General features: G+C 41.5%; 5 protein-coding genes and 1 pseudogene across 10 annotated transcripts in view; 4 read left to right on the forward strand and 2 right to left on the reverse strand.

Annotated features, from left to right (window-relative positions):
- The first annotated feature begins 239 nt into the window (after positions 1-239).
- LOC116712223 (leukocyte elastase inhibitor A-like) lies at positions 240-7,421 on the forward strand. The gene is made up of 9 exons (XM_032552108.1): positions 240-391; positions 860-1,041; positions 1,127-1,267; positions 1,362-1,479; positions 1,670-1,812; positions 2,236-2,313; positions 2,453-2,542; positions 2,625-2,805; positions 6,724-7,421. Exons 1-9 carry the CDS (start codon positions 322-324, stop codon positions 6,948-6,950), a joined length of 1,230 nt encoding a protein of 409 aa, XP_032407999.1. The 5' UTR covers positions 240-321; the 3' UTR covers positions 6,951-7,421.
- An 11,323-nt stretch (positions 7,422-18,744) lies between these two features.
- Positions 18,745-59,837, reverse strand: LOC116712222 (leukocyte elastase inhibitor-like). 6 transcript variants are annotated; one of them, XM_032552102.1, is made up of 10 exons: positions 26,964-27,085; positions 26,449-26,645; positions 23,070-23,177; positions 21,612-21,752; positions 21,315-21,432; positions 20,409-20,551; positions 20,011-20,088; positions 19,841-19,927; positions 19,576-19,756; positions 18,745-19,483 (listed from the first exon to the last, which is right to left on the reverse strand). In XM_032552102.1, exons 2-10 carry the CDS (start codon positions 26,638-26,640, stop codon positions 19,257-19,259), a joined length of 1,275 nt encoding a protein of 424 aa, XP_032407993.1. In that variant the 5' UTR covers positions 26,641-26,645; positions 26,964-27,085; the 3' UTR covers positions 18,745-19,256. The 6 variants fall into 6 exon arrangements, with proteins under 6 accessions (XP_032407993.1, XP_032407995.1, XP_032407998.1 ...); XM_032552104.1 differs by lacking the exons at positions 23,070-23,177; positions 26,449-26,645; positions 26,964-27,085 and adding exons at positions 36,353-36,534; positions 59,675-59,759; XM_032552107.1 differs by lacking the exons at positions 23,070-23,177; positions 26,449-26,645; positions 26,964-27,085 and adding exons at positions 36,353-36,534; positions 36,772-36,895.
- Positions 41,608-44,970, forward strand: LOC116712224 (leukocyte elastase inhibitor-like). The gene is made up of 9 exons (XM_032552109.1): positions 41,608-41,733; positions 41,971-42,152; positions 42,352-42,492; positions 42,671-42,788; positions 43,163-43,305; positions 43,627-43,704; positions 43,788-43,874; positions 43,959-44,139; positions 44,232-44,970. Exons 2-9 carry the CDS (start codon positions 41,976-41,978, stop codon positions 44,456-44,458), a joined length of 1,152 nt encoding a protein of 383 aa, XP_032408000.1. The 5' UTR covers positions 41,608-41,733; positions 41,971-41,975; the 3' UTR covers positions 44,459-44,970.
- Positions 59,838-61,643: 1,806 nt separating the features above from the next.
- LOC116712254 (leukocyte elastase inhibitor-like) lies at positions 61,644-65,737 on the forward strand (annotated as a pseudogene).
- A 533-nt stretch (positions 65,738-66,270) lies between these two features.
- On the forward strand, positions 66,271-74,446 carry pigm (phosphatidylinositol glycan anchor biosynthesis, class M). The gene is made up of 8 exons (XM_032552110.1): positions 66,271-66,540; positions 66,972-67,145; positions 67,236-67,356; positions 68,124-68,373; positions 68,560-68,663; positions 68,844-68,998; positions 70,097-70,198; positions 70,827-74,446. Exons 1-8 carry the CDS (start codon positions 66,370-66,372, stop codon positions 70,992-70,994), a joined length of 1,245 nt encoding a protein of 414 aa, XP_032408001.1. The 5' UTR covers positions 66,271-66,369; the 3' UTR covers positions 70,995-74,446.
- Positions 74,447-86,277: 11,831 nt separating this feature from the next.
- Positions 86,278-144,179, reverse strand: part of ahrra (aryl-hydrocarbon receptor repressor a) — an 80,922-nt gene continuing 23,020 nt past the window's right edge. The window contains exons 4-9 of the mRNA XM_032551459.1: positions 107,345-107,463; positions 101,921-102,010; positions 93,098-93,242; positions 92,876-93,009; positions 91,729-91,931; positions 86,278-88,613 (exon numbers count right to left, since the gene is read on the reverse strand). Of these exons, the coding sequence (XP_032407350.1) occupies positions 87,500-88,613; positions 91,729-91,931; positions 92,876-93,009; positions 93,098-93,242; positions 101,921-102,010; positions 107,345-107,463 (1,805 nt within the window). The 3' untranslated portion in view covers positions 86,278-87,499. The remainder of the gene's footprint in view (positions 88,614-91,728; positions 91,932-92,875; positions 93,010-93,097; positions 93,243-101,920; positions 102,011-107,344; positions 107,464-144,179) is intronic.

Here is a 144,179-nt window from a genome sequence, read left to right on the forward strand (position 1 = left end):
ACTTTCATTGTACAACGACGGGAGCCGGCTGTTCATTATCAGGGGCGAGGATACAAACAGCGGAGCAGCAAACACATCACATGAGAGGTGGAGGCAGAGAGTAGAAGAGAGAGAACTTTGTTTTCAGGTGAGTTCATCTCCTCAGCAAAAACCCACGCGCGCTTCTTTGGGAGCCGAGCCACGAGAGCCGGCTCTCTGAAAAGAGCCGAAATTCCCACGATTACGGGACAGCCTAGTCAGAATGACGTCACTTCACAGCAGCGAGCCGCTGAGTCTGAGCTGAGTTTTGGGCGTGTTTGTATTCGAGCTGCAGCAGCAATAATGTTCAACTCTGTTTGTCGTTTTCCCTCCAATGATGCGAACGAGGAAGAAACGTCGGTCGGAGAAAAAAGCACGTAAACAAAACTGTTCTGTTCGTCTTGCGTCTGGAAGCAAAACAAGGGAAAGGACGGTCCTCAGAGTTTGTGTACAGACAGGCAGTTTGAACCGGGATGGAGTCCCAGGATGGGTCGAGTGGAACAACCGCGACACTTCCTCTGATGGACCCCACGAGAGAGTTTGAACTAAACATGTAGAGAGCATTGGTCATTGCAGTTAAACTTATACAAAAGCTTGGCTGATGGGAAGCTGGTGTGTAAAACGTGTCCATAGCATCTATTAGAAAGATATGATTATTGATAGAACCATAATTGTTATATAATTTAAGAGGTTAAACATTTATGTTTTTAAGCAATGACCTGTTCAAGGTTTCTAAGGAGAACGAAACAGAGCAGCACTACTATGAATGTAGGCTTAAGGTTGCATCTGATTGGGGTAAGTTAAAGTTGCTAAGAAAATGTTTTTACTTCCTTCTTTTTAGAAACAATGGCCGCCTCCATTCCTCTCTCCGAGCCCAACCCCACCTTCTCTCTGGCTCTGCTCAGAAAGCTGAGTGAGGACAAGAAGACTGCAAACATCTTCTTCTCTCCTTTCAGCATCTCTTCAGCTCTGGCTATGGTGATGCTGGGAGCCAGAGGAGACACAGCCACTCAGATATCAGAGGTGATGCTACACATCGAACAAGACACGGCTGAACGGAGAATGTGGTGGGACACAACTGGAATAATGTCAAACATTTTGTCCGCAGTGCTTGAAAATCCAGGATTGTCAGGATGATGTCCACACTCTGTTTGCCAAACTGCTGAGTGAGATCAACAAACCAGCATCTCAATTTGCTCTCAGTGTTGCCAACAGACTGTATGGAGAGAAATCCTACAACTTTCTGCAGGTAAACTGGTGTTAGTGGACATTTTCATGAGCACTTAGACCATAGATAGGGAATGTTTCCAGGATGAATTCAATGATGCTGTTTGTTCTTCCAGGAGTTTTTAACCCAAACAAAAACTCACTACGACTCAGAGTTGGAGGCTGTGGACTTCAGAACCAGCAGTGAGGAAGCCAGGGTCCAGATCAACAACTGGGTGGAGGAACAGACACAAGGTGGATCACACACACTGACACACACACCATCAGTTCATCACATGACCTCAACTAGTTTGCACAATACTGACGATGAACTCTAAGGATCAAGAGCTCCATCTAGTGGAACAGTGTGTTATTGTCATTCTGCTAAAAGCTTCAGTCTCTCTTGTGTTGGTTCTGATCCAAGTTGCCTCCATGTTGTCACCAGGTAAAATCAAGGATATTGTGGCTGAGGACGGAGTGGACGACATGACCAGGCTGGTTCTGGTCAATGCCATCTACTTTAAAGCTGCCTGGGATGAACAATTCTTTAAATTTGATACTGCAGATGATCAGTTTAGACTCAACAAGGTGACAGAACATAAACAGTTTCTTACAGCAAGCTGGGTTTGAATTCATTAAAGAAACATTTGCTTCTCTTTTAGTTAGCTAGCCTTGTTTTGGTCTCTATGTTGTTTATACCACTGTACATATTTTGCATTTGCCATAAAAATGCAAAGAAATGGCTGCAGGACGTCATTTTTCTGATATAAATAGGAAGACAGTATTGAAAATGAAACTGATTACAATTACAAGCTTGAACACTTACTTTGCTATTCACAATTATATACATTTTGCATTTGCATATAAACTTCTCCATTAGTACACTAATACAAACCTGCACAAGAACATTAGTTGTTGTTTTTTTTATTATTATTTAAAATGTATTTATTTTGCAAACGACTGTTTTAAGTAGTTTAAAAAAATGCTTTATGTGTCTTTAACTGTCTTCAGAACACAACAAAACCAGTAAAGATGATGTTTCAGGAAGAAGATTTCCCCTTCACCGTCATTGATGAAGTCAACTGTCAGGTAATGAATCACATGGTTATCAGTCAGGTATTATAGTCAGCAATAGATTCATCAGATTTCAGGTAAATATTGACTGTGATTCCTGTACATATTAAGTGTTTTTCTTTGCTGTAACGTCTGAAATGTTTCTGCTGGACAGATCCTGGAGATGCCTTACAAAGGGAAGGAACTGAGCATGCTCATCATTTTACCGAAAGACATAGAGGACGATACAACAGGTCTGGAGAAGGTAGGACTCTCTCAGTCTCACAGATGAATTCATCTCTGTCGTCACCTTGACGCATCTGATTATTGATATATTGTCCAACCAGCTTGAGAAACTTCTGACCTATGAGAAATTCATGGAGTGGACTCATCCAGACAAGATGGAATGCTGTAAGGTCCAGGTGAAGCTTCCTCGATTCAAGCTGGAGGAGACGTATGACCTGATTGAAGTCCTGAGCAGCATGGGCATGGTGGACGCTTTTGACCAGACAAAGTGTGACTTCTCTGGTGAGACATGTGGAAGGAGACTGAGACGTTTGAGATGTTGTTTGGTTGAATGTCAGAACAATCAGCTGTGCTCAGATGCTGCAGTGATGACCTTTGACATATGTCAGATCCAGGCAACAGTTTATTGATCCGTCCTCTCTGGAGGAAAACTAGAAATGACATGAAATAAGGAGGAAGATGCAGTCACATAACCAAACTCTTATTAATGAAAACTGATATTTATTTTAATCATATGTTATGTATTGACCTTCATCGATAACCTCTGGATCTATCGGCAGCGCTTTCACCTTTTTGGAAGAAGCGGACGCAATCTTAATAAACATGGGATAAAGCTGCTCACTGCAAATCTTTTTCACTTTATCAACAAGGACAGCAACGTGATCATCGCTTCAGAAGAACAGGCTCCAGGATTTCTGACTAGGAAGAAACCTTATCAGGAACAAAAACAAGCTGATACGACATCGACTGAAGACAGAGCGACTGGTTCCCTTCCTCCTTCTCCCCTCCCTCTCTGCTCACCCACTCATTCACAGGATTCACAAGATACACATGAAGAAATGTCTTCTGGACCGGAGTTTCTTAAATTTACAGATGGAATGAATCAACAGGTTGTACTTGGGACGTCTCTCCTTAGCGCTCACGTAGCAGACCTCACTTCATTTAAGCCACCTGACTCTAACTTCCCAGAGGATCCATCACTCTGCGTTTCTGAGGTCTGAGGCCGGGGTCCAGATTTTATCTTTACACCCTTCTTGCTCCAGAATGTGTCTGGCCCCCCAGCACTGCAGAACAGGACATTACCTGTCCGGATCGCTACAAGAAAATTTACAAGAAACAGAAACATAAAATACAGGGGACATAATTCAAACCTCAGACTGTTCCCCTGCCTAAAGGAACCTCAGACTGAAGAACTCTTGGCCCCCAAGTCACTTAAACTCGCTCTTTTAAATACCAGATCTCTCTGTGCTAAAGCTCTATTAATTAATGATTTCATCACTGAGCATAATATCGATGTTATGTTTCTGACAGAAACATGGTTGAATGATAATAATGAATCGATCGCACTAATTGAATCTGCGCCTCCTAACTACAATTTCTTCAGTGAGAATAGAAAACATAAAAAAGGAGGAGGCGTGGCTTCAATATTTAAGAATATAATAAATAGTAGTAAAATCTCTTTGGGTCACTTCACCTCTTTTGAGTATCTTGGAATTGAGGTTAAAGGCCACAAACGAACTTTGACAGTAACTTTATACAAAACTCCAACTTTTGTGGAAAATTTCTTTACTGACTTGAATGAACTTCTATCTCTCATATGTATTGATTATGATTGTTTAATAATTGTCGGTTTAATAATTGTTCAACATTCATGTTGACAACCCCCAAGACAGAGGGGCAAAAAAGCTGGCTAATATTTTAGAGACTTTTGGTCTAACACAACATGTCAAACAAGCAACACACACTCAAGGACACACACTGGACCTGGTTATCAGTAAGGGTGTGAATATTTCCAATCTCTCTGTAACTGATGTCGCCCTGTCAGATCACTTCCTGTTATCTTTGAAAGTTCTTTATCTTTTAACCCACTTGGACAAACAGCAACCATCACAAAACGTTCTCTCACTGAAAACACAGCAGAAACTTTTAATCAAATCTACTCTTCTTCCTCACCCTTAAGCTGTAATGATGTAGATAAGTTGGTAAATGATTTTCAGTCTAAAGTTTCAGATATTATTGATTCCATAGCCCCAATTAAAATGAAGGTTGTGTCTGGCAAAAAGAAATCTCCATGGAGAAATACACAGTTAGATCTGCTAGACAACTCTGCTGTAGGGCAGAAGGAAAATGGCGTAAAACTCAACTCCACGTTCATTGTGACATCTATAAAGAAAGACTACGTAACTATCATTTAACACTAAAACATGCAAGAGAGGCTTTCTTTGCATATGTCATAAACAACAACATTAACAATGCTCGAGCTTTATTTGTGACGTTACCGCCTGAATTCCAATGTATTGCCGCCTGCAACCAGTTTTCCAGCTTCTTTTCAGAGGAAATTCAAAAAATCAGAGCATTAATCTGCACATCCACTATAAAGTCAGTACCAATGCTGAGCCCAAACAAAACAAATACAGGAAAAATGACCCAATTTCAACTACTTAATTATAAAACCCTACAGGAAATTATAAGTCAACTAAGCTCCAGTTCCTGCTGTCTGGATGTCCTAGATCTATAACTCTAGAACATTTCTTTAAGAAAGTCCTGCCTGTTATTGCTGCTGATCTGATCCAGATAGTAAACTCATGGCTCTCGTCAGGCGTTTTCCCTCAGGCTCTGAAAACAGCAGTAATCAAACCACTGATAAAAAAGAACAATCTGGACAAATCACTACTGCAGAATTACAGGCCGACCTCTGACCTCCCATTCATCAGCAAAGTTATTGAAAAAGCTGTGTGTAAACAATTAACTAGCTTCCTAACTATAACCAACCGCTTTGACTCCTTCCAGTCTGGTTTCCATGGTCACCACAGCACAGAGACCGCCCTCGTAAAAGTGTTCAATGACATCCATATAAATACAGACTGTAGCAGAACCACAGTGCTGGTTCTGTTGGACCTCAGTGCAGCTTTTGACACTGTTGACCATAACATATTACTGAATCGACTGGAGAGTTGGGTCGGACTCTCCGGTCCAGTGCTTAACTGGTTTGAATCTTACATAAAGAACAGGGATTTCTTTGTTTCAATTGAAAACGTCTCATCAAAGAGGTCAAAGGTCACATGTGGGGTACCCCAAGGTTCAATCCTAGGGCCCCTTTTATTCAATATTTATATGCTCCCACTAGCTCAGGTTATAACAGGAAATAACATTAGCTACCATAACTATGCAGATGACACACAGCTCTACATTACGATGTCACCAGGTGACCTTTGACCCCATCCAATCACTGAACAGATGCTTAGAGCAGATAAATGTGTGGATGTGCCAAAACTTTCTCCAGCTGAACAGAAACAAAACTGAAGTTCTTATTTTTGGACCTAAAGAGGAACGATCTAGAGTTATAGATCTAGAGTCAATGCACAGCTTCAGTTATTACAACTGAAAACCAGCGATCAGCCCGAAACCTGGGAGTAGTGATGGACTCTGACCTGAACCTCCAGAGCCACATAAAGACAGTTACAAAGTCGGCCTTCTATCACCTGAAGAACATTTCCAGGATTAAAGGACTAATGTCTCAGCCAGATCTAGAGAAACTCATCCATGCGTTCATCTTCAGTCGTATTGATTATTGCAACAGCGTCTTCACAGGTCTGTCCAACAAATCAATCAAACAGCTGCAGCTGATCCAGAATGCTGCTGCTCGCGTTCTCACTAAAACCAGGAAGATAGAGCACATAACACCAGTTTTAAAGTCCCTCCAATGGCTCCCTGTAGCTCAAAGAATAGACTTTAAAATACTGTTGTTAGTTTACAAATCACTGAACAGCTTAGCAGCACAATACATTAAAGATCTGCTGTTGTTGTATCAACCTTCCAGACCTCTCAGGTCTTCCGGTTCTGGTTCTGCTCTGCATCCCCAGAACCAGAACCAAACGAGGAGAAGCAGCTTTCAGCATCTATGCACCACAAATTTGGAACGAACTTCCAGAAAACTGTATAACAGCAGAAACACTGACTTCTTTTAAATCTCAACTAAAAACCCACCTGTTTAGAATTGTATTTGAAATGTAATCAATTACAAATTTATTGATGGAACTTGACTTAATGATTGATTCTATGTTGCATTGTGTTTCTGTGTTTGTAATGATGTAAAGCACTTTGAAATGCCTTGCTGCTGAAATGTGCTATACAAATAACATTTGATTGATGTATTTATGTTGTATAATTATGTAATGTGTCTTTTCTTACCTGTTACAGGTATGTCTGGCAATAAGGAGCTCGTTCTGTCCAAAGTCTCCCACAAAGCTTTTGTGGACGTGAACGAGGAGGGAACTGAAGCTGCTGCTGCTACTTTTGGAAAATTAGTAGAATGTTGTTATATAAAACCATCAATCTTCACTGCAGATCACCCCTTCCTCTTCTTCATCCGCCATAACCCCACCCTGACCGTTCTCTTTGCTGGACGTTTCTGTTGCCCCGAGTGAAATTTGTGTCTGCAAGATGAAAGGTTGGATGCAACGCAGCAGATCTTTATTAACAAATCATACAGAGGGCAGTAAAGGTCAATCTAGTTGATCAAATATTATTATCATGCAGATACGTAGTTAAGACATGGCATACATACATACATGTGTCACATTTCTACAAACTAATGTTAAAAAAAATTGCAGTCAATTTGAAGGGAAAATATTGTTTTAGACTGAAGACAAAACAAAAAGCTGTAATGATCTCATTGCACATCATAAACTTACACGTTTAAATCTAAAACCTTTCAAGTCAGTTTTAGCGATCAGTTTTCTGGAGTTCAAATACCATCAACTGCAGTGAGTCTGATCAACCTGAAATGAAGTTCAGCTTTTCTTCTGGGATCTTCTTGACATTTTCCTCATGTCGTGTATCTGCACTTCACTGAAACAACACTGTAGCCTTAATAAAAGATGGTGGTGGCAGTATCATGCTCTGGAGTGACTATATTTTTTTCATTTTGGACAATGAAAAAAAAAAGAGTGTAAATAATTTTACACCTGACTGTGTGTAAACCTCTGTATTTTTTCAACTCATTGATAATCAAGATCAATTTTGACATGGAGAAGTGAACATCAGATAGTCATCTCCAAGCTCTGGAGTTCAGACACTCCAGAGCTTGGAGATGCTGATTAATCCGCCCATCACTGTCTGTCCCGACTTCCATCATCCATTTGTATTTCATACGCGTCAAAGGAACCGCTGATGGAGCGGTTTCTCCATCAGTCCCAAAACAACAAGCTGCGTGTTACTGGACACAGATTCAGGACCTTAACACCTGATCAGCCCTTTGTTTCCATATGATAAATTGAACATATCATAAAAAATAAATCCGTGAAGCTTAAAGTCGGATCTCTGACTGAGAAAAACAAACAAACTTCTCATTCAGTCAATGAATTGTTTGAACGAATCAACTGAAATGTTTCACTTTTTTTTTTTTTTTGTTGCACAAGAAAAAAATTCCCCATGTCCCCTAGGGGGCTCCGTAGGTCCGCGTATTTTCAGGCAGTTCGTTTTTTTTTTTTTGTTTGAAATGAAAAATGAAAAACAAAATAACAAAACGAAAATAGACTCGTATTTTGCTTATCAAACCAATGTGGTGGGATGGTGTTCCACCCTCCCCACTCTGTGCAGCAGGTGGAGCAAGAAGCTCGCCGTTGATTGGTGGGCGGGGCAGACGGCTTTAAAGCTGAGCAGGCCGCTGCGAGGTGCGTGTGTCTTTGTTTCCCCTTCTACATGTCGGCTGCCCATGTGGCTGGTGTGCTTGATCAGCTCCTCTGAACTCGTAAGTGCCATTTGTCAGAGGTGTGACCAAGTCACTGTGTTGCAAGTCTCAAGTAAGTCTCAAGTCTCTGTCCTCAAGTCCGAGTCAAGTCTCAAGTAAAGACAGGCAAAAGTCGAGTCAAGTCTCAAGTCAGGAACCTTTAATTGCAAGTCATTTCGAGTCGTTTTTATTTATTTATTTTTTTTATAATTTGCAATTATACATAAAATTCAAATAATAGACCATTTGTTCGTTTTAAAATATGTATTTATCTCAAATGATAGAAATCTGGAAATGGGTTCTGTGCGACATGTGACAGTCACGCCGGTCAGTTCATTAAGTCAAAAACAGTTGACTTAATGCACTGACTGCAGTAAACAATATATTGTCAATATAATTTCCCAACGTAGATGTCTTCAAATACACCAACCATCCTTAGATAATACTAGACCCGGCTCATCATCATGATGGGACAGAGAGACTCTGTTCCCTGTGTTCAGGTCCAGAATCTGCTTTCTGTTCCGGAGCCCCGCTCACTATCCACCGGCTTCCTGAGCTAACACGGTGCACATTATTTGTGGAGGCATTTGAAGGACCGGATTTATGGTAAATCATCACCAATTTAACCCGGAGTACACATGCTAACACGAAGTTAGCTAAAGTCAACTATCTTACAGCAAAAGAAAAGTGCCACCTACCGATCTTTGTGAAGCTTCAAATGCCGGACAAAGTTGGACGTCGTGGCATCTCCATCCGATATTCTCTTCTTGCATGTTTTACAAGTTGCAGTTCGGTTTTTAGTCGAAAGTTCATAACCTACGTAGCCAAAAGAAATTACTCGCGGAAGCATATTCGAGCGGTTATTTCGTATTTCGTTCCCTGAGCTCTGTAGCTTTGCCGCGTTTTTTTAAACGTCCAAATCCTGTTAATTTGATTGGTTGTGTTGCAGCTACGTACACATACATACATAAGGAGAGAGGAAAACCATAGTGACGGTCTGCGTATTGATACGGAGTGAGTGAAATTAATTAATGACGCCACTTTATAAATAATGTGTTTTAAATTTTAAGACTTTGAGTAAAAAATATCAAGTCTTTTCAAGTAAACAGCTTCAAGTCGAGTCAAGTCCCAAGTCAATGGCATGAAAGTCAAAGTCAAGTCCGAGTCTTTGAGCATTTTTTCAAGTCAAGTCTCAAGTCGTGATTTTAACGACTCGAGTCTGACTCGAGTCCAAGTCATGTGACTCGAGTCCCCACCTCTGCCATTTGTACCATCTGTGGCTGGGACTGTGGTTGGGTTTTGGTGCCATCTATACCTGCCGTGCGTTTCTGCGGCGTTGCTCGGCTGGCGTTAGCGGCTGCAGCTGGAGGTCGTTGCGGCTTCCATCAGGTCCTCGCCTGCTGATCCGCTCTCTCCCTGGGTCGGCTGTGTTTTCACTGCTGGGTAAGCTACCTGTTTAGATTTTAATTCACTTTACCTGAATCCACAGGTTTCCTAATGAGTTTCCTGGTTTGGGATCGTCTTGGAGTTGCAGCGCTTTGGACGCTCTGCTGTCTTGTCTTGCCGGTGTTTGTTTGGGCCGCTCTGAAGGAAACCTGTTGCTGCTTGGATTGGCTGAGCGAGCGGGGCAGGACTCCTCTGGCCCCATCGAGAGGCTTTTGAAATTGGACAACGACAATTTGTTCCACCGTTTGAAGTGCCTGTGTTTTCTTTTACGGTTTGTTTTGCTTGTTATTGAAATCACTAATGCGTTTGCTTTCTTTCGTTTTGATTTACTAATTTGTTTTCTTTTGCATTGCATTTTTAAAAAAAATAATTTAAATTGTCCTTTATTTCACATGATCCCTTTTCTTTCCAGGGACCGAGTAGTAAGCCTGAAGCCATGTTTTTTAAAAAGAGAAATGTTTTAATGAAATTGTTTAATAAAAATATTGTGGACTATTCTGTGTTCTGGTGCATCTCGTTTAAAAAGATCGCCCCCTGCTGGTCACATTTGGTGCTGTTAGTGTTGAAACAGTTGTAACAATTGATGTTTGTCTTGTTTTGTCTCTGCTTCTCCTTTCTTCCGAGTGGGAAGCCTGTAAACAAGAACAGCTTTAGCGAACGAAAGAAGGACCGCTGTCTTCTTCCCCAAACTCTGTTTCTTTATTACAAATTGTCGAAATCATGCAATCATCCATTGAACATTCCTTTGTGCATTCATGTCCATGTGTCCTTCCGTTGCTCCAAAACAACCATATTCCATCTACTTCCATAAACATCAGCCTCTACCAGCTGTGACAGCATCCATGGGCCCAATCAAAACAATTCAACAATCGATTTAAATCTTACAGATTTACATAAAAAGAAAACTATTTCTCAAGTGCAGTGAAATTTTAAGGCTACTAATTTCTTTGGATTGTAATAACTCTGAAAAATGTAATCATATTATTAGTTCTATAATTTAATATGGGCGTATTTAGATGACCGGATGTAGCTTAAGCTACAGTAGAATCAGTTACAGGGTAGTGGGGGGGAAAAGTGGTAACGTCTATAATAAATGTTTGAAACTGATGAGAACTGATTTCCGGTACATGTAACAGTAACTTTAACACTTCCTATCAAAAGATAACGCAACACGTCAGGATACCACCGTAATCCTTAATAAGGTTGGGTCGGGGAGTGGATCGAGGTTTAGATCCATGTCGCAAACTCTCTATAACGGCTGTTTTACGACCGTTATCGCTAAAAAACCATAATTATGAAACAAAATCTTTTCCCCTTGAACGTCTAAGCACGTCTAGCATGTAATTACGAAATCAGCACCAAATGAACTTGTAAATTTACATTTCAGCGGGGACAGTTTCCACCAGCTTCACACTACTAACCTGTAAACAAGAACAGCTTTAGCGAGCGAAGAACGACCGCCATCTTTTTCCCCAAACTGTGTCTGAGGCGCGAGCGGGCGGGGCTCCTCACTCTAGGTCTCCTGGTGAAACGCTGTCTATAATTTGGTTCTTTTTTTCCCTTTAATTTCACGTGGTATTTTGGTCAATTTCACTCTAAAAAAAAAACCATATATAATGCATCGTAATACTAATAATTTACGTGGCGGCTTATACCCTTAAATTTTCTTGACTATATAAACAAATGATTATTACAATCTCCCACTTTATGGTGAATCACATTAGCAGGGCGCACCATTGAACACAGATTTGTCTTTTTTGTGTGTGTTTAGGGTCTTAACTGTGTTTTGTGGGTGTTTTTATTCATGGTGTTGTAAGACAAGACAGCAGTAGCTATCCAAGGAAGACCTACCTGTGGGTTCAGGATTTATTTTTACTGTTTTTTTTTCTTGAGTTTCCTTTTGGTAGTCTTCCCCTGCAGCTATGGAGGAGGTGGCGTGCCGGCCGGTGGACAGCAGGAAGCAGTGAGAAAACTGTAAAAACCAAAATGACTAAAGCTTATTATTAAATCACTTTAATCAAGTCAATCTAGAACACATTAAAAACACGGCATCACATAAACCAGTCAAACTTGGTGTAGTAGATCTGGTGCAGCCCTACCAGATAACAGCAATATAAAAAAACAACAACATACAATTCAATCTGATTAAAAGAGACAAATGTATGTGGAACAACCACACGCCCAGGTAACGCTGCCACCGTTTTTATAATGCGGCCCTGTATAAAAACACCACATCAGGACAAACTTATTTAAGAGGATCAATTTAAAACCGTTTTCCTCCAAACCTGCCACAGCCAGCAAACACACACCTGGTCACACACACAGGAAATTGACACTTGGCCACCACCCTCCCAGCTTCCCTTTTATGGAGGCTCAGGCTGTGGAGGGAGCGCCACCTAATGGTGACACCTGTTACACACAGTAAGCCTCCCAGGAATATGGTGGGAAGTGAGCTGGCTTTGCTGTTGCCTGGCAACATAGCATACATGACATTATTCCACTAATGTAATCTGATGATGTCAAAGTGTTATGGTGTCATAAGGGACATAATGATCTGTCCCTTATGACATCATAAGGAACAGATGCCTTGAATATCCAGCGTCTGAATCAAACTTGCAGAAGTCAAGCAGCAGCTCGGACGTTGGTTTTTCCACAGTGGATTTAACATTGAATTTTTTCATAGCTTTTCTGATACATCGATCGAACAGTCAACATGTCGCCAGTTAAAACTCATATGTTAGACGAAGAGGAAGTTAGACAATTGACTAGAGATGAATTGGTCATCGTGGTCCTGGATTGGTTACACAGGATTAAAGACATAGGTGCAATGCTGAGGAGGGAGGATGAACTGGAAAAACTGTTGGGAATAGCTCAGGAACAAATTGAGCATCTAAATAAAAATAATGATTGGCTAACTCAAGATCTAAAGGAGTCTTACCGACAAAACAGGAACCTGAAAGATAAAACAATCCCAAAGTTACAACGAGAGATCGAGAACCATATTTCCCACAGGAATCAGTTGAGGGCTGAAAATGAAAGCTACCAAAAGAAGGTCAAAGAGTTGCAAACGTCTTTAACAAAACACAAGAGGGAATCAAGACAGGAGGTGGATAATATCTCAAAAGGAATAGACGCAGTGGAGTCTCGATGCATAGCGGACCAAAAGACAATTGACAGGCATCAAGATGAAGTGAAGAGACTTGAGTTTGAGCTGTTCCAGAAAATGAATGATATCGGCATTTTGAAGAAGGAGGTTACACACCACAAAGACAGATCCACACGTCTTGAGGGCAAAATAGAGCATCTGGAAATGCAGTTGGACAAAGCAGCAGAAGAAAAGAAAGCTCTTATGAAGAAATTTTCAAAACCTCCAGCAGAGAAAGTGATAATAAAACCTGATCAACAGCTTTTAGCTCAGCTGACGTTATGTGGACCAGCATTTGTTGAGGAAAAACTGAGACGCAGGAGATTAGTGAACCATATGATGAAGAAAGAACATGAGATGAATGAACTGCTGAAGGAAAAGGCGGAGAACCAGTCTGAGCTCTTAGCCTTACGACAACACAAAGCTTTACATCAACAGCAAGAAGCCAGGAATGAGAAAAAATGTTTTGAATTGGATGTGAGAAAGATGAAGGAAGAAATTAAAGGGTTAAATGGTGAAATACAGGCACTATCAGAAAACAGGGATCAGGATCAAGATTATATAAAAAAACTCACGGAACAATTGAATCAGTGTAAAAACAAGTACTACAGGGAGAAGAAGGAACACGAGGATTTGCAGCAGAAACACAAGGATTTGCAGAAGGAACAGGAGGATTTGAAGGAATCCATGAAGAGCAAAGAGGCAAAGGTAAAAAATTATATTGTTGTGGAAACACCTAAACATGAAAGCATAATTGAACAGCAAAGCGAAAAACAAGAACAATTTCTACCACCGATTGACCAAAAGTTTGTGCGTTATAGAAGAACTTTGCCTCTGGGTGAAGGCAGGCTATTGCCAGATTTTAAAGAAGAGAAGCTGGTAACACAGGAAAAGTTCAATCAGAGAAAGCCAGCGCCCCCTAGCACGAGGAAGCCTGAAATCACATCATTCACACCGGCACGTAGGAAGCGTATTGTCCAGGAAACTGAGCATAGAAAAGGTAGCGGGCAACCAGGCGGAGTGACCCGATGAGATCGCTAAAGTTCCCTTATTAAGAGGTTAAAGGCAGCTGATCTGGGAACTCCTGGACCAAGAGGCTGAGGAGAAGGAATCAGTTCCTCCTTACTTATAGGCTGCTACCCCTGTGATCCGAAGCAGATGGAGAAGCAAAAGAAGATGGAAGGACGGATGGATGGACGGACGGACGGACGGACGGACGGACGGATGGATGCATGGATGGACGGACGGACGGATGGATGGATGGATGGATGGACGGTTCCAATCATTAACTAATGATTTCCGCCTAGACTTTTATTTATTCTTGCAATTTGGCCAAAACCATAATTTTCTGATTTAATCTAATCAACTTTAGATTAACTCCTTAATAAATAACTTGTACTAACCTGTACAAAACTAAATGCATAGGTTTTCTCCGGGTGCTCCGGTTTGTCCTACCTTCTGGAAAAAAGTGATCTGGTTCATTGGTCTCTTAATTTGACCTCTGTGTCTCACTCACTGACTGTTAGAGATACAAAGAATATGAACTTATCTAGTTCAGATTCTTAATGCTTTTCTTTTTAGCACACACTCCTTACATGGCCTCATAAAATGGCTTCCAGTCCTAATGTTTCTATATTTTCTGTTTTCTTAGTCGTCTTAATTTTGAACAGGTCATAGAATATGATCAGTCTCTCTAAGCTGGAGTGTCTTCCTGTTAAAAGGGAGTTGTTCCTCTCTACTTGACTGCTCAGGATGAGGGACGGTAACAACTATCAATTGGATTATTGGATGAATGGATTGATGATTGGATTGGATGCAAAGTTTTTCTCTTGGTGCCTCGATTATTTTGACTATTCAGGAAAAGAAGTTTTTAGGCTAAGGGTGTAACTTTGTGTTGCAAGTTGGTGGGAATGAAGGGGGGTTAGAGTGCTGATGCACCCACAGTCACTGGACGACCTTTTCTTTTCTAGTGCTAAGAATAAAGAGAAAACTTACATGAGAATGCCAGACAGGCTGATTCAATAAATTAAGATATAATGTGTCTTTAATATAGCAAATAATAAAGACGCAAAACCTTTTTTGGGTCTGGTTGGGGCAGTTAACTCTTTATTTAGTTATTATTGGATTCTATAAAATGTGGCTTAAAGCTGAGATGCTGATGTTTGGATATGTAAAATATATTTTATCTCTGCTAATAAATCTATAGTTTGGTTGCTGTCAGTTCTAGAAACAAGAGAGAAAAAAGCCAATTTCTCTTTATAATGGCCCATAATTTAATTTTACTTAGCAGGAGCCGTGGTTTAAAATTGAACAAACTTTGGCTCTTTATGCTTTATGAAATATTTCATCCTATTTGATGATTGATCTGAATATTGCCACGTTCTATGAACAAATGATGCAATTTGTCCAGGGGAAAAATGTAGAAAAACAGGTCGTTATATTATTTTTTATGTCAATCTGTCAGCTTCATACAGACTCGTTGCCATGGCAACCAATAAACAGTTTTTGGAAAAAATGTTTTCGAAAAAAAACAACCTGAAATAAATATATAAATAATATTTATATATATAAATATTATATATATAATATTTATACATATAAGTATTATATATATATATTATATATATATATACATACATACACAGTATATATATAGTATATATATATATATATATATATATATATATATATATATATATATATATATATATATATATATATATATATATATATATAATTTATATGAATAAATATATAAATAATATTTATACATATTATTTATAATATATATAAATATTATATGTATATATACTTAATATACACTGCTCAAAAAAATAAAGGGAACACTTAAACAACACAATATAGCTCCAAGTAAATCAAACTTCTGTGAAATCAAACTGTCCACTTAGGAAGCAACACTGATTGACAATCAGTTTCACCTGCTGTTGTGCAAATGGAATAGACAACAGGTGGAAATTATTGGCAATTAGCAAGACACACTCAATAAAGGAGTGGTTCTGCAGTTGGGACCACAGACCACTTCTCAGTACCTATGCTGTCTGGCTGATGTTTTGGTCAGTTTTGAATGTTGGTGGTGCTTTCACACTCGTGGTAGCATGAGACGGACTCCACAACCCACACAAGTGGCTCAGGTAGTGCAGCTCATCCAGGATGGCACATCAATGCGAGCTGTGGCAAGAAGGTTTGCTGTGTCTGTCAGCGTAGTGTCCGGAGGCTGGAGGCGCTACCAGGAGACAGGCCAGTACACCAGGAGACGTGGAGCAGGCCGTAGGAGGGCAACAACCCAGCAGCAGGACCGCTACCTCGGCCTTTGTGCAAGAAGGAACAGGAGGAGCACTGCCAGAGCCCTGCAAAATGACCTCCAGCAGGCCACAAATGTGCATGTGTCTGCACAAACGGTTAGAAACCGACTCCATGAGGATGGTATGAGGGCCCGACGTCCACAGATGGGGGTTGTGCTCACAGCCCAACACCGTGCAGGACGCTTGGCATTTGCCAGAGAACACCAGGATTGGCAAATTCGCCACTGGCGCCTTGTGCTCTTCACAGATGAAAGCAGGTTCACACTGAGCACATGTGACAGACGTGACAGAGTCTGGAGACGCCGTGGAGAGCGGTCTGCTGCCTGCAACATCCTTCAGCATGACCGGTTTGGCAGTAATGGTGTGGGGTGGCATTTCTTTGGAGGGCCGCACAGCCCTCCATGTGCTCGCCAGAGGTAGCCTGACTGCCATTAGGTACCAAGATGAGATCCTTGTGAGACCATATGCTGGTTGGCCCTGGGTTCCTCCTAATGCAGGACAATGCTAGACCTCATGTGGCTGGAGTGTGTCAGCAGTTCCTGCAAGATGAAGGCATTGAGGCTATGGACTGGCCAGCCCGTTCCCCAGACCTGAATCCGATTGAGCACATCTGGGACATCATGTCTCGCTCCATCCACCAACGTCACGTTGCACCACAGACTGTCCAGGAGTTGGCGGATGCTTTAGTCCAGGTCTGGGAGGAGATCCCTCAGGAGACCGTCCGCCACCTCATCAGGAGCATGCCCAGGCGTTGTAGGGAGGTCATACAGGCACGTGGAGGCCACACACAATACTGAGCCTCATTTTGACTTGTTTTAAGGACATTACATTAAAGTTGGATCAGCGTGTAGTGTTATTTCACTTTAATTTTGTGTGTGGCTCCAAATCCAGGCCTCCATTGGTTAATAAATTTGATTTCCATTGATGATTTTTGTGTGATTTTGTTGTCAGCACATTCAACTTTGTACAGAACAAAGTATTCAATGAGAATATTTCTTTCATTCAGATCTAGGATGTGTTATTTGAGTGTTCCCTTTATTTTTTTGAGCAGTGTATAATATTTTAGCTGCCTGAAATAACCTGTTCTCCCTCTGCTCTTTAGAGGGGGAACAGATTAATTCAGGAAGCTGAAATGTTTGGCTCCCCCCTCTTAACTCTGTCAAATAAAAAGCAAATGTCTCCAGATATACAGGATTTAGTGTTGATGAGAGGAATAATCACAGTTAAAGCTTTTGTGAAAAAAATAATTAGTTCCCATTGCCTCTTTTTTCCCACCGTCCACATTTCTGTTGGAGTTTCTCTCTGACTTTCTTCTGGAGAGTCTGTTCCAAAGCGGCTTCATCCTGCTGCTCTTACTTGTTCAGTTCTCCCTAAAACTGGGTTCAGACTCTGGTTGCCTCGATAAATATGGTAAACTATTTGCTCTGTGTGAAAAGTGGGCGTGTCCAGAAGCTTCCTTCATCCTCCTACAAAATAATGAATGAAACCTGAACTGCTGATTGCATTAGCAGTGTTGTAGCGTTATTTCAAATGACAAAAAATAGGACAGAAATAGAAGAACAGATCAGTTTCATTTGCGTTAGCTCTTCATGACGATAATATTTCATAAAGACCGGGGGGGGAAAAGCCTTGAATTACATGATGACGGTTTTTCTGGGGGTCCAGATGGGAAGTGTGAGGAATTCACTCCTCTACATGTTCACATTATTTGACTGTATCTAAGAATATCAAATATATTTTGAATTTAAGTGAAGGTATGACATAACAAAATATATAATATACAATAAAATACAATGACTTAAAGCTTATTGTACAGACTAGGTCATCAAATCAGTCTGTCAACTACGTTGCCTGTAGGGATTTTTAATGTCCAGCAGGTGTCAGTATTCAGTGACACAGTATCAATACAGTTTTGCTATGGGTCGAAATGCTTCATGACGCCTCATTTACCCATCACTGCCTGACAGACAGCAGCTGAAGACATTTCAAGATTTTAGTTCTGGTTTTGGGTACCCAGAGAAACTACATCATGATCAAGGACGGGAGTTCGATAACGGCTTATTCCAAAGGTTACAACAACTCTCAGGAGTCATCCTTGACTGATAGGTTGCTGTAACTGGTAAATACAATCAATGCCATTGCAGGGGGAGGGAAGGGGGCACGGGATTTTCTTGTAATCCATAAGGGGGCCCAGAAAATCTTTGGGAACCACTGAACTAAACTAACACTCCCATAGTTGCTTAACACAAATAAATAGTTTACAATGCAAGTTGAGTCTGTACATTGAAATTAGTTTAACCAAATAAATAATATTCATATTGTTATTAACATGAACAAATAATGTAGATGTAGTGTGAAGCCTTTTAGAGCCCACTGGACTTGGAAAAAGCGCTATTCAAGTACAGACCATTTACCTTTAATGTCCAAGGAGCTCCAACCAACTAATAAACTCAAGTGTGACAAAACAACAAAGTCCTATAACACAACGCTTGATTCAACAGAACAAAATCACATTTATCAAATCTAACCCAAATCCCAGAAGTTCCGGATGAAAATAAACCACACAAGACAGCAGGTTCGAAAGTTTCACTTTTATTCCTGATGTGAGAGTTCAGGGGTGCATTACGATGATCTACAGATCTGATACCAGTAAAGCTTCATGTAGTCTCTCCTCTCCCTTTGGTTCTGCGTCCAGTGTGAAACGATTACTTATTTCAATGCTTGCGAAGATAAAGTGCTAAGAATGTTGCAATTATGCTGCCAGTTTGAAACAGGCTACATTTTTAAAAGGCCATGTTTTTAAAAGGACACGTTATAAGTTAAACCAGCTGCAGCAAACAGAGCTGTAATGTTTTACATACATGAACAAATACACCCGCAAAGGATGTCAGGTTTAACAGTGGAAGAAACTTTAGCAAGGCACATAGAGAAGAGGTAAAGCCCAACTTGTACACAGTGGTGTTAAATCTACCGGATGGAAACCTGAGGTGGGATTAGGAAGAGGGAACTCTACACCAACTCCTCTCCCTCACTCAGCTCCATGTTGTAATAACCTCCCTCCTGTTCGGACACGCCACACTAAATGAGCTCACACAGGCGAGCAGTAGCGGCCAGCGAAGAGAACGCTCTTGGAGGGGTTGTGTCGGATGAAGAAGAGGAAGGGGTGGTCCGCGATGAAGGTGGCGGGGATCATGGCGCAGCGCAGCATCATGACGGCGGCGGTGGCAGCGGCGGCCTCGGTTCCCTCCTCGTTGACTTCCACGAAGGCCTTGTGGTAAACCTCCGACACAAACAGGTCGTTGGCCGGGGACATGCCTGTCGGAGCAGAGAGGGACCGAAACGTTTGGCTGGTACCAGAAAGGTACAGAGAGCGAGTCGGAAGAAAACAACCTGGAGACGAATCCTACCGGAAAAGTCGCTCCTTGATTGGTCGAAGGCGTCCACCATGCCCATGCTCGTCAGGACGGCCTTCATGTCGTATTTCTCCTCCAGCTTGAACCGAGGCAGGCCCACCTGCACCTCGATCATATCCATCATGTCTGGATTGGTCCAATCCATGAACTTCTCGTACGTCAGCGCCTGCTCAAGCTTGAGGTTGGACAACAAATAAAGTCAATTCCTCCAGCTCTTCTTGCACGTCGTTGTGGAGGCTTTGCAGGATTAAGTACCTACCTTCTCCAGACCGGTCGTACCCTCCACGCTGTTGGGTAAAATGATGAGCATGCTCAGCTCCTTCCCTTTGTACGGCATCTCCAGGATCTGTAAAACAGGGAATTTTTAACAACGTGGTCTGGGTGATGGTTGTAGATTCTCCCACCGGAGCTGTGAATCTCTGCAGTTACCTGGCAGGCGACTTCTGAGATGTAGGTCAGGGGAAACTTTGATTTCATGTGCATCATCTTCACTGCCTTTTTCTCATTCTAAAGAAAAACCAAACAAAAACAAAATTGTGTACATGCAGAGATCAGTAAAAATATGCTACTTATGCTTACAGAAGATATAGGGATCACACAAAGTCTACATAGGTCAACAAGGTTATTAATCCCTGAAAGAGTTGCCAGAAAAATACATAAAAAATCTGCTGTTGTTCCAAACAAAAACACCAAACATGGAGAAGCAGCGTTCAGCTTCTAATATGCTTTTTGTTTGCCAAAGGAAACAAACATTCAGTCAACGTTTTAGCTGATGAGGTTTTCTTCTCCACACAGACAGAGGTCAGGTTGCTGGACGGCACTGTTACCTTGTTGACTCTGAACTGAGCGTCGCGGGTGGCGTCCACCTTAAACTGCTTGTCCCAGTGGCCTTTGAAGTAGATTGCGTTGACCAGCACCAGCCGGGTCATCGAGTTCACTGCACCCTGGGCCAGGATATCCTTAATTTTACCTGGTGAGAAACAATGCAAATAAACAGGTAAAAAAAAGCACATTAATTAAACAATTATATAATATATATATATATATAAGAATAAAAAAAGAGGCAATAAGCACAACAATGAATTCAAAATGATTAAAAATAAATAAGCAAATAATTTAAATTTAAAGAAATACACATTGACAAAAATAGCCTAAATTATCACCAAAAAAAAAGAAAAATAAGTCAATAGAAATATTTTGCGTACAAATTTTACATTTTAAAAGTAATGAAAAATAAATTTAAGTAGTGAAACAACTTCAAAAAAAAATATGCTGGGCGTGCCGTGGTGGTGTAGCGGTTAGCGCGACCCGTATTTGGAGGCCTTGGGTCCTCGACGCGGCCGTCGCGGGTTCGACTCCCGGACCCGATGATATTTGCCGCATGTCTTCCCCCCTCTCCTGTCAGCCAACTGTTATATAAGGGACACTAGAGCCCACAAAAATACCCCCTGGAGGGGTAAAAAAAAAATAATTAAAATGCTGAAGTTGAATCAAATGGGAAAGAAAAAAGTAATCCGATTATGATGGCTAAATATTGCAGAAGTGGAGGGAAATTGAAAAAAGAAAAAAGCTGAAACTTTTTCATTTTAAATGAACAGATCCATTACTTGCTGCTTATTAATTTGTCTTTTTAATTTAATTTTTTCATATAAAAATAATGAATTAATCGTTTTAATTTCAAAGGCTTAGTGACACATTGAGGGTGTGTGTGTGTGTGTGTGTGCGTGATCCACCTTGTGTCTGTGTCTCCACCCAGCCGTTGATCTTGACCCTGGCTGCCTCGGCCTTTGAGGTGAAGTCCACGGTCTCCAGTTCTGCCTTGTAGTGCTTCTTGGTGCTCTCAAGGTAATCCTGAGACAAAAGCAAGCGAATGTAGATCCATGTGTCGGCTTATCCGGCGTTCCGCTTTTCTGCCCTCATGCACTGTACACGGTCTTAACGTGTACAGAAAGCCACACCCACACAGGAACATCCACTCTTAGTGCTGAAAGGAAACCCCGCCCCCCCACCTCCCCCATCCCAAGTCACACCTGAACAAACTGGTAGGACTGCTCGCCGTAGAGCCTGTTGGCGACATTCAGGGCATACGGAGCGTCCGACTTGTTGAGCTGGCTCAGCAGCTGGCCGAAGCTGGAGTGGAGGTCGTCCTTGACATCCAGGGTTTTCAGGGTCTGCAGATGAAAGGAAACCAGTTAGATTTACTGAACAAGAAGCAGACCAAACTAAAATTTTTATTTTTTTTTTGAAAAAGAAAGGTTTTCATGGTCATTTTGTTTATTAAGTGATGAAAGGATTTGTTTATACTCTATAAATAGGGTCTAAACCTGCTAAAGATGTTTTAACTCATCACTTAATAGAAAAAAGACGCATTTCCGTACCATCCATAGTACCAAAAGTCTTCATACCACCAACGGCTTTACATCACAACCACAAACTGCAAAGTATTTTATTCAAAATAGTGTCTAATTGTGAAGTGGAAGCAAAGGATATGTAGTTATTTTTATTTTATTCACAAATAAAAATGTTAAATTTGGCATGGATATGCATGTGCTTAGCTCTTTCAGTTATTTCACTGCAGAATCACTTTTTTCTGGAATTATGTCTGCTGATTTCTTTGGTGTACGTTTACCACATTTACACATCTAGAGAACAAATCAAAACAGATCAAGCTCAGTCCGATTTCATCTTGCCCTGGACTTTGATTGGGCCATGTTGAGACTAAATTATACAGTTATGCAAATGGGGCCTCTGGAGGCAATTTGTTGTAAAGGAGGGCTGAATAAAAATAAATGCCAGACTCAATAAAATACATTTACAGTTGTGGTTGTAATGTGACAAAATGGGAAAATCCAAAGGGTGTCAGAATGTTTATGTGTGTAGGAATCAGTCATGAAGACCCAAATGTAGCATCAGAGAGAAAAGTACAAAATATCGTAAGCCCTTCATCCCTTTAAAATGAAAAAGAACCAAAGATCCAGACCTTAGAAGTTCTTACAGAACATAAGACCATCCCTCCACCATGTTGTTATTCCAAGTCCAAATCCTTCCTCCAGATCGCGTGTTTACTGTGCAACCAAAAATTAAACTCATTGAACTCCAATGGCCTGGCACTGCAGTTTTGCAGTGCGACAGTAGTCATTTTTCCACTGTCACAGCTACGCCAGTAAGAGGAAACGAGTTTTGCCCATTTTAGTGTAATGGGAAGTGGCAGATGAAAAAAGCCCAACAACGCAGCGTCGTGTAACAACAAAAGGACTCTGGAATGTTGGACGCATTCACAAACTTCCAAGTTGCCTCTTTCACCTTCTGTTTCCTTCCTGGATTATTTAATGGCGGCGCCACAAATGGCAGCAGGAGAGCAACAGAAGAGAAAGAGGGCAGCAGAATGTGAAGTAAACTCTCCTCCAAGGACCACATGTTAGCACCCAGACCCTTTGTTAGTAGTAGTATCAGGTAACAACTCCTCTTTTGTTGCTTTTTTTAACCACCTTTAGCAGCTGTGGTGGCAGTTTGGCTTGAGCTTTCTGTTGCATCTGCACCTGCGCCTGCGGCGGTCCCGCTTGCTTCATCTTTTGCGCCTTAGTGAAGCACAGAACCTGGAGGCGACATTTGGGATACTTACTGTCAAAGCCGGACATGACCGACCTCCAGCTGGAGCCGTTTCGTCTGTCAAATCAGTGGCGCGGTACTGTCATGAGGCTCACAAAAAGTTAAATATTTTTTAATTTATTCACATTTCCTTATGACGGAGCACTAGGGTCATGCTAAGAAAAAAGAATTGCGACTTTTCACCATCGAAGTGTTACGACTTTTACCTCATGCGAGTTCATTCTCGCAATTTCATTTTTTCCCCTAGTACGGCCCGAATCCTCCGTCTGCATCAAGGCTTTGTGTTTGTAATAAGAGATGGAGAAGTGCAGCAAGCTGCACCTACTCAGGACAGCCCAGGGTAAATCCTCATAAAAACCTCGACAGAGTCTGAGCATCATGACTGACAGCAGGAGATAAACAGGTGATTCATCGTTTAAAGCGTCTTTCACAACCCGGAGAGACTCCACTCTGGATTCCCACTCCTATCAAATTCAACGCAGTTTAATCAGAGAGGAAAGTTCAAGTTGGATTGAGCACTGTGTCACGAAAAGGTAAATGTAGACGTTATGGTCTGGTTGCTTCATGACAGGACAAAACATAGGTTTACTAATCGGCTCCACACCAAGTTCTCCAGGAATGTAGCCGCTGATTTACTGTACAAACAAAGACAAAACCAGGATGACTGACTAGGGACGGGTCAGTTAATGCGGTCAAGGAAAATGAAAGTCTTAAAAGAAACCAAAGATCTTCTGTAAAAAAAAATTAAAAATAAACAAATAAAAAGCTTAAATAGTTATTTTAGTGAGATGCTGAAGTGAGTTTGATGTTCTCTGACTCAGTTTGTATTTGTTCAGGCCGCCTGCCTGAGCAAATACACCAACCAGTTTCTTAAACTATATAGAGCAAATATGTCACATATTTAGCCAACATAAAAAAAAATAAAATAAAATCTTTCAAACCGAGTTGTACAGTTTAACATTTGCTGAAATACTGGCAAAGACTTACATATCCAGAGCAGTAACACTTGTATAACAATCAACATTTGACAAACTTTAAATATCATCACTACAATGTAAGATAAGACTGGGATATGCCGGTTTTTTTTGTTGTTGTTGTTGTTTTGGGGTTTTTTAAGCTACTGGCTTGGTTTTCCAAGCTGGACCGAGTTATCAACATGATGTTTGGTGACGTTCGGTTCCAGAGTTCCTGCAGCTAAATCCAAACATGTCTGTGGTCGGTGCAGAGTCAAAGTCAGCCTGCTACCAGGGACTCAACAAACCGAGGGATTTCTCAGCTAAATGACACATTCCTCCACAGCTGACTCATCTTTCCAGTCCAGCCTCTCAGCCACTCCCTCTTACTCAGCAGCATTGCGTGGCAACGAGCGTCTCCATAACAACCTCTGGCATACAGTGTGAAATGCCTTAGATGCACAATAGGAAGTGTTTCGCCAGCGCTCAGCTTTATTTTGGAGATTTCAACATGCATGAGCAGGAAGTTTATCATCCTCCCTATTAAGTTGGTTCCCTAGTTCCCTCCTTCACAACGGAGGGATGTTATTTGATGTGTGGGGAAAAATAAAAAGCTCCTTTAAAAATCTGTTTGAAACACGTTGACTAGCTGCTCTGATTAATAAATTCATTGGTAATGTGTCCCTAATCCTGAACAACCAGATAAGAAAACAAACATACACAATGAAAACCTGCAAGTTAATGCACAAACCCCTGACTGGAACAAAGCACTTTAAAGTTTTACAGTGAGCATGTTGCTATGATAACAGCACTGATTTACACCGGATGGAGTCGTTTCTTTAACCTGAGCTACAGGGCAGATTATGGGTGAGGCCCTGCTCCTCCCATTTACTAACATTTACCAACTTGACTTAACTGGGTGTGGTTTGGCTTCTGCGGTCCCAGGTTGTTAGCAGCCAGATAAACCCTCTGTTACCAACTTTCACCTGAATTTCATCCACCTCTCCTGGAAAATAGCCCCTGAATCTTTCTGCTAAAGTGGAAAAACCCGCTAACGAATAAAGACTAATGCTCCGTTTATTCTCGTATGGTTAGTAGGAACTCCATCGCTGCCGAATCAACAACGTCGGCAGAGAGTTTTCACTTCAGTCATTAAATAATTAGATGACTAAATGCGAATGTGCCGGCTTACTAAAATGGCGGTCGGTGTTCGTGCAGACTGAACTTTGAGAAGGACCGCTCATAAAAACGGTTGGGCATATCTGCTGCACCTAATGAGACCTGATAACCACAGTTAAACATCTACAGGGATTATTCTGTTCCCATAGTAACGCAACCACAGATTTGACCCACATAAAAAAATAAAAAACTAGTTCAGATTATTCCTGCTAATTGGAAGAGAACAGAACAAGCAGGAGTTTCCCAAAGCTTGGTTTCGCTCCATATTAAACTCAATGCTTAATCATAAAAGAATAGTTCAAAGTTTTCAAATTAAGGATTTGTCTAAAGGTGATACGCAGACAGCGTCTAGCATGAGGTAGGTAACCCTTTTGGCGTCTTTATTCTGGATAAATCCAGATTAGCCCAGACTTGTAGGGGGAAGCAAGCGGTTAGCCTGAGAGGATTTTTATCATCCTAGAAAATCTCTAATCCCAAAAACGTCTCAGAAGTTCAGACAGATGCAGTTTTATGAACCTTTTAACGGTTTATTGTCCACTCAGAGGCTGATTATTTAATTCCTGTTCCCTTCCTGCGTGACGTTAAACCATCATGATATTCTTGCTTTTAATAATGCTAACTTCACCGCAACTACCCGTCCACAAGAAAATTGATATTTCCAGTTGCCTTGGCACCCATGGTCCGTTTACAAACGGGCACTGTGTCCTCCCCAAGAACAGAAAAAGACACAATTTGTGGTGCATATTGACTGCACATTTGGAGATCCTTACAAAGCAACTACATAGATGTCTGCTTTGCACATAACACATCATCATTTTTCCTCTAACATCCGCCTCTTTTGATCAACTACAGAGAAACTTTGAGCTACACTCGCAACAGCTGAAATAAATGAAGACAAAACGAGAGTTTTTTTCCTTGCAGGTAGTTCCTTATAATCTTTTAACAAAACCTCACTTCAACATTTCCGAACCTTTAATGTTTTCGCACTGCCTCGAATCAAAAAAAAAAAAAAAAAAAACGTGAGGAAATGTGTCACTGGTGTGCCAATAAAAAGAAAAGCCACTCTCATGAATGCAAACAATGTTGACAGTTTAAAGAGGTGGGGTGTGTGTTTCACTAACTGTACCTCCGACATCTGAGCGGCTGTGTTTCCTCTGGCTCCCAGCAGCACCATGGCCAGAGCCGAGGAGATGCTGAAAGGAGAGAAGAAGACGTTTGCGGTGTTGTCTTTGTCCCCCAGCTTTTTGAGCAGAGCCAGAGAGAAGCTGGTGTTGGCTGAAGCCAGAGGAGTCACTGCTGCTGCTGCTGCTGCTGCCATCGTGCCTGCAGGGCAATGAAACAAAGACGGAGGTTATTAATTAGAACATTGTCGGGTTTTATTCTTCTTTGAAGTCAAACTCCCAAAAACAAAAATAAGCTGCAATAAACAGAACAAGCTCAGCAATATAAACGTGAATGCTAAACTGCAAGCGGAGACTGCAAGTTACTTCAAAACAACGACTGAGAGCTTTTTAAGCTGCAACACTAAAAGGTCTGAAAGCGCAGTAAAATCGTTACGACAGCAATCATTAGTTCTGGGTGTTTCGCTGGGAAACCAGGAACGTCGCGTCTCACAGACTGAATGACACAAACTGCACTCACTGTCAGACGCTTGTCGTGTAGAAAGAGTTGGGTCACATGAAGAATGCTGGTTGAAGCGCAGGTTTTTTATCTGACACGAGGACACACCCCGTCAAACAAAAAAATAATGAACTTCCGCAAATATCCTGACTACGGAAGCCGAGGGGATAGCTAAAAAGCTTCGGCGTGAGCGGAGAAAATATTTTCTTACAATTACTACTACTACTACTACTACTACTACTACTACTACTACTACTACTACTACTACTACTACTACTACTAATAATAATAATAATAATAATAATAATAATAATAGTAACAAACGTTATCTTGTAGTTTTAATAGTCATGAGCTCTTTTTCAGGAAACATAACATAAATAGCCAAATGCTAAATAATATTGTATGGAAACCCGTTTCCGTCACTCTATTAAAAAAAAAAAAGTCAATATAATGAGATAGTATTTCAATATATTGGGACTCTACTAATAAAATAAATATTACTGTAGAAATTTTGTTTATCTGTGCAAAATAAGTTGCCACAATACATAGCATGACACTAACCTTTTAATATGTTTATAACTTTGATTGAATTGTGATTCAGTCAAGGGGACAATGAATGCTTAGCAGGGGTCCCCAAACTTTCTCCTGTGAGGGCCACATAACTTGTCCCTTCTCTGATGGGGGGCCGGGGTCAGTTTGTAACAGAAAAAGTGTGACGATTGTAAGAGTGCTAAAGATAAAAATGTATTGTTTTTCAGAAAGCACAATCAAATAACCTTTTCTGGATTCTTCAGAGAACAAAAGTCAGGAAATAACACTATTTATGAAATAAATAATAACCAAATAACACTGGGTTCTCCACATAAAAAAAAGGGTTAGGGTCAATTATATGCATGTATAAAATAGTTACTAACTAGTAGTTAATAATAAATAAAGTTCATTACCAAGGAACATTTATTTTATTGCAAAAGTCCAACTTATCAAATAAAAATGCACATATATGAAAATACTCTGGTATTGTTCAGGGGGCCGGACCAAATGTGGAGGCGGGCCGCATCTGGCCCGCGGGCCGTAGTTTGGGGACCACTGGCTTAGAGGATGCAAAATACATTTTTAGTTTAAGTTTTGAGACAGAATTGATTTTTAATCACAGATTTTTGTACGTTTTCAGTGTTTTACACTGATGTGAATTGAGGACAGTGTGACTTTGTGGGTGTGTTTGTGTCCCAACTTTTTTTTTTTTAAAGTTTTTTTTTATTACAAATATCTCCACATAACAACCTTGGATACTTTATGTTCTAACAGGTCAATTTTATTTCAGTATACCTCCTTTCCTGCAGCACTTTTTTTGGTCACACTTAAATCATCAAAAGATATATATATATATTTCAGTTGCTATGAAGACAACCAGAGAAAAACACAAAAAGCATTTTAAAATTATTAAGGCATAAAAAGTTAGCCAAAAGATTAGCACCTATGTGGAAAGGCAAACTGCCCCCAGAGCTAAATAACTGACAGTGCTACACTTGTAGCGTCTTAAAGTCAGAGACTGGATGTCCCACATTTACCAGTTTCAAGACTAAAATCAATCAATAAGAGACAACACCTTTATTCTCACAAAATACTATCCCACCTGTGTTGAGGTCGCACACGCCCAGGTTGCGCAGCAGCTTCTCTGAGAAATCAGATCTTTCTTTGTTTCTTGGAGCTAATTTGTGGGTGTGGTGGAGGGCTAGGTCACCCCTTCAAGCCTTTGTTTCCATATGATAAATTGAACGTATCATAAAAAATAAATCCGTGAAGCTTAAAGTCGGATCTCTGACTGAGAAAAACAAACAAACTTCTCATTCAGTCAGTGAATTGTTTGAACGAATCAACTGAAATGTTTCACTTTTTTTAAAATAAAAAGCTCAGTGAATGTTTATTTATAGCTATTGGCCAACTAATGAGCAAACTGTGACACATTTAGTGTATAAAGGAAAACTTACCCTATACTGAAAAAACCAACGGGTAAGATTTACTAAAAAAAAAAAATCCTACAGAAAATTTGCGCTAAAACGTTCAAAGAAAATTTAAATAACACAAATTCAAGTATACCTTACTCATTTTTATCTAGTAAATTATACTAAGCACAAAGCTCAAGACTTTTGAATAAATTAGGTACAGTACATTTTGCTTAATCTAAAATCAAAATAAGTAAAGTTGATAGCCTTAAGGTTACTTATTTGTATTTAGATGCTTTGATGATCCTCAATTTCTTTATATAAAAGTACCAGACAATACATTTATGACAAATCACTTTCCAAACACGTTTGAAGTTATTTTTTTTACCCATAAATTAATAAAACTCTGCATATTAAATGAACGACATGCATATTCTTTTATCTCTAACTGACACCATTCCAACTCCACAAACTAAAGATATCAATGCAACATAAAACATACAGCATTAAATTATTAATTTACATATATTTATGCCTTTGGCAAAAATCTGCTATAACAAATAGCAGAATATTGTTGCTTCATAAAACACGTGCAAAAACACAAAAAATATACATATATATATATATAGAAAGAGAGAGAGAAAAAAAAAGGTTTCAATCTACAGTTTAACACGGTTTCTAAAGAAAATAAAAGTGGCGAATACTGAATACAGATACTCTTGAATCGTCAATGTTCTCTTTGCACCTCTTCAGATGATTTTAAGTCTGAGACCTGGAGGCCCAGGTCTGGTGCTGCCAATGCCAGATTATGTTGCAAAGAACAAATGGCAAACATGACATGAAAATAATCATGAACCGCCGGTGTGATCTGTCCCTGTGAAGACGGATTCCATCCACCCAACCACACCTCCGCCTCTTCACAGAAAGCTGGGAACCAAGCAGGAACAAATGAGTAACCACCCGACAAAGGCAGGCTTTCATCACGCGCCAGGGTTTTTAATAAGTTTTCTTTTAACATTTGATTAGAAGCAGCGAAATTAACACATGTTTATGTAAATACATCTAAATGAAACCTTTTGGTCAGCATGAGCTCGCTCAGGTGTTGGTCACTGTTGAAGAAACACTCACACTTCTAATGTGCCATTTTGACCTAGAAAGGTCAAACTTAAAAATAAAAAAAAGAAGAAGAGAAAAAAAATGCAAATTCAGCAGAAAGTTCCAGTTGAGAAGAGTCAGCTACTTTAAGGTGACTAAGATTATTTAGGTGTGAATGTTGGGAGTGGATTACGGAAAGTGACTTTCTGTATTTCACTCCATGATGCAATGAACTGCTCAGACAAGCCCACGCATAGAAACTTGCAAAAGCAACACAAGTAAAAATGGCAACTTTTTTGTTTTGTGTTTTTTGGCTAATGTTATATTTCAAGACAACAACAAATTTCTCCTCACTCCAAATAGCAGTTTTTAAAAACAAACTAAACAAATTTTTTTTTTTTTTTTTTACAAAAACATTACTAAATAACATACAGTATTTCTATGTTCAGTACAGTTTACTGTCTACACCGCCACCTACTGTCCATGTGTGTGACCTTGTAGACTCCACCTACCATATTCGTTTTAATTTCGTATTATGCAAAAATAACAATAGTGCGATGTTACGATGACATCAGAGAATGATGTAATTCTACCGTATTAAAATATATACGTGTCTGTTGATTAAAAAAATAAGCAGAAATGAAGATATTTCTTTTGCACTGGCAATTAATCTTCTAAATCAGATGATCACATATTTATTCACTCTACTTTATAAGAATTGCATCTCACAACATAGTTACTGGGATTCTTACAGCCTTTTATTGCTCATGGATTTTCCACACTTTTGTCTAGACAACAAAAAGTTTGACAACTAAAAAAAAAAATCTTTTAAAAATGTAGAATGTAGTCCATAGAAAATGCTCAAAGATATGGCAACAAGTTCTGGCACTACAAAGAAAATCATTTAAAAAAAAAAAAATAACGCCCTATCATTACGTCACTTTATACCAGAGGGAATACAGACGATGTCACGGTTTCTGTCAGTACACCCAGGGAATGACCATCTCTGATCTTAACTCTTCATGCCAGTCTTAAGAAATTTACAATTTTGGCAGCTTAACACTTGAAAACAATTAAACATGTGCATTCAAATAAGTTCATCTCCACATAACGGTTAACATTTACTCCAGTGCAAACATAGATTGCCAAGATGAATTTCGGCACAAGCTTTGGTAGAGGACTCGGTGACCTTTGTAAAAGTGCAATCTTGTGTACGACAGCAATGTAGTGTGGCTGCGGTTGTGGTCATTTTATGGGGTGTAGAGTGTGCTGGTGAGAATTTTTGGCCATTGGTTATTAGTTTGACTATGAAGAATTTGATTGCTTGCTCAGGAGGCGACTCATCCATGTTGAACCAGGAGGACATCTAGAAGTGGCAGGACTTTAGCCCTCGAAGACTGGAGTTTAGTAGCCCGCCTGCTCCAAAGGTCATAGAGTGTGCTAGGGGGAGCAGAAGCGTCCAGCGAAGAGAATGGTCTTAGTGATTCGATGACGAATGAAGAACAGGAAGGGGTGGTCTGCAGTGAAGAAGGTAACACTATCTGCCACCAAACCACCCGTGGCAGCAGCAGCTTCAGTTCCTTCTTCGTTCACTTCTACAAAAGCCTTGTGGGAGACTTGTGACAAAAAGAGCCCTTTGTTGCTTGACATTCCTGTCACAGACAAGAGAAGAGACGTTCCAGGATTACAGGCCACAGCTGTAGGAATACATCTAACCAAAAGTAGATATCAGTATTCAAAACAAAAGAGCTGCTTTTATCACAGAGTGTGCTTCCATGAAGGAATACTACAGATAAAGGGAACAATTTGGGTGACATGTTCAGATTTGAGGTCCAAATGCTAGGAGCTGAGCCTTTCTTTTTCCAATTGAGGTTCTAAAGGAATATGCTTACAGCCTTTCACGGCTGCTCACCTTCACCGTTTAGTCCACTTCCAGCCGGTGACGCTCATGGGAGGAACGTCAATCTAAAGCAAGCTACGGAAACAGTACATGTGTTCACGTACCTGACGGACCTGTTAGCTACAACTTCCACTACCAACGATGCATGACGGGTGTATGACAGAAAGCACTCAGTAGCTGTGTTTCCATTAACCATCAAATTGTGCAAATTGAAATTAGGAGAATAAATGGAAACATGCCAGCTTAGTAAAAACGAAAGTTTTTGATAAAGTGTTTTTGCGATACCATTAGGTTATTTTATTGTTGTCGTTGTATTAAAATAGATGTGTTGTGCAGAACTGCATAAAAAAAGGAAACGCCTTTTTTACCTCACACGAGTCACATGAATAACCGTCGTATGTTACTACTGCCGAAAACCACAAAGAAGACAACAGGAAAAAGTAGGAGGATAATGTTTGTTTTTTTGTTTTTTGTTTTTTTTACGTTGTGCTGCTGGCTCCACCAGAGCTCTCACAGCAGCTCATAAAAGTTGTGTCATTGGAAAGTGTTGAATCAATAGCTCTTCTGTAAAATCACTGACTACAATTTATCCAAAACGGCGCATATAGCCCCTCCCAAGTGTAAGTGTTTTGTCACTCCATCCCTTTAATAAGACGCCGATGGCTGATAGATGATGAGCGCCAGCGCCATGGCTGAATTATGAACATATCCCATGCAACTGTTTGTTGCTGCCATTATTTTTAATGACTTATCACATGGACTAGCTAATTCATGCATGATTTTAATATAATTTCTTATTTAGTGGAAGCGCCGCAGTCATGAAATTCTGCTTCTTTTTATTTTTTTTTTACATTAGCAAAGATTTGAGCGCATTTGTAATGTTAACGCAGATAGCGTTAGCACCATCCGAGAAGAAGACACCTAAATGAAAGAAGTCCAACTTAATCGAAGCTGTACCGGCGCTGTGAGGCCTGATGCTCAGGTGAGAGCCGCGGTACCGTGTCTTTATATCAAAGTGATGGGGACTGGCCTATTGAGAGCAGAGGAACACAGTGAGGCTCCGTATTTTTCTGTCTGTTCAATTTAAACTCTAGTACACAGGTATTAAACTCCAGTCCTGGAGGGCCGCTTTCCTGCAACTTTTAGATGTGCCTCTGCTGCACCACACCTGAATAGAATAATTAGGTCGTTAGCAAGACTCTGGAGAACTGATCTAAACAAGGTGGAGGCAATAAAGACATTTTATTCCAGGGTTTTGTACCTGTGGCACATCTAAAAACTGCAGGACAGCGGCCCTTGAGGACTGGAGATTGACACCCCTGCTCTAGTAGAATGGCTTACTAACCTCAAAATCAGAAGTTGCATTGATGGGATTAGGGTGTGGGGTTTTGCCCCTCATCAGCAAGGACAATTTAAAAAAAAAAAAGTAACCAAAAAAGTTTTATGTAGCTTAAATTTCAGGCTGATATTTTCCGTCACCAACAAGTCCATTTTGAAAGCAATAGTCTTGATCATGATTTGACAGCGTAAGGGCCTAGGTCTGGGCCCCACTCCCCCTATAGTCAATTTAACTACATCTGAAACGTCTCAGTCTCCTTCCACATGTCTCACCAGAGAAGTCGCACTTCATCTCGTCAAAGGCGTCCACCATGCCCATGCTGCTCAGGACTCTGTTCAAGTCATACTTCTCCTCCAGCTTGAATCGAGGCAGCTTCACGATAATCTCACCGCTTTCCATCTCACGTGGATGAGTCCACTCCATGAATGTCTCGTATGTCAGGAGATCCTCCAGCTGATCAGGTGATAAATCGATCATTACATGTGTCATAGTGAGGTTTAATCAGTCTGTGAGGAACAGAGAGCCCTACCTTCTTCAGACCCGTTCCGTTATCTTCTATCTGTCTTGGTAAAAAGATGAGCATGCTCAGCGCTTTCCCTTCATAGGGAATCTCCAGAATCTGCCCACAAAAAGGTGCAAGGCATTACAGAGAAGTACAGGCTCTCAAATATGCTTGATTCATAGTAACTCGCCACATAAAGTTTGGTTATTTTCCTACTGAGCAAGTTCAGTCAGGCGATTTAAGTTCTACTGCTGCTTTACATGTTACCCACTTCCCAACTGGAGCAGATGATGAAAGATGCTAAATTCTCTGCCTCGCTTCACATATCTCTGATTACATCATTTCAGCTTCCACCTGGGAGCTCCAAGGTCAGTAATACCTCACAGCTGGCTTCATCAATGGAGGCATAGTTGAAGTGGCTTTTAAGTTCCATCATCTGCACGGGTTTTGTGTCTTTCTGTGGACAAACACAGGAACAGCTCATTGACCTAAAAAAAAAGGACAATTCCTTTCAGGATGAGTTAAGTTAGATCAATAATTGGGCAAAAATCCAATGTTTTTTTCAATTGTGTTGGAGAAGTTTGAGCACTTTATGATTCTGGTTGCTCATTTGTTTGGGGGATGACAATACTACAGGGACCACAACGATAGGACTATGGAGATCAGGGCACTTCCTTGAAGGTGATTAATGTCTAGTGGTTAAATTTTGTGCTGGTCTCCGACGCAAAACAAGCTTAAGGGGCCATTTAGCAGATGAATGCAAGCAGCTGGACATGGAAACTCCTCATTAAATAACTGACTTTTGGGATATGGAACATCACCTTACTAGCAGGAAATGCTCTTGAGTTGAAGTGTGAGGTTGTGCTATACCAGATTAATAAAGTTGGAGTCACTTTGACTCACAGGTTGGGCTCTGAAACCTAATGCCTGAAGAGGGGCTGGACTTCCTCCCGAGACAGTTTCCCAGGGAGACAGGTATACCTGTAAATATTATATATTGAGAGGATACTTAGCCACCACTTTGGTGGTAGAGGTGGCAGGGGTATGGGATCTCCATAATCATCTCCACGTCAGAGCTAAAGTGTACTTGGCACAAGGCCAGCTGACGGTGTTTTACCAATTGCTTCAATCATATCACCAGACCTTTGGAGTTCTGTCTTGAGTACTTGGTAAAGAATAGGGTGGAGGCGTCAAATGATCACAACCTTGTAGTTAGATCATTTCGGGGGATGAGGTTGATGGACAGAAGCTCTAAGACTGAAGCTTCTGGTACTTATCACCCTATGGATTTCCTTCTTACCACCTCAAGTTTGTACATTTCACTGGACAGACCAAGAAAACCCTGGAAGAACTGTATAGAGATTCTTTGTAGCCTGGGAACACGATGGAGTAATCCCTCCACATTAACATAGTCGTTTCACGTCACAGTTACTATAAAAGCAAGATTATTATTTTGCACAGCAATGATAAAGACCTACATATTGAGAAAATAATCTGTATTGGTGATCATTGTTACCTTGTTGAGTCTAAACTGAACCTCACGGGTATTTGATCTCTGGAAGGCCGCATTCCAGTTTCCTTTGAAGTAAATGGCATTAACCAGCACCATCTTGGTCATGTCGTTCACCATGCCCTTAACCACCATATCCTTGATTTTACCTGACGACAACATGAGCAGAACATGGATCAGATGAGAATCAGCACTGCAAACACAGCCTAATTAACAAAATCACAATTACACACTGTTCCACTAGATGGAGCTAATGACCTTCAGAGTTCTTAATCATCGTTGTATTTTTATCTGTGGTTTTTATGAATACCGTACAGCACTTTTGGCTCAGTTAAAACCTGTTTGAAAGTGCTTTATAAATAAATTGACATTGGGTTAGAGGGGGTCATCAACTGATGGTGTGTGTGTCAGTGTGTGTGATCCACCTTGTGTCTTCTCCTCCACCCAGTTGTTGATCCTGACCCTGGCTTCCTCACATTTGGTTTTGAAGTCCACAGCCTCCAACTCTGAGTCGTAGTGAGTTTTTGTTTGGGTTAAAAACCCCTAGAAGAACAAACAGAAGATCCATGAACTGCCTAGAATCACTACTGTACTTACTGACTATGTAGGATGAATAATTTTACTCATTTCCTACTGTTACAGAATCTGTCCAAAAAATTGTATGTGGTATGTTTCATACATGAAACAATTTAAACTGACACGTGTACCCTGACAGATTCGCTAGTTGTGGTGAGAAAACCTGTTAGAAGTGTACCCAATAAAGCATATAGTGAATATATTTGGTAATGAAAATGTGTATTATTACTCTCTCACCTGCAGAAAGCTGTAGGACTTCTCTCCAAACAGTCTGTTGGCAACACTGAGAACAAACTTAGCGTCCGGCTTGTTGAGTTCACTCCGTGTTTTGGCAAACAGAGTGTGGACATCATCCTGACAGTTCTGGGTTTTTAAGCACTGTGGAGACAGAAGACGGGGGTGGTTACAAGACGACATGTTGAAAAGAAAATTAAGGTCATTGTAACATTGTCATAAGCTTTTGGGTTAGCTACTAGCTAGCAAACGACTGAAAAATAGAGCTCTGTACAAAATAACATAGACCAGATATCAAAGTACGAGATCACCTCTGATATCTGAGTGGCTGTGTCTCCTCTGGCTCCCAGCATCACCATAGCCAGAGCTGAAGAGATGCTGAAAGGAGAGAAGAAGATGTTTGCAGTCTTCTTGTCCTCACTCAGCTTTCTGAGCAGAGCCAGAGAGAAGGTGGTGTTGGGCTTGGAGAGAGGAATGGAGGAGGCCATTGTTTCTGAAGTAAACCAAGGATAGAGCAGTCATTTTCAAGCTGCATGACTTTGTTCAGACTAGTTTTCATTCCTCCCGCTATGGTGAGTCTCTACTGACATATTAGTCATCCACACTTTCTAATACAGTCAGTGTAAAATGAAACTTATCCGAGTGTGACCAGATCCCATTCACGTAATAAATGTTTAGCCATTAAACAGCACAATTTTTATATTCCCAAGAGAAGGAAAACTTTACTTACCGAAAGATCCGTGGTTGTCTTGACGCGATCAGGACTGTTTCTGCAGCAGAGAGAGAACGACTCCTTGCAGTGTCGTATTCAGGTGAGCACATTCAAGTCACCACGTGCCCTTGAAGGGAATGTGTTTTTATTTTTGCGAGTGTTGTGATTGGTTCCTTCGGGTGAGATAAGTAGAGGAAACTGGTTCGTGGAACTGCCAAGCCTAAACTCCTTCAACTTCGAATTTGTGTTTTATCAGGTCCAATTTCATTTTTCAGGACAATCTTGTTTAAAAGCAGAGAATCAGATATCTGCATAGTTCTGCCCTGCGGCAATAGGGATTTTTGGGTGTGTCTAGGTAACCAGATGGGTAACTACGACCAATGACCTTTTAAAACTTTAGGTCATATTTATATTGTAGATTGACCCACTTATGAGTTCATCATTTAGAACAGCTTGGCTAAGATTGTGTCAAGAGAAGAATTGGTTCAAGTTTGTAGCAGCTCCCCAGCACTTGAATGAATCAGCCAGTCTCCACGGGTGAATTTAGTGTTTTATTCTTCTTTGATTCAAATCCACCATGATCATCACAGTCACCTCAGTCACCATGAAAACTAAAACATATACAAATATTAAAATACAAACATAAACTTACAATACAAACAAAACGTACCTCACTGCTTTCACTGGGGAACACTAAGTGTTGATTTCTTTGTGTTTTGACAGTTCAAATCATTCATTGGCACAATGATTGAACCAGCCTTTAGAGGGCCTACCCTGATTAGCTACGGCAGCCCGTGAGGTACATACAAACCCCCCCAAAACATTACAAAGTGCAAATACAATTAAGCAAAACAAAATATAAACCACCAACAATGCTAATCAAAACAGACAAACATCCATAAACAATCTGAGACATTCTTAATTTAGAAAATTCACTGAATAATTTTCTTTAAATAGTCTACAAATTGAAATCATTTAGGCAATTTATTTTAAATAGCTCACTATCCATTACAAAGTTTATAAATTAAGTTAATGTAGAACCACCTAGTTTAACTTGTCACCTAGTTTCTGGCAGAACTTCCCATGAACAAGAGATATTTCTCTTTCTTATCCGTCCTGAGACAAAGTGGAAGCACAACCTCTTCGCGCAAAGAACCGGAAAATGCTGAAATACCCGCCGGAAAACTCATTACAACACAACAACGAGCCGCATAACATGCAAACCAGCAGCAGAGAAATCCCAACCTAGAGAGCTGCTGAGAAAGGCCCTGAAGTAAAGCAGAATGTTATGTCTTAAAAGAAATGCTCACAGCCCCTTTAAAAAAGGGTAAATAAAAAAAGAAAAAAGAAACCATTAAAAGATGTAACTGCGCTAAGCTGTATATCTGGGCTAATTTAATATTTTTTGTGCCTTAAGCTTTTAGAAACTTCACTTTTTGGTAGAATCAGAGCTTCTGGAAGTTTCTAACTCTGGCAGCTTGCGTTGATTCAGTCATCTTGCTATAAAACTTCATAAGGCCGCTTGACCCTCACAGCACCGATTCAGTGTAATCGGTCAATCTGGTTGGCAATCTAGTTCGGAGATCAACTCTGACCTAATAAATTCTGGGAAAAAAAATAATTTGACAGCACCGCAGCCGATGCAACCTTTTGTGGTGCAGTCTTCGTTGTTGTTAGGTCTAAATTACCTCAACACAGACACAAAGAAGAGACAAGAGTCAGAATTTAGTTTTACCTGCAGGGAGAACTCAGTTGAAACCCAGTTACAGATTTCGGCCGATGCTCTGAAGCTTCAACTGAGTCTTGCCCTGCTTTTATTAGAATTAGGAACTCCCTAGTTACATGACGGGGTGCAGCCCTGAAGGGAGGGGGAGCAGAAAACAGCTGCACACTCACATGAACACAACTCATTCATACAATCTTCAAAAGCATATTTCATAAGATAAGACTATAGGTTTGCAGTTCAATCAACGCCGGAATGTGTCGTTCATGGTATCCTCCTTTCTCACTCCTCAGCAGGCCGCTTCCAGAGTTTCTGCAAACACTTCAAAACACTCAAATCACTTCATTAAAATGTAAGTGCAAAGGTAAATAAAATGGATGGTATTATAAAATAATGGTAAAGCAAATAAATGATAATTAACTATAAAATCCTTCCAACAGTTGTAAAGGAGACAGAGCGCGCTAAGGGGAGCAGAAGCGTCCAGCGAAGAGAATACTCTTGGTGGGGTTATGGCGGATGAAGAATAGGAAGGGGTGGTCTGCAGTGAAGCTAATCGGAATGTTAATTCGAGGAAGGAAGGAACGGCCACAACGGAAACGCATCTGAGTGGAAGCAGCAGCTTCAGTTCCCTTCTCGTTCAACTCCACAAAAGCCTTGTGGGAGACGCTGGACAGATAGAGCTCCTTGTCTCCAGTCATACCTGTCACAAAGGACACGGAAACATACTTTAAAATCATCCCAGTGCTGCATATTACATGTCAAAACTTCAACCAGATAGCAACCACTGACAGTCTTAGTGGTTATAGTCAGCAACACCAAAGGCTGAACTCAAACCATTCATCCATCGTCTGCACCCGATCATCCTTTAGGGCTGAGTTCTGTTTCCAGGGGTCATAGGGCAAGAGGTGGGCTACTCCCTGGCTATGTCATAAGTCCATCACAGAAAACTGAGCTCAGCTTTCTAAATAAAGTGATTCATCATAAATAATTCCTGATTACATTTTTGGGGCAATTAACAGCAAGTCGCTATGTTCAACCTTTTTCATCATCATTTAAAAACTTGGGGGAAAAAAAATTGCTTTTGTATTTATTCAATGTTATCTTTGTCTTCAAATTTGTCTGAATATCTGTAACACTATGTATTTGTAAGAGTGGAAATGTTTTCTGATTAGAAATCAGAAAACCAAACAGCAAAAACTAAGATGTGAATTTGTAAACTCTTCTTGGTCTATGGTCAATGAAACATTGGTGGGCTTTACTATGTTGCAGACAGATTTCTGGCCACGTGTCTCACCAAAGAAGTCACTCTTCTCTATATCAAAAGCGTCCACCATGCCCATGCTGCTCAGCACTTTGTTCAGGTCATACGTCTCCTCCAGCTTGAATTGAGGCAGCTTCACTTCAACCAGAGTGTCTTTCATGTTGCCAGGATGGGTCCACTTCAGGAATTTCTCATAGGTCAGGTGCTTCTCCAACTGGCAAGATACAAGATGCGCATTAATAACGACATTAAAATGTATAGTAATAATAACCATACCAATGTTTATTTCTGTCTCACTTTTTTTAGCCCTGTTGTGCTGTCTCTTATTCCTTTCGGTAAAAAGATGAGCATGCTCAGCTTGTATCTGTCATGAAGTGCGGGTGGTGTTGGTGGTGAGGCAGAGGCAGCGGACCCAGGTTAGATGAATTATGATGATTTAATAATAAACAAGTCCAGTAACACGGCAGCTCGCACAGAGACACACCGACGACGAACAGACTAGACATTGACGAGGACCCGACGAGGAACAAAGAACACAGGTGGAGTTAAATACACGGGAGGGTAATCACAGAGACGAGACACACCTGGGAACAATCAAGGGGAGGACAGGACAACGAAGAGACTTACGGACACAGAAACTCTAAATAAACACAGAAAAACACAGATCCTGACAGTATCCTTCGTAATGCATCTCCAGGATCTGTCCAGCAGAAACATTTCACAGTGACACGGAGGTCATTGTAAATGCTGGGATCACTCTGCCCGTCTCTCAAAGTTTGATGATTGCAGTAATTAATATACCAAGCAGATTTGTGGTTGATTACCTGGCATCGGACTTCTGAAATGTAAGCATGGAGGAAATAGTTTTTTTGGAACATCATCTGGACCGGCTTAGTGACAATCTAAAGACAAGAAACGAAAGAATTGCAGTGAAAATATTTGACGATGCAATAAATCATATTCCAGCTGACTACATTGCTTTCACACAACTTATTATAACTTGGTAACTGTGTCATGGGTTGTGGCCAATTTGCTGTTTTTAAAGTTCCGACCTGCTGATGGGGTTATTTGAATTTCCATTTTCGGTGACACTGTATTTGACAGGGTGTGCATAAAACTGACATGACACTGTCATAAACATGACTTCATGAATAGTTACGACTGTTGTTAAAAAGCGTCATTCGGTAAATAATGACACTTTTAATGCAAAGTTGACATTATTCAAAATGTCTTTGTTATGACAACTTGACATTTACCAAGAATCATCATCTGTCATAAATATGTCAAAATAGTTGTCCATTTTCACATTTTAAATTGTTATGTATCTTTGTATATTATTACATTACTATGTCATTTGTTATACATTTCTTCATTTAATTGATCCTGAAGTTTTACAGCAAGATGCTTACAAAGGACTTATGAACTTTGCATTTGAAACATTATTTAACGCTGTTGCAATATGCCATCTCCACCAGTGAGAGGCAGCAGTGGACGGACATTCAAGTGCTGGGGAGCTGCTACAAACTTGAACCAATTCTTCTCTTGACACAATCTTAGCCAAGCTGTTCTAAATGATGAACTCATAAGTGGGTCAATCTACAATATAAATATGACCTAAGGTTTTAAAAGGTCATTGGTCGTAGTTACCCATCTGGTTACCTAGACACACCCAAAAATCCCTATTGCCGCAGGGCAGAGTTATGCAGATATCTGATTCTCTGCTTTTAAACAAGATTGTCCTGAAAAATGAAATTGGACCTGATAAAACACAAATTCGAAGTTGAAGGAGTTTAGGCTTGGCAGTTCCACGAACCAGTTTCCTCTACTTATCTCACCTGAAAGGACCAATCACAACACTCACAAAAATAAAAACACATTCCCTTCAAGGGCACGTGGTGACTTGAATGTGCTCACCTGAATACGACACTGCAAGGAGTCGTTCTCTCTCTGCTGCAGAAACAGTCCTGATCGCGTCAAGACAACCACGGATCTTTCGGTAAGTAAAGTTTTCCTTCTCTTGGGAATATAAAAATTGTGCTGTTTAATGGCTAAACATTTATTACGTGAATGGGATCTGGTCACACTCGGATAAGTTTAATTTAACACTGACTGTATTAGAAAGTGTGGATGACTAATATGTCAGTAGAGACTCACCATAGCGGGAGGAATGAAAACTAGTCTGAACAAAGTCATGCAGCTTGAAAATGACTGCTCTATCCTTGGTTTACTTCAGAAACAATGGCCTCCTCCATTCCTCTCTCCAAGCCCAACACCACCTTCTCTCTGGCTCTGCTCAGAAAGCTGAGTGAGGACAAGAAGACTGCAAACATCTTCTTCTCTCCTTTCAGCATCTCTTCAGCTCTGGCTATGGTGATGCTGGGAGCCAGAGGAGACACAGCCACTCAGATATCAGAGGTGATCTCGTACTTTGATATCTGGTCTATGTTATCTTGTACAGAGCTCTATTCTTCAGTCGTTTGCTAGCTAGTAGCTAACCCAAAAGCTTATGACAATATTACAATGACCTTAATTTATTTTATTTTTTTTTAAATATATATTTCAGTTTGGTCTGCTTCTTGTTCAGTAAATCTAACTGGTTTCCTTTCATCTGCAGACCCTGAAAACCCTGGATGTCAAGGATGACCTCCACTCCAGCTTCGGCCAGCTGCTGAGCCAGCTCAACAAGTCGGACGCTCCGTATGCCCTGAATGTCGCCAACAGGCTCTACGGCGAGCAGTCCTACCAGTTTGTTCAGGTGTGACTTGGGATGGGGGAAGTGGGGGGGCGGGTTTCCTTTCAGCACTAAGAGTGGATGTTCCTGTGTGGGTGTGGCTTTCTGTACACGTTAAGACCGTGTACAGTGCATGAGGGCAGAAAAGTGGAACGCCGGATAAGCCGACACATGGATCTACATTCGCTTGCTTTTGTCTCAGGATTACCTTGAGAGCACCAAGAAGCACTACAAGGCAGAACTGGAGACCGTGGACTTCACCTCAAAGGCCGAGGCAGCCAGGGTCAAGATCAACGGCTGGGTGGAGACACAGACACAAGGTGGATCACGCACACACACACACACACACACCCCCACACACCCCAATACTTGCACACCCCCACACGCACACACACACACACACACACACACCCCTCAATGTGTCACTAAGCCTTTGAAATTAAAACGATTAATTCATTATTTTTATATGAAAAAATGTAATTAAAAAGACAAATTAATAAGCAGCAAGTAATGGATCTGTTCTTTTAAAATGAAAAAGTTGCTGCTTTTTTTTTTCTTTTTTCAATTCCCCTCCACTTCTGCAATATTTAGCCATCATAATCGGATTACTTTTTTCTTTCGTAAATATATATATATATAATTGTTTAATTAATGTGCTTTTTTTTACCTGTTTATTTGCATTGTTTCTCACCAGGTAAAATTAAGGATATCCTGGCCCAGGATGCAGTGAACTCGATGACCCGGCTGGTGCTGGTCAACGCAATCTACTTCAAAGGCCACTGGGACAAGCAGTTTAAGGTGGACGCCACCCGCGACGCTCAGTTCACAGTCAACAAGGTAACAGTGCCGTCCAGCAACCTGACCTCTGTCTGTGTGGAGAAGAAAACCTCATCAGCTAAAACGTTGACTGAATGTTTGTTTCCTTTGGCAAACAAAAAGCATATTAGAAGCTGAACGCTGCTTCTCCATGTTTGGTGTTTTTGTTTGGAACAACAGCAGATTTTTAATGTATTTTTCTGGCAACTCTTTCAGGGATTAATAAACTTGTTGACCTATGTAGACTTTGTGTGATCCCTATATCTTCTGTAAGCATAAGTAACATCATTTTACTGATCTCTGCATGTACACAATTTTGTTTTTGTTTGTTTTTGTCTTTAGAATGAGAAAAAGGCAGTGAAAATGATGCACATGAAATCAAAGTTTCCCCTGACCTACATCTCAGAAGTCGCCTGCCAGGTAACTGCAGAGATTCACAGCTCCGGTGGGAGAATCTACAACCATCACCCAGACCACGTTGTTAAAAATTCCCTGTTTTACAGATCCTGGAGATGCCGTACAAAGGGAAGGAGCTGAGCATGCTCATCATTTTACCCAACAGCGTGGAGGGTACGACCGGTCTGGAGAAGGTAGGTACTTAATCCTGCAAAGCCTCCACAACGACGTGCAAGAAGAGCTGGAGGAATTGACTTTATTTGTTGTCCAACCTCAAGCTTGAGCAGGCGCTGACGTACGAGAAGTTCATGGATTGGACCAATCCAGACATGATGGATATGATCGAGGTGCAGGTGGGCCTGCCTCGGTTCAAGCTGGAGGAGAAATACGACATGAAGGCCGTCCTGACGAGCATGGGCATGGTGGACGCCTTCGACCAATCAAGGAGCGACTTTTCCGGTAGGATTCGTCTCCAGGTTGTTTTCTTCCGACTCGCTCTCTGTACCTTTCTGGTACCAGCTAAACGTTTCGGTCCCTCTCTGCTCCGACAGGCATGTCCCCGGCCAACGACCTGTTTGTGTCGGAGGTTTACCACAAGGCCTTCGTGGAAGTCAACGAGGAGGGAACCGAGGCCGCCGCTGCCACCGCCGCCGTCATGACGCTGCTCTGCGCCATGATCCCCGCCACCTTCATCGCGGACCACCCCTTCCTCTTCTTCATCCGACACAACCCGTCCAAGAGCGTCCTCTTCGCTGGCCGCTACTGCTCGCCTGTGTGAGCTCATTTAGTGTGGCGTGTCCGAACAGGAGGGAGGTTATTACAACATGGAGCTGAGTGAGGGAGAGGAGTTGGTGTAGAGTTCTCTCTTCCTAATCCCACCTCAGGTTTCCATCCGGTAGATTTAACACCACTGTGTACAAGTTGGGCTTTACCTCTTCTCTATGTGCCTTGCTAAAGTTTCTTCCACTGTTAAACCTGACATCCTTTGCGGGTGTATTTGTTCATGTATGTAAAACATTACAGCTCTGTTTGCTGCAGCTGGTTTAACTTATAACGTGTCCTTTTAAAAACATGGCCTTTTAAAAATGTAGCCTGTTTCAAACTGGCAGCATAATTGCAACATTCTTAGCACTTTATCTTCGCAAGCATTGGAATAAGTAATCGTTTCACACTGGACGCAGAACCAAAGGGAGAGGAGAGACTACATGAAGCTTTACTGGTATCAGATCTGTAGATCATCGTAATGCACCCCTGAACTCTCACATCAGGAATAAAAGTGAAACTTTCGAACCTGCTGTCTTGTGTGGTTAATTTTCATCCGGAACTTCTGGGATTTGGGTTAGATTTGATAAATGTGTTTTTGTTCTGTTGAATCAAGCGTTGTGTTATAGGACTTTGTTGTTTTGTCACACTTGAGTTTATTAGTTGGTTGGAGCTCCTTGGACATTAAAGGTAAATGGTCTGTACTTGAATAGCGCTTTTTCCAAGTCCAGTGGGCTCTAAAAGGCTTCACACTACATCTACATTATTTGTTCATGTTAATAACAATATGAATATTATTTATTTGGTTAAACTCATTTCAATGTACAGACTCAACTTTCATTGTAAACTATTTATCTGTGTTAAGCAACTATGGGAGTGTTAGTTTAGTTCAATGGTTCCCAAAGATTTTCTGGGCCCCCTTATGGGTTACAAGAAAATCCCGTGCCCCCTTCCCTCCCCCTGCAATGGCATTGATTGTATTTACCAGTTACAGCAACCTATCAGTCAGGGATGACTCCTGAGAGTTGTTGTAACCTTTGGAATAAGCCGTTATCGAACTCCCGTCCTTGATCATGATGTAGTTTCTCTGGGTACCCAAAACCAGAACTAAAATCTTGAAATGTCTTCAGCTGCTGTCTGTCTGGCAGTGATGGGTAAATGAGGCGTCATGAAGCATTTCGACCCATAGCAAAACTGTATTGATACTGTGTCACTGAATACTGACACCTGCTGGACATTAAAAATCACTACAGGCAACGTAGTTGACAGACTGATTTGATGACCTAGTCTGTACAATAAGCTTTAAGTCATTGTATTTTATTGTATATTATATATTGTGTTATGTCATATCTTCACTTAAATTCAAAATATATTTGATATTCTTAGATACAGTCAAATAATGTGAACATGTAGAGGAGTGAATTCCTCACACTTCCCATCTGGACCCCCAGAAAAACCGTCATCATGTAATTCAAGGCTTTTCCCCCCCGGTCTTTATGAAATATTATCATCACGAAGAGCTAACGCAAATGAAACTGATCTGTTCTTCTATTTCTGTCCAATTTTTTGTCATTTGAAATAACGCTACACCACTGCTAATGCAATCAGCAGTTCAGGTTTCATTCATTATTTCGTAGGAGGATGAAGGAAGCTTCTGGACACGCCCACTTTTCACACAGAGCAAATAGTTTACCATATTTATCGAGGCAACCAGAGTCTGAACCCAGTTTTAGGGAGAACTGAACAAGTAAGAGCAGCAGGATGAAGCCGCTTTGGAACAGACTCTCCAGAAGAAGTCAGAGAGAAACTCCAACAGAAATGTGGACGGTGGGAAAAAAGAGGCAATGGGAGCCAATTATTTTTTTCACAAAAGCTTTAACTGTGATTATTCCTCTCATCAACACTAAATCCTGCATATCTGGAGACATTTGCTTTTTATTTGACAAAGTTAAGAGGGGGGAGCCAAACATTTCAGCTTCCTGAATTAATCTGTTCTCCCTCTAAAGAGCAGAGAGGGAACAGGTTATTTCAGGCAGCTAAAATATTACATATTAAGTATATAAACATATAATATTTATATATATTATAAATAATATGTATAAATATTATTTATATATTCATTCATATAAATTATATATATATATATATATATACTTATATATATATATATATATATAAAATAATAAGTATTTATATATAATATTTATATATATAAATATTATTTATATATTTATTCATATAAGTTATATATATATATATATAATAAGTGTATATATATATATATATATATATATATATATATCTATCTCTCTTATTTATATCTATGTTTATATATATATCTCTATATATATATACTATAATATTTATCTATATAATATTATTTATATATTTATTTCAGGTTGCTTTTTTTCGAAAACTTTTTTTCCGAAAACTGTTTATTGGTTGCCATGGCAACGAGTCTGTATGAAGCTGACAGATTGACATAAAAAATAATATAACGACCTGTTTTTCTACATTTTTCCCCTGGACAAATTGCATCATTTGTTCATAGAACGTGGCAATATTCAGATCAATCATCAAATAGGATGAAATATTTCATAAAGCATAAAGAGCCAAAGTTTGTTCAATTTTAAACCACGGCTCCTACCAAGTAAAATTAAATTATGGGCCATTATAAAGAGAAATTGGCTTTTTTCTCTCTTGTTTCTAGAACTGACAGCAACCAAACTATAGATTTATTAGCAGAGATAAAATATATTTTACATATCCAAACATCAGCATCTCAGCTTTAAGCCACATTTTATAGAATCCAATAATAACTAAATAAAGAGTTAACTGCCTCAACTAGACCCAAAAAAGGTTTTGCGTCTTTATTATTTGCTATATTAAAGACACATCATATCTTAATTTATTGAATAAGCCTGTCTGGCATTCTCATGTAAGTTTTCTCTTTATTCTTAGCACTAGAAAAGAAAAGGTCGTCCAGTGACTCTGGGTGCATCAGCACTCTAACCCCCCTTCATTCCCACCAACTTGCAACACAAAGTTACACCCTTAGCCTAAAAACTTCTTTTCCTGAATAGTCAAAATAATCGGGGCACCAAGAGAAAAACTTTGCATCCAATCCAATCATCAATCCATTCATCCAATAATCCAATTGATAGTTGTTACCGTCCCTCATCCTGAGCAGTCAAGTAGAGAGGAACAACTCCCTTTTAACAGGAAGACACTCCAGCTTAGAGAGACTGATCATATTCTATGACCTGTTCAAAATTAAGACGACTAAGAAAACAGAAAATATAGAAACATTAGGACTGGAAGCCATTTTATGAGGCCATGTAAGGAGTGTGTGCTAAAAAGAAACGCATTAAGAATCTGAACTAGATAAGTTCATATTCTTTGTATCTCTAACAGTCAGTGAGTGAGACACAGAGGTCAAATTAAGAGACCAATGAACCAAATCACTTTTTTTCCCGAAGGTAGGAAAAACCGGAGCACCCGGAGAAAACCTATGCATTTAGTTTAAAGAGTGTGTCCAGCAGTTAGTGAACGAGAGACAAAGGTCAATTTAAAAGGCACCAATTAACCTAATCACTTTTTTCCAGAAGGTAGGACAAACCGGAGCACCCGGAGAAAACCTTTGCATTTAGTTTTGTACAGGTAAGTACAAGTTATTTATTAAGGAGTTAATCTAAAGTTGATTAGATTAAATCAGAAAATTATGGTTTTGGCCAAATTGCAAGAATAAATAAAAGTCTAGGCGGAAATCATTAGTTAATGATTGGAACCGTCCGTCCATCCATTCATCCGTCCGTCCATCCATCCATCCATCCATCCATCCATCCATCCATCCATTCATCCGTCCGTTCGTCCATCCATCTTCTTTTGCTTCTCCTTCTGCTTCGGATCACAGGGGTAGCAGCCTATAAGTAAGGAGGAACTGATTCCTTCTCCTCAGCCTCTTGGTCCAGGAGTTCCCAGATCAGCTGCCTTTAACTTCTTAATAAGGGAACTTTAGCGATCTCATCGGGTCACTCCGCCTGGTTGCCAGCTACCTTTTCTATGCTCAGTTTCCTGGACAATACGCTTCCTGCGTGCCGGTGTAAATGATGTGATTTCAGGCTTCCTTGTGCTAGGGGGCGCTGGCTTTCTCTGATTGAACTTTTCCTGTGTTACCAGCTTCTCTTCTTTAAAATCTGGCAATAGCCTGCCTTCACCCAGAGGCAAAGTTCTTCTATAACGCACAAACTTTTGGTCAATCGGTGGTAGAAATTGTTCTTGTTTTTCGCTTTGCTGTTCAATTATGCTTTCATGTTTAGGTGTTTCCACAACAATATAATTTTTTACCTTTGCCTCTTTGCTCTTCATGGATTCCTTCAAATCCTCCTGTTCCTTCTGCAAATCCTTGTGTTTCTGCTGCAAATCCTCGTGTTCCTTCTTCTCCCTGTAGTATTTGTTTTTACACTCATTCACTTGTTCTGTGAGTTTTTTGATATAATCTTGATCCTGATCCCTGTTTTCTGTTAGTGCCTGTATTTGACCATTTAACCCTTTAATTTCTTCCTTCATCTTTCTCACATCAGATTCAAAACATTTTTTCTCATTCCTGGCTTCTTGCTGTTGATGTAAGGCTTTGTGTTGTCGTAAGGCTAAGAGCTCAGACTGGTTCTCAGCCTTTTCCTTCAGCAGTTCATTCATCTCATGCTCTTTCTTCATCATATGGTTGACTAATCTCCTGCGTCTCAGTTTTTCCTCCACAAATGCGGGTCCACATAATGTCAGCTGAGCTAAAAGCTGTTGATCAGGTTTTATTATGACTTTTTCTGCTGGAGGTTTTGAAAATTTCTTCATAAGAGCTTTCTTTTCTTCTGCTGCTTTGTCCAACTGCATTTCCAGATGCTCTATTTTGCCCTCAAGACGTGTGGATCTGTCTTTGTGGTGTGTAACCTCCTTCTTCAAAATGCCGATATCATTCATTTTCTGGAACAGCTCAAACTCAAGTCTCTTCACTTCATCTTGATGCCTCTCAATTGTCTTTTGGTCCGCTATGCATCGAGACTCCACTGCATCTATTCCTTTCGAAATATTATCCACCTCCTGTCTTGATTCCCTCTTGTGTTTTGTAAAAGACGTTTGCAACTCTTTGACTTTCTTTTGGTAGCTTTCATTTTCAGCCCTCAACTGATTCCTGTGGGAAATCTGGTTCTCTATCTCTCGTTGTAACTTTGGGATTGTTTTATCTTTCAGGTTCCTGTTTTGTCGGTTAGACTCCTTTAGCTCTTGAGTGAGCGAATCATTATTTTTATTTAGATGCTCAATTTGTTCCTGAGCTATTCCCAACAGTTTTTCCAGTTCATCCTCCCTCCTCAGCATTGCACCTATGTCTTTAATCCTGTGTAACCAATCCAGGACCACGATGACCAATTCATCTCTAGTCAATTGTCTAACTTCCTCTTCGTCTAACATATGAGTTTTAACTGGCGACATGTTGACTGTTCGATCGATGTATCAGAAAAGCTACGAAAAAATTCAATGTTAAATCCACTGTGGAAAAACCAACGTCCGAGCTGCTGCTTGACTTCTGCAAGTTTGATTCAGACGCTGGATATTCAAGGCATCTGTTCCTTATGATGTCATAAGGGACAGATCATTATGTTCCTTATGACACCATAACACTTTGACATCAGATTACATTAGTGGAATAATGTCATGTATGCCATGTTGCCAGGCAACAGCAAAGCCAGCTCACTTTCCACCATATTCCTGGGAGGCTTACTGTGTGTAACAGGTGTCACCATTAGGTGGCGCTCCCTCCACAGCCTGAGCCTCCATGAAAGGGAAGCTGGGAGGGTGGTGGCCAAGTGTCAATTTCCTGTGTGTGTGACCAGGTGTGTGTTTGCTGGCTGTGGCAGGTTTGGAGGAAAACGGTTTTAAATTGATCCTCTTAAATAAGTTTGTCCTGATGTGGTGTTTTTATACAGGGCCGCATTATAAAAACGGTGGCAGCGTTACCTGGGCGTGTGGTTGTTCCACATACATTTGTCTCTTTTAATCAGATTGAATTGTATGTTGTTGTTTTTTTATATTGCTTTTATCTGGTAGGGCTGCACCAGATCTACTACACCAAGTTTGACTGGTTTATGTGATGCCGTGGTTTTTAATGTGTTTTAGATTGACTTGATTAAAGTGATTTAATAATAAGCTTTAGTCATTTTGGTTTTTACAGTTTTCTCACTGCTTCCTGCTGTCCACCGGCCGGCACGCCACCTCCTCCATAGCTGCAGGGGAAGACTACCAAAAGGAAACTCAAGAAGAAAAAAACAAGTATTCTTTGAAGTAGATGGAATATGGTTGTTTTGGAGCAACGGAAGGACACATGGACATGAATGCACAAAGGAATGTTCAATGTATGATTGCATGATTTCGACAATTCGTAATAAAGAAACAGAGTTTGGGGAAGAAGACAGCGGTCCTTCTTTCGTTCGCTAAAGCTGTTCTTGTTTACAGGCTTCCAACTCGGAAGAAAGGAGAAGCAGAGACAAAACAAGACAAACATCAATTGTTACAACTGTTTCAACACTAACAGCACCAAATGTGACCAGCAGGGGGGGATCTTTTTAAACGAGATGCACCAGAACACAGAATAGTCCACAATATTTTTATTAAACAATTTCATTAAAACATTTCTCTTTTTAAAAACATGGCTTCAGGCTTACTACTCGGTCCCTGGAAAGAAAAGGGATCATGTGAAATAAAGGACAATTTAAATTATTCCAGAAAAAAAAGCAATGCAAAAGAAAACAAATTAGTAAATCAAAACGAAAGAAAGCAAACGCATTAGTGATTTCAATAACAAGCAAAACAAACCGTAAAAGAAAACACAGGCGCTTCAAACGGTGGAACAAATTGTCGTTGTCCAATTTCAAAAGCCTCTCGATGGGGCCAGAGGAGTCCTGCCCCGCTCGCTCAGCCAATCCAAGCAGCAACAGGTTTCCTTCAGAGCGGCCCAAACAAACACCGGCAAGACAAGACAGCAGAGCGTCCAAAGCGCTGCAACTCCAAGACGATCCCAAACCAGGAAACTCATTAGAAAACCTGTGGATTCAGGTAAAGTGAATTAAAATCTAAACAGGTAGCTCACCCAGCAGTGGAAACACAGCCGACCCAGGGAGAGAGCGGATCAGCAGGCGAGGACCTGATGGAAGCCGCAACGACCTCCAGCTGCAGCCGCTAACGCCAGCCGAGCAACGCCGCAGAAACGCACGGCAGGTATAGATGGCACCAAAACCCAACCACAGTCCCAGCCACAGATGGTACAAATGGCACTTACGAGTTCAGAGGAGCTGATCAAGCACACCAGCCACATGGGCAGCCGACATGTAGAAGGGGAAACAAAGACACACGCACCTCGCAGCGGCCTGCTCAGCTTTAAAGCCGTCTGCTCCGCCCACCAATCAACGGCGAGCTTCTTGCTCCACCTGCTGCACAGAGTGGGGAGGGTGGAACACCATCCCACCACATTGGGTTGATAAGCAAAATACGAGTCTATTTTCGTTTTGTTTTTTTGCTTTTCATTTTTCATTTCAAACAAAAAAAAAACGAACTGCCTGAAAATACGCGGACCTACGGAGCCCCCTAGGGGACATGGGGAATTTTTTTCTTGTGCAAAAAAAAAAAAAAAGTGAAACATTTCAGTTGATTCGTTCAAACAATTCATTGACTGAATGAGAAGTTTGTTTGTTTTTCTCAGTCAGAGATCCGACTTTAAGCTTCACGGATTTATTTTTTATGATATGTTCAATTTATCATATGGAAACAAAGGGCTGATCAGGTGTTAAGGTCCTGAATCTGTGTCCAGTAACACGCAGCTTGTTGTTTTGGGACTGATGGAGAAACCGCTCCATCAGCGGTTCCTTTGACGCGTATGAAATACAAATGGATGATGGAAGTCGGGACAGACAGTGATGGGCGGATTAATCAGCATCTCCAAGCTCTGGAGTGTCTGAACTCCAGAGCTTGGAGATGACTATCTGATGTTCACTTCTCCATGTCAAAATTGATCTTGATTATCAATGAGTTGAAAAAATACAGAGGTTTACACACAGTCAGGTGTAAAATTATTTACACTCTTTTTTTTTCATTGTCCAAAATGAAAAAAATATAGTCACTTCTCTTGATAGTAACTATCAAGAGAAGACACTCCAGAGCATGATACTGCCACCACCATCTTTTATTAAGGCTACAGTGTTGTTTCAGTGAAGTGCAGATACACGACATGAGGAAAATGTCAAGAAGATCCCAGAAGAAAAGCTGAACTTCATTTCAGGTTGATCAGACTCACTGCAGTTGATGGTATTTGAACTCCAGAAAACTGATCGCTAAAACTGACTTGAAAGGTTTTAGATTTAAACGTATAAGTTTATGATGTGCAATGAGATCATTACAGCTTTTTGTTTTGTCTTCAGTCTAAAACAATATTTTCCCTTCAAATTGACTGCAATTTTTTTTAACATTAGTTTGTAGAAATGTGACACATGTATGTATGTATGCCATGTCTTAACTACGTATCTGCATGATAATAATATTTGATCAACTAGATTGACCTTTACTGCCCTCTGTATGATTTGTTAATAAAATCTGCTGCGTTGCATCCAACCTTTCATCTTGCAGACACAAATTTCACTCGGGGCAACAGAAACGTCCAGCAAAGAGAACGGTCAGGGTGGGGTTATGGCGGATGAAGAAGAGGAAGGGGTGATCTGCAGTGAAGATTGATGGTTCTATATAACAATATTCTACTAATTTTTCAGAAGTAGCAGCAGCAGCTTCAGTTCCCTCCTCGTTCACGTCCACAAAAGCTTTGTGGGAGACTTTGGACAGAACGAGCTCCTTATTGCCAGACATACCTGTAACAGGTAAGAAAAGACACATTACATAATTATACAACATAAATACATCAATCAAATTTTATTTGTATAGCACATTTCAGCAGCAAGGCATTTCAAAGTGCTTTACATCATTACAAACACAGAAACACAATGCAACATAGAATCAATCATTAAGTCAAGTTCCATCAATAAATTTGTAATTGATTACATTTCAAATACAATCCTAAACAGGTGGGTTTTTAGTTGAGATTTAAAAGCAGTCAATGTTTCTGCTGTTTTACAGTTTTCTGGAAGTTCGTTCCAAATTTGTGGTTCATAGATGCTGAAAGCTGCTTCTCCTCGTTTGGTTCTGGTTCTGGGGATGCAGAGCAGAACCAGAACCGGAAGACCTGAGAGGTCTGGAAGGTTGATACAACAACAGCAGGTCTTTAATGTATTGTGGTGCTAAGCCGTTCAGTGATTTATAAACTAACAACAGTATTTTAAAGTCTATTCTTTGAGCTACAGGGAGCCAGTGTAGGGACTTTAAAACTGGTGTTATGTGCTCCATCTTCCTGGTTTTAGTGAGAACGCGAGCAGCAGCATTCTGGATCAGCTGCAGCTGTTTGATTGATTTGTTGGACAGACCTGTGAAGACGCTGTTGCAATAATCAATACGACTGAAGATGAACGCATGGATGAGTTTCTCTAGATCTGGCTGAGACATTAGTCCTTTAATCCTGGAAATGTTCTTCAGGTGATAGAAGGCCGACTTTGTAACTGTCTTTATGTGGCTCTGGAGGTTCAGGTCAGAGTCCATCACTACTCCCAGGTTTCGGGCCTGATCGCTGATTTTCAGTTGTAATAACTGAAGCTGTGCATTGACTCTAGATCTATAACTCTAGATCGTTCCTCTTTAGGTCCAAAAATAAGAACTTCAGTTTTGTTTCTGTTCAGCTGGAGAAAGTTTTGGCACATCCACACATTTATCTGCTCTAAGCATCTGTTCAGTGATTGGATGGGGTCAAAGGTCACCTGGTGACATCGTAATGTAGAGCTGTGTGTCATCTGCATAGTTATGGTAGCTAATATTATTTCCTGTTATAACCTGAGCTAGTGGGAGCATATAAGTATTGAATAAAATGGGCCCTAGGGTTGAACCTTGGGGTACCCCACATGTGACCTTTGACCTCTTTGACGAGAAGTTTTCAATTGAAACAAAGAAATCCCTGTTCTTTATGTAGGATTCAAACCAGTTAAGCACTGGACCGGAGAGTCCGACCCAACTCTCCAGTCGATTCAGTAATATGTTATGGTCAACAGTGTCAAAAGCTGCACTGAGGTCCAACAGAACCAGCACTGTGGTTCTGCCACAGTCCGTATTTATATGGATGTCATTGAACACTTTTACGAGGGCGGTCTCTGTGCTGTGGTGACCATGGAAACCAGACTGGAAGGAGTCAAAGCGGTTGGTTATAGTTAGGAAGCTAGTTAATTGTTTACACACAGCTTTTTCAATAACTTTGCTGATGAATGGGAGGTCAAAGGTCGGCCTGTAATTCTGCAGTAGTGATTTGTCCAGATTGTTCTTTTTTATCAGTGGTTTGATTACTGCTGTTTTCAGAGCCTGGGGGAAAACGCCTGATGAGAGCGATGAGTTTACTATCTGGATCAGATCAGCAGCAATAACAGGCAGGACTTTCTTAAAGAAATGTTCTAGAGTTATAGATCTAGGACATCCAGACAGCAGGAACTGGAGCTTAGTTGACTTATAATTTCCTGTAGGGTTTTATAATTAAGTAGTTGAAATTGGGTCATTTTTCCTGTATTTGTTTTGTTTGGGCTCAGCATTGGTACTGACTTTATAGTGGATGTGCAGATTAATGCTCTGATTTTTTGAATTTTCTCTGAAAAGAAGCTGGAAAACTGGTTGCAGGCGGCAATACATTGGAATTCAGGCGGTAACGTCACAAATAAAGCTCGAGCATTGTTAATGTTGTTGTTTATGACATCTGCAAAGAAAGCCTCTCTTGCATGTTTTAGTGTTAAATGATAGTTACGTAGTCTTTCTTTATAGATGTCACAATGAACGTGGAGTTGAGTTTTACGCCATTTTCGTTCTGCCCTACGGCAGAGTTGTCTTGCAGATCTAACTGTGTATTTCTCCATGGAGATTTCTTTTTGCCAGACACAACCTTCATTTTAATTGGGGCAATGGAATCAATAATATCTGAAACTTTAGACTGAAAATCATTTACCAACTTATCTACATCATTACAGCTTAAGGGTGAGGAAGAAGAGTAGATTTGATTAAAAGTTTCTGCTGTGTTTTCAGTGAGAGAACGTTTTGTGATGGTTGCTGTTTGTCCAAGTGGGTTAAAAGATAAAGAACTTTCAAAGATAACAGGAAGTGATCCGACAGGGCGACATCAGTTACAGAGACATTGGAAATATTCACACCCTTACTGATAACCAGGTCCAGTGTGTGTCCTTGAGTGTGTGTTGCTTGTTTGACATGTTGTGTTAGACCAAAAGTCTCTAAAATATTAGCGAGCTTTTTTGCCCCTCTGTCTTGGAGGTTGTCAACATGAATGTTGAAATCACCGACAATTATTAAACAATCATAATCAATACATATGAGAGATAGAAGTTCATTCAAGTCAGTAAAGAAATTTTCCACAAAAGTTGGAGTTTTGTATAAAGTTACTGTCAAAGTTCGTTTGTGGCCTTTAACCTCAATTCCAAGATACTCAAAAGAGGTGAAGTGACCCAAAGAGATTTTACTACTATTTATTATATTCTTAAATATTGAAGCCACGCCTCCTCCTTTTTTATGTTTTCTATTCTCACTGAAGAAATTGTAGTTAGGAGGCGCAGATTCAATTAGTGCGATCGATTCATTATTGCCATTCAACCATGTTTCTGTCAGAAACATAACATCGATATTATGCTCAGTGATGAAATCATTAATTAATAGAGCTTTAGCACAAAGAGATCTTGTATTTAAAAGAGCGAGTTTAAGTGACTTGGGGGCCAAGAGTTCTTCAGTCTGAGGTTCCTTTAGGCAGGGGAACATTCTGATGTTTGAATTATGTCCCCTGTATTTTATGTTTCTGTTTCTTGTAAATTTTCTTGTAGTTATCCGGACAGGTAATGTCCTGTTCTGCAGTGCTGGGGGGCCAGACACATTCTGGAGCAAGAAGGGTGTAAAGATAAAATCTGGACCCCGGCCTCAGACCTCAGAAACGCAGAGTGATGGATCCTCTGGGAAGTTAGAGTCAGGTGGCTTAAATGAAGTGAGGTCTGCTGCGTGAGCGCTAAGGAGAGACGTCCCAAGTACAACCTGTTGATTCATTCCATCTGTAAATTTAAGAAACTCCGGTCCAGAAGACATTTCTTCATGTGTATCTTGTGAATCCTGTGAATGAGTGGGTGAGCAGAGAGGGAGGGGAGAAGGAGGAAGGGAACCAGTCGCTCTGTCTTCAGTCGATGTCGTATCAGCTTGTTTTTGTTCCTGATAAGGTTTCTTCCTAGTCAGAAATCCTGGAGCCTGTTCTTCTGAAGCGATGATCACGTTGCTGTCCTTGTTGATAAAGTGAAAAAGATTTGCAGTGAGCAGCTTTATCCCATGTTTATTAAGATTGCGTCCGCTTCTTCCAAAAAGGTGAAAGCGCTGCCGATAGATCCAGAGGTTACCGATGAAGGTCAATACATAACATATGATTAAAATAAATATCAGTTTTCATTAATAAGAGTTTGGTTATGTGACTGCATCTTCCTCCTTATTTCATGTCATTTCTAGTTTTCCTCCAGAGAGGACGGATCAATAAACTGTTGCCTGGATCTGACATATGTCAAAGGTCATCACTGCAGCATCTGAGCACAGCTGGTTGTTCTGACATTCAACCAAACAACATCTCAAACGTCTCAGTCTCCTTCCACATGTCTCACCAGAGAAGTCACACTTTGTCTGGTCAAAAGCGTCCACCATGCCCATGCTGCTCAGGACTTCAATCAGGTCATACGTCTCCTCCAGCTTGAATCGAGGAAGCTTCACCTGGACCTTACAGCATTCCATCTTGTCTGGATGAGTCCACTCCATGAATTTCTCATAGGTCAGAAGTTTCTCCAGCTGGTTGGACAATATATCAATAATCAGATGCGTCAAGGTGACGACAGAGATGAATTCATCTGTGAGACTGAGAGAGTCCTACCTTCTCCAGACCTGTTGTATCGTCCTCTATGTCTTTCGGTAAAATGATGAGCATGCTCAGTTCCTTCCCTTTGTAAGGCATCTCCAGGATCTGTCCAGCAGAAACATTTCAGACGTTACAGCAAAGAAAAACACTTAATATGTACAGGAATCACAGTCAATATTTACCTGAAATCTGATGAATCTATTGCTGACTATAATACCTGACTGATAACCATGTGATTCATTACCTGACAGTTGACTTCATCAATGACGGTGAAGGGGAAATCTTCTTCCTGAAACATCATCTTTACTGGTTTTGTTGTGTTCTGAAGACAGTTAAAGACACATAAAGCATTTTTTTAAACTACTTAAGACAGTCGTTTGCAAAATAAATACATTTTAAATAATAATAAAAAAAACAACAACTAATGTTCTTGTGCAGGTTTGTATTAGTGTGCTAATGGAGAAGTTTATATGCAAATGCAAAATGTATGTAATTGTGAATAGCAAAGTAAGTGTTCAAGCTTGTAATTGTAATCAGTTTCATTTTCAATACTGTCTTCCTATTTATATCAGAAAAATGACGTCCTGCAGCCATTTCTTTGCATTTTTATGGCAAATGCAAAATATGTACAGTGGTATAAACAACATAGAGACCAAAACAAGGCTAGCTAACTAAAAGAGAAGCAAATGTTTCTTTAATGAATTCAAACCCAGCTTGCTGTAAGAAACTGTTTATGTTCTGTCACCTTGTTGAGTCTAAACTGATCATCTGCAGTATCAAATTTAAAGAATTGTTCATCCCAGGCAGCTTTAAAGTAGATGGCATTGACCAGAACCAGCCTGGTCATGTCGTCCACTCCGTCCTCAGCCACAATATCCTTGATTTTACCTGGTGACAACATGGAGGCAACTTGGATCAGAACCAACACCAGAGAGACTGAAGCTTTTAGCAGAATGACAATAACACACTGTTCCACTAGATGGAGCTCTTGATCCTTAGAGTTCATCGTCAGTATTGTGCAAACTAGTTGAGGTCATGTGATGAACTGATGGTGTGTGTGTCAGTGTGTGTGATCCACCTTGTGTCTGTTCCTCCACCCAGTTGTTGATCTGGACCCTGGCTTCCTCACTGCTGGTTCTGAAGTCCACAGCCTCCAACTCTGAGTCGTAGTGAGTTTTTGTTTGGGTTAAAAACTCCTGGAAGAACAAACAGCATCATTGAATTCATCCTGGAAACATTCCCTATCTATGGTCTAAGTGCTCATGAAAATGTCCACTAACACCAGTTTACCTGCAGAAAGTTGTAGGATTTCTCTCCATACAGTCTGTTGGCAACACTGAGAGCAAATTGAGATGCTGGTTTGTTGATCTCACTCAGCAGTTTGGCAAACAGAGTGTGGACATCATCCTGACAATCCTGGATTTTCAAGCACTGCGGACAAAATGTTTGACATTATTCCAGTTGTGTCCCACCACATTCTCCGTTCAGCCGTGTCTTGTTCGATGTGTAGCATCACCTCTGATATCTGAGTGGCTGTGTCTCCTCTGGCTCCCAGCATCACCATAGCCAGAGCTGAAGAGATGCTGAAAGGAGAGAAGAAGATGTTTGCAGTCTTCTTGTCCTCACTCAGCTTTCTGAGCAGAGCCAGAGAGAAGGTGGGGTTGGGCTCGGAGAGAGGAATGGAGGCGGCCATTGTTTCTAAAAAGAAGGAAGTAAAAACATTTTCTTAGCAACTTTAACTTGCCCCAATCAGATGCAACCTTAAGCCTACATTCATAGTAGTGCTGCTCTGTTTCGTTCTCGTTAGAAACCTTGAACAGGTCATTGCTTAAAAACATAAATGTTTAACCTCTTAAATTATATAACAATTATGGTTCTATCAATAATCATATCTTTCTAATAGATGCTATGGACACGTTTTACACACCAGCTTCCCATCAGCCAAGCTTTTGTATAAGTTTAACTGCAATGACCAATGCTCTCTACATGTTTAGTTCAAACTCTCTCGTGGGGTCCATCAGAGGAAGTGTCGCGGTTGTTCCACTCGACCCATCCTGGGACTCCATCCCGGTTCAAACTGCCTGTCTGTACACAAACTCTGAGGACCGTCCTTTCCCTTGTTTTGCTTCCAGACGCAAGACGAACAGAACAGTTTTGTTTACGTGCCTTTTTCTCCGACCGACGTTTCTTCCTCGTTCGCATCATTGGAGGGAAAACGACAAACAGAGTTGAACATTATTGCTGCTGCAGCTCGAATACAAACACGCCCAAAACTCAGCTCAGACTCAGCGGCTCGCTGCTCCGACAGCTGCTGTGAAGTGACGTCATTCTGACTAGGCTGTCCCGTAATCGTGGGAATTTCGGCTCTTTTCAGAGAGCCGGCTCTCGTGGCTCGGCTCCCGACGAAGCGCGCGTGGGGTTTTGCTGAGGAGATGAACTCACCTGAAAACAAAGTTCTGCCGCGAGCAGACTCCATTCAGCGCGCAGCCAATAACAGAGTGAGAGCTAAGCAGGAAAAAGTGAGGGGAAAAATGGGGAGGCGACTTTCTCTCTCTTCTACTCTCTGCCTCCACCTCTCATGTGATGTGTTTGCTGTTCCGCTGTTTGTCCCCTGATAATGAAGAACGGCTCTTCATTATACGGGAAGAGCCGGTCCCCGTCGTTCACTTCAGAGAGCCGACTGTAAGAGCCAAATCATTCGCGACCGACCCAAAAAATGACTCATTTTCCCTGACAAGACGTCATGTTTCTGGTGAATTCCTGATTAGATCTGCTTATGATACGAGCAACAGAAGTTTATTAAAATTTAGATTGTAATAGTATAACGCTCTCCTGTCTACTTGAGTAGCACACAGTGGTGAAGTGTTGACCGCTCCAGTATTCTAGGTGCTCTGCTGGATGACACCCAGCCGCTTTAGAGACGATTGAACTGCAGGCCAGCCACAGCCTGACCTGGACTTCATCAGAAAACTACAGGCCAAACCAGCAACTATCACAGAATGGTATAGAGAAGTAGTTAGGGTCCTCCCTCATGAAAGGATTAGTGCAGTTAAGGGTAATGAGAAACATTTCATTGATATGCGGTCTCCTGTGCTTGGCTATTTACCTAAAGAGTTGATGCAACTTGTGATGAGAGGTCAGGATCCTATAAAGTGAAAAGTCTCACCAGGTCTTAACAAAAGAACATCCTCCTTTTGATGTACTAAGCATTTTTCTTCTTTCTTTTATCACTCGGCTAGCTATGATTGCGTTGCTGTCAGGCTTTCAATATGTCTGTAAATGTTTGGTGACCACGGAAGACGTGATTTGACATGAATGTGACATTGTACGGAGGCAATTTTGTGGTTGTTGTTTGTTTCTGTTTCTCTTTCCTATAATCTACTCATGTAAGGTGATAGGCAGCACAGTGCACAATTTCCTGTCCTTTTCTCTGCTTGTGAAAACACAAAACTAATAAAAAGGTTTAAAAAATAGAAAGAAAGAAAGAAAAAACAAACTAGGATGTCCTGAGCGCGTCATCGTGAAAACGGGAAGTTGGCCGGGATTCATGCTGCCTGGAACAATGACTGTTTGTTTATACAGTAACAGTAATGGGCAATGAAAAAAAAAAAGGCTAACTTTTTTTTTACCCCTTCTCATATTCTTTCTTTGGCGTTACACATCACACTAAAGTTTTATTCAATTATAATTTGGAGTTTGAAAACTAAAAAAAGCAGGACGACAACCTGTCCATCAAGCTTAATGATGATTCTTGAAGAGTTGGATGCAGGCGGCCCTCGAGTGAATTCCTCACACTTCCCATCTGGACCCCCCCGAAAAACCATCATCATGTAATTCAATATTATCGTCATGAAGATAATATGACGATAAAGTACAAAGTACTTTCATTTGTACTTTCATTACAAATGAAAGTACTTTTTTTCTGGTTTTTTCTCTTTTTTGTCATTTGAAATAACGCTACAACACTACAAATACAATCAGCAGTTCAGGTTTCATTTATGTATTTTGTAGGAGGATGAAGGAAGAGTCTGGAAACACCCACTTTTTGCACAGAGCAAATAGTTTACCATATTTGTCGAGGCAACCAGAGTCTGAACCCAGTTTTAGGGAGCACTGAACAAGTAAGAGCAGCAGGATGAAGTCGCTTTGGAACAGACTCTCCAGAAAGTCAGAGAGACACTCCAACAAAGATGTGGACGGTGGGAAAACAAGAGGCAAGTATACTTATGTTTGCTTTATGTTTTGCTCAAGGTTCAAAGGTCTACAGTGATGATTAGACCTTTAATAAACAGAAGAGAACAGGGATCCATTTCGAGTATCTGGAGGTGCAGGAGTGTTGTTAGGATCCAGAAACTCTGGGGGCTTAGCCCCAGCACAGAAATACGGCTTTATTTTCTACTTGCAAACGTAGAACATTTATAGACCTTAGCCTGTTTGCTGTTTTTAAATTGAATTTGAATTAAACATTAAACAAAAACGTATGCAATCATGTTTACTTGGTTGTCTTTAAAGCAAGGGTGCTCAAGTCCAGTCCTCAAGAGCTGCCGTCCTGCAACTTTTAGATGCATCTTTACTCCAACAGACCAGGATCAGCTCTGAACGGACCTGCTTATGAGCCATTCATTTGGTTCAGGTGTGTTGAAGGAGGGAAGCATCTGAAAGTTGCAGGCTGGTAGCTTTCAAGGACTGGACTTGAGCTCCCCTACACTAAAGTGTGTAAGTGTGGCATAAAGAACCGTGAATACCTTTTGTAAGGCATTAGGGAAATTTGAGGGGTTAAGTTTTTTTTGCTTCATTTTATTTTTACAGTCCTGCATTTTCAGATAAACATAAGAACTTCTACTAAATATTAGTATTAACGGCAGCGGCTTCCTCTCAATTAAAAAATCCTGCAGCATCCAAAGAACGACTTTCTGCAGATATATGTTCATCTGCTCATCAGATGTTCTATGACTGTCTATGACGTGTGTGATCATGCAATGGGAACCTCTCTGTGGTCGATATAATGTGTACATAAGGACATAAAATACATTTATTTTCTAGGTAACAGCCAAATGAACCTTTGGATGAAGAGTTAATATCTGCTACAGTTGTTTATATGTATTGTCTGCAAATTTTGATGACACAACTTACTGGTACAAATTGATCAGCATAAATAATGATGACACACCTGATCTCCTTTATTCATATCAGACACAACAGGATCCTCCAGCCTTCTCTCCAAGGCCAACACCAACTTCTCTCTGGCTCTGCTCAGAAAGCTGAGTGAGGACAAGAAGACTGCAAACATCTTCTTCTCTCCTTTCAGCATCTCTTCGGCTCTGGCTATGGTGATGCTGGGAGCCAGAGGAGACACAGCCACTCAGATAGCAGAGGTAGTCGGCATTAAACTCCTGTGTGTCCGTTTTAAATGTAAAACTGAGATGGACATGAATGTATCCTTCTTAACTGAAGTATACTGTACGGCGTTTCTTCATCCTGCCTTCTTGGATCTCCTACTCTGCATATAACAAATGTTTCAAATCTTCTGTACTGAGTTTTTCTTTCCTTGATTGCGCCTCTGTGTAACAGCTCCAGTCTTCTATCTCCACAGTGCTTGGGAATCCAGGATTGTCAGGATGATGTCCACACTGTTTGGTAAAATGATGACTGAGATGAATAAGCCAAGATCTCCATTTGTCCTCAGTGTTGCCAACAGACTGTATGGAGAGAAGTCCTACGGCTTTCTGCAGGTGAGGATGTGTTGCTGTGGCAACAGCGGTAGGAATTGGTCCTGGAATTACAGTAGTGTGTAAATAGGTGAATGACTGAATGTAGTGTAAAGTGATTTTAAGTCTTGATAAAGCGCCATACAAGTATAGGGTATCTACCATTTGGCAGACATTTCTGTGAGTATGAGTGGGAATTATTCTATGATAATGATGCCGTTTGTTCTTCCAGGAGTTTTTAACCCAAACAAAAACTCACTACGACTCAGAGTTGGAGGCTGTGGACTTCAGAACCAGCAGTGAGGAAGCCAGGGTCAAGATCAACAACTGGGTGGAGGAACAGACACAAGGTGGATCACACACACTGACACACACACCATCAGTTCATCACATGACCCCAACTAGTTCATGTTTGTTAGTTTGTTAAAAGCTTCAGTCTCTCTGGTGTTGGTTCTGATCCAAGTTGCCTCCATGTTGTCACCAGGTAAAATCAAGGATATGGTACATGAGGACGGAGTGGACAGCATGACCAGGCTGGTTCTGGTCAATGCTTTGTACTTCATTGGAAGCTGGAGTGAACCATTTGAACGAAGTTCCACTCATGAGGCTCAGTTCAGACTCAACAAGGTGACAGAGAACATGAACAATTTTAGCCAGAAAGCAGGGTTAGAATGAATAAGATAAATATTTGCTTCTCTTTTAAGGCAACTTGGTTTGTATGTACTTTAAATATTTTGTGTGTTTTATATGATAAAGCCTTCTAATATAAAGTAAAATTACCTGAATGTGTAGAAGGAAAGAAAGCAGAATGATTAAATTATAATTTGGCTTCAGAATCCACTGCTCTACTAATTTAGCTGTGATGGAGTTTGTGGAATAAGTTGCTGGGGCAGCTGATCAGAAACAGTCTATGAATGGGATAGGCAAGGATAAGCCTCGGCTTCAGCCCATTTCTTTTTTGGTCTATTATTGTTTTGTAAAATAGCGGGGGGTCTTTTTGTGTGTTTTTTTTAAATTTTTTTATTAACCTAACCTGCCCCTGAAATGCTTCAATTCTAAATACTTCTCCTTTTTGTCTTCAGAACACAACTAAACCAGTGCAGCTGATGAATCAAGAAAACTATTTCCCCATCACGGTCATTCGTGAAGTCAACTGTCAGGTAATGAATCAAATGTTCAATCAGGTATTTTGAACATCAACAAGCTCATCAAACCGGCAGCGATTTTAGCATCTAATGTATTAAGTGTTTTTCTTTGCTGTAATGTCTGAAATGTTTCTGCTGGACAGATCCTGGAGATGCCTTACAAAGGGAAGGAACTGAGCATGCTCATCATTTTACCTAAAGACATAGAGGACGATACAACAGGTCTGGAGAAGGTAGGACTCTCTCAGTCTCACAGGTTAATTCATCTCTATCTTCAATTTGACACATCTGATGATTCATATATTGTCCATCCAGCTGGAAAAACGTTTGACCTACGAGAAATTTACTAAGTGGACTCATCCAAACAAGATGAAACGCCGTAAGGTCGAGGTGAAGATTCCTCGATTCAAGCTGGAGGAGACGTATGACCTGAATGAAGTCCTGAGCAGCATGGGCATGGTGGACGCTTTTGAACAGTCAAAGTGTGACTTCTCTGGTGAGACATGTGGAAGGAGACTGAGACGTTTCAGATGTTGTTTGGTTGACTGTCAGAACAACCAGCTGTTTTAGTTTTGTTTTTGTTTTTTGTGGTTTGCAACCATGTAATATGTCTTTCCTTACCTGTTACAGGTATGTCTGGCAACAAGGAGCTCTATCTGTCCAATGTCTCCCACAAAGCTTTTGTGGACGTGAACGAGGAGGGAACGGAAGCTGGAGCTGCTACTGATACAAAATCATATTCTTTGTTTGATACACCACCAACCTTCATTGCAGATCACCCCTTCCTCTTCTTCATCCGCCATAACCCCACCCTGACCGTTCTCTTTGCTGGACGCTACTGCTGCCCCGAGTGAAATTTGAGTCTGCAAGATGAAAGCTTGGATTTAATGCAGTAAATCTTTATTTATAAATCATATAGAGGGCAGTAAAGGTCCATCCATGTGGTCAAATATATAATCAGAATGTAGATAAAGACATGGCACTGAAAACCTAATAATCTGCCAAATATTGCTTTTTGCCAATGATGGTTAGATTTGGGGTTTTTTTGTTTGTTTTTTTGTTAGTCGAACTCCGGTTGGTAGTTAATATTGCAAAAGATAAACTGGGTCTTCTGTTATGTGTAACAAGCATGTTAATTAACACTTATTTATATTACATGTATGTGTCGTGTCTCTTAAGTTTCTACAAACTCATGTTAAAATAGGTTCTTGTGAATCCTTTCACAAATGTTTCATATATTGTAAAATGTATCAATCAAACTGAAATAATGTTCAGCTGTTCTATCAGGATCTTCTTGTCATTTTTCTCATGTTGCGTATCTGCACTTCACTGAAACAACACTGTAGCCACAATAAAAGATGGTGGTGGCAGTATCATGCTTTGGAGTGGCTTCTCTTAATATTCCTTACATAAACCGTAAACACATAAAATATGATAAAAACAAATTAGAGGTGTGGCGATCGATCGGCCATCAAATACAATAAATCTGTGTGTACTTATTTATTGTATTTTGTTAGGTTTAGCAATGGAAATTATGTCAACATCTGGTTCTGTTTTAATTTTAAGGGTACATTTGTTAATGGAAAAAATACGGCCATGGACAGAATCTTTAAAATGTGAAAATTAAGAACAGAAAAAATAAAATGTCTAATTTGTCAGAATAACAAAGAACTAAACAACATTCAGAATAAAGGTGACAGTAAAATAGGTACCTTTAAATCAATTCAACAATGTGGTGCCTTCCAAAAGAAAAACTTTTATTTGATAAGATTATGATGCGGGGTATACATCATAATTGTGATGGCGGACCAGAGGGGAAATTGTGCAGCTGTTACGCAGAGTAAAATATAGGTTGTAGTACTTACCCAAGTCCAGAAGGTGGCAGCAGAGCAGTCAAAGAGTTTCTAAAGTTCGAGGAAGAAGACGTTGTTTACATCCCTCAGACTTCCGGGTTTGAGCTGTGGTCATTCATTACTGCTAAATAGCATGAATTTGTCTGTCTGCTGTTATGGAGAGGCTTCTATCTAAGCTCCCCGACAAACATGTCCTCTTCCCGGCCTCCTTTGCTCTCCGACTGGCTTTGGTGGCTTATGGAGACTACCAGGACAGAACTATGGCGGTGAAGTACACGGATATAGACTACCATGTGTTCACAGATGCTGCCAGGTTCATCACACAGGTAGCTACTCCCCTTTTGTCAGCTGCTGATGCGTTTTTAGGAATGACAAAACTCAAAGCTAAGGAGCAACTTTTATTGCCTTTTTTTCCTGTTTTGCTTCGCGGATTTGAATCAGCTGCATTCCATATCATCTCTAAAAGTTTTGTAAAACATTGAAAATTTTAAGCAAAGCTAAAAAAAAAATGTTATTCTCACTTTATAAGATATAAAATATGTATGCATTTTGTTCCTTTACAGCACTTAGTATGCGATAACTTAACATGACTTTCTGCCTCACTTATCATGCCTACCACCAGGTGTCAGCAGAGGACGACAATGTATTCCAATCTGTATGTCAAAGATTATAATATTGTCGCTGTCTAAATGAAACTCGCTTTTTTTCTTTGGTTAATTTTTATGAACAGAAATGTTTGTGTTGTATTTTTGGACAGGGCGAGTCTCCGTACAATAGGTCGACCTACCGCTACACGCCTCTGCTGGCCTGGCTTCTCACCCCAAACATCTACGCCGGCGTGGTGTTTGGAAAGATCCTCTTCATTTTGTGTGACGTGCTGTCAGGACTGCTCATCTACAGAACTCTGTGTTTGAGAGGTCTAGACTGCAAGGTTTGACCCGACGGCGTTTTTTTTTTTTTTAAATTCTCTGATTTTTGCTGGTTTCGATAAGAAAAATTTTATTCCTTCCCTTATTTTTAGACTGCAACCTCTGTGTGTTCTCTTTGGCTTCTTAACCCTCTGCCGATGGGAGTGTCGAGTCGGGGGAACGCTGAATCCATCCTGGCAGCTCTGGTGCTCGGGACTTTGCTTTGTATGGAAGGTAGGGCTACAACTGATGATTATTTGCGTAATTGATTGTTGTACCGATTATTCTGACGATTAATCGGATAAAAACAATTAGGACATTATGCTCATTTTTCATTTAACCGCTTAAGCCTTTTTTAGACAATATTAAAGATTCATTAGAAGATTAAAATAATCGCATAATTTTAAAATAAGGACATAAACCTTTTACTATCTTAAATGCACTAACATCGCATTCCTTTAGTGTATGCTTGATCAATTGTTTGATATTTTTTTGCTTCTAACATCGACATGTGTAAACTTTGTGCATAACTTAACATCAATACAATGTAGCAAAAAGTGCTTAGTAAGAGGGCAATTGTTTCTTCTTTCACTGAATTTAAACAAGGTTGAGTTAAACATATGGCACTTGAGTTCTGGGTAGAACATACTGTATTTACAGAAAAGTGGGTTTTTTATATCTTAAAAACAGCTTTTTGTACAAGTTTGGCTTAATTACTGCTCTAAGTGTGTTATTCTTTCAGGAAATTGCATTTTTTTTTTGTCTTTAGTTTGTACTCTTGAGTTAAAGATTAATTGATTACTAATTTAGTTCGGGTTTATTTCAATAATTGATTAATCGCTATTAATCCGATTAATCAGTTCAGCCCTTACAAAAAGTAAAAAGTAAGGGCTGAAACCCTCCGGGAGTTTAATGCCTCCATAAAGACTGTAGCTGGATGTCACTGCTGCTGTCATGTCATCTCCGCAATCATGTGCTGATGCATTTTTTTTTCCTTTTAGCCAGGCATCTGGTGTGGGCAGCCGTGCTCTACGGCCTGTCGGTTCATATGAAGATCTATCCCATAACGTACGCCCTGCCCATTGCTCTGAGCCTGAGAGCGCCGGTGGCGGGCCCAGCGGAAGGCAAACCGACGCAGACGTGGAAGAAGTGTGTCCTATTTCTCGGAAGCTTCCTGAGCCGCGACCTGATCCTCTTCGGAATTGTGGCCGGGGGAGTTTTCTCCGCGTTCACGGCACTCTTCTATTACATGTGAGGCAAACACATAAAGGTTTGATTTAGCCACTTCTCTCCAGGATGTTGTACATGACGTAGTTTATTTTTAATATACTTCAGTGCAAGCATTGTTCTTCATCATCTGTTGTTAGACGTTGGGGGGGAAAAAAAGGCAGAAAAACAAAAATTATGATTCTTACGACTCGTCTGTTGTGGATGCAGGTATGGTTGGTCGTTTCTTCACGAGACGTACTTGTACCACTTGACAAGAAGGGACATCAAGCACAACTTTTCACCATACTTCTACATGCTTTACCTTACTGCAGGTACTCATCAGTCCAGGTATGGTGGTGGGGGGCAGCTGTTATTCTGGTCTGAGCTTATGAGAAAATAGGAGCTAAATCCAGGCAGCTTTTCGTTTTACGTTTAACGGTGAATAAATGAACAAGTGGTGCAGGTGTGTACAATGTCTTGGGTTCATTTTTTTTTGCCTTTCTTGATTTTAGACAGCAGGGGGAGCCAGTGGCTCGGCCTGGCAGCCTTTCTGCCGCAGCTCGTCCTGCTGTTGGTGGCCTCCTGGAGCTTTCACCATGACCTGGCGTTTGCCTGTTTCCTCAATACGGCCATCTTCGTCTCCTTCAACAAAGTGTGCACTTCACAGGTAACGCAAGTCATAGACCACTCATAGGATGTATGCTTAAGTCAGGGTTCCTAAGCGGTATTGTATGTCTGATAAGGTATGAAAAAATAAAAGAATTTGGAAAATATTTTTTCAGATCTTTTTTTTTTTTTCTATGCTTTTATAGATAAATGTTTAATATTTCTTAACAAAATTAATAGTTGTTTTCAATAACATCTTTATCTTTTATTGGTCACATCACACCTTGTTGTTTTTTAATGTTGCTTTCGGACGTAACAACTCGGTCGTATAACCGGGAAAAAAAAACCCCGAGTCGGGATAAAATGCCGAACAAAACACTTGGCTGGATATTACTTTGCTTTTGCAACAAGATAAAAGGACCTATGTTCAAAAATTCTACTTGAATTTTTTTCTCCTAATGTCTAGAATGTTGAACAAAAAATGAACTCAAGACCAAAAAAATGTCTTAAAATGTATGGGTTTAATATAATTAAATGTATGTTTTTAAAATGTAACCTATTTTTAATTGTCTGGTTTGGTGATGAAGAAAATATGGGCTTTTTAATTAGCCTTGTAGAATTGAATATATATTTTTTTACATGGAGAGTTTGCATTAAAAGAAAGAATAACTACTAATCAGCTCATACTGCTTACCACTAAATATGAACCTGACATGCTTTATCTGTGTTTTTATTTTTTTAGGACTTTTTTGCTGATATCATTATTCCTGCTTGTTTTGTTGGTTTTTTTCAGCACTTTGGTGCAGCTGATGTTGTTTTTGAAGTGCTTCATAATTAAGATGACGTTGACCTACATTTGTATATTAATTCTCAGATATTTGGGGTATTTCTTCCTTAGATTTTGATTTGTTTGCTTACTTTTCAACCAAACAGTTAGGTTTGTATACCTTAAAGTAAATGAAGGGAATTGGAACATGTTCAACAAAACCATTGTTGAACTCATTGTGTATCCAACAAATCCACCAAAAATTCATGTGGATTTTCAGAGAACTTCTTAAATGTTTTGGTCCTGTAGTTTATGTGACAAATATTTTTAGCCCTGTTGTAACAGAGAGTAAATTATGTTGATTAACAGTTCCTGACTTGTTTCTGTTTCTAGTACTTCCTGTGGTACCTGTGCTTGCTGCCCCTGGTCATCCCACACCTGACTCTGTCAGTGAAACAGGGTCTGGGTCTGCTGCTGCTCTGGTTCGCTGGACAGGTAACTCACATCTTCACATTATTTGTGTTACTGTTGGGACAATTGGGACAATTCATATCAACTCTCATAGCTCTGGCCATCTGAAAATTATGTTTTTATTATTTTGTTTTCTCCCATTTTCAACAAAGTGACATGAGTACAAGCTGTCATTGATCATTAACATGCTTGCAAAATGATTGGTTGTGATTTAATGCTTAAGAGACGAGTTTTTTTTTTACTCTGTACGAGGTCCAACTGGGTCGCGCCGACCCCATGTGCGCTTTTTTACAAGTTCTACTTTTTTCAAACTGTCAATTTTTGGAAACTGACGGTCTGACGGGACAGCCCTATTTTCCCCGCTGTCCGACCGTGACATTTGCCGCGCCCTACGAGAGCGTCTCGCTAAAGCCGCGGGAAACTTTAGCCTGAATATGTCTATTTTTATCCAAAACATTTAAAAAAATTAGCCTGCTAAAGAAGTTGCAGTGAGAACTTTGTGAGAAATAGACGCATCTGAAGGAAATTTTTTGAAGGTTTCCATTTCTTTCTTTCTATAAGCTGACCAGAAAACACAAAGTTCAATTACATTTTCAGGCTGCAAAATAAAACTGTCTACTTCTGTGCTTCATCGGGTCTTCTCCCTATACAGGCTCTCTGGTTGGCCCCCGCCTACTTTCTGGAGTTTGAAGGCCTCAACACTTTTGTCCTGGTCTGGCTCGCCGGATTGATGTTCTTGGTGGTCAACTGTTTCATCTTGATTCAAATCATAACGCATTACAAACCCAAACCCCCTTCACCGAGACCGAAGGCCGAGTGACGCTCCATTGCGTTGAAACAGGAACATTTAAACTGCAAAAACACAAAATCTTACCAAGTATTTTTGGTTCGGTCTCTAGTGAAAATAGCTTGGTACACTTGAAATATTTTGATAGTATTATGACTTTATTCTTGTCTAGTACACCCTGATACTCTGTCATCTATGTACTGTAGAAACTACACCACAAATACTTGATAAAAATGTATTTCTTTGCACACATTAAACCAACCGGGACTCAAGCAGAGAAGACGCAGCAGTAAAAAAAAAAAAACATTTGTATTTTACTCAGTTTCTCTCAGCTGTCTTTTCATAGACTTCCTTCACTATAATCTAAATCATGTTGTCAGAGATCAGTCATATATTGTATAAAAGCCTCAGCTGGATTATCAGTTATCCTGAGTTAAACCCTTGGATTACATGCTTATGTTGGCAGGCCGAAGCACTTAGATTCACAGCGATGCACAGACCGCAAACAATTACCACTCTGCTGTGTGTGGCCTATAAAATCTTTGACGTTTGCCCCCAGAATAACAAGAATTAGCAGATTTTCCTAACCTGTTGTTGGGAGCAAAATACAGATTATAAATCCAGTGTTGGAGAATTTCCACGTGTCTTCTTAGAAACTGAGTTTTACACACTCCAGGGCTAATTTAGAAGCCAGTTTTATGCTGGAGCTGTTTTACTTTGCGTAGGGCTTAATGCTGCTGCTCACTTGTAGTTCTTGAACAAGGAAGGGGCGCTGTGCAGACCGGATTAAGTTCAGGTAAATCTGAGCTAAATCGTGTCATGGTGACCTGGATTCTGACCTATAAGTCGTACTTTGCTTTTCCACAGACTCTTAACAACATTCAGATGATATTCGCCCTGCAAACACATATAATTCAAGGCAAGGGTCCCAGTTCATGTCAAAGGGTGGGGGGTGGGGAGGTGTTGATCAGAACAAGCCTCGCCGCAGCTGCAGTTCACAGTTTTCACCACTAGGCTGAAGCATTTGCCAGCGAAACGGAGCTTCAGAGCTCGGGCGTTTGTGTAAGCCGCACAGATTAATCAGTCAACTGGAGCATGAATACGACTCAAAACAAACAGTGGTTCCCTTAATCTCGCCATACTTTTCCCTCCTAATCTCACGTGGAAATCCTCAAAGCGTTCACTTCGGCCTCGCTGATCCGGAGTGCGTTTGTTGGTGCCGCTGCTGCTTCTGCGGCCCGAGGGCTGACACCAGGAGGATACAATTTACGAGAAAATAATACGTGTGCCTTCCTTGTCGTCGATGGCGGGAAAGGGTTGCATTTGTGGTGTTTTTCCAGAAACGTTTATCTAAGTGACTTGGTGTGTGTGTGTGTGTGTGTCCCATGTGGGGCGTGCGTGTGAGACTGACTCACGGTCAGCTGCGGCCTGAATACCCGGTTTATGAATCACCGGGTTGCACTGAGTAACCTTTCAGCTGCCTTTGGGCCCATACCCAAACCATTTTCATTCTTAACCACCGTCCGTCTGAATACCACAACATTCTGGATTTTATTTTTAAAACGGAATCTGTTGACTGTAACAATGTCCTCCTCAAACTGGTGTTGTATTTTCTAAACGAGACGCGGTGCTTTCCGTCGGTACTAAGAGGTCACGAGTGGAACGCCCGCTGAAGTTGCTGTTCTCACTCGAAACAAAATCCAAAATGGCTTCCACGTGGTTATTAATATTTGCCACAATTCACTGTTGGTCCTTTCCCCAAGTCGCCCCTACCCAGCCTCATGAACATGTTGCTGTAGTGTTGGAGTTTACATTATGTTAAATACTTTGTCGTTTGCATTGCTAGCGCCTAGTTATACCTTAGCACTTCCATTAGCAAACATGATTAAGTGGAATATTACGTCGTTTTGGGATTCAAATTTCAACTTCCGTGATTGAGTAGAAGTTCCCTGAAGCTTGCTTCAATAAATAGCAAAGACTCTGAAGTAAAGTTTTTATTTATTTTTTTATTTTTACATATGGTAGCGATCACACTAATGCTAATTTGATAATAGTGGAGCAATTTTTTTATTTATTTAGCCTATTCGTGTTTTTGCTAAGTTTCAAAACGTTTAGCACACTTAGCGTCCTATAAATCATTAAAATCAAGCACCTGCTAGTAGCTAATAATTTATTTCTATGTTATGTAGACATACAGTGAAATGTAAAAGTCTTTCTGTTGCCGGTGTTGCAGCACTCGGGAGGAAAGCAGCACCTGTAAAACCTTTTCATGCTTAACAGCAGAAGGATTTTCCTCACATTTTCAGGGTGAGTTCTTGGTCAGTAATGTCTGACCACCAGCTCATTCTTTGTCGTCATGGTAACCATACTGCCAGATGGTAGTTTTCACCCCGTTTTCGTCATGGCGTTGGGTTTTTAATCAGATCTGAACCACTCAGAAGAAGTAAATAATCAGTTATTTACAGCCTCATAATGTATTTGGCTACTTAAATGGACTTTTGCTCTCCTTTAGGTCGATCCAGATTTTGGCCGAAACCAATTTTTATATTTTTTATTAAAACGTCCCTAAATACAGATACAAAGCTGCGAAGTTGGCATCACTGGTGTGATTATTTTTAGATTTTAGTGATGAAGGTGCTTCGGATCAGAGGGATAACTCTGATGAAAAGAGGGAAAACGTGAATTCATCCATAACCCCATTGCAAAATCCCATGTTTTCCTCATGTTTTGCGGCTTTAGTTTTTACTCCACTGTCTTTTTGTATCGCATACAAAAAGCACAGCCTATACTTAACACGTTCCATTCCTGGAATATGTTCTGAACATTGTAAAAGGTTTTAAAACTACACTTTTATGGAACCGCAAGAGCGTGTTTTTTTTTTTTTAGTTTGGAAAATTATTTTATGGTCGCAGAAATATGCTTTGGACTGGGCCTTGGTCTGATTTGCTCTAAATGCTGCACAACCTTTCTTTATCCAAGCAAAAGCTGTTGGTCAGTTTCGGACTCCAGGTAGGATGAGTACGACTCACAACCTGGTCACAGGACCATACTAGAGGAAAATCTGAAATAATCCTCAAAGCCTTTGGATTGGCTGTTATGTCTAAACCTGTATTTCTTTTAAAGTGTAAGGAATATTGTAGCTAAAATCTAGTAAACTCCTGGAAGCCATCGACTCAGACGACACCTGGAAGCTGGTGTCATTAAACTGCCTTTGACACAGAAGCCATTTAATGAAGACTCAAGCGGCTTAAGAAAATAAGCATTAAGTCGAGGTGCTTTGTTGTCCTTCATTAGCTAATTGAGGCAAACAAAGAGTTGGAGGTTTTTTTAGTGGGAAGCTCCAATATTTTGCTGACTTATATACGTTTGAAATTTCTGTTGGGTGGTATTATTTCTTTTGATCTAATATTTTTTATCCAATGTATTTTTATAAAATATATTTTTTTATTCTGCAATCTGAAAATAAAAGCTTCAATCTAATTTTATGACCGTGGTTCAAAAGTTCTTACGAAGCATATTTAGTAGAAGGTTCTCACATTATGCACCAAACCAAGCACACGTTTCAAGGTAATTCTGTGGGATTTTTATGGGATGGAGGAACACAAAGTTCTCCACGAATGCAAAGTGGATGGAGGAAGATTCACCGTTTTTATTTTTGTAAAAAAACAAAAAACAAAAAAAAAAAAACGTAGTTTATTTGTATGCAGTCTACGTTTTAAGGCTGACTCCCCTTATTAAAACCCAGCCTGTCAGAAATCACACACAAGTTTAACTGTAATTTAATCTCCGCTTGAACATTTGTTCAATCAATCAATCAATCAATCAATCAATCAATCAATCAATCAGTCAACTTTATTCATATAAATAGGTAGATTTGATTAGAGTGAGGTCAGTCAGCCTTTTTACCACACAGGAAACTTTACATCAATGTGACGATAAATATTAACATAACATCATTCAAAATGTTCTGGCGCTCAATACTTTAAAACATTAAAAGCCATTTAAAAAAACAAAACAGCAACAACAAAAAACAGGATCTTCATTATGACAAGATTTAAATAAAAAATAAGAAAAGAAAGAGGAAAAAAAAAAGCAATTTCTCTGCCGGGAAAGAAGAATGCACCTAAATACATGCCAATCATGGAGAATCTGTGGCAAAGAAGAAAAAAAAAAAGTATCTTTAAATGCACCCACCATCTGATCTGACTGACCTGGAGCTGTTTTGCAAAGAATTATTATCAATTATTATCAATTGGGATTGTTGGAGTGCATGCTGGCCTTTTCAGGTTTTAGCTGAAAATGTTATAAAAACTGATAACAAAGACATAAAAACATTAGCAATTTCTTTCCCCTTCATTGTGATTACATTCTACTTTTTGTTGTTCCATCAACTCAAATCCCAATAAAGTAAACTATAGTTTTAAAAAAAAAAAAGATCAGGGGGATGAACCCTTTTGCTAAACACTGAATCAGTGCGTTAATACTGTCTAATTATGGTTTCATGTATTCAGGTTTCTAACCCTCTTGTCGCTTTTTTTTTTCTTCTTTCCCCCCTTTGGTCCAACAAACGTACAGAAGGTTGTTGTGGGGAAAAAAAAAACTACGGTCATTTTCTTTCATCCAGCATTCCAAACTTTCTTTCTGTTTCTCAGGATCATCGAGACTCTTAGTCTCTATCTGTGTTTTCCCTCTTAATCTACTTTCTCTGTGTTCTGATTCTCTTTGTACCCCTTTCAAGACAGTCGGTTTCAATGAACCACCCGCAGGGAAAACACCACCTTTTATCCACTCATTCACACCATACACACTTTTTTCTCCATATTTCGTTATCATAAAGTCAAACAATTCACCCTGAGGAGGAGATTGCGTTCTAGAACCACGGAGACCCATTCTTCTTGAATTGGGTGGGATTTCCTCTTTAGACTGCAAACGTCTTCGCAGAATCCAACAGATCAGCTTTGTGGTCGCTCTGCCTCTCAATCCTCTAAGAGAGGCCTTTATTTCTGATAAAGGATTCTCTAAAGGTTTGGTTCCCTCAGTTTAGAAAACCAAAACTCAAGAAAATACCTGCCTTATTTACCCATAAGGACTTTCACTAGGACTCTAACCTAGAAATCATTGGTCTTTTTTTCTCTCTGGGTCTTTAACCCGGTTTGGCACTTGAACCCAAACAATTGGGGGCGAAAGGGAGACTCTAACCCACCCTTTTGTTTATTTTTATTTATTTTTGATTTTTTTTTTTTTCTGGGACTTTAACCCGACTTTTTCTTTTAAAAACGCCAATCTCTATTCCCCAGGGTGAAAGGTTTATCGGATCCTCTATTTTAGATTTTATAATTTAGAATTTGCTATGTTAATTTGTCAGCCCGAGTGAGTATCCCACCTGATAACAGCGGTTCTGAGTTCGTCGATCCCAGCGCTGGAGCCGTGGAGCCGACCAACAGCCCTCTTCTCTCTCAAATCCTAAACGAGGTTTGAGGCTGGAGTCTCGTCCAGGTCGGTACCAAAACGCTGTTTGTCGACGTCCTCGGATGTCCAGTCGAGGGATCCGGGTCACGGCACCAAATTGTTGTGGAAAAAAAACTATTACCAAGCACCGTTCAGGTGAAATCACTCAATCAGGTTTATTCATATATTGTGCACAATACAGAGAGCTTGTAGGACAATCAATGAAGCAAGTCTGGATGAAAAGCTCTGATAGGCAGAGACAACACATGAGTTTTATACCGAGGATAAAGGTTCCAAAACAGTCTGGTTCTGATGCAGCTGTGGAAAACAGCTCCCAACCTGGTACATGTAACCCAAATAGCTTCATTTTGGTAGGACTATACAGGAACTTGGAATAAACATATAGCAATATAACTAGCAGATGTGACCTTATTGTAACTTTCCACATCATGGTGTATATGCCGAAGAGGAGAGTTATATAAATGCTCATGTAACCTTTGCACTGTAAACGTATTACTGATCTCATACACTCACAGACTGCTTGTGCCTCACAGACACAGCTGTCGGGACGCATCAGACGTGGCTCACGCCACAGCTGCCCAGAGCGCCCACCGCTGCCTCCTGATTGGATGTCCTCTTTTCGTCGCTCCTTTCCCCTCTGAGCGTCTCTTCTCATTTCTACGTTTGTCTCACTTCGTCTCCTTCCCTTATCGTTGTCGACGCAGCCAACGCTCGGGCGGTTTGATCGACGTTAAATATTCGAAATTCGCTCCGTCGTTTACTCTTCAGCTTTACATCTTTTTGTTTGTTTTTACAGGAATTGCTATGTTTGTGTAAAAACAACCAAAGCGTGCCGTGTGGATGAGAGTGATGGGGAAATCCACGCTTCCACCTAGCAGTCGTGTTTTTGGGCTGTGGGAGGAAGCCAGAGTACCCTGAGAGAACTCGACTTTGGCACCAGATTTAATCCAGGATCTTTTTTATTTTCTGCAATAAAATCGACTGCCCCACTACGCAGCCCCAAGAAAATTTTAGAAATGACATCATTTGTTGCCCTTCAAACCGTCGAGCGTCATTAACGTGTACATAAACAAACGAACTCGCCTCCGACGCAACCGGCATCTCCATGTGGCGCTTAATGATCTATGTACAGTAACTCTTGGCTTGTTGAATGTAACTAGCATGAATACATTTTTGCGCAGTGTTTCATACAGCGCTATTAAAAAGGAACCTCCTTTTGTCGAACACGTTAGTTAATTTCTGCATTTTGGTGTGATAGAGCAACATAAAGTAAGGGCGTAATTCTGGAAAAAGAAACAATTTTTGCATTTTATTGTAAACGAAAAAAGCTTTTAAAAAGAAGTGTGGCGTGCATTTGTTTTCCGCACCCTTTACACCGACGCCCCTGAATAAAAGTGGAAGAATTCACTTTATTGTTAAATAGGGCCTGTCTGTCATCAGAGCAGACAGCAGTTACAATGTGGGGTACCCCAAGGCTCAACTAGCTCATGAGATTAGTTACCATAGCTACGCAGCTCACCAGGTGACTCTGAACCCATCCAAGCACTGAACAGATGCTATCTATCAAAACAGATAGTTTAAAACTTAAGAATACTTCTGTTAGCGTATAAATCACTGATCAGCTTGTTGTCGTCGTGTCAGTCTTCCAGACCTCTCGGGTCTCCTGGATTTGGTCTGCAGAGCCAGAACCAGAACCAAACATGGAGAAGCCGCATTCAGCTTCTATGCACCACAAATCCGGAACGAACGTCCGGAAAACCGCAAAAACAGCCGAAACACTGAGAACCTTTAAATGAAGGCTTAGAGCCCCCCCCCCCCCCCCCCCCCCCTGATAAGAATGACCTTTGATTAGCCGAACATCGATCAACATATTTGCTTGACAAAAATGTAATATTGACTGCGAGTTTCATAGCTGATTGCTGTGTGACGTGCAGCACTGGGAGCTGCCCGGTTGTTGGTCATGTAAACTCGACTTGACTTGACTGGCGTTTTTGGTTTTTTTTTCTTCACTAGGTTGTTTGTCCTGCTGCCTAAGTGAGTTACTCGACTCTCTTTACAAGCTAACATCTATCTAATGGGCGCCTGATATTCACTCACACGTGCACAAAATGTACGTAAACACTCTCAATCATCCTAATTAGTCAAATCCCGGCACTAACTGATCCTGGCTCAGCCCGTAAGTCCCTGTAAGCTATACGCTAAGTGAGGAGAAACAAACACAGGCTTCTGAGAGGGATTAGAAGGAGGAGTGATTAGAGCGTCGCTGACCATCCAAGGTGAGGGACTGTAGAGGTCCAAGTTAAGGAGGAGTTTGAATGAAAACCTGGTATAGCGACAGGTCAAAATAAAAATGAACAAATGAACCCAATAAAGCTTAAAAAACATGTTTCTTTTACTAAAAGTGGGAATTAATTAATTTACACTATTGATACCAGATTATATTGGGTTTCAGTGTATTTTTAATCTATATGGAGTCTTTTTTTTTTTTTTTTTTTTTTTAGCAGAATATTACTTATTGTTTGAGAAACCTGTATCTTTTTGATAAACCAATCTCCAACGTTAAAGCAATGCTAAGAGTAGCATTGCTTTAAGTGGTAGTGAGCCTGCATTTGCAGACTCACTACCACTGGTTGCTACGCCAACGGTAACTATGGACCGCAGCACATCCAGGCTTTGACATCATGTAAAGTATCAGAACCGAAGGACGTTGTCAGCTGGACGCCAGAAATGTCCAAATTTGCTCTATTTTTTTTGTTCGTCTTTAGAGTTGATCACCAACACGTTGAAGCGCACTTTGTTAGCTGCTTCAATGTGAGGAGCAGGAAATGAGATTTCACCACAGACTCCGTGCCGTTTGTTGAGCTTTGGCCTACTTAGGCGCTGCGGCCGCTCTGAAACCATTTTTTTTTTTTTTCTCTTTCCCAGATCTAATGAGTATAAACCTGTGCCGTGTAACCAGGGGTGAAACATAACAGGAACAAATCGCTAGTTTGTTTTGTTTTCTGCGTGCGTGTGCAGCTAGGTTACAGTCATATGTTGTTATAGAACTACTAAAAATGTGTTCTGTCGCCAAGACAGTTCCCATATTTCACTGTAAATCTTGCGAAAACCTCCGTGGCTTTGAGTTCAGGGCTCCCTGCCTCGTCTCTTCTTCTGTGGTATTCTGTTGTTTAGTTCTTTGGGCTTCCCTAAACTCTCGGCTTCTTGTGCTAATGTGACGGATTGAAGGAAATGTGGAGTCACTGTAAGCTTTGGCTTTATGTCTTCATGGTTTTGTTATGTTCGTGTCAGAGAACAAATAGGGCGATGGCACCTCACAAAAAAAAAAACAGCGGATATTTGTTTGTGAACAAACACAGAAATTTCACGAGTTGTAAAAAAAAATAAAGAAACTGAAGCAAAATCTCTGTTTAGTTTCTGCCTTCGCGTCTCACTCTTCTACTGATTCCACTGTGACCTGACGGGCAGCAATCCCAGAATGCACTGCGGCGCACACTCCCTGTGAGAAATTAGGTGAACATTTGAGCTCATTTTAAACAGCTGCTTTTCTAACTTCCTGCGAGGCATCGTTGCCGCTGCTAAAGAGGAAACGGGAACTAAAGATTTGGCTTCATCCTTGTCTTAATCTTATTTCATCTTGTTTTCTCAGTCATTTCTCCAGCTGGCCATATTTTCTTTTTTGCCGACTTATGAATACTGCAACATCGTTAGATGAGTGGGTGAGAAATGTACATCTAAGTGAAAGGGACCTATGACGTTTGCAATATTCATGTATTCATGTTTTTTGCACACCACACTGATTCCTCTGCAGTCACAATAACTTTGCTTTAACGTTATTTCCTCCTTATTTCCCAATACACGATGTAGAGTTAAATATCCCGTTAGAACCGATGTTAAAAAGCAAAACAAAGCAATCTGAGAAGAATCTAAATCCACTTTTCTGTTTTTCCAGCTCAGATACTCAAGAGTTTTGACGAAATCGTCGCACAATCGTGTTTTTCTAAATTTATCCCTTTTTTTTTCCTCCTGAGAGACGGTACATGCAGACGGAGCCTTTTAATAATTCATTTGCTCCGTCTCTTGCAGTCGAAGGGAACGGTGCAGAACGTTACTTAGTAATGTAATGAGGATAGAACAGCGTTGGCCGATTTCTGGCCTTCTCTCCCACGTTTAGATTGAAACTCTGCGACTCGCGATCCTGCCGGACTGTGTTTTTGTCGTCACGTTTTGATTTTGTTGTCTGCGTTTGAGGCGTTTTCGTGGCCGCATCTCCACTGCCAATGTGGCCAAAGGAGTCCATGTTGACCCATTTTATTGTACCGTAACTAAAATTGGGGATTCTGACAGAAAAGGGAGCGTGGAAAATTTAGCCGGGTGTTATTCTCAGCTCTCAGCGGTCTGCAGGGGCAGAAAAGCATCACAGGAGCAGCAGAATGTGTGAAAGTTTTCAGACTTAAAGAGAATGGAATAATCGTCCATCGCATAGATGAATGCAGGAGCAGCCGGTTCATGTATTTTGACAAATTCTGTTTTTCTAATTCTTAATCTTTGATCTCAGAAAGTTGCTTTATGAATTTCGCCTAACCGAAGCAGCAGGAAGCCAGGCTTGTTCGCCCCATGGGATCAACTCCAAAAGCTTTTCAACTGGATCTAGGCATCAACCAAACTCTTCTATGTTCGCTTCTCAACGTTTCCCCTTTCGTGCTTTTTAAAAAAGGTGGACACCGCCCAGCTCTTTTCATCTAATTTATGAAAAGAGCTTCCCCACAAATTCCCCCCCCCCCCCCCCCCCAAGTTTTTTTTTTTTTTTTCTTACTGTACAATCAGAAAAGGGTTGGACAAGTTCAGCTTTCATTGGAGGTTTGCAAAGAGGAAACTTTTACTCTCTAAGAAAAACACGGAGGCCGGATTGGAGTTTGCCAGGGAGGGAAGTAGACAAACCCAGGATCATTTGGAAACCGTGACAGGGGACGTATTAAAATATAAAGCATTCTGGAAAAAGAACCTAGTACCGAATGTGAAGCGTCGATGCGGAAGAGTCGTGGTTTTCGGATGCCCAAAACATGCAAGTGTGAAAACTGGCTATAGCTAAGACATGTGAACTCCTGGGTCCAGGTTTAAGGCCAAATCTTGATCTTATTGAGATGTGGGATGACTTGAAACATGCGGTTCAGGCAAGACGAACAGGACTGGAGCAGCATTTCCTTAGTCTAATGCCAGAGGCCGGTGTGTGGCTAAAACAAGTTTCTCACAGAAGGTGTTTCAGCTTTAGGGGGTTAAAAATAACGACACCACGTTGGCCAAAAGTATTTACCCATCTACCTTTCCAAACCGGCTTTCCGTTCTTACTCCATAGGAGCTCGGTGGAGTCATGCCCCACCAAGCTGGGCTTGCTTTGCGCTTTGGTTCTCAGTCAAGTTGGAACAGGAAGGGGCCATCCTTAAACTGTTCCCACAAAGTCGGTTGGCATGAAATCCTCTGAGATAACTTGGCACGCTGCGGCGCTCACGGCTCCTTTTTGACTGGAACAGAGGTGCTGAGCCCAGCTAATGAATAGCCGCCCCACCAAATAATCCCACTCGGTGCCACCAGGTAACAGTCATTCTCCCGGCAACCGCCAAACCCAGACAAGCCCACGGGATTGTCGGGGAAAGGGATGAATCAGCTGTGTACTTAGCAAACTGCTTCTGATATTTTGCATCGCTCTTGACGATACAAGCTTCAGATTCTGTTATTCGGCCGTTCCGTGTAGCTTCCCATGCGCTGTCCTTGACCCAATTTGAAGGACACATGAAGCGTGGAGGTCAGTAGCTTTCGACTGCAGAAAGTTAGGGAACTTTCTGTTCCCTAACTCTCTGCCCAGAATCCTCTACACACATCAGAAATTATGGAGATTTGTACGACTGTTACCAAAAGTTAAACTGAGCATTAAGGCTCAAGAGGAAGGCTCACGGGTTCTGTTATTATTTCAGTGTGCTTTGTTGGCGTTCAGGGACGGCTCCAAACCGAGCGTGGCCACAGCTCCTGCCTGAGATGTGGTTTACCACTCAGTAACTTGAGCTGTGGTCATTCCCAATCTCTCTTAATACTGCTAATGGTTGACTGTGTAATAGTTTGGTGGTGAGCAAGTTTTATGGCTGGACTTTGTCCGCAGACGTCGTTTGTATCAGCGTACGATGCGAATTCCCCCAAAACTCCTGAGACCGTTATTTGACGAATGTTTCACAAAACTGTGAAGAAGAAGAAGAAGAAGAAGTCAAACTCTTCAAACAGAAATGAAGACTGAGAGGAAATGAAAATGTCTTGAATTATTCATGTCTTCATTACGCCGTCCATGTTTCAGTGTTTCAACACGATATGTGCAGCCAACTAATCCTTAAACCGATCTCTCTCTCTCTCTCTCTCTGCCCAGAATCCTCTACACACATCAGAAATTATGGAGATTTGTACGACTGTTACCAAAAGTTAAACTGAGCATTAAGGCTCAAGAGGAAGGCTCACAGGTTCTGTTATTATTTCAGTGTGCTTTGTTGGCGTTCAGGGACGGCTCCAAACCGAGCGTGGCGGGTGTACGTCAGCTCTCGCCGCCTGGCAGGAGGAGTAATCCTGCTCTCTCCCGGGAATCCCGGAGACCAGGAGCTAACCGTGGCTTTTAGGTTTCATGTCTTCATGTCTCCCTTTTTGTCCCCTGGCTCGCTCTCTGTCCTCGCTTTTTCTGGGGGGGGGGGATACCAGCGGGTCCCCGGGCCCCCCGCCCCGTCCCACGCAGTAGAGAACGTTGTGCGGTGGGGACTGTCAGGCCGGCTGCGCAGCACATTCATCATAGAGCGAATGCGGCCAGCGGCGCTACGTATCCTCGCTGGTGTTTATGTATTATTAAAAGATTAAGGATAATCCAGAGGAGGAAACTACACTTGGTAAAATGTTTGAAAAATTCAGAGGCCGTTAAGGAGACAAAGATGTTTAGCGAGCAATAAAATGTGGTTACTGTGACAGACTGATTTAATGCTGCTCAAAACTATTTATTCGCCCATTATGTTTGGTGCAAAAAATTATATAAGATAATTTTTATTAATGCTACAAAAGGCTTTTTTTTTTAAAGTCCATCTGTACAAACTTACTGAAGGTGTGACTGTAGATTCAAGTCATTAGATGAAACATTGCATGATGTTTGTTTCAAGAGACAAGATTTTAGTGATGCTTTTTAGGGAAACTGTGAGTCAGATTCTTGTTTTCAAAAATCACACTATTAGCTCAAAAACATCATTGTAGAACAATTAAATCTACTGACCAAAACGTGGACTTTTTTTTTGTGAAGCAACAAATCCTCGTGTGTGTTTGAGGTATTTATGCCACTTTTGCTGCACTCCTCATCCTGAATATGGTGTGTATGCCGGGGTCAGACGTGTGGAGGTTACGGTGTTGCGCTGTGTCATGATTGGGTGTGTTACTCGTCCTTGACGTCATGCTTCTGGCAATGACCCCTCTGGCTTTTATCAAGTCCAAAGTCAGATAAAGTTCTTCCAGAAATCGTTAGAACACGTCATGCTTCCTTCTTTTGACAAACTTTATGGAGATGAGGATTTCATTTTGCAGGACTTGGCACTCTTTGGCGCATACACACACACACCCCTACACGCGCGCACACACCTACAGTGATAAAAAGGCCAGTTTATTGACCTGTTTATCACTGTATTTGATTGGCCAGAACACTGGCCTGATCTAAGCTCCAGAAAAATCTATGGAAATATGTCAGTGTTATGATCCTCGGGTCAGCTCATTTATTTTTGCCCTTTGTGCTTTTGGATTTTGTTCACTTTGATTAATGTTAATTTCTCTGGGTCCCAGTTCAGCTTTCTGTTTATCATTCACGTTCCCTGAGCCTGCTAGTCTTCTCCCCTTCATAGCAGCTACCTGATTCTCCCTGCCTGCATTCTGCCTCATTATGGGTATTACATAAAATAATAATCGTTTTAGAGCTATACATCATGCTATAATGTTATTCCCTCATCTAAAACATACCTGGAGTGTTGGTTTGATTCTTTCTGTTTAATGCCTGAAATTCTTGACTCTCCATGGCAGCCATTCAGTGCCCAAACGCTAGGCTCTCACAAAGCTCCGCCTCTTTCCACAAAAATCCTCCTTGGAGCTTCAGTCCATGGCCTGAAGCTTCCCCACTCGGCTCCTTCAGACTAGCCAGCAGCAATTAGCAAACACCTGGTGGAACTGAGCTATAAAATTTGTGAAACACTGATAAAAATGGTGTTAAATGTGCGATGACTTTCTGAAGGTGGAATGTCGGAAAGAGCAGGTGCTTCTTAAAGAGACAGGACAATTTCAAATTGTGAAGTCAAATTTCTATATGTCCGGTATATAGAACATTTTTATAGCTGCTGAAGGTAACATAGTTGATTGATTGTGCTATAAAATGGCAATGTGTGTCTGGGAAATACATAATACCACCCTTTTAAAACATCTGTTCTGTCAATGGTTTTGATAACTTTTTGCTGCCTTTATGGCAGTCATGCCTCAAGTGATTTTCAGACAAAAATTCAACAACCAAACACTTTATATGTAAAGAAAATCTTTAATATTTAAGTCCCATTTGCAAAAACACATAAAAACATTGGAAGACACTGCATATATATATCTATATATATTTATTTATATATATAGAGAGATATATATATAGATATATCTGTATATCTATACTTATATCTGTATATATATTCCATGTTCGCTACCTTGCAGCTACCTCCTCCATGAGATAAGCCTCTTTTTTTGACAATTATCAAAAAGATAAAGAAAAAACCATTTTGTTTCTTTACGTTAATAAAACAGGGAGAGCCTTCAAATTTAGACCTCTTTTTTTAAATTATACACTTACCATTTACAAATAAATACAAATCATGAAACATTTATTGACATGAGCAGGCACACACACGCCCACGCACATACACGCCCACGCGCACACACAAAAAAGAAAAAAAGGACAAATCCACGACAGTGACACTGTGTACAGTTGTGCGTGACGACTCAAAACACGCGTCTGGGTAGGCTGAACTTCAACTGAACTATTTCCCAGTAGTGCAATTCAGAAGCTACGACGGTAGCTTCACAGAACTGAGACTCAGATCGGATTAGTCTTGAATGACTTTGTGCAACAATAACAACAACAACAAAAAAAATAGTAATAATAATAAAAAAATTTAAAAAATACTGACGTGAACACAAAAGCCAGACGCATTTGGACAGAGTAGACAAGGAAAGCTAACGTTTCTCCCAATGACAATATGTCAGATCCGCAGTGAAACGTGAGCTGGTGAAATGAAAATAAAACACAGAATCATCTAGATACACTTTTTTAATGTGCTCGATAAACGGGGCGATGGAAATCCGTCACGTTTGTCTCGACTAGCTGCTTCAGTCGGACTGGTGCGGAAAACGTCCCGATGTGCTTGCGTCGTGTTTAGGCTTTGAGCACACAGAGACCGATTTCACTCCCTTCACTGCTTACAAAATGAGCTCAGAGGCGTGGGGCAAACGCGGGGCAAACGCGGGGCGACGCGTCAAACCGCGCCCTGCTGACACACCACAGAGACGTGGATGAGGCTCTGTGCTCTTCTGCTTGCTGGGTCCGACCCAACAAGTATTGTTGAACAAGATGCAGAACGTTCTTTGGCCTTGCTGTTAGTTGAACGTGTTTTGGTGATTACCTCGCACATGGACTGTGCTCTGCTGGTATAGAGTTTGTAAAACAATCTCAAAATAAAATAGTCTGTAGTGCTACATTTAATAAACTTTATGCTAAAGCGTTGGGATATAAATGCTTTTTTTTCTAAAAATGAAAAAAGAAAAAAGTTAAATAATCGGGTCCATTAACACACAAAACGTTTGTCGTTTGGCGGATTTTAAATGAGATCCACTGAGGTTCATTACATAAGCAATAAAAGACAAGCAAAGATGATTGGATGTCACACGAGTGTATTATCTTGAACGATGACATCTGTTTATTTTTGTTTTACCATAGGTAAGAATTTTCAAGTTTCTGCAATGCTTGACTTCTGATCACATAGCGCCTTGCAGGTATTTATGCCCGGTGGACGTTTTAGCATTTTGTCATGTTGCAACCACGAGGTTTTATGATTTATGTCATGCGTGACTTCTCGCACCTGAGCGACGAATCTACGTAGCTCTTCCAGAGTTGCCGCGCAGACAAAAAAAATTACATAGCAATAAATCATTTGGAAGTTTGTGGTCGATAATTTTTTTAATCTGCTAGGGGTATTAGTACTTTTAATACATGTATGCTGCAAAAAAAAAAAAAAATCTAAAATAAACTGATATGCCATAATTTACACACATTGATGGAAAATGTTGAGTACGAAGAGAAACACGAGGGCACAAACTGGTGAGATTGTCTCAGTGAAAAGCCAAATATATCTGGCATTCTATTGCATAAGAAAAGCCTTTCGAGTTTTTTTTTGTCCCATCTAAAATTTGTTTTAAAATCCTTGAAAGCGACTGCATTACGTGAGACATCAAAATAATATTCAAAAATGACTTCAAAGTGCATTGTCCTAAGCGTCAATTTCAATGAAAGTGTCAGCGGATGTAAGTTTTCTCCTGCGTAAGAAAGTTTAGAAAAATAAAACGGATCCCCGCAGAATCCAGGCGTAACAATACAAAAACTAAAGGATTTTTTTTTTTCTTGGACATTTTGCTCACTCTCACTGAATCCAAAAGTGCTAAAAACAAAAATCTGTACCTTTTTTTTTCTTCTTTTTTTTTTTTTAAAGTAACATCTTCTGAAAGTCAAATTGTTGATTGTCAAAACATTGATTTTTTGAACCTGAGACCTTTTCATTAAGCGTCAGAAAAATGTTTGACATCGTGGGAGTCGCAGTGACCCTTCCTCTGTAATGCTAGCACATGTGTACGTGAAACGCTAAAGGGGAAAACAAGGTAATACGTACTGATTTGTTCGTGTCTGTGTGTAATTGTGCGTGTGAAGGGGGTTGTGTGTGGGTGGAGATCTGCTGATGTGTTCACGTGCGGCTGTCGTCCTCTCACTGCATGTAAATGTAGGGACTGGACTTGTGGTGGCCCGTGGTCATCACACATGGCATAACGTTCCTCGAGCCGCCCATCATGGACTGGTTCACGTCATGGCCGTTCTCAGGCCAGGGCGGGGAGTCCATCGGCTCCCGTTTGATCGAGTGGATCAAGCCGTGACCTTTGAACTCGTAGGCGCTGTGCTTGTTGTAGTCCAGGTGCATGTACGCCTTTTGAGGGTAGACGTTTGGCTCCATGAGGCTGACCGGCTGGTTGCCGCATAGAGAGTCTGAGTGAGAGAGTCTCTGAGGGCTGAACTGGTTGGAGTCGCCGTTACTGACCAAGTCTTTGTCGCACTTCAACAGACGAGCGCCGCTGTTGACCGCGTAGCCGGGGTAGGCGGCGTTGTTGTACGTGGGGCTGATTCCTGCTTTCCCTCGTTGGCACGGGGAGTACTGCGGGTCGTAGTAGTCCGTTTCCGATTTAAGCTGCAGACCAGTGCTTGGGTCGTACGCCCCGTTCCCGTAGTGACGGTCGATGGTGGCCTGGTTGCGGCAGGCCCAGGTTTGACCGTACGTCTCGCATCCGTTCTCCGAGTCGGAGTCGTGCTCTATCTTGATGGGCGGCATCTCGGACATCATGTGGCCTTCGTAGCACTCCCCAAAGTCGTTTTCGCTCTTCACCAGGTCTACGCAGTAGGCGTCCGCGTCCGACGACCCGTACAGCTTCGACACGTACACGTCCGCGCCCCTGCCGCCGTGGCAGCTCGGCGAGAGGCGGTAGGGCTTCCCGTACTGGCCAGTCCTGTTCAAGCGGTTGGATGGGATGTAGCTGACTCCCTGGGTGGCTCTGACAGGCCCCGCCCGCTGCCGCATGGGCCACCCTCCGCCCAGGCCCGCGGCCGCGCCTTTGTGGTCTGCCACGGAGGACTTGCAGAAGTTGAGGGGTTCCTCCTGGCCATAGAAGCTGTCAGAGCTGCACTTGAGGTTGTCTTTGCAAAGAGGGGACCAGAGGGCGTGGTGACTTCGCTGTGTAGTGCCCGGATGAGGACAAGTGAATAGAAGAGGGTCCGTCATGTCACCCATTCCTCCACCGATGGAATGCCTCCTTAGGTGCTCCCCGCTCTCTCTACGGAGACGAAAACAGAGGCAACATTTATTCACATATAAATTCAGTATGAATTTTTGTCCTTTCTTTCTTGAAGGAGTAATTAACAAAATCTAATTAGCAAACTGATGTAGTACCGGCTGTCACGGTACGGATATGCTCTCAGGAGCATATTGCGGGAAAAAAACCCAACATACAATTACTTGCGACCCCAGTTTCATCTTTCACTGTACTGCAAAGTCAGAGGAGGAGGAAAGAGCTTTTACGTCATGCTAAAAATGACTCGGCACATTTCACACACGCACGACAGGGAGGAACCTGCTGGGCCTTCAGGGCGAGAATTGTAACATTGTTAGTTTTATTGATCCAAGAAGGCGTTTGAATTTTAATGGAAATGGTGTTCACCAAGCTACAGGGTGGAGATTTTTCTGGTAGATTAAAAATGATGTATTTCCCTTAACTGGTGGAAACAAACTTGCCTTCACTCATCACGCGTGACGGAACGAAGGGCGTTGCACATTTTGAGATTGTTCTACGATGACTTTCATCTGCTTTGAGTTTTTTTTTTCCCTGCAAGAGTTTTGAAGGAAGCGAAGTGTTTTATCAATGTGCAGATATTTTCGTTAGACGTCTAACCGTAAAGATGTTTTACTACTTTATCCCCAAGAGCACAGTTGTGTTACCATCTGTCTTCAGAATTGTAAAAATGGAACCAAACACGTTAATAAAAACAGCCATTGATGTCAAAAATGTGGTCAACAGCTGGTTGAGTTTGGTGAAATGTAATTGACTTTCATCATCTCTGTTGGACAAATGGGCTACAAAGTTTTCAATTGAGTTTTCTGGGCCAAATAAAATTTTAAAAAAGCAACACAAAACATATCTGATTGAAGGTTTTTTGTGAGAGATACGTTTTGTTGTTCCATTTTTGGCTATTAAAGAACAAAGCACATATTATGCACACAGCTTGACAATCCTTTTAATGAACAACAGCCAGAGCTCACTTTCAAAAACCTCAATTTCAAATAATTCAGTGGAGTCGACAGATTGTTTGGCAAGTGTTGCTTCAAAAATATTGCCACTCTACTCATGTGGCTACGTTGGAATTGCCCTATTTTCTTCCTTTCTACTTAGAGATGAGTCAAAAAATAAATATCTCGGCTTGATTCACTGTGGTGGTCATGAGAATAATTCCATATGTGACTCATGTTTTCTGGGATGTGTCCCATCCCAGGAAGTAACAACAGCGTTTACACGCACGACCCGAAGATCTCTAGGTTTGTTGGCAGCGCACAGCAAACACTCACAGTGGGAGTGGCGTTTCTAGCACAGGTCGCCAGTCTGTCAACATCTGCGTTTCCATTCACCGTGTAATGGCGCAAATTCGAATTGCAAAAATAAATTCGCTCAAAGGAAATGCAGCAATTTTTTTTTTTTTTTTTTAAATCGTTTTTTGGTAAAAAGTTTTTGGGGCCAGCATGAGGTGGCTTTTTGACCGTATCAAAATGTGATCAACAACCAGATTTTGCTCCTGGTGGAAATGACAAAGAAGGCGACAGGAAGTGGTAGGAGGATGATGGCACAGCGTGTTTTTAAATGAATTATCTCGTGAACAAACTTCCTCACCTGTGATTTTAACAGCATTTTTTATGTATTTCGAAATTGTGGGGGTTTTTTTTCCCGACATTAGCAGGCGACTGCTGGAGCGAATAGCCCAACTAATTAACTGCTGTTAGCTAATATCAGATCGTCAGACAGAGTGACTAAAAAAGGTGTAATACTCTGCGCTGTTTTCCTAAATTTATTGAGTGTTTCACTTTTTTTTCCTCTAGTTTTTGTCTGAGAATCAAAATAATAAATAAATGTGGACAATATTCCAACTGTAATAATCAGTGGGCTATATCACGGAAAAACATTTGTTGCTTTCTGTTTTTAACCCCTTAACTGGCAGTATCCCATCCATGGGACAAATCTAGTTTGTTTGAATACGCTGCCTTTTTCGCCGCCAGTTAAGGAGTTGATGAATTAAATTAGATGATTTGTTTTATATTACTATAAAGCGGCTTTGGTTTAACTTCATTTTAACCTGTAACAACACGATAATCTCAAACAGATGCACGCCTATCCAACAGTGCCAAACGCGTTGTCGAAGATCTTAAAACAGGATTTCATTTCTTTCAGAAAGTGATCCATGAAGACACATGGACAGTGCCGCATTGCGAAGCCGTTCCCACATGTTTGTTGATGTGCCGTTTGAGTTTCTTTTTTCTTTCCTTTCTTTTTTAAAAATTCTCTCTCCCCCCTGCCCCCCATAAATCACAAACACTTGCGTGAAATGTTTGTGGTTCAGAGCACCGTTTCATGTGTGTTACATTCAACCAGAGATGTAAAATTCTGCAAATATGTTGCTGTTTTTGTGATGTACTTATAAAAACAAATCTAATTCTGGCAGCCTCTGTAATTTACGGTGCCTCCCTGGAGGGAGTTTGGTTGGAGACCTCACACTGGAAGAGACTAATCTAAGCCATATACTGTTTTTTTATGCCTTTGTTAAGTCATGAATCACTTAAGTGGTACCTACTTGACTTCACAAAATAAAGTAAGTACCTTGGTGAAGAAAACTCATAGGTCTCAACTAGAGTCAGCCAAAAGCAGCGTGGGAGACTCCATGTTGAACATGGACGAAAGTTCTTTGGTGAAAGAGCAAAACTGAGTGTTCTGGTCATCAAACACACCATCTTCTCTGTGGGGTATGGTGGCGGCACCGTCGAGTTGTGGGGATACTTTTTTTTTAAGAGGTATGGATTAAAGTTGCAGGTAAGATGCAGACCTTAAATTATACCACATTCGTGTGTTTTAGGCTTAAAATTAAAGCTAATATCTGCTTTTTGTGAAGTTTGTGCTTTTCGTATTTTGCAAGTATATCGATTTTTTGCTTTCTAGTTGTACAAATGCATACTTCAAAGGACTTGCAGCTGTAATTTTAGTTCAATTTGTACCTGAATTTGCCACTGCTTAAACACTTTGACAGCAATTTGAATCAGGACCAGGTACATTTGCTTTTTCAACCGTTTAAAAGTTTCAGATCCTTCTAATCATTCAAAGTGAACGGTCCTGTAGTGTCATTTTCTCTTACCCATGCTCCATCGGAGAGACAATCCCCCCACCTTTGTTCTTTCCACGCATTAAAATATTTTTCACTTTCATCTCGGTGATGGAGGGCAGTAAGAGGGGCACGGCGATGCAGAACAGACCCAGCTGGGCAGGAACCAGCGTCCCAGAGGGCGACTTCTTCTTCTGCCCATGGAGGAACTTTAACCGACCCTGAAACTGCATCGTCTGAAATGAAACAGAAACAAATGATAACTGACTCAAATTAAATATATGTTCACGTATTTATGTGAATTTCATACGTAGTTCAATGTTAGCTCTTGATAAGTTCTTGTTTTTTTTTATTTTCGGTACACTACGTGGCACAATCTAAATTCAATCTTGCGTCAAATGACTCAGCGACAAAGTGCTGGTATTTTTATGCTCTAATCTTGATGAGAGCTTCTGCAGGCTGCAAGAGTGGGCACAATTCACTTTATCTTTTATCAGCCTACGCTAAACCACGTCATCATTCAAAATGACAAAAGTATCATTCTACTGCATTATTTTCCAAATAACACAGTGGAAGACTCAACGTCTGCATTCAACAGGTCTGTAAATTTAGCTAATTTGCCCAGAAGTTGCTAACGCATTTAGCATGTAGGCTAAAATGGGCAGATTAGCTAATTCATCATCTTCATTTAGCTTGTTAGCAACAAATATTTGTCACTTTAATTTTGTTTTGCAACACAACCGAAAAAGATTATTATATTACAATTGTTTGTGTCATGTTTGTAACTTTTTTGAGCAGGGACTATGTTAACATTTAGTAAAGTTCAGTAGAGTAGGAGGCAGAAGACGGCCATGTGGAGCTTCTGGTTTGGCAGCACATGGCAACCAAACAAGACATTGTAGATGTCATTTTGCTAACTCCAGCAGGATTGTTCAAACTTGTACTCTTTTTATTCCCCTACTCTTGACCGCGATTATTTCCCTCTGCGGGCCTCAAAACCGTCACAAGAAGTGGTGTAAAGTGTGGCCTAAACCCGATTAATGCTAGAGAAATAACCGTAAAAGTTGAAATTGTGCAATAAAATTGGTCGTACGAAGGCATTAATTTCAATTTCAGATTAACTTGTGTCTTCTATTTTTGGTCCACGTGGAGTTTGCTTTGGCCGGTTCAGAGCACTCACCAAAAATCCAGACGTGCTGTCCAAGAGACAGCGGACTCTGGCTATGAAACATCTGTTGAGAAAGCAGGAGAGCTCTGGGGGAATTTCCCCTGCTTCCGGAGAGTTGAACATGCTGCTCACGACAAAGTCTTCACCTGTAATACGATGGTGAGAGAATGTGGATATGAGAAGCAATTTATGTGGGGGAAAAAAAAAACAAACAAACTTGTGAGCAGTACGCACTTGTTCCCGCCGCTAACTGGCTATCTGGCTCCCCAGACATCGCCTGATGTTGTGGGGGACACATGGCCCAGTGGAGCTGGCGTCTGAACTCCTGGCGGTCGTCTATGTGGATGTAGTCGAAGACGTTTTGGTGCATCACGTCAGTCTGCGGGGACAGGTTTGGGTCAGACAGAGGGTTTCACTAACACGTGTGCCTAGCTTTAGAGAAAGTAAGTCTTCTCTAGTCATTTCATCTCAGAAAAGCTTTAGCATTGTGTTATAAAGAAAGAAACACTTTCTATTGGCGATCTGTAGCCTCTTTAAGATCCAACATAAACCCCCCCCCAAAAAACCTATTATGGATTGCTTTGTCTAGTTGCCCCATTTCAAGATGATGCGCCCAGACCCTGTTAGCTTTCAGCTCATTTAGCACGTTAGCAGAACAAAAAGGGCGTGGTTTAAAGCACACAGCATTCATCCAATCAGAGGGATTTCCAGAAATCCGACTAAGCTCTGAGTGACGAACCTCTTGGTGGATGCTTAAATGCATTTAGTGTTTCAATCAGAAGACAAACCTGTAAGTTTTCCTCATCCTGTTAGCATCCGCTTCAGATTTTGCCAGTCGATATATATTTCTTAGGTCAAGTGGAAGATGACAGATCATCTGGTGGCTCTGTTCTGCTAATACTGAACTTTCTACAACATTGGCACGCTCGTTCTGCAGTGACGTTCACAGCAATTATGGGTTTATCATAAACTGCCAAGATGGATCAGGGTTTGATATTGATTGGCGGATTTTAACCTCCTGTCATTTTAGTCTTTCAGCTGATTGCGAGACATGCAGAACACGCTTTGATCACAAGTACATAAATGGTCTGAACTGTGAATTTGAAAAGGGTTGAAATGTGATGGCTGAACAGAAACAAACGCTCTTGTGTGGTCTACTGTGGTAGGTATTTATAATTTGTGGTCCAAATAAGGATGTGAGATAATTGATTGGACCATACAGGTTTGCTTGCATCCAATGAAGGAGACGTCATGGTTCAGTAATGATAGAACTGTGTCAGTGTACACAGTGCATCTCAGCTTGTTGTTTAAGGAGCTGTAGGCTACGTTCACTCATGAGGTGTTGATGCCAAGTTAAAACTTGTTTTTTGAGTGGTTGTTCAGCCCTCCATGGGCTGCCACCTTATCGTGGTGGAGGGGTTTGAGTGTCCCAATGATCCTAGGAGCTATGCTGTCTGGGGCTTCATGCCCCTGGTAGGGTCACCCAAGGCAGACAGGTCCTAGGTGAGGGACCAGACAAAGAGCAGCCCAAAGACCCCAATGATGAAGGAAAACTTTGGACTTGGTGTTCCCTCGCCCGGACGCGGGTCACCGGGGCCCCACTCTGGAGCCAGGCCTGGAGGGGGGGCACGATGGCGAGCGTCTGGTGGCCGGGCTTTTACCCATGGAGCCCGGCCGGGCTCAGCCCGAAGAGGAAACATGGGCCCCCCCTCCCATGGGCCCACCACCCGTGGGAGGGGCCAAAGGGGTCGGGTGCAGTGTGGGATGGGTGGCAGCAGAGGGAGGGGACCCTGGCGGTCCGATCCTCGGTTGCAGAAACTGGCTCTTGGGACGTGGAATGTCACCTCTCTGGTGGGGAAGGAGCCGGAGCTAGTGCGTGAGGTCGAGAGGTTCCGGCTAGAAATAGTCGGTCTCACCTCGACGCACGGCTCTGGTTCTGGAACCAGTCTCCTTGAGAGGGGCTGGACATACTTCCACTCTGGAGTTGCCCAAGGTGAGAGGCGTCGGGCAGGAGTGGGCATACTTGTTGCTCCCCATCTCGGCGCCTGTACGTTGGGGTTTACCCCGGTGAACGAGAGGGTAGCATCCCTCCGCCTACGGGTGGGGGGACGGGTTCTGACTGTCGTTTGTGCTTACGGGCCGAACGACAGTTCAGATTACCCACCCTTTTTGGAGTCCTTAGAGGGGGTACTGGAGAGTGCTCCTCCTGGGGACTCCCTTGTTCTGCTGGGGGACTTCAACGCTCACGTGGGCAATGACAGTGAGACCTGGAGGGGCGTGGTTGGGAGGAACGGCCCGCCCGACCTGAACTCGAGCGGTGTTCTGTTGCTGGACTTCTGTGCTCGCCATGGATTGTCCATAACGAACACCATGTTCAAGCATAAGGGTGTCCATATGTGCACTTGGCACCAGGACACCCTAGGCCGCAGTTCGATGATCGACTTTGTCATCGTTTCATCGGATCTGCGGCCGTATGTCTTGGACACTCGGGTGAAGAGAGGTGCGGAGCTGTCCACTGACCACTACCTGGTGGTGAGTTGGCTCCGGTGGTGGGGGCGAAAGCCGGTCAGACCTGGCAGGCCCAAACGTGTTGTGAGGGTCTGCTGGGAACGTCTGGCGGAATCCCCTGTGAGACGGAGCTTTAACTCCCATCTCCGGCAAAACTTCGAACACGTCCCGGGGGAGGTGGGGGACATGGAGTCTGAGTGGACCGTGTTCCGTGCCTCCATTGTCGAGGCGGCCGATCGGAGCTGTGGCCGCAAGGTTGTCGGTGCCTGTCGCGGCGGCAACCCTCGAACCCGCTGGTGGACACCTTCGGTGAGGGATGCCGTCAGGCTGAAGAAGGAGTCCTATCGGGCCTTTTTGGCCTGTGGGACTCCGGAAGCAGCTGATGGGTACCGGCGGGCGAAGCGGCATGCGGCTCGGGCGGTTGCTGAGGCAAAAACCCGGGCGTGGGAGGAGTTTGGAGAGGCCATGGAGAAAGACTTCCGTACGGCTTCGAGGCGATTCTGGTCCACCATCCGGCGTCTCAGGGGGGGGAAGCGGTGCAGCACCAACACTGTTTATAGTGGGGATGGTGTGCTGCTGACCTCTACTCGGGACGTTGTGGGCCGGTGGGCAGAGTACTTCGAAGACCTCCTCAATCCCACCAACATGCCTTCCACTGAGGAAGCGGAGCCTGGGGACTCTGGGTTGGGCTCTCCAATCTCTGGGGACGAGGTCGCCGAGGTGGTTAAAAAGCTCCTCGGTGGCAGGGCCCCGGGGGTGGATGAGATCCGCCCGGAGTTCCTTAAGGCTCTGGATGTTGTAGGGTTGTGTTGGTTGACGCGACTCTGCAATGTCGCATGGACATCGGGGGCAGTTCCCCTGGATTGGCAGACTGGGGTGGTGGTCCCCCTGTTCAAAAAGGGGGACCGGAGGGTGTGCTCCAATTATAGAGGGGTCACACTCTTAAGCCTCCCTGGCAAGGTCTATTCAGGGGTCCTGGAGAGGAGGGTCCGTCGGATAGTCGAACCTCGGATTCAGGAAGAGCAGTGTGGTTTTCGTCCTGGTCGTGGAACGCTGGACCAGCTCTACACCCTCGGCAGGGTCCTGGAGGGTGCATGGGAGTTCGCCCAACCAGTCTACATGTGTTTTGTGGACCTGGAGAAGGCGTTCGACCGTGTCCCTCGGGGAGCCCTGTGGGGGGTTCTCCGGGAGTATGGGGTACCGGGCCCTTTGATACGGGCTGTCAGGTCCCTGTATGACCGGTGTCAGAGTCTGGTCCGCATTGCCGGCAGTAAGTCGGGCTCGTTTCCGGTGAGAGTTGGACTCCGCCAGGGCTGCCCTTTGTCACCGATTCTGTTCATCACTTTCATGGACAGAATTTCTAGGCGCAGCCAAGGTGTTGAGGGGATCCGATTTGGTGGCCTTAGGATCTCATCTCTGCTTTTTGCAGACGATGTGGTCCTTTTGGCTTCATCAGATCGTGATCTGCAGCTCTCGCTGGAGCGGTTCGCAGCCGAGTGTGACGCGGCCGGGATGAGGATCAGTGCCTCCAAATCCGAGGCCATGGTCTTGAGCCGGAAAAGGGTAGAGTGCCTTCTCCGGGTCAGGGGGGGTGTCCTGCCCCAAGTGGAGGAGTTTAAGTATCTCGGGATCTTGTTCACGAATGGGGGAAGAAGGGAGCGGGAGATCGACAGGCGGATTGGCGCAGCGTCTGCTGTCAAGCGGGCGCTGTACCGGTCCGTCGTGGTGAAGAGAGAGCTGAGCCAAAAAGCGAAGCTCTCGATTTACCGGTCGATCTACGTTCCCACCCTCATCTATGGTCATGAGCTTTGGGTCATGACCGAAAGAACGAGATCGCGGATACAAGCGGCCGAAATGGGTTTTCTCCGTAGGGTGGCTGGGCTCTCCCTTAGAGATAGGGTGAGAAGCTCAGTCATCCGGGAGGGACTCAGAGTAGAGCCGCTGCTCCTTCACATCGAGAGGAGCCAGTTGAGGTGGCTCGGGCATCTGGTCAGGATGCCTCCTAGACGCCTCCCTGGTGAGGTGTTCCGGGCACGTCCCACCGGGAGGAGGCCCCGGGGAAGACCCAGGACACGCTGGAGGGACTATGTCTCTCGGCTGGCCTGGGAACGCCTCGGGATTCCCCCGGAGGAGCTAGAAGAAGTGGCTGGGGAGAGGGAAGTCTGGGCCTCCCTTCTGAAGCTGCTACCCCCGCGACCCGACCTCGGATAAGCGGAAGAAGATGGATGGATGGATGGATGGATGTTCATGCTACTAATTAAACTTCTGTGTGACAGTTTATGACCTCAAAACAAAATGCATGGGTTGGTGTCACAAAGCAGCGGACTGTTTACTGAAGTAATGATGGACCTCGCTGTCTACGGATTCGTTTTAAAGTTATTCAGAGCCGACAGTATTGTCATAAGAAGGAAGCTAATAAAAAGAAATTACAACTAATAGCAATGGCCTTTAGTGGAGCATTGACTACAACTTCTGTAGGGAAGTCTGTTTGGATGCGCAGTCGGAGCGAAGAGTGGCGGGACTGTGATGTGATGCGCTTCAGTGACACAGACATCTTTCATAAGTTCATGATCGCAATTTTCAGCCGTTGTTTACATTCAGATTCATCACATCTGGCTTTGGCAGAATTATGATGCATGCCTCACATCAGCGACATAAAAGCCGGACGAAACGCGACATGACCATTCATTCTGCAGACGCTTTGGAAACTATCGGATGCATATCGGAAGTAGTACCATATGTGGAAGAGGCAGAGATCAGATTTTGTTTTTGCAGGGCGCTGAAAAGATCGGAATCAGACCGTTCAGACTGTGATGAAAAAAGTTGTATATGGATCCCAACCATTAATCTTTTCATTTTCTGTTCACCCTTGGCCCTAGTGGGGTCAGCAGGGGTGCCTATCTCCAGCGAATGTTTCGGGCGAGAGGCGGGGTACACCCTGGACAGGTTGTCAGTCTGTTGCAGTATATGGATCCCAAATGGGCATTAAAAAGTGGATTTTTAATGAACATTTTAATAAAACATTTAGCTGCTTTGTGAACGTAGCCAAAGTCATAGAGCTACAGTCCAACAAAGGGTGTGTTAGCATCGGGACGGGAACATGTAGGTGGAAGAAGGTGGTCAAAGTGGATAAATCATGTGGGTATCCAGGTGCGACACCAGCACCGTAATGAGGGAAAAAGGCAAGTGGCAAAGGTAGTGAGACACTTTGGACAGTACGATGCTGGAAAACCTTCGGTGCTGCTATTCACATTAATGTTGTTCTGCTCCATATACCTAAGCACTTTTGCAGACCATGTAAGGTATAATCTGATGACTGTGGGCTCTTCCAGCAGCATAATGACTTCTACCACAAAGGAGAAGTGGTTGAGGAATTGTTTGAGGAGCACAAGAATGATGGCCTCATGTTTTCCCAGATCCTAAGACAGTCTACGATCTTTGGGATGAGTGAGTAAGCAAGTCCAACGCCTGGAGGCCGCACCTCACGACACGCAGAAGGTATGCTGCTCCAATCTTGGTGCCACACACCACAGCACAACCTTAGACGGCTGATGGAGTCCATGCCTCAACATGTCTGGGGAACCAACATGCTAATAGGCAGATCGTCATAACGTTATGCCAGATCAATATACATCCCCTTAAACACACACAGAGTCACACACACACACAAGTCAGGAGGATTTAGTCAGTGCAGCAAACAGCCGAAGGGCAGCTGCACGAGCAGAGAGGGCAGCTGTGTTTGTCAAACATTGCGTGACACCGGCTCCCGAGCAGCGGTCCGGCTAAGCCAGCCCTCCCCATCCCCGTCCGCTCTCACACACACGCACACACCCCCACAGCCCGAGCCGGGACTCCATCCCGCTTTCATCAGGCCTCTCCCCTCTCTCTTTTCCAGCAATAACTTTTGCTTTCTGTCATTCCCTGACAGATTCCTCGCAGTAACGTTCAACCTTCTCCTCTTCCCTTCTCTCCCTCGACCCCCGCCCTCTCTCAAGAATTTCCATGGCGGTGGCACGCGAGGGTTTTTGATCGCCTGCCTCTGAAAACACAATCTGTTCCCACCGTCTTCGCAAAGCACTTGGCCCCGCGGACTGCGGTTCCCTACTGGCGTTCGGGCGCACAGACGGATCGACTGACTATTGTTTTTGTGTCTCGTAAAGAAACATGCAGAGAGGGAAAGAGTGGAGGAAAAAAAGAAGAAGGGGAGAGTAAGTGATGTTTTAACTGACCTTCAAAGGCTAAATGCTCCAGCGACAAATTGGATCAAAGACCAGTGAATGTTTTCTGCCTCTCTCTGGGGCTTTTGTTGTGGTGCCACTCAGTGGAGCCTTCTCTTTTCTTTGTTTTTTCTGTGGTATATTAATAAATGTCCTCTCACTATAGTTATGGGCCCAAACTGGTCCAATGTGTTTGTTTGAGGCCTTGTCAAGGAAAGTATGTGCATATATGTGTGTGTGTGTTTGGGGGGGGGGGGGGGGGGGGGGGAGTGTCTCATTTTCAAGTCCTAAATGTGGGGAAATAGAACCTTTTGATCACCAACAAATACTCGTGAATGTGGTTTGCGTGCCGCGATGTTACGACTCTCCGTCATGTCCTTGCGTGTCAATACCTTGTCTCTTTCTCTTCAGCACGCATTTTTGCATTTCTCTAATGAAAAATACCCATGTGGAACGGCTACATCGGGCGGGTGAACTGTCACACCACCGCGACCGCAACGCCAAAACAAAGAGCCATATGTACGTGGCGGGAGTTTGACAATTTAATTTGTATTTTAATATTAAATTCCCAATCCATCTGCATGGCAGGTGGCAGTATGTCGTGTCAGCCGTCACGGTTTGTAAAGGTTTAAAGCAGAAATCTTTGGAAATTATCTAATTGTTTGATCTAAAACGAGACCAGCAGCAATTCCTTCTGCTACTAACGTATAATAATACGACATGGGATGTTACAGTCTGTAATGTTAGCTGTAGCATTTGACATTATTTACATTTAACACATAGACTTAAGCAAAATGTAAATTAAACACCCGCAAAATTTAAAAGTGCGTTTTGAGAGAAATAATATGTTTTCATTCAGCTTTTAATGGAGTAACGAAATAAATGAATAAATATGAATAATCGGTTGGACGAACGCCGAACTCCTGTGTGAAAACTGGTACAACTCTGAAGATTTGATAGTTTAATTCTCTCCGAACTACAATATCGTCACCTCAATAAATTAATGGCATAAATGTTTTTTTGTTGTTTTTTTTGCCAAAAGTTGATTTATGTACAAATATCACTTTTGACAAAAAACAACAACAACAACAAAAAAGTAAAAAATAAAAATATTTATTCCATTATTTTAAGAAGGTGGCAATATTGAGATCACTTTAGTTTTGCCACACAAGCTGCGTCTGGCAGTGGAATCCAAATTCAAGAACTACAGAATAGTTAAAATGATTCTCGGAATTTGATTTTGTCCTGAAATGGGTTTGAAAACAATGCAGCGTTGTCCTTTATGGGAGCACTTCACATTTATCGCTACTGTTCGGGCCGCTTTACGCCTCCGCAAGATGGAAAATTTGGATAACCAAATATCATAATTCAACAACCAAATGATAAAACTGTTGATAAGAACCTGTGAGCAAAGATATTCAGAGTATCCAGTCAGAATCCAGGGTTTGACTTAGTTTCACTTCGTTTCTGACCCGTTAGTCCTTGTATAACTACATGAATGATTCTGAACTATCCTTTTTCACAATTTAACTCCGAGTAGAAATACTCAATTATTATTGGCACAAAGAATCATGCCAAATAATAAAACGAGACTTCCTAAATTTAGTATCAGTTTTTTTTTACACTGTACTCTCAAAGGTTGTGGTTCCATAATGAACCCTGCACAAATTCACACAGACACGTAGATAAGGTGTCTCGGACTGCAGTGGTTTACATGTCGACTGCCTGCGGACAAAAGAGAGATTTCAACACCGAAAAGCGATTTATTTATCGTTTTAGAGGATGGTGGTGTTAGCATGTCGGAATAGGATAGCTAGTGTTGATATAATTTAAAATGGATGACGGGGAGCTGGCACCAGGAAGGGAGAATGTTAAATTGTCGGGCGATTCACGCGGAGACATCCAAAGAGTGTGTGTTAGGGTGGAAGAAAGGCCTTCTGGCACATACTGACGGTGAAAACACACCAGAATATTTCTACATGGTTGATTTTCATTTGTTTGATCAAAAATTGTGTTCAGTCAGTGTTTTTTTTTTTATTAGAAAACTCTCTGTTACCTCAATGTTTTTTTTTGTCCCATATTCCCATAAAACACATAATCCCAAGCCAAAGGTAGTTCTTTCCATTATTAGCATTGAGCACTTGATGCACTTAATCCTTTCCCACACACCTGGCAGCTTCGTTGTTTTGAATATGGATTTGTCTCATCTCAATTTCCACAACCTACGTGTGACGAAAACCTCGGCCACTGTTGTGAATGTGAACATCTACTCTAATTTTAAGCATATGACTTGTGCATTAAGTGTATTTAAATACAAAGACTTTCAACTCACCTGATGGAAACCCAAGTAGTCCACAATGGTTGAGGAAGCATAAAAAACCATGCCGTCACTGCTCACCACCAAGGCAAAGCCTGTTAGAGACTACACACACACACACACACACACACACACACAAATTGTAATTCATACAGTAAATAAACATAAGAGCAATAAGTACATTTATTTCTCTCAGCTCGACATACTGAGCATAAAAGGCTGAACTAAACAACAACTAAACAACTAAAGTACAAAAGTGTTTCTTTGAAGCAAGATGCTAAATGTAGCACAAATTCACTTGACAAACCTTTTCTTTTCATGAATGTATGAAAGTCTTCATAAGAGTCAGTAAAAATGGAACAAATGTACGGAGTTCCAGATGTGCCAAAACATAATAAATGACAAATAATTAGTCATGCTGGCCATAATGGAAAAGAAATCTGCAATCGTCTAGATACGTCAATAATAATAATACTAACAATAAAAAGCCTTTCTAGTTCTTAGAATAAAAGGACAATGTTCATTTTACTCAACCATATACTATAAAGAATAAAATCAGAGAAATTAATCATTTTAAGTGGTTTCTTAAGTTTTTATATATAATGTCCTATTTTACATGACTTTTGGCACTGTAGGACATCCATACCATACAATGACAGCAATAGTGAAAATTAAACACAGAAGGTCAGGTTGAAGAGTAGGCTAAAGAAACCCATGTTGTTTCTTCAGTAGTTTTTCTTCGGGAAAAATAAAGTCGTTTCTATTGACATCTAGACGTACAGTACCAGTGAAGTGATTATCCATGTGGCTGAAGCAGACACAAAACCTTTCACCTTAAAACCCAAGTGATCATTTTTGGTCTTTTGAAACAAATAAATAAATGCGAGCAAGTCTCCGAAAGGAAAGCACATTTCCTTTCTGTTGCTGTTGAAAAGTTCATCTTGGTTTGGTTTGTTTGAGCAGCCAGATGAAACGCCGATCAAATAGGAACGCCGCATATAAACAACGTGGCGGCTTCAGTCAAATGTGCCTAGACGGGCGGATGGAGAGGGAAGCAAAAGGTACGAGGAAAAACCCAAACAGAAGAGGGGGTCGGAGGGGGAAAACAAAGACGTTACAGGAAGGATATGTGGAAGTTGTCCTCTCATCTGTGAGGATTGGATTGCGTGACAACAGCAGGACTGGCTGACTTGCGTGACTGCTGCTGCCAGAGTCTGTCACCTCTGTTTTACAGCGAGAATATGCAGGACTTTTTGGATCTATGTGTGTGTGCTTGGGTGTGTGTGTGTGTGTGTTTTGGGAGGGAAGGGGGAGGTATTTTACATGAAGTACATCCTCATGGTCACTAAATTCACACTCACTCCCACAGTTTCCTCCCCCTTTCACAAACACCTTGCAGTGATCTGATAACCATCCACAGGGGACGCCATTCCACTGCACACACTCCGTCACAACTCGGCCTGCAAACTCGCTGAACTGATCGCTCTCCTTTCACGCCGTGGAGCTCATGATGCACTGAGAGGCGAACTGTGAAAGCCGTAACCTAGAAAAATGTCCGGACTACGGCATTGCAATTAAAGAAGATCGTCTTTAATTGCGGGATGAGCGCGACGAGAGAGAGGAGCCAGGAGGGAGGGGGGGATGGGAGGATGGAAGATAGGTGCTCGGTCGCGTTGATGCAGACGATGTTTGACAAGTTCAACTGCTGGCACATGTCCCCCCGCTGACCCCAAACACACACACACACACACACGCCGAGGCACCGACTGCTCTGACAGCCGCTCAAAACACACGACTGCGAACGTTTTTGGAAGAACGAATAAATACTGAATGCAGCTTAACATATTTAAGATTCCTAATTTCAAGGGATTTGGAGCGCTCGTAATATCATCCAGAAACAGAACGTCAGACTCGGGTTTAATAAGTGTGCATGAAAACAGTGACTTTCATCGTGATCGCGGCGGAAATGTAAACATTTCTGGCGTCTGGGGGATCAAAAACGTATCTGCGCAGGTGAAAACGCTCCGATATTTCAGTCAGAAAAACCTTTTAAATGACTGAAACGACGAGTCTTTCTGCCGACGCTCATCTCCGTGATTGTTCATTCAAACAATAGTCGTGAGCCATGTACTGTGTATATAGAGGAAAGCCATGTTGTTTTCATGAAGTCCTACAGGGGCCAAAAAGAGGTCAGGTTTTTTTCATGTCAGTCGCACGCAAGTTTATGTACTCAGTGGTGCACTTTTTTCCCATATGTCCTCCAACTCACTGAAATCCTGCAATAAATGCAGCAATAAAACCCTGAAGGACTCTGGCAGTTTTATTTTTCTGGAACAAACAGGATCTTTTAACCTGAAAGGGCGTATTTAAGGCAATAAAAGCTAATATTTTTTCTACTGATTACTTCAATTAGCTTTACAAAAAGGCAGCGACTGGCAAATGTATCACAGACGAGCGCAGCGCAGGCGTCGTTCACGTGTTTGAGCACAATACGTGGAGATTCGCTGGTTTGAGGGACACGGAATCGCGTTTGCATCTTGTTTTGCATAAAACACAAACGCCAAGAACGACCAAATATGTTCCACTTGTCCACAATTATTTGAAAACCGCAGAGCTGCAGAAGTAAGAAAAAAACCCCCCCAAAACTACTGTACTAACTCTGGCAACACTACACAAAGTGCTGTTTTTATATGTTTTTCTCATCATTTCCCTCAGTTTTCTTGGATTCCGAGGCTTTTAGGTAGTGGAAACACCTGTTGCTGTCCCACGGCACAAAATATCTGCAACTACAAACAGCCCCCAAGAGAAACTAAAACCTCTAACTTCCAACATCTTAGAAGTTGTGGCGCCATGTAGAGAAAAGTGTCCAGTTTTCCCTCGTGTTTGCTTTGTCTCCTACGTCACGTGAAGCAAACGGCAAACAGGACCTTTTATTGTTTTCTTTCCACAGTGACTTTCTTCTTGCCTGTTTTCCATAAGAGCCAGCTTCGTACTGGTTGTCCTGTCAAGTAGGAACGGGCGACACAGACCGAGAATTTTATCACAATACTTTGTGGTGCTATTGTGCTTAATGATAAAAATAATGATAAAATAACAATTACTTCTTTTGTAAGGTAGCTTTATGGCACAGCATTCGTAGAACTGCAGACATTCCGGTTTGAAATGAACTTCTTCAGGATGTCGTTTACCTTAAAGAAGCTCGATTTATATCACTAAACCGAACACAGTAACTGCAATTGATCCTATTTTCGAATTTACCAATATTTATTGACACTCTTGTGGAACAAACAGTGGAGAAAGTCAAATAATTTTAGTGTAAATAACAGTTTAAAAAAAAAAAAATCCATCATAAATAAAAATGAATGAAGACCAGAAGAAATTTTCCGCAATAAATGATAAAAAAAAATTTAAAAAAAAGACAACAAACTGTAGAGTTCAGATCGAGCCAAACCCAAGCTGAAATTCGGGCCGGGTCGGACTAAAATGATTTGCTTTACGGCCGGGCCGGGCTTCTGTGGCACATTTAGGAAGCCGCCAGTACATATAACAGAGAGAAACAAATGAGAATGCACGATTAAAAAGTTGTGTTAATCTACTTATTGTAGTCTAAATAGAGATGTAGTTAGCTTAGCCTGCTGAGGAAATACAGAAAGTAAGTTGAGTGCAGAAGTTAATCGGACTCGGCTCAAGCAGCTGCGGCGCTGGGATCCTATCAATCACACGTCCCAGAAGATTTACACTTGACTCACTCTGCGGTTACAACAGGTGACAAAATGGAGCCGGGACATGTTAAAGAAAAGCAAAAAAAAAAAAAAAAACGGGAAGAAGCTACACCGTTTACTTAAACGGCGGACTAAAATCTAAAGTAGGAAAATTATAATAAAAAAAAAAGATGTTGGGTTTATTATCAGACTTAACCAGCTGGGTTGGATCGACACCGTGTCTGTGGGCTGGAACTGGACCAGATCTAAACTCTAACAAAATCTTTCACCTGGATCTCTTCTGTTCCCAAAGTCATCTCAGGCCTCTTGGCTGCTGCCGTTGGTAGGCCGCAGCGTTGCCACACTCTTTCGTGTTTCAAGCGACAGGCAGAGCTCTGCGAGGTGTTTAGAGCTTGGAGTATTGTTTTATAACCCAACCCAGCTTTAAACATCTCCACATGTGTCCGTCTGACCTGCCTGCTGTGTTTCTTGGTCTTCACGACGCTGTTTGTTCGCTAATGTTCTCTAACAAACCTCTGTGGCCTTCCCATCTGGATTTAGACTGAGATTAAATTACACACAGGTGGCCTCTATTTACTAATCAAATGACTTTTAAAGGCAAATTTCAGATTTTTCCACTGCCTGATTTTGCACTATTTTTGTTAGCTTGTCACTTAAAAACAAAAAAAAGATGAAAAAGTGGAAAGGATTTGAATGCTTTCTCTGATGTACATTCGTACAGAATCCAGTTGCCAGAAACACTGATAAATAAGGAACTTCACCACATTTTTGTTTTTCTGTAGAGTTTTCAAGTTCTGTAATAGATTGCCGATCTAGCCTAAAAGAAGAAGAAGAAAAAAAAGTGTCTGATCTGGTTGTTTGTACTCCACTGCATAAAAACCCGGCACACAGTCATGCCATAAGGCTTCGGTCCAAGCTGAGTCACGCAACAGTAGATGGAACATCATTACGGTCAATCTAGTCTTTTGTTAACCGTTCCAGTGAGGAACCTAACACATTAACAGCATCGGGGGACGGGGCTCTGAATCCCTGCCTGCTGGAAAATGACCAACGTCATAATTTGCAGCCTCACTGAGAACCAGCAGGTCATGGAGAGTGTAATAATGATCTGATGTGTTTGCAGTTCCCATGCAGCGTGCTCCCGAGCCGTTCCACCAGCAACAAGCGGTGCAGTGTGTTATCTATCGGCCTGTCCGTGTGCCTTCCCTTATGTGTGTTTGCGTTAAAGTCCTGGTGTGTCCCATTTTGTCGTCAAACGCAGTCTGCTTTGACCGTCAAGAGATCTCTCCTGCTCGCTTTCACACTCCACGAGCACATCAAGGCGGGGAGATGCGCTCACGCAGACTCTCACGCTGGGCTGCTTGTGCGAGCTCCCACCGCCCTCCATCGGCTCCGACGCAGCCGCGTCGCCCCCGTGTGTCACGCAACGCCACGGCTCCACGAGGGAGGTCGCGCCGCAGGGCAACTCACTCAGACAAATCTTCTTACAGGCACGTGCGTGAACTGCAGGGCGAGTTCACTGACGGTGCCATCCACAGTGGGGGGGGGGAGGAAAGAAAGTGCAACGGCACGACATGACGGAGCATTTTGTCGCCCGAAACGAGCCAAACCGTGGTGCTTGTATGCCGAAAACACTTTCTGTTTAACCAATCAGAAGCAGACGTCACTCACACAGGACACACACACACGCACACACACGGGTCATATGGTTTCTTACTTCCAGGAGGAGGCTGCTTTCATTGATGGTGGTACCCAGAGGAAGGCTATCTTTCCTGGGTTCAGGGTTGGAGGATGCTGGGGTGGTGACGTGCTTCCTGGAGGGTTTGTCTTGACTCGCTGCAGAAAGAAAACACGTAAATACATCAGCACTTGTGACGGAGACTGAAATCAGTTACTTCAAAAGAGACTCAACAATGAGATCATTGCTTTTGTTTTGTTTTTTTCGGCCGGTCGACGCCGGTCACGCAGGAGCAGATGTTTTAAGCCCCACGCTGGCCGGCGCCCAAAAAATTCAAAAAATGACTGACTGACAATGATGTTTCTGTTTACAAAGGCGCTGTTGTGAATGATTAAAGGGAGAGCTAGAGCATTTCTCAGACATGTGGCAGAGTCATTACCCGTATCAGTCTCCCTTTTGGACGGCATAAATGCTAGTTACCACACCAGGCGAGTGTGTTGGGTCAGTTTAAAAGCAGGGAAACAGTTTGAGGGTTTGTATAACTTTTCAGGGCTCCTTAAGCACAAAAAAAGCACATCCAACAATCACAGAAAGTTTGGGGCAAACTGGGATGTCAGACTGATGTGTTCATGCTACACAACCTGCATAGCTAGCCTCAGATCCTTAGTAGTTGAAGTAAATACTGTATGATTCAGCCTGGAAGTGATCATTAATAGTGGATCCAATCCAGTACAAACAAGACTTTTTAAAATTTGAGCAATTCCAAGAGTGACTTCTTGAATAAATTTAAGACTATTTAGAAAATAAGAGGGGAACATTTGCAGATGTAAATTTACAGAACTAGAACTACAATCTGCTTCTGGCCACCTTTTTCTATAAAATATTACAACACTCTCTCATCATCCTCAACCTCATAGATATTTTCTCTCTCAAAGTAAAGCCTGCACAATAAAGTGCCTTATAAAAGTCTTTATGCTCAATGATCTTCTTCAAATGTTACGTCAAAGATCCATTATCTGAAGTTGGAAAGAGCGAGCCGCAAGCCGACCAAAGACCTTGGTGTCCGCCATAACTGACATGAAACGCTGGGCAAGGAGAGCGTTAATCTGAGAGGCCTGTGGTGGCGCTGCACCAAGAACAACTGAAGTAAATGACATGAAAACCTCTGAAGAAGACACTGATCGCAACACAAAACAAACACAAATGGAGTGTCGTCAGTTTTTAGCACTTGTAGGATTTCTCGCTTTCTTTGGTAAAAGACGACGAGCTATTTCTCGTGCTAGCGCTAGACACGCACCTTTGTTTTGGTTGTATTTACCCATAATGCCCTGCGCTATAGTTTTGTTTCCTGCTTTGGGAGCGGCCTCCGATCCGCTTAGCATTCACTGTGAACCACGGAAGAGTTTACGTCAACCAAACCGGGACGTAGGTTTATAGGCGGACTAGAGTTCGCTGTTTTGGTTCGCATCGGAGTTCGACTGCGCATTCACACCTCCCAGACTTTCACACAAAGCGGACTTTCTAGAAAATGAATTAGTTATATTAAAGCGGGCTAAACAGGGCTGGTGTGTGTTCACCCTTATAACGGCTTGAAAACTGATGATGACAGGTGTGTCTGAGGTATTTTCAAAGAAGAAAGAGCAACAATGTCAAGTCTCAAAGCTGGTAGAGATACTCTAAAAGCCTCACAGCTTCAAATGCAGCAAAATGTGTTTTTCTTGACTCAACGGGACTTGATACAAAACACATGCCAGACTATGTGAAAGATTTTTTCTTTCCTCTTTCATTTTCCTTCCATCTCGCAGTTTTCTGCCGCTTTGTGTCGATCCGTCACATGAATTCCCAATTTGCGGTTGGGTAACGTCAAACGACGTGATAACATTCAAGGGGTATGAAAGATTTTTGCGAGGCACCTGCTCTCCAGAGTTTGGTTTACCGAACTGTCACATGCTCTCCCATCACTGCATGTTTAGAGGCATGTTTGCGTGTCTGTCCTGTGGCTGTTCGGTCGGTGGGGCATGTGGCTCCCTCCGACAGATCAGACCTTTGCTCCATCACTCGTAGCAAGCGCAGATTAGTCACGCAACTCACATCCACACATACCTCCATCTGCATTATGAAAACCATTATGATCACCACGCCAATATGTCCTCTAATGATTCCTCCAACCCCTCCCGACGCCACCGCCACAGCCCCCAACGTACAACCTCATTACGGCTTCAGTTCATCACCCTTGACCTCCTACTGTCCCCTGTCTTCATCCCTCCCCCCTTCCAACTCCACTTCGTCGCTCCATTCTCTCCACTCTATCTTTGCTCAGCTTTGCATAACAGGTGATCAGCCAATTTTGGTGCAAACAGAGATTTGTGTATCCATACATTTTGTTTGGACTCTTTTTTTAAAAAAAAAAAGATTTTATTTTCTCCACCACAAGTAATCGTTTCTTCCTTAAGCTGAAACGCAGCTCATGAAACGCACTGACAGCCTGAAAGCCTGTGCTTGTGCTAATCGCTTTGTCATCACCTCCACTAAGTGAGAACACATACAAACAAACAGCTGCAGACAGCCGTCCCACAGAAAAATCCTTCTGTTCAATCACCAGAATATCATCCAACCAGTGGAAACCATTGCGGAGGGGAAACGAGTCTAATGACCGTCTTTATTTCCTCCCCTTTCAACGCCTCGTATATTTTTGTTTTCCCTCTTATGGCGGCTGTTGGAGAGGATGCTACGTCAGGAAAGACAAACACTCGGGATGATTAATTATCGGCACCGGCACTTTCCCTGCCAACAATGTGGGCTTTATTCCTCGCCCGCTAACGTCTTCGGCTTTGCTTTTCTTCGCCTGGAATTTTCTCCGTCTCTGGTCCGAAAAGGAAAACAGAGTGGGTAATGGTGAGGCGTTTATGGGCGCTGTGTGAGGACTGGGTGTTAGGTAAAAAAAAAAAAAGTGACAAGTACAGGGATGTGAAAGCTGCCAAAAGGGTGAGGCTTGAAGTGTTTGGTTCCTTCGGTCGGCCAGAACTGCCTTTTCCACTGAGAGTACCGAATATCAAGGCCACCCTCCAATTATTAGGTTACGCTTTGACTTAATTTTTACGGTAATGCCGGCAAAGAACCGCTTAGAGAGAACTTAGTTATCAAGCATTTTGCTTGTTTGATCTCAATTAACAACTGAGTTGAAATATCTTCTTACGTGTAAAGTGCTGTCAAAAGTTATTTTACCCTCATAGGGTTAGGGTTAGGGTTATCTTTTAAACTAATTAAAATCAAATCTTAATATTAGATCAAGACCCTTCAGCACACATTTTTGCCTTTGCGAATCCAATCATTGTCTGAAAACTACTTTTCGCTTCCTGGCGTCTGATTTTCAGGTCGGTTTGATGACATGAAACATGCAAGTAAGACAAAAAGTAAAAGAAAAAAGGACCAAGAAATCCATGAGTGTGCGTAAACCTTTCTTCACAGCAGAGTAAAAGAAAAAAAAGAAGAAAGAAAACGTCTTTTTTTTTTTTTTTATCAGCTCCAGACGCGCCACTACGGTTTATGAACCTCCTGCTCTCTGCCGGCGAGTCGGCGTGGACGAAGTCCTCCTAAACGAGCTGTTTGCTCCTGGAGCCTCCAGGGGGAGAGGTGAGCGCGGGCTGCAGTGCCAGCAGATGAGAAGAGAGCACAGTGTGGTTGCGTTTGCCTGACTTCAACATCCCCTCTTTTTTAAAGCCACTTCCTCCTGTAAAACCAAGAGTAGCTGAAAAAGACAATAACGCAGAGAAACGCAGCCGACAGAAAAACGAGAAGGCACTTAGACGATTTTACGGTGCGGATTAAAGAGACAAAAGAGAGGGAAATAATTTTTTTCAAAATTGCCAACGTAAAAAAAAAAAAAGAGCTGTTGAGAATGGCTGCAAGTGATACTATTATTATGGTGTATAATAATAATAAAAGTTATAAAAGTTCTTGACTTTAAAATTGGATTTTCTATTATTATTGTGAAGCGCTGCATTGTTTTATGAGTGAAAAATGCAACATAATTAAGATTTACAACTTTAAAAAAAAATTTTTTTTTAAGCACCACTTTTTCTGATCAATTCCCAGAATTTATTTGACTCGTGACACCTGCTGATGGGTGCTGGCTACTTCAAATTCGTCACAGCTGCAGTTTGTTGTCATTACATAACTATTTCCTTCTAATTTCGGTAGCATAGCACAGCCTAACGTTGCAGTTCTACATACAGTCTGTGCTATTTTGCTGATGTGGGTTAAACAGTCGTTTTTTTCATTTATAATGTATTCACAGTGAAAGTGAGACCGTGTTGGCTGATGCAGTTTGTTTTATCTGAATTTGATCTTCTTCTTTTTTTCTTTTTTTTTTTTACATACATTACATACATAATTCAGTAAATTATCAGTGAATGTTCAGAGTTAAGGATTTAAGGGACAAAAGAAAGCAACATTAGAAGAATAGCAGAGATGCAGCCATCAGGCTTTTCTTTACAGTCGATGACAACTTTGTCTTTTCCTTATGCCTGGACCGCCGTAAATATAAAAACTGAGAAAATACTGCAGGTTTCTTGACGGCGGTGCTAGTTTAGAATCCAATGACAATAATGAAGGAAATACAAGATCATCCCCGTTCCGAGGCTGTGTTTCGATACCGTTAGTTTATTTGATTAAAGTAAAAAGAAGTTCAAAGTACATTTTGAAACCTAGTGAGTTAGAAGTCCTGAAAAAGTGGGAATTCTTAATTCTGATGCATTTAATGATAAGGTTTCAAATAAAAGTCGGACTTTTCATGGCCCGACCTGCAGGTCACCAATCGGAAGACCAAACTGAGGGGAAACCGGCAGCCGGTTTCACGGAGCAGCGTAAGCTCCCTGCTCACTTTGACTCATGTTTTCTATTAATTCTCCCCTCCTCGTCTTGCAAGCTACGGTAATTGAAGCAGCATGGTGTGCCATCTTTTGGCTGCGTGTACGTTTTCCGGAGAAATGTTTTCGTCCTGAACACGCACGACGCCGTGCGGCACAGCAGTTCCTCCTCTCCTACAAGGCTACAACATGTAATAGCGTGTGTGTAAAGACTACTGTAGGCGTGGGGGTGTGTGTGTGTGTGTGTGTTGAGATTCGACTGGCTTGCTGCCACCTCCTTTGCCTAGTCCCGCCTCTTCCCTCAGCACTCTTCTTCTCTGCGTACGTCTCTCTCTCTCTTTCTCTCTGCAGCCACAGGAAATCCACAGTGGGGAGAGCAATACTCTCAGAGAGAGAAAAAGAGAGAGAGGCGCTGGCTGATCAAGGGCTGCTTGTCACGCGAGCGAGCCGTCTGTCAATCTACCCCCCCCTTCTTCCTGACAGGCTGCTGGAAGGCGGCCAAGGCCTTGCGTGCAAGCCGGCAAGCCACATTAACCCATAAAGAATTTCATAATAGCAACAGCTGTTAAATATTGATGACTTCTGGCAAGTTCTCAATGGTCGATCCGCAAGGAAAGGTTGAGCCTTGCGCTTGTATTTCAAGCTTGTGCTTCATTATGCCACAGATCAAATGTCCGGATGTTGGCCGGTCCAAATCCGACCATTACTGCCTTCTTGTTTCACAAATAAGAGTTTTTTTTTTGTTGTTTTTTTTTTTTTATTGTGCTCTTTTCTTGAGAGAAACACTCAGACGCTTCCACTGGTTTTCCTCTGCTGCCGTTGCAGCTGACTCAATCCTCAATCAGCCTATATACCAGTATTAATACCGAGTTGTGTTTTTCTAATCTTTCCCATATTGTTCCGGATGAGAATGTTTCGTTTCCCCCTTGTGACATGGTTATACGTCAAGGGATGAAACAATTTAGAGACACTCCCCCCCCCTTGTCTGTTGACAAAACATCATCCACGAAAAGTACTTTTGTTGTTTTTTTTGCCAGCAATTACAAATATGCATCTTTCAGAGTAGATTACGATGCGAGTGAGTGATGTTTGCTGGGATGAAGGGCAGGTGGGTGGGTGGGGGGGGGGGGTTAGAGTGTGCATGTGGACCTGAGAGGGAAAGCCTAATCTCTGAGGCGAGTTGGAGGGGGAAAAAAACAAATCTAAATAGAAAATTTGATTCCTGAACACACAACAACAAAGGCTTTTGTTGTGCGCCGAGATGCCGAAGCAGAAAGGAAGTGATATTATGACAGCACAAATGGGATCACGCAGAACAAAAAGTGGAGATGTAAACTCTATTGTTTCCACTTCTCTGTTTTAGTTGGCAGGCGGAGGCGCTTGCCTCTGTTGTTCTACACGACTAATATGCCGACTAACTCGAGGCCTCGGGCAAAACAGACTTGCATGGCAGCTTCTCCACTCTGCTACTGTATGCGGTTTATTGCACGGCCCTTCGTTGCGAAAGTTTTAAACCAATCCGATTTAGAAAGCCACCTCGCCGCTCCTACGAAAAGCACCGCCGCTGTGACAGATTTTTTTTTTTGGGGGGGCAAATAATCTCGTCTGTCGCCTTTCCAATGAATCCGCCGAGAGAGTGATAGATGGGGCCGAGGCGCTTAAACATTGTCTAAATACTCCTTATGTTTGCCTTGTCGAGCCTCGGCAAAACGAACCACAGCACAGATCCGATGTGGTGCAGCACTTACACAGACAATTAGAAAAACTAACTCGACGCAAATGGCTGGAGGCCCTTCGCTGACACACTAGGAGTCGCATCCAAGGCCCCGCGTTGCGTGACGCGAGCCAATTAGGCAAGAAAAGAATTTTTATTTGCCAGAACCCGGGGAGAGAGACAGAGAGAGAGAGAGGTCCTTCTAAAACGAGGCACAAACAAATTTGCGAGTCTGTCGCTGGAGACGCGAGCGCGTTCCACCAGTTACGACCTCGACCGCGGACGGCGCGTCCTGCAAGGCCGGACTCAGGATACGGCGTCCCTCGTGAGTCACGGTGATGAGAGCGGCAATCCTGTCTGCGGACGGAAAGGCAACGGATTCACACAAAACTGCATGTAGAGAGAGAAAGAGAGAGAGAGAGGGGAAAAAAAGGGGCACACTGAAAAACACAAAGAGGTTGTATAGTTTGAGCTCAGTGGAAACTTCGTTGCGCAATTTCTGGTGTGTTTAAATTTCTCTCTTTTGCTTCTTTTATTTGGAACATACCCGTTTTAATATTCTCCAGTAAGTTTCATGAAAACTTTGATATCACTGCTTGTTTTTAGGTGGTTTCCTGCTGGCAAACTTTAAATTTAATCAAATTAGACGCGGATTCCATTTGCGATAGCTTTTTTTTGTTGTTGTTTTTTTTCATTTTGGAGAGGAAGGAAGTGATATGAGATTGTAGACAGACCAAAAACTACAAGAGAAAACCCAACCAGACATGCAAATTAACATCACCATGGGTTCAACTTTTAATGCAAATAAACTACAGTCATTTCATGTTGTTTTTTTTCTTTGAAGTCTATTTTATAAGAAATTTCAGTGGTTAGACGTATAGAAGTGCAAGTTACTCTATAAATAGCATTCCCTTGAATTCCTGTTTAGGTCTGTAAGGTTGTGACCTCTTGCTCTCTCAAAAATTGCTGAATTGAATTGCTTCATAAAAGTTGCATTCAAGAAAATCCAGCTGGCCAAAGCAAAACGTGGCATTTCCATAACTACACTCACACAAATCTAAGCTTTTACAAGCGGTCTGGAAACTATTAGACCTTAATTACAATAAAGTCTTTGTTAAAACTATAAAGTTCATGAGATGTTACAATGGAGCAATTTTACTAAAATAAATACCAAAAATGTGCATGTGCAAATGTTTCAATACACTATAAATGCATGTTCTGAATATAATACATGAAAAATGGCCGAAAAAGATGATGCAGCGGAACAGAGGAACGTTAGTAAGTTAATTTAACAGAGGGCCTGGTTCAAACATTTCCTTTGGGCGTGCCGTGGTGGCGTAGGGCGTAGCGCGACCCGTATTTGGAGGCCTTGGGTCCTCGACGCGGCCGTAGCAGGTTCGACTCCCGGACCCGACGACATTTGCCGCATGTCTTCCCCCTCTCCTTCCCTGTTTCCTGTCAGCCCACTATCACATAAGGGACACTAGAGCCCACAAAAGACCCCCTGGAGGGGTAAAAACAAAAAAAACCCATTTCCTTCAACCCTTATTAACCAATTGAACTCTTTTGTTCCCCATTGTGCATCAGTTTATTTTTCTGTTTTATTTCTGATAGGTTTTAACAATGAAAAAGTTCAAAATACATGATTTAATTTGATTTGTAAGAAAGTCGCCAATGGAATAGATTGTTTAAAAGTTGCAACATCATTGTCTGACAAAGATCTGCAGTAGTAAATGTTCCTCTTGTTAGATTAGAGTCAATAATTACTTTTAAAAACCCAAAAAGGGCTTAGACAAGACATTCTTGTGAGAAATTACTATCATTTGTTCACACTCGACGTCATACGTCAGTGGAACATCAAGAGTGTGAAGACGAGACTGTGTCAATCCGTAAATGATTTGGGGAAACGCCGTTTGAATCTAAGACAGCATAAAAAAGAATTGCATTCAGCCCATGACTTTCAAATTTGACACAAACGCTATCCCCCAAAACTCCACATCATGATATTATCAGCACTCAACAGTTAGCCAGATAAGAAATCAGAGAACTGAACTTGAAATTCAGAGTAAAGGCCTGGTTGATTATTATCTTCCACAGCCCTAATTATGTCAGTCTAATCTTATGAAATATGACAGATATGAACCTGGATTAGACCAAAATACGTCTGACCAACTTCCTGTTGGTAGATAATTACAGAAGTCATAAAACGACATTTACTTACACTAACCTATGAAATACTCTGAAAATACCTAAAGGGTGAGTATTATGAATTTTCCAGGCACATAGTGCCGATTTACAGCACAATCATGTAAGTATGCTACCTGCAGTTATTTAAGTCATGCATATCAAATATGACTTAAAAGAAATTTTGCAATTTGAGGCTTTGAAATTGGGGCTCTGTCTCTTTAAGAAGCTTTTACTCTTTCCAACAATCCGCTTCAGGTGCCTTATCACTTCAATGCTTCAATTGCTGCTTTGATTCTATTTGCTGTTGTTTTTAGCAGAAATTAGACTGAGAGGTAGCCTGTATGATGAGCTCAGCTGACTCGCATTTGCACCTGTTGTTTGCTAATTGCGAGCATTCGGTTATTTTCATGAATACAGCAGTACTAAAATCATACTGGAATTTGACTTCAAAATCAATCTATCAATTAAATTTAGCAGTAAGGCAGTTCAAAGGGCTTTATGTCATAAAAACACAAAAATAAAAAGTCATAAAAAACCCCGTGGTGTTACACACCCACTGGTTATGTTAAAAAAAAAAACATCCTTGCTTTCATTTGTGTCATTTCTACAGAAAGCATAAATCATGCGTTCCTCAGGAAGTGGGAAGATTACTTAAACTAGGAATGCACCAATCTAAAAATCTGGGCTGATATTGGTATTGCTGCTGTGGATAATAAACAATATTTACCAATATTATATATGTACGTTACGACCTTTTCGACATGGTGAATTATCTGTTTTGCCAAAAGATGATGTAGTCAAAACAAAACAAGAAAAACACTTTTGGCCAAAAATAACTTTGGCCGTTATTTCAGGAAGGTGACGATATGCTAAAGAATGACAAACATCGTCCAGTGCCGACGTTCATGACGACATAACGTACATCCCTAAACTTAAAAAAATTCCAGTCCTTTGATCCACTGGTTTCAGGACATGGTTTATGTCGAGGAGAACTTGACATATCTGTACACTGAAAGGCCAAGCGGTGTGTAATTAAAGGGGTGCAAGGTGTTTAATGCACCCGAGGTTCAGAGGGATCAAGTGCTAACCATAACCTTAATCATGTTTTATGCATGGCGGCCATTATCATGTCATGCAGAAGACAAAGCTGAGGTATCATGTGTCCACACTGGCTTTCAGTGTGTGTGTGTGTGTGTGTCTGTGTGCGTTCAGAGTATTTTTTATTTTTTTGTCTTCATTATACTTGTGGGGTTTCATTGCCTCATGAGGGCCAAAAAAACTAAAACACGAGTTCAAAGAGCTGCTTGATGATCAAAGTTTTTATTACGGTTCTTGGATGATGGGAAAGGTTAAGATAATGCAGATTCTGATGGTTAGGGTTATGGGAAGGGAACAGTTAATATATGCCATATGTTATAGGATCTTGGTATATAGATAGACATGTACGTGTATATCAGTGTGACCACAATAAAGCCAGAAATCAGAAGCAAAGTACAGCATTTGGCAGTCTGTGTTTCCTGTACAAACCAAGTTTACAGTATCTGTGGCGACTTATTACTCTTCTAATTTAAAACATTACTTTTCCTCACCTTAATTTTAGACTATAAAAGAAAAGAATAGAATAGAAAAATCCCTTATTGTCCCACTGTGGGGAAATTCAGCAGGCGAAGTAGCAAGTTCAGGTGAGTGGGACGTTCGTATTCACACAACGGTAAAGCTAAAAGCTAAACTTCGTTTACAGTTCCCATTACTACAGCTGTATATCTTGTCAAGCTTTCCCTGTATATTTGTAAGAAAAAAGTATCATTTATGATCAAACAGAAGTCTGAATTATATTATTTAAGAACACATTTCTGTGGTAAACGGTCTGAACATCTTCAGAAACATTTGATTTTACTGAAAGGCTCAGTTGTTAGAGCCACACAAGCCTATCTCTTTAATTTTGACTTGTGTACGGAAAAATAAGAAAATAAACTCGCAATTAACTTGTACGTTCGCCTGTTCTCACTGCGTTCCTGTGTTTTTCCACCACCATCGCTTAATAATGCACTTTAGGAACAGTGGCTTTTCTGAATCGCTCTTTTTTTGTCTAAGTGACTGAGTGACAGAGCACTATGTTCAACTCAAGTCCCACTAAAGTCCATGTCATTAGCTGAGTCTCCATTAGCCATAGAACTGTGCAAACTGAAATTACGCAAATAAACTTGCTTAATGGAAACACGGCAATTTTCAATAAAGAGTTTTTGCACTGGGATGAGGTGGTTTTTCAGCCGTATCGCGGCGGACGTAGTTCGAAGAACTGCAACGTAAAAAACGAGTCACATGATCAACAGCCGGATGTTACTACCGGCAAAAACCACGAAGAAGACAGCAACAGGAAGTAGTCTTTTTAGTGGTTTTTAGTTTTTTTTTAGTTGTTTTTTTTTTTTTTTTTTTTTTTTGGACAATCTGCAGCTGGCTCGACCAGAACCCTCGCAGCATCGCACAGTTCATAAAAAGTCGTGTGTCATTCGAAGGTGTTGAATCCACGGCTGAATTATGAATATAATCTCATGCCACTGTTTACATCCGCCGCTGCCGTGAGTTTTAACAACTTATCGTGTGCGCGAGCTTATTCACACGTGATTTTCTTTTCATTTCATATTTAATGAAAACACCACGATTGCAAAGTTGTGTTTTCTCGACATTCGAAGACCATAAACAAAGATTCGCTCACACTTGCAGCTACTTCTTTACGCTACAACTAAAAAGTTGTTAAGGGCATTTTCGAAGCTGTTTTTTTGTTTTTTTTTTGGAAATATAATATGCAAAACTTGAACAGCAGCTCTAGACTATCACAGTGAAGGAATACGATTAAAAAACTCTTTTTTGTTTTTCCAGGTATTGAGTGTGACTCTGCCTCTGCGTGTCATCATGACAGACCCGTGATTGTTTCTGCTCACAGTCTTGTCTCTTTGTACTTGCAACACATTGTTCGATCACTTCAAGTAGCGCAGGAAGGAAGGACATATGCTCCCTTTGCTCTGGCCCAGCAGGGAACATGTGCGGTACTGTGTGAAATATGAATTATGAGTTGCTGTAAGACGTCAGGGGAGGGAGGGGGCTCGGCAAAAATGATGGTGGGATCACGCAAACCTGCTGAAAAAAAAATAATGATGAAGGAAGGAGACAGTCACACAAGCTTGGGATTGCACTGCAGACGTCAGTCGCCACTGTTTTTTGGCATCTGTGGTTAGCGTGATCCTTTGAGCGTACATGGGTACATATAGCAACATATATATGGGTGTGTGTGTGTGGTTAATTCCCAAGCATCTAAAGAGATTTTCTGAGGATAAACAAACACTGACCCTCCCTGCCCTCACTAAAGAGACCATTGCTGTGAATATGAGGATTACTTCTTGCTCTCTGCACGTGAAGCGCTGCCAGCTGCAGCCCACACATCCACGCTCGCCCTAGAGAGAACACTACAAACACAGCGTGGAGGGAAATTTAACGTTTAAGTCGCTTTCAGTCTGAATCGGAGCGGGAAAATGTAAGTAAAAGTTCAACAAAAACACATTGTTTACCGACAGTTTAGATGGGTTTTCTTTCCTCGCTTGTTCCTTCAGCAGCGTCACGACCTTTCCTAATCGAAAGCGGGCACAGCTTACGTCTGATAGCCACAGAAAGGTAACATTTACCATGACAGACAAGTCTCGACGTCGTACCAGAAATCAAACAAGGCAACAGACGTCAGCGCGAGAGGAAGACGGTTCGGGAAGACAGAGGATGATGCCTTTAAAAACTCATAAAACTGCGTCTGAGCAAATTGAAGCTTTTGTCTGTCCTCATGCACCATTTGTAAGAGGTACTTGGAGGCTCCTTTTTTGGCAGCATTTGGATTACTGGTGAAGAAACCTTTATTATTATTATTATTATTATTGATAGCCAGTACTGTTCCTTAGCAACACCTAATAATATATTTCCTCAAGTAATTATTATCTATGTAATTGTTGGCACAGAAAAAATAAATAAATGTGAAAAAAACTGAGTGAAACATTTTCGGGAGTTTTAGAGTGTTACTTTTCTAACTTCCTGTAGTTGCTTGCTGTGCTAGGAAGGAAACATAAACATAAAATGGAAATTTATTTTCAGGTTGACAAAAATCTGTATACGGGAAGAACGCTGTGAGTTTTTATTTATTTTTGAAGCATTGACAGCAGTTTCCCTCAGCTACTTTTCTAACTTCCTGTAGGGACGAGCTGTGTTGCAGTTGTACGATTAGCTTGTATGTAAACAGAAAACAAAAGCGTTTGGTTTTAGCTGGGCAAAAATCAGAAAAATGTGAAAGAAACAGATATTTGTCTATTTTTGAATGAATGTTTCACGGTAGTTTTTAACTGGTTCTTTCTAACTTCCTGTGTTAGCTAGCTGTGCAGCAGTGGCAACAGTAGAATTTAAAATCTTTGCTCCACAATAACAGTAGTATAAATAACCAAATGTTCTCTTCTGTTTTCAAATGTAAATGTTAAAATTGAACATCCATGCATGTACACATCAGTTGTTTCTTTGTCAAACTTGCTGCCAAAGCAACTATGAAATAATTGTACAATTAAAATAATTGTGAAAATGAAAAAGCCCAGTTTAAAAGACAGTACAGTGAACTCGGTGTTCTTTTAAATAGCAACTTCAAACGTCTGAAACCTTTTAAAAGACAATGATGTCAACTGTGAGACAAACACAGAGCAAACTTGTGTTGGGTTTAAGGCGTGCGTTATTTTAGTCCTCACCAAAACCCAAATACAGCAAAACCAAACTGTACGTCTGTGTGAAGGTGTGTCTGTGTAGCTCATCCTTCCTTTTTTTCTCTCTCTTACTCTCTCTCTTTTGCTCTTTGCTTGTGTGCGTGCAAAGCCTGATGATGATCCCATCACCATGTGGTTAAAATGACACCGCTTCTCACGAAAGCCAAGTCGGAAGCAGGGGCCGGCGTGTGTGTGTGTGTGTGTTTGAATCAGAGGGGGTAGAGGGAGAAAAAAAAAGAGGGATCGCGTGGGGCAGCAGCGCAGAGTCCAGGAGGGTACGGCCGGGTCAGTCGCTGTCTACTGACCCAAAAGCTTCTGTATCCGCCTCCTCTCAGACAGAGACGCAAAACACTGAACTGTCAGTTCCACTGTCTTCACCGGACCATTGAAGAAGATTATCGGCCTGAAAGTACTTCTGATGTCAAAAACTGAAGCTTGCAGAATTGGTGGACGAGGATGTTCTTCTAAATCCGATAGCTTCCAAACGTTGGCACGAGAAAACTACGTCAAAGACCCACGGAAATGTCAAGATCTGTTATCATTTTACATTTTTCCTTCTCAAATATGACTGACTTCTAGAAACAGAGTGTATTTGCTCCACATAATTCAGTCTGATGAAACTTTGAGAGCCATTCTCTCAAACAGACTCTGTTGGGCCATATTGTCTTCAATTCTCGTTTGATTCCCACGTCTTTGATATCATTGGAAGTCTTAGAATCCATCCTTTCTGTAAATAACTCATAACTCCCCCCTCCTGAGGAGACTTGCTCATGGTTTTCCTGTGGCCAGCCACATTTCGGTTACCTATATAGACATCTGCAGGATAAGAGACTATAGAAATCATGTGCTTCTGATATCTTTCTCGAAGTCGTAGCTTGAAATGCAATCAAACGGATGTGCATCTGCCAAACGTTTTAAGACCAACACATGCTCGGCCTCGGAGAACCCTGGAGTGACTTTTATAAGTCTTATATTTTGAGCTTATTTCCCGGACGGAGCCAAGGCATTCCAGAGGAGGCTGGAAACTCGGAGAGGCGTTCTGAAAGCTGTATGTTGAACATAAAGCCCTAATGTGTGGCACGCTTCTCCCGTCGAACCCTTCAATTATCGCTCGCTCTCTAATGAACCTCAGTTTACACCCCGCGTCAGTAAACCACCGCTTAGCAGCAGCCGCTTATAAACTTCGACTCGTTGTCGGCGCCCTACAGCTGAGACCTGTGGGCCGCGCCCGCTGGACCGGCGCCCGCTTCTCGGATGCCTCGTGCTTTTGAACTCTGAATTCGAGGGATTTCGGCGCACCTTTTCTCACTTCTGTTCAAAACCTCTTCGACCAATTCCTCAAACGTCCGCGTATCAACGGCCTTTATCTCTTGGGTGCTTCTGATGTCGCAACCTCGTTTCCTCTGAGAAGTCATAAAAGCCGTGTTTAGAAGCCTAACTGCTGCTGATAAGTGAGTTGGCAGAGCGTGGCAAACGACTAGTGAAACAAGCAGAAGTGCTGTGGTCGACTGATTGACACTTTATTGGCTTCATCTTCAAGGCTGTGCTAGTCCACTCATACCCCCCCCAACCCACTGTTCAAGTCCACTTGCAGACAAACTGCTTTTTGGAAGCTTATTTACTTGAGTTTTCTGAAACCTCAAAACAAGGTCAAACTGAAGAACGTATAAATTCCCAAAGCCTCGGAGCTGCCTGGACTTTTTGCCGTGTCTTCCTGCCGTTTCCTTTTTGACTCTTCAGCTGGAGCGTGATTTATGAGCGGGATAGCAGAAATTCCTGTAGAATGGCTTCAGGATGTGCGCCGGGGAAGGAGCAGCATCTCTAATTCGGGAAAGTATCAGCGGCTTAGAACACATGGGATCAACACACAGAAGCCTCATTCCTCTCCTTAGCATGAAAACGCCGTAAACTTTAGTGTTATTTTCGTCTCTTGCCTTATAATTACCAAAACAAAGAAGAAAGTTTCCCATTACTGAACGTAAAAAGAAAGAAAAAAAAGGCATTTAACTCGTTTACGGTGCCTGGCGAAAGCATTTCCACTCCTTTTTAAGAGTGGGGTACACGTATATTCAACTCTTCTGAATGAGTGGAGTGAACAGTAGCAAATGTTTAGGGGATTCCTCAATATCCCTCAAACAAAATAGCTCAATCTGAGTCATTTTGGATAGGAGCTATGAATGTTTATGTAAAATTTACATCTGGATTTTGACGGGGCCGTTCTGCTCTGATCTACACTGTTCCATTGTAGCTCTGGCTGCATGTTTGGGGCCATTGTCTTCCTCCCATTGACTCTGATCAGCGTCTACAGGGAAGAATGGCATTCCCACAGCATGACGGTGCCACTGCCATGTTTTGCTGAGAGGAGCTCTGTTGCCTACGGCTTGCCTACTGCAAGCCATAGGCAACATTTAAAAGTGCAAATGGACTTTTAAATGTCTTTCATTCAGCAAGGTTTACACATCTTAAAAATAATAGATTCATATTTATACAATGTTCTAACTTTAAGAGGTAGGGAAACGTTTACAGTGCACTGTCCGGATGCTTATTCTAGTAATTAATTATTTTTTTTTTTGATGATTAATCGGTTAATCAGATAAACATTTGATACATTTTGACGATTTTTCATTCAACCACTAAAGCCTTTTGTCATACAATATTAAAAATGCAAATAACAAATCGCTAATTTAAAAAAAATAATAAGATAAACATTTTATTGCCTAAAATGTAGTAACTTAGCATGTGAAAAGCTCAGTCAGCCTTTCCCGCTTGACTTAGAATAAATACAGTGTACAGCTGATCTGCTGTTTTTTTTATAAACCAATTAATAACCTGTTAATAACCAATTGAACCAGGTGAAACTAAAACTTTACCACTTGAGGAGTTCTGGGTAGAACATATTTACGTTAAAAAAAGCTTTTTTTCATCTTAAATGCAAAATGTATAGATTTTTTTGTACAGTTTGTGGCTTGGTTACTGCTCAGTTTCATGCAAATAGGCCTTTTTTGGAGTCTGCATGCTCCAGTTAGCAACTGATCGATTTCTAAACCAGTTGCGATTATTTCAATAAATGATTAATCACGATTAATCGCTTCATCTCTACTCGAATTAATCCCACCATTTGTCCCAGTTCCTGTGGAGCATCTTCCTAAATTCTTCTAAATTCTTGAACTTGCACAGCAGGTTTCAGGCGTCCATTCAGGGGGACGTTCTCCTGTTACACACACACACGCGCGCGCACGCGCGCGCCCATTCTGTCCTCTCTCACACTGCAGAATAAACACGCCAAATACCCACATCCTCCTCATCCAACAACAGGGCTGCAACTGTTTCTCATGTGACAGGAGAGGGTGGGGGCGAAGGGTTGGGAAAAGGGGTGGAGTGGAGTGGGGGGGTTCTCCTGAGCAGAGGGAGTGGCGAAGAATAGCGTGCGAAGACCTAATGCAATGTTTCGAATCCAGATGGGTCACATCAGCAGCCGGCAATCAACATATTTGGTCCTGCCAAGTTTACACGCTTAACAAGTAAAAAAAAAAGGACAGTAAAGAAGAAAAGAGCTCTCTTCTCCCTCCCTCTACTTTCATCACCATCATCATCATCATCACCACCGTTTTGGTTCTGTTTATACTTCTCAGCAGATTGTTGTTATGTATTACTGAAGAGAGGGAGAGGCAGAGGTTTCCCTCCCTGACACCAGTAATTGTTCCCACCACCGCAGGGCCACTTCCAGCTGCCAAAACTACCTTCTCCATCTGCCGAGATGGGACTGAGGAGGGGGGTGGGGACACCTGGTGAGTCAGTGCAGCTTGGAGCCCTCGCCGCGCGCGCTCACTGGGGCCCTGTTTGCTTGAGAGACTGATGATATCTGAGCCTCCAGAGCAACACCGGCGGCAAGAGATTGCAAGAGCTTCAGCGCCCTCGCTCTGAATTATCAGCGACAAATCGCACACATGCATGGTTGCATTCGCACAAACACACACCCCAAGAGGCTGTGTGCACACACACACACCGAAAGAGTGTGTGTTTGTGCACACAGCCTCTTGCATAAACACACATGAAATCTCTTAAAGATTTCTGATTTCAGGGCAGAAATTTGCCCTGACGGTGTGTGTGTGTGTGCGTGGGTGTGTGGTCTTGCCAGTTAACTTTTTTTGTTTCCACTGTGGCCTCTGATCTTTAAATAGCCAGCTGTAATGTGTCGGTTCCAGCTTTTAACACCGACCGTCCAGACCAGACAGCCAAAAAGGTCTGCTTTACCAATTGCGCAAGTCTTTAAGTTAACTTTGTCTCACGCTGAGGGGAGCTCATCAATCTTTTATGGCGAGGAAGCAGATTTAAATGCCGCAGATGGCTAAAAGAGCAAGCAAAGCTCGCCGAAATGTACAGAACCCTGCCGGGTTTCTTCGGGCTTTTGCACTGTTGTCGCACTTGAAAGTTTCAGATCTTCAGACAAACTTTGATTTCAGACAACGACAAGACGAGTCATAAATACAGACTGCAGCTTTCAGTTGAAGGCACCTACTCCTTAAGTAACTGGTCGTGCTACAATTAGTGGCAAAATCTGCCTTCGAAAAACAGAGAAAGAGTCATTTACATGGTTGTGAAGGACTTTTGACCAACACACTGGAGTTTGCTGAAAAATTAATGGTGAAGTTTAAGGTGATGCCACTGCGGTTTAATCAAAAATAAGTCTGGACTTTGACAGAGACACGTAAAATCTACATTTTATTGATTTATTTTTAGGTATTTGGGGTTTTTCTTAGTTTTCACGTTAGCACTTAGAGTTGAGGTTAGTCCATAGGGTTAGGGGTAGCCCGAACCCTAAAAGGCTGAAGCTCCAAATACACCAAAGCTTAAGCTCACAAAGTGATGGCTGGACATTTTCCTTCAGAATCTACTGGTAGACAACAGGCTCCATTAAAAATGGAAAGTTGTTCCAGTCCTAAAGCAGCAAGGCAACCACAGATCATCATACTACCACCACCGTATCTGTCGGTATGATGGTATTTTTTCTGGAATGGTTGGTTTTTCACCTTACGTAACAGAACTAACATCATCCCAAAAGTTCCAACACTAGTGAACGCACTGAATATTGTCACAGAAGTTGAATTGATTGATGCCATTTTTTTAAAATTGATTTTGAGTAATTTTAGGTAGTCAAACGACTTGGTCTCTGATCTGCTTGGCGTTTCTTCAGATTAGGTTGCAATGTTTTAATTTTTGAGATCAGCATACTTCAGATCGTCAGTTTCATTTAAGGGATTTTCTGATTCTGCAGGTCAGGCGGTGAAACTGGACCAAGTGAAGGTAGCTTAATCAAAGTTAATTCACAATTTATCAAATGTGGGTAATTTTTCACCAACTATCAGGTTGATGTGGACAGATGTTTTCCCTTAATACATGAAATCAACATTTGAATGTACTCACTTTATCGTTTTTTGATGTTAAAATTTTATTTCAGAGTGACCATAATCTGTTAGGGGTCAGAGGCTTTCAAAAGCACTGCAGCAGCATTAAAAAAAAACAAAGAAAAAAAACAACCTTGGAGCAAAAGTAGAAACAGTAAAAGAAAAAAAACACAAGATGGGAGGGGACGTTAAGAAGAACAAAGAATGAAATTCTTCTCTTTCACAGGCAGGCAGTGAAACATGAAGAAAGCATGTGGTGGAGGGAGAGAGAAAGCCTTTTCAGATTTCACCATCCTGCGCGACGCCGTCAGAGCCAGAGCTCCAGATGTGGCTCAAACATGCGTCGAGTTTCATTGAGATAAAAGTTGGGTCTTTAGCGGCGCAGACCTGGCTTTTGGATCAAACCCATTCCAGCCTGGCGAGTGCTCGCGTGCACGCAGGCGGCTACGGTAGCGGATGAGTGATGGGCTTTGGCTTCAGTTTTAAAATTTATTTAAAAAAAAAAAAAAAAGTGTTACACAAGGGGAGCCAAATTTACTCGGTTTTGATTTATTACACAGCCGCACCGTGATGAACACCATTTACCCGGCATTTATCCACAGCTGTCAAGACTGATTTAGCGAGTCTCAGAGTTCACATCATCGCTGTGAGCTGAAAACTAACAGTTTGAAATGTTCGAGCACTTTATTATGCTCCTAATAGTGAACGTAGAAAGCCTTACAACTATTTTCAGGAGCCCACATATCGACTGGCTTTGCTTGTTGTCGTCAGAGGGTGAACTTTCAGCCAGTCGAGACTTAACTCCTCCGCTCTAACAAAAGGATATTGAACCAACTGCCTCATTTCAACACTGATGTGAAAGTCAGCAGCTGACATCACATCTGCCTTCCCTCCCCTTCCTCTTTGCTCCATCGTCGCAGCTTCTGCCTTGCTACACATTTAGAGTCATTACGGAGAATGTTACACGCTATCCCCAGCAGAGGAAGAGCATGAACTCGGATGCTAGACGGGTCAAGCTGACGGCAGCATAAAAGTGTTCAAGCGCGTTGCTTCAGACATTTTTCAAATAAATATCAAATGTATAGTTCAGAAAAGTGAGCTGCAGCGAACGAGTCTCTGGTCACATCTACATCCAGGAAGCTGAAAAGCTGGTCCAGAAGACCATAAACCACTAAAAAGTTACAAATCAAAAACATGTCAGCAGTTCATTCATGAACTGTTGCCTCGCTTGCATTGAGTGGTTGTTTACAAAAACGTCTAATGATTATTTACACAGGAAACCGAGGCAGCACTACACCACCAGTCTTCCTGTGTGAAACACATGATTAGAATTAAAAATGAAAAGCCTTTTTAGATAAAGGAACTGCCTGATATAAAAAGAAAAGAGGTATTTAAAAAAAAACTTCACAGTCTTAATTTAATTTGACATACTCTGATTAAAATCATTGTAAATGCTCCTACTGTGTATTTTCTACATGATCATTGGTGCTGCACAACATCCTACCTCAATTTTCCAAGTAAATATTCCTCAGTCGCTTTGTAAATAACCACCCAATCAAAGTAATAATGGTCTAAAATGGTGTTAACATTACATAACGTGCCAGTTTTTAAACTGGAGCTGATCAGACCAGATCTCAGCTTCAGTCCAGTCCTGACTTCTGCTGTAATGTCTTGGCATACAGGTTTTTTTTAAGACTAGGCATTCCAGAGCTACCATTGCTTGTTCTGGTGAAAACTGTTTTTATGGATGCTTTTAGATGGAAACATCATCCTTGGTTTTTTTTTTGCTTGTTTGTTTGTTGTTGTTTTTTTTAAATCAGCAATACCTGATTTATTTCATTGCCAGCTTCTTCTTATTCTTCATTGGTTCTTGGTGCACTTGGTGATTTCACACCTGATAGACCGGTAGACTCAGTACGACTGGGGACCAAAACTGTAACATTTGTTACATTTTGTGTTTGTGTTCACTGTCAAATGATCCAAACACTTATAAAAACCCATTTCCCCCCTTCACCTATAGTAGTGCTGCACCAAGAACCACCAACAGAAGCAACGTGAAAACCAATGAAGTAGACATGAGCGCAATGTCTGTCTTCAGGAAATGTAAACAAAAGTAGAGTGATGTCAGATTTGAGCAGTTTTCGTTGCTGGTAAAAGACTCTGCTTGGCATTCACAGAGGCATTCGAACCACGCCAGAGTTCACTTCAACCGAACCGAGACCGATGTTTTTAGGGGAACCAGGGTTCGTTTTTTTGGTCCGCATCAGAGTTTGATTTAACATTCACAACCCGCTCTGTTCTCCCCAAAGGAGCCGGACCTTCTAGCCAAACATAGTTCGATTAAAGCAGACTAAACAGGGCTAGTGTGAATGCACGCTTAGAGAGCTATGCTATGCTTACACCTGAGGTCTCGACAAGCTTAAAATGAAAAACCCTTACATGTGTGCCTATCTGCCTATTGATGTAAGAAAGTCATTAATATTCAAGGTACTATAGCACAGTATGTACAAGAGATCTGTATCTGCTAGACCTTTTTGCATTCCTTTGACTTGTATTTGTAAGAAATTACAATAGATAATGTCATAGGTGCTCACTGTGTCTCCAGTTCATGTTTCGCTGAGTCTTCGCCAAACAACCCACTGATAGGCTGCCAACTGGAGCATTGACTGTTACGCTTAAGGCATCTTTTTTTTTATTTTATTTGTTTTCAGTTTCACTTCAATCACATCTTTAATCTGGCGCGCAATCAAATGACATCTTCCACTTCAGACTTCTCATCAGAAGTAAGGCGAGTAAAATGGAGGCTAAAAAAAGTAAAGAAGAGGAGAAGGAATGCTTCTGATCATCGTTTCCAGACACAGATGGTGTGTGTGAGTGTGTAGAGGCTATCGGTCATGCGAGGGATCTTATCGGATCGGTGTCAGAAACGACACCCCCCCGGTCTCTGCGAGCGTCGCGTCTCCCGTTGTGTTTACATGTGGCTCACATTTACACGGCCTACTGCACCACGTCAGTCTGTTTCCTCCCAGTGTGCCGTGCCTCTATCTGCGAGTGAGTCACTGTTTACTGTGTCAGCTCCCCGTCCCAGAGGTGTGCGCTCGTGCATCTGTCCGCGTGCGCGCACGTCTCTGGGTGGGTCTACGTTGGAGGAAGAAAGCAGGGAATCCCTAAAGCGTGTTTATCCTCCGCCGGTGCAGACTTCCAGGCATCGTGTGCAGCGGGCCGGACCTCTGGAGCCGGGCCGCGCCTGTGCCGCGGCTCATAGCAAGAGGCACGGCTGACATTTAGGCGCAGGGCTTAAAGCCGGTGTCATGGGACGGTTAATGGATTTCAACCATCTATTCACCTGTCATCCCTATTAATTCCAGAGCTTCTCTATCCGTGGCCAAATGAGATCGCTCATTGATACAACAAGCCTTCATCTGGTCAAGCTCAGGCCTGTAGTCTTGAGTTTTGTCAGAGGATGTGCTCCCGGCTTCCCTTCTGGAAACACCAGTTCGCGCTTATCTCGTGTAAATGCGAGATGGAAATGTTTTGTCTGTAGGCGAATCAACAATGTGCTGGTGATTTTGAGAAAAAGGTGGCTCCTCGGCTCCAGAACCAGCTGGTTTCAATGACGGATCCAGAAGCGCAGTGTGGGTGGCCAGTCCGCACCAGATCACAGCAATGACAGCAGAAACCAGTATGAAGTCTCCTTTGTGTGCGAGAGTATGTTGAGGTTGGATGTTTGGGAGTCAGAGCGGTGTCTATTTATGGCCGAAATGACAAAAACACGACACTACCGCGAAAGGGCTGAGTCTTCATCTCTGAAGTATTTTTAGGGGGAACGTTATTTTTACTCATACATTCTGTAGAGGAATGGGAAAACACAAAGGATTTCACAACACAAAGCATGCAGTCCTGTTTCAGGGTTGGTATTTTTGTCAACAAACCGCCGGTGTTTAGGTGTCACTTATTATGCCTGGTTTCACGCGGCAGGATTTCAAAATTGTCCGCTGATTTTCACAACCAGTGAGACTCTCGTACATGACGATAAAAAAAAATCATACATAACAGGTTTGGTCTTACCAGACACGGACAGATTTCACTCAAACATTCAGATGAGAGACGGAAAATATCGCAAAACATCTCGAGTCCTAATGTGAGTTCAAAAGTAAACAAACATGGCCGACTGGAAAGGAGCAATGGCGACAGTTTGTGACTTCACTGGACTTTCTGGCTGTTGTTTTGTCAAGTCAAGTTTATTTGTGTAGCACATTTCAGCAACAAGGCAGTTCAAAGTGCTTTAGGCCATAAAAACATACTACAGTACCCAGTTTAGAGACAATAAATAAACATTACATTGTGTCAAATGCCATCCTCAAAATGATCAAGCAGCTATACATCATATATTGACCAATGTTCCAATTATTATGAATCAAAGGAAACTCTTTAACAGTTACTTTTTAGCCTTGATTTGAAGAAAATCAGTGTTCCGATTGTTTTGCAGTTTTCTGGAACTTTCTTCTTTCTTCTTGATTCCACTTGTTGAATATCCCCGATTTAAGACCAGAGTAGGCCAGATCTCTCTTAAGACACGGCACACTGCAGGAATATCTCCTAATATTATCTTAACATTTGTCTCGATACTTAGGGCGTCCTTAAGATTTTCAAAAGCGGAAAATTGGGTCAAAAATCGACATAATTATATTTCCCTAACCCTTAAGGCGAATACAGTTACTAGAACTGGATTTTATGAGGGATATTAGATAAAGGAGGTTGCAGACAGAGGCACACCACACTTATCAGATTCAGATTTAAGATACTTTTGAAAACTGTTTTTTCTTCCAATTCACAATTATATATTTTGTTTTTTATAAAATTCCAATAAAGTGAGCTGAAGTTGTACTGTGACAAAATCTGAAAAGAGGCTACAAGTACATTTATATAAGTTGAAGATCTTGAACATCGAACGGCATCATGGTATTTTATTTTCTCTAATACACCACACAGCAGACTGTGGAGGCAACATACTTCTTCTCTCCCACATCTGTAAAAAGTCATGATAGGCCTGATTAGGTGGTTCACCACCAGTTCTTCGCTTCAGGTTGTAAATCTCTACAAACATGGAAAGTTTTTTCTTTAGTCGTCAACATATTTCTTCCGTCATGCCTTGAAAACATTACAGAGGAGAATTGAGGTTTTTTGGGGGGTTGACTATACGAATGGCAAAAATGTCTACGCTTTCGATACATCCCCTCACACACACGCACGCACACAAAAAAACACTGGACAGTCTGCAGAAACAGCACCATACCACCCTGGCTGCTGAGCTTCTCAGTGAAAGGGAGCGACGATAAGGAAGATCCAGCGATAGCATCTCCAGACAGATTTACAACCCACATGTAGGCGCTTGGAAGCACAACATCCAAGGCCTGTTTAGCTTTTTCTCTTGATGGATGTCTTAAACAGTTTGTGCTAAAACTACAACTGCCTCAAAATAAAGAAACAATTAAGGAGAAAGAACAGACGTAAGCCGGCAAAATGTGTACAATGCATAAGCGCCAATATGCATCCATGTGACGAGGGAACCTGACACCGGGTGCAGCTTGTGATGCACACCACCTGTGAAAACAACACCACAAAGACTTCCTCTGTTTATGGACTGGCCCTTTAATTAGCCTTTAATTGGGGCTCAGCTCTTACAGTTAAGACAGTGGGAAACAAGCAGCCAGCTGTGTGGTCAGAGGAAACGGCGAGTCCTGTGAACGCAGGCACACGTTAAGCTACGGGATCGCGAACGCTTACGGACCTTAAGGTCGACTCCAAACCTCACCTCTAAGCCCCCCCCTCCACCGAAACGCTTGGAGATTTACAAACCGCATCCAAGGAGTTACGCAATGATCAAACATGTGGCCAGCAGTGAAAACAAAACCGTGGCACGCAATGGGAAAATAGGTCATTTTGCACACTCGCTTCTCCATCTATATTTTCCCTGCTCCCAAAGGAGCGGTTGTGCAGGAAAACTGGTCGGACGGTATTAGCTCACCAACATACCACCGCGTTTTTTTCCTGACATTAGACCTTAAATAGTCTTTTTTTTTTTTAAATAGTGGAGCAGGGGCACGCAACATCTTCTACTTTTAGAGCCACTGGTGACAGGAGGAGAAATCCACCAGGAAGTGTGACTGGATGTTACTGGGAAGAGAAAATGACAATGTGGGGATGATCCGATGGGGGGGGGGGAGAAAAAAGAAAAAAAATGTGTGTGTTGTGAGATGGCAGAACAGCCATACAGATTTCATGATGCTCTCCAGAACATCTTCTTCTCTCTTTAGCTCAACTAGAGACAGAGAAGCAACCCTAGGGATGACCACTTTTCCAAAACCGGCATATTTTTGCGCCGCGGCTCACATTCAGACGCTGGAGCCGTAAAGACGTCACGAGTGTGAGAGACTTGGCACAAAGGTGTGGTTTTTTTTACACTGAAAATGCGTAATTTGATTATGCTAATCCTGGGAACCCAGTGTTGTGATGCTATGAAGATTTTTATAGGCCTTGCATCTTGAATTTGGCAAGACCTACATTGATCCCCGTTTTATTGCAACCAGAAGAAAATAGTGTGAATGTAAGAGTGCGTCACATGTAGGTATGATGAAAAAAAAAACAAAAAAAAAAACAGCACCATTAAAGTGGGATGTACGGTACTGATTCTTCTTCTGTGGTATGTCTCTATAAGCTTTGCATGCTAGCTTTTTGATGATTCTGTGTGAATCAGTCAAACTCCTTCAGTCTGGATGGAGAGACTTTGCTAAACATCCAGACATGCGACAGCTTCTCCTTAAAATGTTGGTCTGAACTTTAAATAGGCCATTTCAATACACAGATACAGTACAGACCAAAAGTTTAGACACAACTGTGTGTCCAAACTTTTGGTCTGTACTCAGTTCAGACCAAAAGTTTGGACACAATTGAATTGACACAATTGAATTCACTTTCTCATTGAATTCAATGAGAAAGTGTGTCCAAACATTTGGACACACAGTTGTGTCCAAACTTTTGGTCTGTACTGTATGTCTCTAACATGTTGTCTTCCAAAATCCTCCTCCCATCCCATCAACTCTAGTCCGTTTCTGACAATAAGAAAAACATCCTCGCAACATGATTCTGCCACCGCCATGTTTACCCACGAGGATTTAGTGTTTTAGGAGATTTTAGGCAGTTTGTGTTGTACTTAACTGCATTAATATATCATTACTTATGTTTTATTGTAGACAATAAGAAATATTGTCTTCCACATGGCGTTTGGAAAAATTCAAACAGGACTCTTTGTGTATTTCTTTTAATAACGCATTTCTTCAATTAATTACTCGATATTTTGTCTTTATCTGTTACTTAATTTTGTTTTTGGCATTGGGTGAAGGTATAAAGGATAAAAGCAGTCTTGCATTTATATGGATTTGGAGACAGCACTCTGTAAATCTATAAAGGGAAACCATATTATTGTGTTTGCCGGTTAACACCTTCTTCCTATCTCCTGCCGACTCACAACCACAGGGTGACTCCTCAATGTTTTTTTTTTTTTGTTTTTTTTTATTCCTTTATTTAATCAGGTAAACCCCGTTGACATCTAGATCTCATTTTCAAGAGGGACCTGAGCAAAAAATTTGCAATACATAGCAACCTGGTTACAAGATAAAATGTAAAATGGAATGTAAAAATGTGATTATATATCAGAATGACACAATTTTGAGGAACCAGAATGTAATGGAGACCAGGGGCTCCATCCCTAATAAATGATTATGTTTGAGTTCTTTATTTCAGTTGCATTGTGGCATTTAGTTGAAAATTTTTTTGGGTTGGGCCATCTTTCCTGTTCAGGGAGAATGTGGGGGGGGGAAATGTCAGTTTGTTCCTGATTTCTATTGGTTTAATTTGAGTTTGCTAATTGTTTAAGTACTTTCAGGGTGTGTCTCCTCGCCAGGGTGGAGCAGCAAAGGGAGCTCCAGGTGCTGCTGAAAGCTCCTGGAGTAAATATGCAAATATTTATTGGTACCATTTATTGCTTTTTGTTAGGTTTGTGTAAATGATTATTTCTTGTTTTGCTTTGTCACACCTTTACCTGGTATGAGTGTTGGAATTGCCCAAAGTATAAAAGCCAGCTTCTTTGTCTCACTGAAGAAATGGGTGTCGGTTCAAATGTGACCTGCAGCTTCAAATAAATCTACCTCGGCTACATTTTGTTGCCTCGCCTCCTTCCTAAACGCAGCGCCTCCGCCGGTCAAAGTGGCACAGAAGAAGAAGACATTCTGAATATGGCATAAACAAATCAGAGCAGAGCGCCTTCTTCCACATTTTGGTTTTTCTGTTTTCTCCAGAGTTACTTTGGCTTCTTCTCTGATTAACGTTGACTCTGAACGTCCTAACGGTTCACATGCATTAAAGTTTTCTTTTACTAATTAGGCGACTTTAGCTTGATTTCAAGGGAGATGTAATAAATTGGGATGAGTAGAAATGTGTGCCACATTTTCAGATTTAAATTGGTAAAAAAAAAAAAAGTAAAGAAAACAGCATTTTGTGGATCTATGGCATAAAATCACCATTAAATACAGTAAAGTTTGTGGTTTTAGAGTGACAAAATGTAAAAAGGTACTATTATTTCATTGCATTAATTGCAAATATTACTTTGCAAAAAAAGTTGTAACTGCAATATTTCATTTATTCATTTGTTAGAAGAAGCCTGAACTTTGACTAAATATATTTTAAAACATTCTGCACAGATTTTTATGACACATGACCTTTTGTAATATGAAACACAGTCACATGTATTTTCTGACATTGAAATCCATCTTTTCTGTAACACCCAAAAGGCAAATTAACATGTTAAAGCATCACTTCTCCTCTTCAGATCCTCCGAGTCACATGTAAGTTTTAAAAACAAAAGCAATACAAAAAAACATTAAATAGCTCATTTACTATTAAAACCAGGGATGTGCGCTTGTGGACGCCCCTGCCTGCATGCTCTAAGCAAACCACGCGGCTGGCCTTGATCTCATGCTCAGCAGCTCCGACGGACAGTAGATGTGACAGGCCAGGCGCGGGCGGGGGCGGAGAGCGAGATGATAAAGCATTGTGACAGAGCGATTTAGCAGAAGAGGATGAACTGTAAATATTGACCCTAGATACGAGGGCGAAATGGGCATGGCGCACCAGCAGGGAGTCGGTACAAATCGGGCGAATGCACACAAACACTGCATGGCTCTTCGGGGTGCATTCACACCAGCCCCTGTTTAGTCCGCTTTAATCGAGGGCTAGTTGGTTTGACTAGAAAGTCCCGTTTGGTTGCGGAGGCGTGAATGCGTGATCGAACTCTGATGCGGACCTAAAATAGTGAACGCCGGCCCGCCTAAAAACCCAGGTTTCGGTTCAGTCGACGCGAACTCAGTTCGAACACATACGTGGATGCAAGCGCTCCAAAAGCAGAAAGTGGACTGCAGCACAGAGAATTCTGGGTGAATACAACCAAAACAAACTTCAAGAGTCTAACGCTAGATGGAGAAACGCCTCGTGATTTTTTTTAACAGCGACAAATGAGAAATCCTACAACCCTGAAAATCTGATGGTAATCCATTTTTGTTTGCGTTTTGTGAAGAATAAAGTTGCACCCATTGCTTCTTCTGAGGTATTTTTTTGTTGTTTCCTTCAGTAGTGTTTTGATGCAGCGCCACCACAGGCGAGACGGAGGAACATATTTTTCGATTAGTTTGACCCGGTGCAGTGTGAAAGCGAACCACACCAGCTGAAAATGTAACAAATGTTGCAATTTTGGTATCAGGTGTGAAAGCTCTCCTTAAAGCTTTGGATCCTATTTAAAGAAGCTAAAAAAAAATCTCCAAAATTCTGAATGCATCCATAAATCTGTACAGCTTAATGTAAAGCTCTGTTTAAAGTCGACTTTCAGGTAAGTGCTGCATAAATCACTGGATCGTCCCCATTGACACGGCGGAGGCAGAGCCAGCAACACGCGCTCGCTCGCCCCTGATCCCCTCGGCGTAAACTGTTTATGAAAAAGCAGCGGCCGACCCAAAGGAATCAATCGGGTGACTTCTTGACCTTTTGAACCCCAACAACTAATCCCCACACACGCCGCGCCGCACGCTGATCCCTGAACGTCTGGAATGTGCCCCTCCAGCAGTGGTACGGTGCCGGTTCCCAAGCTCCACGAAGCGCTCCGGCTTCGAGAAGGAGTCACGCCGCCCGACACTGTAACTCAGCTGTTACGCAGGCCGCCTCGCCTTATGTAACAATGCAATAAAAGCAGCAGTTTTTTTTTTTTTCTTCCCCCTCAGAGGTTTCTGTTTTACTGCGGCTCGGTTGTTGCTTGCGTTGCGTTTTATAGCCGCTTTAATTCCTGCTCTAATTTTAACACGTTGGCCTTTGATGTAAACAACGCTATAAATTTATGAACATCTATATATTACTTAGTAGGGATGGCGAGTATATATAGGGAGGGAGCTACTTTAATTAAGGCTGGCCAGGACTTAAGCAGACTTAAGCTACTTTCCAGCCATATTAGAGCCATTTCCTAGTACAGATCAGTGGGACTCGGCTACACTTCGCCTCCTGCTGCAAATAGCGTCGCCTTAATTTGGGCCAGATCACCTGCTTAAATTGCAGCATCCAAAGTTTATCAGAGTTTGGCTCTTATTGCTCAAACATTTTACATCTCTCCAAATGCATAATACAGAGACAATATGCTGTACGGGTAAGTAGATTTTTTTTTTTACTTTGTTAATTACGTGCAGGACTTCATTCCTGCTGCAGACACCTTGCCATTAAAGCCAAAGGTTGAAGATTATCTCTGACAAGTGACTCGACTGCCGCGTCTTTACGTCACCGCCTAAGCTTGAGTGGACATGGGTGAGGTATTACTTTAAATTAAACTGAAGCAACAAACAAAGGATCATACAAATGCAAATAATAGTTCTGCTGTTTTATTGAGAAAGGAACAAAATTCCTCATTGTTCTTGAACACTATGATTTTATTTTTATTTTTTTCATGTCACAGCTTTAAACTTCAAACGATTTTAAGTTGGGATTTTATGACTCGCCAGCACAAAGTAGCGCATAAATTTAACATGGGAGAAAAATGGCGCATGATTTTTAAGCTTTTTTACAAGTAATAATCTGAAAAGCGTTGGGCACACCTTCATTTACTCACCTTTACTCTGATATCCTAAATGGAATCTCATAATTTGCAAATGTAATGTTGTGCTTTTATTCATACAAAGTTCAAATATGGTTAAATATGGGGGATGGTTGGGAGATCCTGCTGTTTTACAATCAAGCATAGCAAAAGTAGTGGCATTTTTGTTTCTGTTTGCAGCTCTTGTGTTTCTCACACTACATATAGCTCTCGAACCCCCTGAGTGATAAGCTAAAAAGTTGTTGTTTTTTATTTTTAGCACAGAATGCGTCTAACCTTGTATGGGTTGTTAACAGAAGTGGACCAGTGGCAACAATGAACGTCGTCTAGCTAGCCAACTGGCAATAAATTTGCACTTACCCACATCAGACGCAAAAAGACTAGCTAGCTAGCAAGAGTATATTAGCAGCGAGCTAGCGTCAGCTGCGTGCGACTCAAACTTTTGCCTGACAGAAAAGTACCTAAAGAAAAAAAAAACTATATATACGAGATTAAATAGTCCTTAAGACCTGTGCGGACATCCTGTACCTGTAGGCCAGGTTGCTTTTATCCTGAATGACAGAAAAATCAGCTTTTCTCTGTCTTCCATCAGTTTCCTCCTGGCTAAACCCAGCAAATCTCATGTCTTTTTTGTTTTTTCCAACTTTAGAAGTCACAGTGTGACCAGCAGCAGGATGTTTTAATACAGCCAGGCTTTGTTTCTACTCTTCCACTCTCCCTGCTGTGGGACCTGAACGGCGACTGCTGGACAGAGACTTTATCTCACACCCAAAAGTGTGAGAGCTGCGAACCTGATTCAAAACAAAGATGATAATTGTCATGACAGAGACTCATTCAGTCTTCGTCTCCATGTGTGTGTGTGTGTGGGGGGGTGTGTGTGTGTGTGTGTGTGTGTGTCTCTCAGAGCAGGTCCTGGTGCTCTGCCCCTCTTCCCTCCCTCTTGCCCCGCTGCCGTCCCTGTAGAGCGGCTCAGGCATGGATACAATGTGCTCCTCTGTGCTCTTTGAAGGCCGGCATTACCGTTCACACGCAATCCCCACCAAACACTGATAGGCTTCTGTCTCAATCCGCTTCTTCAAGCCTCTGTTTATTTCCCCTCCCCAAATAAACTTTTCGTTTTATTTCACCCTGCTTATGACAGCGCACCGGAATGGCATATTTGTTGTTAAAATGAACACACTTTTTTCTTTTTGAAATAAATCTACGGTGTTCCTTAAAAATGCCAAATGAAATGATGACAAAAGAATCCTGCTAATAGACGGACCTGAACCTGCAGACACATTAACTCACCTGAAGTACAATAACTACTGAAAACAAATATGAGATAAGTCTGTCTTTAATGCAAAGCAAGAATTCAGAAGGACTAAGGACTACTTTTTTCTGTAGATCATTTGAACACAATGGAAATCAAAGTATGGGATATTTAATTTTTTGAGTAAATGCATACATCAAGCTGTTTTCATTTATTGGGGCCTGCCATGCAAAGCAATGGCAGGAACCTATTGCTATTGTCGGAGAAAGTGTTTCTTTATTCTTTATTTTTCTTCCGTAACCGTTAATGCGGCTCATACCGCTGGGTGCACACCTACAAATGAGGTATCAAAACGTGCAGAAAATTCACGCCATTCCAGCTATTACTTCTGGTGGGATTTGGGCTTAACGTGGCGACATAATTCGCAAAAAACTACGAAAAAAACCCCATTATAAGTCAATGGGAAAAATCCTAGAAATACCCTATTTTTGAGGATTTTCTGTGTCGTCACAAATTCACCTAGAAATGCCATTCAAATTTCATTTTGTAGATACGTCTGTGATCTCTTCGAAAGTGAAGACGGCTCGTCGATACCAGTTACGGTTTGTCCACAATTTGCCTCTAAGCGACCCAAAGTTTCTCATTTTTCCTAAAGTTAGAGTGCGTCTCTGGCTGCTTAGAGTGAGAGATGAAGACAACTTTTTCAGCCCAAATCATTTTTGAAATCGCCATCACGCCCACAAATATCGCACGATTAGTATCACAATCGGTCCTGACATTGATACGCCTGTCTGCTCCGGTAAAATGTTTTCGAAATTTATCTAGACCGTACGGTTTTCTGTCACGGTGCTTCAGAGCAAAGTCATGCGACAGGATTTTCTGAGGCTCTCAGGCTCTTTCACTAACACTTCACACCTTGGTGTGAAACTTATTTAACATAGCAACGGATCTCAAGAGGCTATTGGCTGCTGATTTGGACTACAAATACGCATCATTGTAGTTCTATATATAGTGAAACCCTCAGTTGAAACAGATCAGGACTGAGAACTGGCCTTTAGAACTAATTGCTGCTATGGGCTGTATATAACTGATTTAACTCAGTAACTGTTACACATGGGATTAGTTTTGAACTTTAAAATTAAGCATATTGAAAATTTCACAATAAAAGCCCTGAGTATTTTTACATGACGTAATTGCTCTTTTTGGCTTTATGTGACTTTTTCATCCAAAGCACTGTTACACATGGTATTAGTTTGGCCCTTTGAAATGAAGCTTAACAAAAATTTCAAAATAAAAGCCTTGAATATTTTTACATCATGTAATTGCTCTTTTTGGCTTTATTTGACTTTTTCATTGAAAGCACTGTTACACATGGTATTAGTTTGGCCCTTTGAAATGAAGCTTAACAAAAATTTCAAAATAAAAGCCTTGAATATTTTTACATCAAGTAATTGCTCTTTTTGGCTTTCTTTGACTTTTTCATCCAAAGCACTGTTACACATGGTATTTGTTTGGCCCTTTGAAATGAAGCATACTGAAAATTTCAAAATAAAAGCCTTGAATATTTTTACATGACGTAATTGCTCTTTTTGGCTTTATTTGACTTTTTCATCCAAAGCACTCTTACACGTGGTATTAGTTCAGAACTTTAAAATGAAGCATACTGAAAATTTCAAAATAAAAGCCTTGAATAGTTTTTACATGACGTAATTGCTCTTTTTGGCTTTATTTGACTTTTTCATCCAAAGCACTCTTACACGTGGTATTAGTTCGGAACTTTAAAATGAAGCATACTGAAAATTTCAAAATAAAAGCCTTGCATATTTTTACATCAGCTACTTGTGTTTTGAGCATTATATAACTATTTTAACCCAAGGACTATTACGCATGGGATTAGTTTGGCCCTTTGAAATGAAGTTTAACAAAACTTCCAAAATAAAAGCCTTGACAACATTTTAAATCGTACTGAATGGTGCACGTCCGCCTTGCTTAACGTTCTTGCGGTTCTCCGCGTGCCACTGATTACGTTACGGCGTTCTTTAGCGTCGATGCCGATTTGTGGCGTGACGACGCCGGGCCCAAACCCCACGGCCGCGCCTTGGCAGGCCCCGGCTAAATTTCTTCCGAAATTTTCTAGTTTAATTATGCTCACCATAAAAGTTTTAACGAGTCCTAAATGATTTCAGATGTAAAATATCAGCAGAATGAGACTCTAACTCTCTTTGTTCCTTTTTTCTGTCTTTGTTTCTTCCTTTCTTTGCCTCTTTCTTTATTTATTTTGTTCTTTAGGAGCAAAAATGTATGGCGTGGAATCTTTTTTTGTAATGTGCAATTAGCTACAAATATTTTTTAACAACAAAAAAAAGAGGAAAATGTGAAGAAACTTAGTAAATTATTTTTAAGGAGGTGTGAGTGAGGTTTGGTGAGTTAGTAGTTGTCAGAATATATTCCCACTTTATGTGAAAAAAACATTGAGTTTAAAAAAATTTTTTGGACAAAATTGTTCCACTGTGAGAATAAACTACATAAAAGAAAAAAAATTCTAATGTTTTTCTTGTTTTATGTGGAACAATTTCCACTGTGAAAATTGCTCCACACACGCACACACACACAACCCCCACACACATACATATATACAGTATATATATATATAAATATACTGTATGTATATGTGTGTGTATATATGTATGTGTATATATACTGTATATATATATATATATATATATATATATAAAAGCTTCAGTATATGCAAAACATCTACCCAAGAAATTTTAATGTTTATTTGGTTTTGCAGAATTTTAAATACATTTTTATTCCACCTGCTTTGCATGAAAACAGCAATCAACCGAAAGAAAAACATACATTTTTAAAAATCTGTAATCGTTTGATATTAATGCCATTTTTTCCTCAATAGCTGCCATTTATCTGTTTCTGTGTGACAGTGGTTCTAATTTTTATTCAGTTATCTGCTTATTTTTTCTGAAAACTATTGCAGATATTGGCCAAACACGCCGCTTTTGCCTCTCAGCAGTCGCTAACAGAAATATGAAAATAAAGCATAAAAACAAACTAAACAGAGAGAAGATTAAAAATAATTTAAATGTCGTTTAATTTTGTCCACAGCAGTCCAGCACGGTGCCAGCATCCTTTTTTAAAAATGCTAGTTATTAATAGTGTTGCTGTTGCTCTTTACTTCCTCGTCTCCGTCTGCAGATGGTCGCGTAGTCAGGCAAAAATAATCCCCATCAGACGGTTATGTAATAAATGTGACAGGCCTTACAGTAAGGCCTCGCTGTCCTCTGTCTGACTGTATGTGAACAGACTCTGAGAGCATTTCGTCAACATACTCGCCTGCCTTTCACTGCCACCTTACACGCTTGTTTTTTTTTTGTTTTGTTTTTTGTGCTGCATTTTTTTGACCTGTGCTGTTTGTTTTGCCCCGCGGTGTGAACCGGTCCCTAACGCTGTCGCCAGACAGAGCAAAGGAGCGGAGCGGACCAGACACACACACACACACACACATGCCGCGCCTAACGGGACGGTTCTAGTCAGCGTGCAAGCATTTTATTTTAAAAAAAATAATAAAAAATTATAGGAAGCAAATGAAACGCTCCTTCTTTCTATTTTCTTTTTTTTTTCTTTCCCTGCCTTTTTCATGCGCTCTCTCCCTCCCTCCTTCCTTCCTTTCCTCGCTCTCTTCCTCCGCTCGCTTCAACAGATCGTTTTCATAACCACTTTTCTGAGGTCAGAGTTTCGTCTGCAGTAGTCACGCAACCCTTTGCCTGCTCAGTCAGCTTTACACACACACACACACACACACATATCACCACAGCAATACTACGCCGCACTACAGAAGAGCCAGTCTTAAAGAGACAGCGAGCGTCTTTCTCCCAGCCCTCCACAGCATGCTATAGACTCTGCTCTTTAAGGGTCAGCGGGTCTATTTTTGGCTCCTGGAGCTTGGAGCGCTGACACATGGGTAACCTGTGTCTAGATGTGAGGAGCATTTATATTTAAATTCTTTGACTGGATCAAAATGTCACAATTTAGTCTTTAAAATGCGAGAAATTGTTGTTGTTTTTTAACCCCAATGTGTACAAATAAAAACACAAGGAAATTTTTTATGCCACTTCAAGTAACATCCTGCATAAACCTCAACCTAATCGTTCTCCATTACCAGGTTACAAAAGAGTTAATTTGACTACAAATGGTTTTGTTGTTGTAGCATTCCTTTTTGTGCTTGTGTGTTTCTGATGTGGTGATGAAGACTGAGAAGGCAAAGCCATGCGTCCTCTTGTCTGGATCAGGAAGTGTCCAGTTGCTGCTCCCACCCTTTCATCACCTGAGGCCCCCGAGGGGGAAACTACAGTAACTGGGTTTGACAGTGGGGCCAGATGAGGAGGAAATGAGCAAATGGTGGGCAGGAAGAAAGTAGAAGTCGCTGATTATGAATGAACTTAAGAGGCCATACAAACAAAGGGATTATTCATATTACCGCTGACGGAAAGCGAAACCATTGCACAAGTATGCAGCTACTCTGGCATAAAGAAACACCAGATACAGTCGTGATAGAGAGAAATTGAATTTTATTTAAATGTCTTGTAAACCTTTTGAATTGTTTTTCCTAGAAACGTAAAAATTTTGGTGTCATGATTTGTTGGGGAAAAAAATGGTTCAAATCGTTAACTATTTTTACACTTGAGTAATAATATTTTTTTTAAAAACTAGCTTTGTGGTGATATTAATCTGGAAAAGATTTTCAAGCTTATTAAAAGATCTCTAACTAAAAAAACTAAACGTTTTTATCGACAGACGTTGCTTTTATGGAACCAGTTTTAAGCTAAGCTAATTATTGCACTTTTTTGTTCAAATTAGTGAAATATTAAAGCTGATATTCATTGTGTTTTGCATTCATTTAGCATCTTAAATTAGACTTTTACACATTTTTGAACTACAACGGAAGCTGCATGCACCTCTTTAACCCCCATTTTATTCTGTATCTAAGCTAGCTAGTTTACAAGCTAGCAAGTGTTAGCCTGTAACTTTGCGAAAACATGAGCCAAAACGTCCTTATGTTTGCTTAGAAATACCCACTAAGAATGTTGTGCTGATAGCTAAAAGATCCCTTATCCTGTTACAGTTTGTAACCAGCTTAGGATTTATTAAAGTACAGCATCAAGATGAGGAAGGCCGCACCTGAAGAAGTGGAGCGTCTTCCCCATCTGTTGATGCACACTGCTAGCTAGCTGACTGAAAGTAAATCCCTGCCCTTGCTTAAAATTTGTCTGTTTGGATATAGTTTCAGTTGTGGAAAACAAAAAAACACTATAAAAAACCAAAAATGGCTAGAAGATTTCATATCCTGGCCAAGAAGCTCTTGAAAATCACCAATAAATCTAGTGGCTGCTAATTCTTTTTTTTTTTTTTTTTTGTGCATCAAATTGACTAGAAATATTTTTATGGATGATATTATTAGAAC

The sequence above is a fragment of the Xiphophorus hellerii genome, chromosome 21 (assembly GCF_003331165.1).
Source record: "Xiphophorus hellerii strain 12219 chromosome 21, Xiphophorus_hellerii-4.1, whole genome shotgun sequence".
Taxonomy (NCBI): Eukaryota; Metazoa; Chordata; class Actinopteri; order Cyprinodontiformes; family Poeciliidae; genus Xiphophorus; species Xiphophorus hellerii.

Coding starts and splice junctions, on each gene's coding strand:
- LOC116712223 (XM_032552108.1), top strand. CDS start 322: ATGTTCAACTCTGTTTGTCGTTTTCCCTCCAATGATGCGAACGAGGAA. Junction 392..859: donor AACGTCGGTCGGAGAAAAAA/GCACGTAAACAA, acceptor CCTTCTTTTTAG/AAACAATGGCCGCCTCCATT. Junction 2,543..2,624: donor ATACAACAGGTCTGGAGAAG/GTAGGACTCTCT, acceptor TTGTCCAACCAG/CTTGAGAAACTTCTGACCTA.
- LOC116712222 (XM_032552102.1), bottom strand. CDS start 26,640: ATGGCAGCAGCAGCAGCAGCAGCAGTGACTCCTCTGGCTTCAGCCAAC. Junction 23,178..26,448: donor CAGCCGCTCAGATGTCGGAG/GTACAGTTAGTG, acceptor TGTCGCCTCCAG/GTTCTGTGCTTCACTAAGGC. Junction 21,753..23,069: donor TGCCACCACAGCTGCTAAAG/GTGGTTAAAAAA, acceptor TTTCATCTGCAG/ACCCTGAAAACCCTGGATGT.
- LOC116712224 (XM_032552109.1), top strand. CDS start 41,976: ATGGCCTCCTCCATTCCTCTCTCCAAGCCCAACACCACCTTCTCTCTG. Junction 43,306..43,626: donor CTCAGTTCACAGTCAACAAG/GTAACAGTGCCG, acceptor TTTTGTCTTTAG/AATGAGAAAAAGGCAGTGAA. Junction 43,705..43,787: donor TCTCAGAAGTCGCCTGCCAG/GTAACTGCAGAG, acceptor CCTGTTTTACAG/ATCCTGGAGATGCCGTACAA.
- pigm (XM_032552110.1), top strand. CDS start 66,370: ATGGAGAGGCTTCTATCTAAGCTCCCCGACAAACATGTCCTCTTCCCG. Junction 67,146..67,235: donor TGAGAGGTCTAGACTGCAAG/GTTTGACCCGAC, acceptor CCTTATTTTTAG/ACTGCAACCTCTGTGTGTTC. Junction 68,374..68,559: donor ACGGCACTCTTCTATTACAT/GTGAGGCAAACA, acceptor TTGTGGATGCAG/GTATGGTTGGTCGTTTCTTC.